Below are 120,385 nucleotides of genomic sequence, written 5' to 3'. Positions count from 1 at the left end.
CCATTCTTCTGAAGCTCCTCCCGTACGACAGCTCTGATGGTCTCGCGCAAGTCCTCGGTGCCCATTGATAAAACTTCGGCATAGTTTGTTGAGATCGTGCGACGGTTGAATTGTCCGTTGACCAGTTGTCTCTGACGGTTGTCCAATTGTTCTCCTCCCCCCCCCCCTCGGTAGTCTGCGCCTATGGTTGTCACCCCTGCTTAGGCACATTCGTTTTATTGACTTATTGCTGGTATGTAAGCGCTAGAGTGGGCATAAGTTTGCGTGTGAGTTGGGGTGGATGTGCGTAGATAACATGCGAGAAACTTACTATGCCAGGAAGCGGTGCTACTCCTTTTGTCACTGTGTAGCAAGTGACTCACCTTTGCCAATGTTCCGGGTTTGAACTCGTTTGCTTGGAGCTTAACGATACAGCGCTGGCAGATGTACATATTTTTATTCATCGCAAAGGGCCAGCAACACAGGCAGCCCTTGTGTAGCAGCAGTCCGTGAACTTGACCACATATTCATTCCATTCCTTACACACCAGTCACTATTTTTGCAACCTAATACGGCGCACGTCTTTCCTCCCTTGGTCCACATTTGCAGAATGAATAGAATACAGCGGGTTAGCAATCACCCAGTTGCATTTCCGAGAGCGGATAAAAATGTAGCGGTGTAAAAACGGTAATGGTTTCACATTTATGGGCTTTCACACGCTTTAGACTGAGGCAATTGATTGCAAGTCGCCGGAAACGGCATCTAGTTCCTCTAAAGCAAACTACTCCACGAAAAGGGTCTGTATGCTGCACAGCAAAGGATAACGAGCAAGAGAGAAAAAATAAGGAGGCAGGGCTCGTTACATAATCATGACCTTAACTCTTGGCTTTATTGTGGGAGAAAGGAAAAGATCATCACTTGCAGACATTGGTCTAGACAGTGTAGGAGAACCGCTTGGGTGCTGTAGTGAGGGTGGCTCACCTTCAACACCATCGTATCACAACATTTAATTTGCACGTATCCCTACTACCTACTGAACACTTCAAAAAATATGTTTGTAGTAGACCTCTAGGTAGCGCTCCCCAGATAAGTCACAGTAAATAGCAAATTTTTCTGGCAAGGCACATTAAAATTGGGCAGCAAAGCAAGGACTCTAAATGGGCATTGTTTGCAGCAGAGACAAGTCATCGCAATGCTTTCTGCACTGTTCCTTTGTGTTCTGCTTCCTGGCGTTCTCGTTCATTCCAGCACGAAATTGCGATGGCCATTTTCCTTTTTGGGCCAACCAGGCTGCAAAAAAAATGAAAGAGAAGATGACGGGAAAACACAATTCATCGACACATTTGAAAAAGAAGCACCCCACCCCAGTCAATAAAATTATTCGTACTACATTATGAAAAGAAAATGCAAACTCGCATCTACAAGGAGCGTAAAGTGCAATCCAAATTATGATAAGGCATATGTACAACATGACTTATTATGATACATCCGCGTACTGTTAGTAAATATTTTTATGCAAAAAGAGGCGCGAGAACGACTATATACCGGTATACAGTCGACTCGTGACGACGGACCCTGACAATCCCGACAAAAAACGTACGTTTTATCCGAATTCCGTAATTTCCGAAACGCCTCACTTCCAAAACTTTGGCGCGATGTTTGACGACTTTATTGCAAAGAGCGAGCGACGAACGTCCAAAGTAAAAAAAAACAAGAAAAGTCGCAGTTTCGCCCGAAAGGCGACGCATCGATTGTGATAGCAAATTAAGCAAGATAAGCGCGGCAGCAGCAGCGAACGAATTGACCTTCGTGCTGTCTCTCGCTCCGATGCGAACTAAACGTTGAAGGCACAACATATTACGAAGCTGTCGGCATTGGGCGCACTTTGTCCACATCGCAGATCGCTTTCGCGTTACGGCGTCCGCGCGGGCGCGCACTTTTTCCACATTGCGGATCGCTTTCAAGATACGGCGCCCGGGCACTTTGTCCCTATCGCAGATCGCTTTCACGTTACGGAGAACGCGCGGGCGCGCACTTTGTCTACATCGCAGATCGCTTTCTCGTTCGGCGTCCGCGCGGGTGCGCACTTTGTCCACATCGCAGATCGCGTTCAAGATACGGCGACCGCGCGGGCGCGCACTTTGTCCACATCGTAGATCGCATTCCAGATACGGCGTCCGCGCGGGGGCGCATTTTGTCTACATCGGAGATCGCTTTCGCGTTACGGCGTCCGCGCACTTTGTCCACATCGCAGATCACATTCAAGATACGGCGGGCGCGCACTTTGTCCACATCGCAGATCGCTTTCGCGTTACGGCGTCCGCGCGGGCGCGCACTTTTTCCACATAGCGGATCGTTGTCACGTTACGGAGGACGCGCGGGCGCGCACTTTGTCTACATCGCTTTCGCGTTACGGCGTCCGCGCGGGCGCGCACTTTGTCTACATCGCAGATGGCATTCAAGATACGGCGCCCGCACGGGCGCGGAATTTGTCCACATCGCAGATCGCATTCAAGATACGGCGCCCGCGCGGGCGCGCACTTTGTCCACATCGCAGATCGCTTTCGCGTTACGGCGTCCGCGCACTTTGTCCACATGGCAGATCGCTTTCGCGTTGCGGCGTCCGCGCACTTTGTCCACATCGCAGATCGCATTCAAGATACGGCGTCCGCGCGGGCGCACACTTTGTCCACATCGCAGATCACTTTCTCGTTCGGCGTCCGCGCAGGAGCGCAGTTTGTCCACATGTCAGATCGCGTTCAAGATACGGCGTCCGCGCGGGTGCGCACTTTGTCCACATCGCAGATCGCTTTCGCGTTACGGCGTCCGCGCGGGCGCGCACTTTGTCCACATCGCAGATCGCATTCAGGATACGGCACCCACTTTGTCTACATCGCAGATCGCTTTCGAGCCACGGCGTCCGCACACTTTGTCCCCATCGCAGATCGCTATCACGCTACGGCGTCCGCGCGGGCGCGTACTTTGTCCCCATCGCAGATCGCATTCAAGATACGGCACCCGCGCGGGCGCGTAATATGTCCACATCGCAGATCGCTTTCGAGTTACGGCGCCCGCGCGCACTTTGTCCACATCGCAGATCGCTTTCGCGTTACGGCGTCCGCGCACTTTGTCGACATCGCAGATCGCTATCGCGCTACGGCGTCCGCGCGGGCGCGTACTTTGTCCCCATCGCAGATCGCATTCAAGATACGGCACCCGCGCGGGCGCGTAATATGTCCACATCGCAGATCGCTTTCGCGTTACGGCGCCCGCGCGCACTTTGTCCACATCGCAGATCGCTTTCGCGTTACGGCGTCCGCGCGGGCGTGCACTTTGTCCACATCGCAGATGGCATTCAAGATACGGCGGCTGCGCGGGCGTGCACTTTGTCTACGTCACATATCGCTTTCACGTTACGGCACCCGCGCACTTTGTCCACATCGCAGATCGCTTTCAGGTTACGGCGCCCGCGCACTTTGTCCACATCGCAGATCGCTTTCAAGACACGGTGCACGCGCGGCAGCGCACTTTGTCCACGTCGCAGATCGCTTTCAAGACACGGCGGCCGGAGTACACCCTCATCTCGGCACCCAGTGCCTCGCACGCGAAAGACGGTGCGCTTTCGCCTCGCTTTCCTCCCTCCCTCGGGCACACGATATTGAGCCCAGATCGTCGGCTGGCCCTCGCAAGTCAGTTATCGGCCCGTGTCGACACGGCAAAAGTCCGTTTTATACGCCCGATTTTGACAAAAATCGTCGCTAATTTCGTTCCCTATAGCCGATAGACCGTTGAATACCACGGCCCGTTAAAAGCGAACTTCGTTGCATTAATGAAATCGATAAAACAAACTAAGGCTGAAATGCGGTCCGTTATATCCGAAAGTCTGTTGTACGCTCGTAGGTCCGTTGTAACGTGTAGACTTTATTTACAAGCGCATATGCATGTAGAACTGTGCAAAATGAATAGCCCATGCAAGGTTATAACGTCATCGTCCTCATCGTCTCTTCAATCATGACAGGCCTGCTCTTGGCCGATATAATAACTGTTCCATGGAATTACCCCCAGCGGCAGAAGGACTGTGCCAGAGCTCTAAATAGAGTCATCGAAAGCACAGTGGTAGATCCTGAGCATTGGTACGTAAACGACATCACTGGGCGGAAGGAGAGAGGCGACGAGATGTAACTGACAGGGGGGCAATCCTGTAGTTAACAGGTGTCACCTGGCGCAGCACAGGTATGGGCCCGTGTACTGGGAAAGAAGCTTTTCGGAGAGGCCCACATGGCGGGAAGCCCACCAGAGAAGCCCAAGCGCACCAGGAGGGATAGTCACGTCGCTTTGCGAAGCATCGTAGTGACGTCGCCAGTGGCGTAGCCAGAAATTTCGTTCGGGGAAGGCTCATGTTTCAGCTCGGCCTCCTCCTCATCAAATTTGTCAAGGGTTCAAATACATGAATAACTGCATTGCCATTGCCAAAGATGATGCAAACGAATTCTTAAACGCTACGCACTGTCAAGACAAGTAAAATATGTATTTTTCCATAAAAGAATTTACTCGTATGTCTCAAAAATTGTGCCCAAAATAAGTGCATGATATCGACTCTTCCATGTCTTTGTCTACTTAATAAGTAAAAAAAAATATCACACGAACTTTTGACTATATCGGTTCGTAACCAGCACAGCAGTACATGCCGCTGATATGAAATGTAAAGGCCGTGAAAATAACGAGTCGAAGACAAATATTTTAATGAAACTGTCATTCAAGAACCTTGTTTACCTTTTCTTACACATGCAACGTACCGCCAGGCAAAAATCGCAATGACACTGTCCTTTGTTCCAATGTATTGCGCAGGAGCAGCTGTCACCGGTCGTGTATTATGCGTACGGTAATTACACCGAATTTATACTCGCAACATAGAGCACATACAAAAACTGGCTGTGGCTTAGCTAAGGTTAAGCCCAGGATGCGAACCATACTAGCCCTTATTTTAACGCGACAGCGTTAAGGAGCTCGTGTCGCAGAAAAGCCGGTGTCGTCGGCGTCGGCTCAGGCGTGCGGCGCTTGCTCAGGCGCACATTTCGTTGTCGCGCCGAACGCTGCGTTGCTCGACGCTCACCGCGTCCGATGCGGGGCGCGTAGTCGCTGCGCCGTAGCAAAGCCACCTAGAAACAGTCTCTGCAGCACGCCGCAACCTTCGCTTCTCATTCCAACGAGCAGCTCTGTCTCCAGGAGGCATCTCACCTCGTGAGTGTCTAGCAGAGGCAAGCGCAGCTGCTTATATACCGCCGCGACGCCGCGAGCGACGGCGTGAGTTGGAGCCCCGTTTCTCCTCTGTCGTGACGTCACGGTGTCACGTGGTCAGCCTTGAAGGTGACGCCACGAGCGACGGCGCGAGTTGGAGCCCCGTTTCTCCTCTGTCGTGACGTTACGGTGTCACGTGGTATTGAAGGCGACACCGCCGCGCCTGAGGAGCTGGGTTGAGCTCTAGTAATATGCTTCGCATAAAAAACAGGATTCCTGCAAAATATACGAGGGCGAGTCAAATTCGAATATATAACAAGCAGGTATACTTTATTTAAAGGCAGTCTCCATGACCATTTAGACATTTACCCAGTGACTAAAGAGTCGCATGATTCCTACCTCATAAAACGCATTGGGTTACTGCTTCAAAAAGTCTGTACCTGACTTTTCACGTCATCGTCCGACACGAATCTGGTTCCTTTGAGCTGTCTTTTTTTTTTCAGTTGCCGCAAAATGTGGAAGTCCCAAGGCGACAGGTCTGGGCAGTATGGCAGATGTTGCAGCGTTTCCCACTTTAACTTTGCCAGTTTTGTGTTGACCACATGAGCGATGTGGTGGCGGGCATTTTCGTGGAGCAAGATGACCCCATTCGCCAATTTTTCACGTCGTTTGTTCTTGATTGCAACATGCAGCCGATCCGGCGTTTCACAATATCGGAAACGATTGACAATCTCGTAGTAGTGGTGGCGCCATGATTCGCCCCCTGTCACAATTGCAGACAAGAAGTCGTCACCCTCATTGTGATACCGGATCAGATGAGCCAAGGCAGCGCCGAACCTCTCCGTCTTCTGGCCGTGGTTCAAAATCTTGGGCATCCATTGTGCACACGAGCCGATAACCGAGACGTTCATGAATTATGGTGTGAACCGAACCATGACTGATGTTCACACGCTCTGTCAGTTCATCGGTGCTTATCCCCCGTTCTTGTCTAATCGGCTCATCAACCTTTGGAAGTGTGTTGGGGGTGATTGCACGGTGGCTTTGGCCCGGTCTTGGATCGTCTTTGCAACTTTCACGTCCTTCTTTGAACAGTTTGTTCCAACGCTTCACTGTGGCCAGTGAAATGCATTGTTGAACGTACACGGCAGCCATACGGCGACTAATTTCTTTTTGGGAAACACCTTCAACTGTCAAAAACCTCATGGCACCATGCTGTTCAACTTTTGGAGAGTCCATTATGTCACGCAACCATGATCAATGCAGTGTACGAGAGCATTAAAGAACATTTATTCTCACACCTGCGTGTCACTTTTGTAAATTGTCATGTGCATACTTGCTAGTGGAGGTGACAGAGGATGGGAGCATAATGTCTAGAGGTAAAGTCCGCTGTCATCCACACAATAAGTAGAAAGCCATGATAAGAAGAATTATATGCAAAAGTTATGTAGGGAAGAGCAAGGCATCAATCACAGTGGTTCGTCAAAACATACATAGTGAGCATGTCTATGAAAGTGTTTTCAAGCATTCCGCGAGACCGTTGGTCTGGGGATAGTAAGAAATGCTCAGCTTCTGTCGAGCAGAACAGGAATGCAGGATGTCGGCGATGACTTGAAAGAGAAAGTAAGGGCCAGTGAGCAATTGTCTCGGGACTTCGTGAAGCAATATAACATCATGCAATGAGAAGTACACCATTAGTGTCTACAAGATGGCTAAGCACTATGATCTGGCAACTGTCGAAGTGACGTTTGGACGAGTTCAGCTGCAGTCCAGCCCGACGAAAGACATCGAGGATGGCTTAGAGATGCTCTATATGAGTTCCGAAAGTTGGTGAAGAAAGAGTGATGTAGTCCAAGTAACATAAACATGTGGTCCATTTTAATGTCACTGAGTAGAGAAACCATAATGTGCTCAAAGGTGGCTGGAGTTACAAAGCCTGAATGGCATGGCCTTGTATTATTAAAGGCCTCTAGGTGCTACAAATGCCATTTTTTTTCGGTCCATATTATCCACAGCAATCTGCCAGTAGCTGGAGCATAAATAAGTCCATGGATGAGAAATAGCGGACACCATGCAGGCAATCAAGGGCATCATCAATGCATGACAGAGGGCACGCATCTTTTCTTTTAATTCTGTTAAGGTGCCAATTATTCCTCACATAATCGCCATGTGCCGTCTTTTCTTTTGACTAACATAACAGGTAATGCCCAGGGACTGCAAGATGGCTCAATGATGTTCTTGGACAAGCACCTTGGCAACTTCATTTTGAATAATTTGAAGCTCAGCAGCAGACACCAGCTATGGGTACCAATGAATAAGAAGTGTACTGCCGGTATTTATGTGATGAGTCACACCAGTGGCTTGGCCCACTGGACGGCCCCTAATGTCGAAAAATGTCGAGGTAGAAAAGCAGATCGTGGTGGAGATCTACAGTCTGCTAGGTCTGGGTGTTAATTCAGAAGCAATCATTGATTGAATGGCGCTTCCAGGGCAAAATTCGGACTGCTGATGAGCTGGCGAACAGGAAGAAGTGGCCACTGTAAGGTCTTCCACTTCATGTCCATCAAAGGCACAGATGAGGGCAAGTGAGACGCCTTGTGGCACCACTTATGGTGTCAAGCTGAAATTAACAGAAATGCAGGTGCAGTTCGCCGCTATAGAAACAATGGTGTGGGGTACTGTGATGCTGTTGGTGACGAAGATGTCAATGACAGGCATCGAAACATAGCACGAAGAACTCACGGCAACGACACAAAGTCAACGTAAGTCAACATCTGCGAGGGCAAGCGGGTATACTCGGCAGGACAGAGCCATCTCAGAGGTTCGTCAGCGGGGTCGATCAGTCGATAAGGGTGGAGTGCGTGGACTACTACCACCAGCACATTCGTCACGACGCCTGTTCAATTCACTCAGTTTACAGCGCCTGTATGGATCAGCTTCTGCCTTCAATAAATCATTTTTACCCACAGCAATCCAGGAATGGAATGCACTCCCAGATGCAATTGCCAGGGAGCATGATCCTGAAGAATTCAAAGAGCGGTTGCTTTTACATTTTGGAAACTACAATTGAACAATTTCTCTTTTCATTCCAAGTGTTGTTGCATTTGAAGTCGCCTGTACTCCTATTTTGTTTTGCTGCATTACTTAACCTGCATTATTTCAGTTCATTCTTGATGTAACATCGTTGACTTATGTATGTCTATGACTCCCCCCTTTTGTAATACTCTGTAAAGGGTCCTGAAGGGTCCAATAAATGATAATGATGATGAAGGAAGTGGCGGCCTAGGATCACGTCATGCGGACGCTTGGCAAGGCCGACCAACAGAACGAATGGATCAGCGATGCCAAGACGAGTGGCACACAGCAGTGCACATCAATATTTCAAGTTTAGTGGTTTCTTGCGGTGCCTAGTGAAAATATTTGTTCTCTAGCGGACGGTGGGCTTTTTAGCAGTTCTCATGCCATGTTTTTTTTTTTTTCTGACAGTACCAAAACTTAAATGTTCTTGAAAATAATTTGTACTTCACACGTATCCATGCCCTTTTGGGTGCCCCTTTGCCTCGTGAAATAGCTCCAGTGAAACACATCCAAAAAGTCGGGAAGGAATTGCAACAGGAAGCAGCACTTTGAGACTGGTCGACGGAAATTCTAGATGACACCAGATGAGCCGAAAGGCGCTAGTTCAAAGCAGGATTTTGGACAAGGCACAGGAATTTAGTTGCACACACTGCTAGAGAGAAACATATTATGGGTGCTGAACCATTTTCTTTTGGTAGGCAAACAGTGTTGCAAGCATGACAAAATAAGTCTCAGATGTCATACGCTGATGAAGGATGCCTCACCATGTTCGTATGCAGCCACTGTGCAATAGTGACTTCAGGCCACCTCAGTGCTGCCCAATAAATTGCTGCTTCACTTACACGCTGCCCAAGCACGTTATTCAGAAGATCGGCACGATGGAGGTCTGCTGTTAGCGATGGCAACGACCATAGACTTAGCCCCGCCAGCGAACAAATACACACAGAGGACTGTACCAAGCGGAAACAGGTGATATCTCTCCATAATTTTATTCACTACCTGCTAGTTCAACCTGCTTTCTGGCCAGTGATTGTAAGCACCTTTTTTCTTTTTTTAAATTTTGCTTCGCAATATGTTCCTGCACTTCACAGCCACGCAAGGAAGTGCTAAATAATGTTGCCACATGGTGTAGCGCAGCAAGGGACTGAAGAAGAGGAGAACGAGGTTCATCTCAGCATCGCGCATCGCCGCTTACGTTTTTGTAAAGTGCAACCGCCTGTATCTTCATTTAGCTTGTATACACCAGCAGGGTATATGCGATAATTTGGTGGAGCTTTCTGGGTACGCTCAACTTATGCCGGAGACCCCACTGGGCAGCAAGAACCTCACCCCACAGTTGGAGTTGACCCCAGTTCACCACACAAGCCGGCGAATCCAAGGCCTCACCCCAGAATTCGGAAACCTGCAGGAAAAAGTGATGACTGCGACCACTGCGACTTCTACGGAATGGGTGACACCGACTTACCTAATGCTGCTGAACCCCCAAGTGCCGACGGCTTTTTATGGCGACACATTTGAAGACGTGGAAGACTGGCTGGCGGAATTCGAGCACGTGAGTGCGTTTAACGAGTGGGACAACAACGCCAAACTCAGGAACGTCTACTTCAGCCTCCAGGATGGTGCTCGCACATGGTTTATGAACCGCGAAAGTGCCCTGTCATCCTGACCTGAGTTCCAGCACAAGCTACTGGAGACTTACTCCAGCCCGGATCGCCGAGAAAAAGCGGAGCGTAGGCCCTTCAGTCACGCGTTCAAAAGTCCAACGAGAGCGTCACGAAGTACGTGGAGGACATGACACATCTCTTTCAGCGTGCCGATCCGAGCATGTCGGAAGAGAAGAAGGTGCGTCATCTAATAAGAGGCGTAAAGGAGCAGCTCTTTGGCGGTCTTGTTCAGAATATGCCCAAGACTGTTGCAGAGTTCCTCACCAAAGCCACCGCGATGGAGAAGACCCTTCAGCAACAGTCGAACTTGTACAACCGACAAGTAAATGCCGCCTGTACTCCGGATACGCAGGTAGGCTACGGGTGCGACATCGCCTTGCTTTGCGAGCTGATTCGCTCAGTGGTTCGCGACGAGCTGCAGCAGCACCACAGTATGTCGCCACCTCCAGTCAGCTCCCTCGCCAGCGTCGTACGCAACAAAGTACAGCAGGCACTGCAGGCAGCTCTTTCCAGCAGTGAAGCACTACCTCTGCCAAGCGAATCCGGGCACAAGACTTACGCAGAAACATTACTGAGCCCTGTCCAAGCTTTCGCACCTACTTATGTGGTGCCGCCAGTCACGTTGCAATCAGCGCAAGCTGCTCCAACAACTCTGCTACCGTACTTCGACGATCGCCGAACACCCACAAGGAAATGAAAGGTTTGGCGAGCACCCGATCAACGACCGCTGTGCTACCACTGCGGCGAAGCTGGTCATGTGTAGCAGGAGCGCCCCTACTGGCGACTCGGACTGCGGCCTTTTTCTATCGATTCACCATAACCTAGGTTCGGCCAAAGGCCACCCAACATCGCAGAATTCCTCGAACAGCAGCGCAGGCTGGGCCCATCACAGCGGCAGTCACACTCACCCTCACCGCGGCAATATTTCCCTGCTCGCGATACCACCTCGAGGACGACGCAAGGGCGATCACCAAGTCCACGCCAGGAAAACTGACGTCAGCGACCTTTCGAGGCGGGGCCACTGATACTCGACGCGCTCAAGACCTCATATCGTGCTGACTGCAGAACAACGAAAACATGATGACGCCAGAACCAGTTTCCACGAGCAAGATTTCACTGGACATACCTGTGTTGATCGACGGCAGAAAAATGAGCGCACTTGTAGATACCGGCGCTGATTGCTCTATTCTTAGTGGAAAACTGGCGAGCGTTTTGAAAAATGTTACGTTGCCCTGGGAACGGGGCACCAGTTCGTACGGCAGGTGGCCATGTCGTCACACCGCTCGGCCTATGCACGGCCAGAGTAGAAATTCGCGGTGCTGCTTTTCTCGCCACTTGTGTGGTTCTAGGCGAGGTTCCCGCGATTTAATTCTTGGGATGTACTTTCTCCGGAAATATGGTGCCATTATTGACCTCCGCAAGCGCTGCATCACTTTCTCAACACAAAAGGCAACACAGACTGACGCCATTGGACACAGATCCGCACTTTGCGTTTCGGACGAGAGCATCACGACACCGCCGCGTGCGAGTGTTATGGTTCCGGTCAAGTCCGACGAGCTACAAGACGGTGAAGCCATTGTAGAAGGCAACATTTCTATGTTGCTGGCACAAGGTATTTGTGTAGCGCGAAGCCTTGTGGAACTTCGTGATAGCCAGACAATGGTCCTCGTTACCAACTTTACCTTTGAGCATCGGCACATTTCTCGTGGCACTGCCATCGCCTACGCCAAACCATCAACGGACATTGTCGAGTGCTTTGCTTCTGAAGTGGACACAGACGACGGTTCGCTCAGAGACATCAATGTAAACTCCGAGCTTACGAACGACCAAAAGAGCGCACTGCAGGAACTCTTGAATGAATTCCACACGTGCTTCGCTCGGGCTACTAAGGTGGGCCAAGCGCCAATCATGAAGCACCGAATAACGACATCCGCCGATGCACGTCCCATCAAACAACAGCCTTACGGTGTCTCGCCGAAAGAACATGAGGCAATTCAAGCCCAAGTCAAGGAGATGCTTGATGATGGTGTCATTCAGCCTTCGCACAGTCCATATGGTCCTCCCCGGTCATTTTAGTCAAGAAAAAAGATGGAATGTTTCGTTTCTGTGTTGATTATCGACGCCTCAACGATGTTACCAAGAAGGACGTGTACCCACTACCACATATCGATGACTCTTTAGACAGGTTGCGGCGAGTTATTTTTCGTCTCTCAATCTAAAGAGCGGTTACTGGCAAATTGAGATAGATGAACGAGACCGCGAAAAAACTGATTTCGTCACTCCAGATGGCCTTTACGAATTCAGAGTACTTTCTTTCGGTCTCTGTTCGGCCCCAGCAACTTCCCAGCGAATGATGGACAACACCATTCTCGCTGGTCTGAAGTGGCAAAGCTGCCCCGTCAACCTCGACGACGTGGTTGTTTTTTCGGCGACATTTGACGACCACCTGAATGAAACAACTGCGGCAAGTTCTCGAAGCCATCCAATCGGCTAACCTCACCCTTAAGCCTCAGAAGTGTCATTTCAGCTACAAGGAGCTGATGTTTCTCGAACACGTGGTAAGTGCGGAAGGCGTTAGCCCCGATCTCGCGAAAACTGCCGCTGTAGCCTCGTTTCCAACACCGACCGACAAGAAAGGTGTCCGACACTTCCTGGGCCTTTGCGCATACTACCGGTGTTTCATTGAAAATTTTTCAAAGATGGCGGAGCCGCTGACTCGCCTCACGAGGGACGATGTATCGTTCGTTTGGTCCTCAGAGCAAGAGACTGCCTTCACCGAGCTTCGACAGCGTCTGGCGTCAGCACCAGTTTTGGCCCACTTTGACGAGGAGGCGGACACGGAAGTTCATACAGATGCCAGTAACGTTAGTCTTGGTGCGGTGCTTGTACAACGGCAGGAAGGTATTGAAGAGTGATCGCCTACGCAAGTCGCACACTATCGCGTGCAGAGACCAACTACACCATCACGGCGAAAGAGTGTCTTCCCGTCGAATGGGCGCTGGCCAAATTTCTACCTTACCTTTACGGCCGCCCATTCAAAGTTGTAACTGATCATCACTCGTTATGCTGGTTTGCAAATCTTCGGAACCTTTCTGGACGACTAGCACGGTGGAGTCTACGTTTGCAGGAGTACAACGTGGCCATTGTGTACAAGTCGGGCTGCACACAAGAAGACGCCGACGCACTTTGGCGCGCCCCTATCGACACTACCGACCACAACATTGAGGACGACGGCACTTTCCTTGGGGCCGTAAGCGTTACTGATTTGTCCACACGGCAGCACACAGACGATGCACTACGACCTATATTCGAACACCTGGAAGGACGAAACCCATCAATACCCCGGCATACCGCTCCAGGACTGTCGTCTTTCTGTTTACGACATGGCGTCTTGTACAAGAACTCTGCTGCCACCAACAAGAACTACCTTTCGGTCGTTCCAGCAGACCTCCACGCCGAAGTTTTGTTCGCCTGTCATGACGAGCCTCCGTCTGGCCATTTGGGTTTTACGCGAACGCTTGATAGAGTGCGCAAATCCTACTACTGGCCGAAACTTGCCAAGTGTGTTAAGCGGTACGTCCAAGCCTGCCGTGAATGCCAGCGCCGAAAGTCGCCAGCTGTGAAGCCTGCGAGGTTGCTGAATCCGATTGACCCACCTGGCAAACCTTTCGACCAGGTCGGCATGGATCTTCTGGGTCCGTTTCCACTATCATCTTCTGGCAACAGCTGGATAATCGTCGCCATGGACTATTTAACACGGTATGCTGAGACAAAGGTGCTGCCTCGAGGCACAGCTTCCGAGGTTGCCCAGTTTTTCATACAAAGCATCGTCCTACGGAGTGGCGCCCCATCGCACGTCATCACCGACTGAGGCAAAGCCTTTACAGCACAGCTCATTGATGACGTTTTTAAACTCAGCTGCACGACCCATCGAAGGACAACTGCCTATCATCCGCAGGCAAACGGCTTGACCGAACGACTGAACAAAACGAAGACTGACATGCTGTCTATGTACATAGACGTACAGCACAAGACGTGGGACGAGATACTCCCTTACGTAACGTTTGCTTATAATACTGCTATGTAAGAAACAACACGCTTCAAGCGGTTTTACTTCGTCTACGGCCGTGAAGTGCAGACTATGTTAGAAGCAATGCTGCCGGGCGCCAACATCGATCATCTCGACCTTGCCCAAGATGCCGAACTTTTCATGCAACGCGCGGAAGAAGCCCGTCAGCTTGGCCGAGTGCACATAAAGCAACAACAGAGCATCGATGCACACCGTTACAATCTCCACCATCAACATGTCGAGTTCCAACCTGGTTACATTACGTTTTTAAAAAGGTTACGTTTTCATAAAGTGCAACCGCCTGTATCTTCATTCAGCTTGTATACTCCAGCAGGGTATACGCGACAATATTGCTAATTTATCTTTTATTCTATTATGAATGAAAAGAAACACACCTTCCTGTCCGGTATAATTTCCTTTAACTGTGTTTTACGTACACACAATAAAACATATTTTGAATGTGATTCTGATTGTTGTGTGCATTTGGCGTGTTTTTAGTGGATTCTGCGAGCGTCATCAATAGGCAGTCAATTCAACGCACGTCACTGCAATGTCAGAGGCTTGCAATATAAAAACATGCTGCTCAATAGATTGTTCTTGTTGCTTTATCAGGCTTACCTTTAGTATCACTAGCAGCGACATAACAGTGGCAACGTGGGTGTGTACTGACGCTAGACGAGGAGACCCATGCAAATGTGAGTGCTGGGCAACCGCCAGAATTTGGAGATACGGACAGTACGTGGCCGACGTATCGTGTTCATCTGGAGACTTATTTTGAAGCCGATAACATTACCAACGCAATGAAGAAATGAGCACTGCTCATATCGTCGCTCATGGACAGCGCAGTGGGTGTGGTTCAAGGGCATTGCCAACCGAAGAAGGTCAACAAGCTTAACTACGATGAAGTCGCCGTGCATTTGGAAGAACATTATGCCCTGCAAGTCAACGAGATCCCTGCAATTCATGCATTCTTCATGCACGCAAAAGAAGCCAGTGAGACTGTTCAGGATTTCATTGCTGAAGTTAGACGGCTCGCAGGGAAGTGCAATTTTGGCACATCATTGTAGCACATGCTAAGAGGCTGAATTGTGTGTGGCGTGCACAACGAAGAAATTAGGCGCCATTTACTGATGCAACAGAAGCTCACACTAGAACGGGCAGAACGTTTTGCAATTGTGGCACAAAAAGTGGCCGAGAATGCCAGGATGATGTACTCTACAGAGCAAAGTGCTGTAAATTTTGCATGCCAAAAGAGACGTACGGGGAATTTGCAGCCAAAGCCGGATATGCGCGGCCTGTATGGACGGCGTGGTAGTGAAAGACGTGCCGAGGATGAATGTAAACACCTGCACAAAGTGTACCACAGGTGCAGCAAATGAGGCCACCCAAGTCGAATGTGCCAGTCAACCACATCTGGCCACCAACAGCAGAGGTCATACATGAATGGAAGGCACCAGGGTTCGTACTGAACGACAGCTGAAGACAGCGCAACCTCGGATGATAACAGGGCCCTGTACATGATAGAGGCTGTTCATCATCAAGAGGCCAGCATCCGCAAGGTCGTCAGCTGGAATAGCATCCCTCTAACAATGCTGGTGGACACGGGATCACCTGTAAGCACCATTTCAGTAGCAGTGTTTCAGAAATGTGAAAGGAAGTGGCCGCCGTTGCGGAAAATTCAGCTAAAGCTGTCCTACCTATTGGGCGAACTTCCAGTGCTCGGACAACTAAGCATAACGGCCATGTGCGATGGGAAAGATATTCCTGGTACAGTTATAGTATTCAACAGCCAGGGACCGTCGTTATGTGGCAGTGACATGATAAAAGCTTTTAATGACGTCAGCATGGCCATGCTGATGAACATGGTCACGAGCATGCAACCGATCAAGTCCAATGGAGCTAACAGAATTAGAAGTACTACTCAGTGAATATCCTGACATCTTTGCTAGAGGTCTTGGACTTTGCAAGGGACTGCCAGTGGCATTTCACTCGAAATAAAATGCGGGTCTGTGGCTTTTCAAGGCCTGCACCATACCTTACACTTTGATGGAGAAGATGTCGGAAGCACTGGACCAGCTAGTTGCAGAAGACGTCCTCATGCCAGTGAAAACCGCACAGTGGGCAACACCAATTGTACCCATTGTAAAGAATGATGGGTCACTCAGAATTTGCAGCGGTTTTCGTATGACAGTCAATGCGGCCACAGCGACCGAGCAGTACCCTTTGCCGTGAGTGGATGACATTCTTGCAAAGCTGAATGGCAGGGAAGTTTTAATGACATTGGACCTACAACCCAGCTACCACTGGATGAGGACACCCAGAAGATGGCGGTCCTTAACACTCAAAAGGGCCTCTTCTGCTTTAAACGACTGCCTTTTGGCATAAGCTCCTGGCAAGCCATACTTCAGAGAAGGATGGACGGGCTGCTGGGAGATATTCCAGGCGTGCAGGTATATCTGGATGATATTATCATCACAGAAAAAGAGAATGATGTGTCATGGCTACGGAAAGTCCTTCAGAGACTACGGGAGTGTGGTCTCCAAATGCATAAAGAAAAATGCAAATTTTGGCAAAGCGAAGTCACATTTCTCAGCCTTCGTATCAACACTAACAAACTGCAGCCAAAGGACACGAACATGAAGGCAGTTCTCGAAGTGCCAGAACCCACTTCGGTGAGTGAGCTGAAAGCTTTCTTAAGTCTTGTGAATTATTACGCCAAGTTCCAGCCGAATCTGGCCACTGTGCTGGCTCCCTATAGGCCATTCTCGCGAAAGGTGCCAGGTTGCAGTGGAAGCAGGAACACAAAGAATGTTGTCAGCAAGTTAAGGAGTCAATGGAGGCTTCCAAGTTCTTGGCCCATTTTTTATCCTAATAAGCCGTTGCGGCTGCAGTGCAATGCGTCAGCAGTCGGCATTGGAGCCGTCTTGTCCCACCGCATCAACGCTGTTGATTATACCATCAGGTTCCACTCTAGGAAGCTCACAAGGGCAGAATGCAGTTACTCTCAGCTGGAAAAGGAGGCTCTGGCACTCGTGTTCACCACTGCACAGTTTAAGGACTACTACTTGTATGGACACCAGTTCATCAGGACACCTCTGACTGGTTTGTTCAATCCAAGGAAAGCGCTACCACCACTGGCAGCTGCCAGAATTCAGCATTGGACCTTGTTTCTCGGCAACTGCAGCTATACGTTGCAGTACCGTAAGGGCAGTGAGCATTCAAGTGCCGATGCCCTCAGCTGATTGCCACTGCCAGTTACAGAGCGGCGAAATAGCGATCACGATGAACAGGAGTATGTTTTGTTTGCCCAAGGCCTAGAAGAAATGGCAACATGTGCCCGAGCAGTGAAACAAATGACTGATCAGCACACTACTCTTCAACAGGTCAAAAATGAATTTTAGAGGGGTGGCCGCTGTTTGCCCCGCAGGATCACGAGGAGTACCAGCCGTATTTCAACACAAGGGTGGAACTGGCCGTAAGTGACAGTTTGGCGTATTGGGGGCATCGCATTGTTTGACCCATGGCGGCAAGAAGACGTGCACTAAGCCTGCTACATGAAACTCATCCTGGTATGGTTTCCATGAAGAACACAGCCGGAACGCTATTTTGGTACCCGGGACTAGACTCATAGATTGAGCGACTGGCGAGATCATGATATGTTTATGCGCAGGCTTCCGCGATGCCACATGCACAGGTACCGGCGACGTGGCCGGCAATCGGGAAAGGATGGAGCCGTCTGCACAGTGATTTGACAGGTCTGTTCAACGGACAAATAGTCTTGGTCATTGTAAACTCGGAAACAAAATGCATTGAAGCGGTGCCATTGAAGGATGCCCGACCGGAAACCATGGTCGGAGCACTAAGGTCGATATTTGCAAAATTCGGGCTTCCAAAAACGTTTCTGCCCGACAATGGACCACAATTTGTGGGCTTAGTTTTCCATGAGTTCCTGGCATGTAACAAGATACAACTCACAACAGCACCCTATCGCCCACAATCGAATGGGTTAGCCGAAACACTGGTGCGCACAATCAAGGAAGGAATAAAGTGATATCCGGGAAAGGACTTGAAAACGCGGTTGGATAGTTTTTTGTTCAGGTACCACCAAACACCTGGAGAGGATGGCAAGTCATTGGCAGAATGTTTGCTGGGTTACCAGATTAGGACAAAGATAGACTGCATCATGCCCAAAGAAAAACTGGCAGATGGCTTGCCGACAGCAAGTACGAGAAAATTTAATACAAATGAAACAGTCTAGACACGCACTTTTGTAACAAGTCGAAGGTGGATTCCAGGGATAGTGCACGACTGGCAAGGTATGAGGATGGTCACCATGGATTGTGCGCAAGGTCTCCAGTGGCGACATCTAGACCAGCTGAGACATCGAGCTCAATCAGAGGTCTACTCTCCTGGCGAGAAACATAAGCAGGAACCGGCAGAAGATACTGGGAAAAGGGCACAAGACAGTCCGGAAGAACCGTAGTGAAAGAGCCACCACCACCCTTGAGAAGATCAACACAGCCACGGAAACTATCTGACCGTTATGCCTTTAAGGGGTGAGATGATTCAATGCACGTCACTGCAACGTCAGAGGCTAGCAGTATAAAAACACTCTGCTCAATAAATAGTTCTTGTTGCTTAATCTGGCTTTCTTGTAGTATCACTAGCAGCAACGTAACAGCATCGTGGGTTTTAGACCTTTTTTGGAGGTCTAAAAAACCTACAAGTCGATACGACTTGTAGGTTTTTTCATTTCTAGTTGGCAACACTGGTGCACATTCCAACCAATTTTTTTTGAGGTTTTGGCGAAAACGAGCACTCATGATAGAAAGGTGTGCCCCAGTGTTGATGAGTGCAGTGACCTGTTCACCATTGATCTGTACATCTAGGAGGTTCTGCCTGGTAGGGATCATGAATAGCTCAGTCAGCTGAAGCAATGCAGCGCCACCTCTAGGAGCTGCATTCCTTAGCTTTTGTCTGGGAGCATCGTAGAAAGGTCAGGGAGGAAAGTGTTGGCGGGGCTGGGGAGAACCAGACTGGCAGCGTGGTGAAGGCAAGTGGAGTAGAGGAGCTCAGCCACATGTTCTTGAGGGGCAATGTGGTCACAGCTCGGCACATACAAACAATAGTGGCCGGGTGCATTAAAGTAACCAGGAAAAGTTGTCTGTGGTGCAGAACCCCAGCAACTTCGACAGTGGCAGAAGATGTGGCCAACACGGTTACAATGAAAACATATAGGCTTGTCGTTCGGAGTTCACCATTCATACAGATTCTGTAACCGTGAAGGAAAGTCCGGTGTGCATTGAGGTGGACTTGCAAAGTGTGGCAGGACATCAGAGCCAAGGAAACAGAGTAGATGCCCACATTGGTGAGCTCGTGTGAGACAACAGTTTGAATAAGGGGTATTGGAACCGAAGGTGTGCCTAAGGACTAAGGGTCCAGGGTAGTTGTAGTGGCCGCCACAAGTTCATGCTGAATGATACACATAACATCCTTGCAGGTGCTGGCTGGACGAAAGATATCATCACACGACGTGTCTGCGGTATTTGGCAGGCGCTGGAATTGATGCGCAATGGCTTTTGGTTTGTTCCAGCAACATTCTTTATAATGGTGTCAACAGTTGAAACGTTGGTAAACACAAGCAAGTTAAAGACATCGTTAGCAATACCTTTAAGGACGTGCACAACTGTGGCCACCTCAGCCACGTTTTCGTTGGCTCTGCAGTAGAGAGCAAAGCAAACTATATAGGTAACATATAACTCCGCTGACGTCTGCACGCGGGTGGATAATTCCTTTTTGGCAAGTTGATCCAAGGAGTTCCCAAACAGGTTGCGAGTCTTCTGATTGAAGCTGTCCCAGCTTGTGAGCTCATGTTCATAGGTTTGAAACCATACTCGAGGCATTCAGTCGAGGTGAAAGATAATGTTCGCAAGCATGATAGTTGGGTCTAACCTGTTGTTAGAGCTGAAGCATTCGTAGGGGTTCAACTAGTCATCAATGTCGGTACCGTCCAGGCCTGAGAAGACACCAGGATCTTTGTGAGCGGAACGTATGACAAAAGTTGTTGTGGTAGGTAGGGCAGCCAGTGTGGTCGAGGTCGATTCACTAGAGGCCATGATGCAAACCTCGAGTGAGCATCCACGGCAGAGCTTCGTCACCAGGACAGGGACCACAAACCTCCATCAAATATGTTAGGTAGAAAGAAGCACAGGAATGACTATGTATATAACTTTACGGCTTCAAGTCGTACCTTGCACATCTCGCAGATTATAGAATCACCTCACCTTCAAGCACATCTATGGGAGCACTCATACATTCAACTGGCCGGTACTTCCTCGTGCCATTCAGTTGTGAAATGCTTTTCCTGATTTCATTCTCTCCAAAACAAATCTCAATAAATTCAGCCAGCTCATAAGTTCATATTCTAGTGCCTAACCTCAATTAAATGCATGATGCATTTTCTTTTGTTTTCCAGTTATGCGCTCTCTTGTTTATGAGCTCATTATTTAACTCATTATTCTTGTATTGTTTGTCCTATGAGATTAGTGTGGCTATATTTTTTATTACATTGTTTATGGATATAACTATATCTTTTATCTTTTCTCTAATCTGTACAGTACCGGTCCTATTATTTTTGTGCAATGCTTTAATGTTTGTATAATATGTTGTGTATACATTTTTATATTGTCAATTAAGAATGTATGTATATTATGTTTTGTTATATGGCCACTACATAAACTCTTTTACTCCTTCTGTGATGCTCCCCTTACCCAATGCCTCATACGAGGTCTGTAAGGACATTCAAATAAATAAGTATAGGTATATTTAGAAGCGTCTGTGCATGCAGCGCTGCCCTGAACAAACAGCCCATGCCCGGTTACAATGTTGTTGCCCTCATCATTTCTTCAATCATGATAGGCCTGCTCTTGGTCAATGAAGTAACTGTTCCATAGCAACATTTCTGGCCGGTCCAGAGACAATGATAGCTGATTTATTATAACAATTTTATTGCTGAGTAAAGTGAACATCGTTAAAAGAAAAATTAGTAAGGTATTCCCCGAAAATAGCTTATTTTTGCTTATACCTTGCTTATTGTACGAGACGCTGCAGTGCTTTTGTCCCCATAGAGTGTTTAAGTTCGAATAATAAAGACCTTTTCTACCGGAGAAATCTGTCATGTATCATGCAATAAGACTGCACACCAGTAGCTTTAAGCACCCTAAATAGTAAAATGCTACTGCATGCTGTAATTTGGCTGGTCAGAGAACCATATTCAGTCTGCAAGTGCATACTTTATATCCACTGCAGACGAAAACTCTGTTTTCAATAAAAGTGATGCCGTGAGCACAATGAAACACTAAAAATATCCCTTCGGCGTGACATTATTGTCCTTCAGAAGCTTTTGATGCAAAGCATTATTTAGGAAGCTCTCAGAAAGGTCAAACAAGGCCAATTCCAATTTTTTCGGTTGCACATGCAAATATGGGAAAATAATGCACAACCTTAAACTAGATCTTATAGTGTCTATATTACCCAAAAATCATGAGGATATATGGAGTAGTTTGTTATAGAAATTAAAAAATAAAACTCAATTTCTTGGTTTCTTTAGGAGTATGAAGTGATAAGCTAACTTAGGAGCTAATCTGCATTATCTATGTACAGGGTTCATTTAAAGGGACACTAAAGTGAAACACTGAATCAGTTCAGATTAATAAAGTACTCTTGAAGAACTCTACTTTCGTTGATTTCACTGTAACATGTTGACTATTAGATGAAAAAATGACCATCAAAATCTCATTTTCGAATTTCAAATTTGAACACCGGGGCCAGTACATCAGCGTGACGTCACGAATTGCGGATTTTTTTTTGCGTTTTGGCTGTCGTAGTTCAGCAAAAGCTTTCTTTAGAATACAATGCAGTTCACTTTTAGCACTAAAAATTTAACTAGGCCCGAGCAAATGGCATCTAAATCTCTGATAACAAGGGTGCAGGAATTTTTAAGGTGGCTTCACCACCCATCTTTTGTTCTTGCATATTTTTCCGGTTTACCAAGCTTCTTCTTGCGGTAAGAGTGGCTTTTATGGTACTGTGGAATGGTTATTTACTAATACAGCTCAAATCAGTTTTGCCTTTAGTGTTCCTTTAAGGTGAGTCATCTGATCATACGATAATGTGGGAGTCCTGGGCCCTCTGGGCACGAAGGCCACATCACACGCAACAGTCTGAAGTTCCGCCCCCTTCACGCACTTGAGCTACAGCTATTGTGCAACTTGCACGCACCTGGCACGCCAGTTCAAAATTACCAAATCTATGTTTTTGTCAAATATAAGAAAACTTATTGGAGTCTTGGGGGGAGAGAGCTTATAAGTAGTAAGGATGACACGATTAAAAAGCGCAAAAAGCAGACATGACACAAAAGAAAATGGTAGGCACGGGATAAGCGCTTGTTTCTTTCATGCCATGTCTGTGTTTTCTTGCGCTCTTAAATCATGCCATATATGCACCAACTAGGCCCTTCTTCCAAGTTCTTCTAAGCCCTCTGAAAGTCCTTTTAAATCAATAAGCAAAGACTGCTCCGAATGATTCTGCTGCAGAAAATCAGTGGTTCCTGCGCAGATGAACCCTCTGCTTAATAATTTCTGTTCATTCAATAAGAATGGCTCCCTTTTGGGCAGCCTGCATATGAATTTTTTGTCTCATTTTATCATTAGGCCAGGCCCACCAAGCCTGCATCCCTTTAGCCTCTTAACTGTGGATGATGCATCCACTTGTCATGACGATGTGTGCCCTCTGGTGCCCATGACGAGTTAAATCGTCATGAACTTTCCACAAATGTTTAGATTTTTAAAACCAAAATACACTTTACACACTGCAGAAGTATGCTCAAAAGGGCCTTTTTAAAAGTGTTTAGGTAGCATTTTTTTACCAGGCAGCCCAACACAACCTTTCTGAAATTGGGCTTTAAAAATGGCAACGGCGTCGCCAGCTACGAGCGTGGCCATGAAACATATTGCAAGTTCTTTTGTTGTTGACAGCCTTTCCAGTGATGATGATTTGAAGCAGACAGTGGTGAAGATTTTGATGTTGACGAATTATCAAGCAGTAGCACGCATGACAAATCAGACCATATGGACAGCACCGGAAACTGGAGTCATTTTGATCTAAACAATCTGCCTCCTCCAATCTGTCTCCCAGGTTTGCATTCACTAGATCGGCTGTGTGCTACCATGGTCAAGGTGCCTTTCTGCAACTCCTCTCAGCATTTTTTTTTGTACACGCACAATAAGGGTAGCACTATCTCTTAACTGTAACACATAAATAAATAATACACATTTTCTTGCTAAGTTTCTTTTTCTTTTTCTATGAGAGCAGTAGAAGTACCACTGGCTTTCCTGGTATACCATAGCTTTCAGGAAACAAAAATGGCCGAAAAAATTGCAGGTCAAATCAAATCCAAACTTTTCATAAGTTTTTTGAAACAAATAACTATGTGCAGTGCTGTAGTACAGCACTTCTACCCTTCAACATACTCAACACTGTACCAGCATCTGGCAATGTGCTGCTTCTTTGTCTCATTACTGTAATGGTCATGGTGCCTCAAATAACCGAAAGCAGTAGTTGCTCATTTACAAAACCCTTTGCAGGTGCAAACAGTATATAACACATTTGTTAAATAAAATAAAAAAGTATAGTATTTAGTATACAAGCCTCAATTTTTGCAACAAGGATTCCGTGCAGACTTCCCATTTCACTTTGTTTGGGAATGAAAAATATCATATATTTTATTCGGTATTCAGAGGCCATTTTTATCAAATACTCGTATTCAATTTAGAAATTTCTCTACTTGAACACCCCGAGCAGTAATTGAAAACCTACTTTCCTTATCTTAGATAATAACATCTTCCTACCAAATAAAAGCGAAGCGAACCTTGAATGAATACACTACCAAAATAAAATCAGCGTCGCATATTGCTTTTTACAGTGTCCCTCTGAACAGACAATGCAGCTTAGGATGAGAGAAGCCATTCACCGTATGCCTGCCTGCTCAAGTTGGGCCTCGCCAAATGCCAGGAACTGATCAAGGTCAATACCCTGAGCCTCCAACATTGGCACATACTTGGACAGGCCCAGGTGACTGAGGAAGTCGGCAAGGTTGCGAACAGCCGACTTGGGAGGCAGGTTCAGACCTGCAGATGTGCAGACAGAAACATGTCCTAGACACCAATGCATCCTTTGACCATTTCAACAGCAGCTGTAGACACAATCAGATGAACGTCAAGTTAAGTTTATTGTCTGTTCCTACAGCAACATGCCTTTGTGCGAACTCATCCGACTTGTTCAAACAGTGAAATTAAAAAAAGAAACACCACATAGCATTTTTCTGCTTCTTAACTACATCATGAAGAAAAGGAAACATAATTAGAATAATTAAAAAGACCCTGAAACGATTTTGACGGTTTTCTACAAACATACTGAGTCGTTAGAGTAGGTCCTTCAGATCATTAATTGACACATCTAAGTGCTCCACATAAAGCATGTAATTTATTATAAGGTTTTAAAAATGCACATCGCTGCAGGTCGCAGCACACTGCTCGGTGGAATTTTAAGCCGCCCCTACCCATATGACGGAAATCACCCATATGACGTCAGTGGGGCGAGCTATCCAATTGGCTGACCAGGGTGCGTGATAATTTTTCCAACCTTATGGTAAACAAATAATGTTCGTAATAGTTGGAATGTTAGTTAATTTGTTTTTATAAAAAGAAATTAACATAAAGAGAATGCACAAGAAAAATTTTTCAGTACACTTAAGCACTTCCAGCACACAGCAAGTGTCGTCTGCTTGTGTTACAACGTGCTCCGTCTTTGATGAGAGCTCCGCCATCAGTGTCAGTCTGTCTTTTCGCGAGCACTATGATTCGACTTTGTTGCGTTGTGGACTGCAAATGTAGCGACTGGCAATATGTCAAGTTGCGACATCGTGTCCCTCTGCAAGCCAGTAGACAAGGGGACCGGCTGCAGCACATCGGAATGCCGCTATCCGATCGGCACCAGGATTTGCGCGTTGCGGCCGTCACTTTACACCGGAAGATCACTAACGCAATAGCGTTTCGCGAGTCCGGTATTAGGATAAACGCAATCGCAAGGGGACAGGGCCTGGCCTCATTCCCTTGCATGTCGTTTCACGGGATGCACAGAAGCGCAAATGTGAATGGTCTGCACTGTGCAGCCACCTGGTGGCATAGAGCGCAACCAGACACAATAGCAGTAACAAAATGTATTCTTCTTTGCTGCTGGTGTAAATTTTTCACAGGAGTGTAATTGTTAACACTTTGTTTTTGTAAATGTTTAAAATATTTTGAACTTGGTTAGAGAAATATTAGCTGTTTCTTTGGCTAGTTAAGCTCTGCGTCAAGAGGTGGCTGGACCATAGAGACCGATCAGGCAGCTCATGTACATCTACGCTAAAGTTCCTTCATCAGCTTGAGTTTATGCCTCCACCGTTCCGTCGAAATGTTCAGCTAGTGTGTGATTACCAGAATACCAAACACGTTCCGCGCTATGAAAGAATGCTCGCAACGCACGCTGCTTCAATAGCTCTCGCTTGGGGTTGATGGTCAAGCGGCTAGTGGAGAGGTTTCTCGCGGCCGGGAACAGGCTTCAAAACAATCGGAAGTGGACGATGTGATGTCCATCGTGACGCAGAACCAGTGAAGACACAGCTTAGCCCCGATTGCTCAGCGAACGAGTTGAGGAGGAAAAGCATGGCTAGGGAGGAGGGTAACTTGTAATCGCTTGTACGTCGATTAATACGTAACGCTTCACTCAAAATTGTGGTGCGAATGTTCTACTTAAGCTGTACCCTACGCGTCTACAAAATCTGTCCAAACCGTTTCAGGGCCCTTTAAAATAAATCGTGGTTTCATTTCCTAAAGCTACGCAATAATTACGAAGGGATGGCATATTGGAGGGCTCTTGAATAATTCTGACCGCCCTAAGGTTCTTTAATATACACCCAAACCACATGACACAAGGGTTCTTGCATTCTGCCTACCTTAAACTGAAACTGCAATGGCTAGGAATTAAACCCACAACTTCGTGCTCAGCAACAGAACAACGCGACACCAATGACTGACCTTGCCTGCCCAAGTAGTTGCCAGTGTGTATGTGCAACAAAGTTTCACACATTTTTTTCAGTCCTATATCTAGCGATTTACAACAAGAAAGGTGCAGTAGTTGCCTGGCTTACACAGCTACATATGCAGACATGTGCAGCGGTGGCGTAGAGGCAGAACACCCGCCTCCAGTGCAAGAGGTCCGTGGTTCGAATCCCGGTGCTGCGCAATTTTCCACCGGATTTTAACAAAAAAATCCGCATGTTGATAAAATCGCATAAACAGGCCTGGAGTGTGGCCTGACCCCGGTGATCAGAACCGGTAACGCACTCCCTCACCAGAGCAGGATTGGCCACCCTGGTGCAGCACTAGGCCACAACCTCCTATATGAACACAACAATCAAACCCCGGCCCTCAGTCCCCAGCAGCTGCGAAGCAACTGACCACGACGGCGGTCAGACCTGCGACGCAGCAGAGGGTGCTAAGAATCCCTGGTTCTGGAGAGGCCGCCATTGGAGTATGAACCTGGCAACGTTTAACGCTAGAACGTTATCTAGTGAAACGAGTCTAGCAGTGCTATTGGAGGAATTAGAAGGCAGTAAATGGGATATAGTAGGGCTCAGTGAAGTTAGGAGGCCAAAAGAAGCATATACAGTGCTAAAAAGCGGGCACATCCTGTGCTACCGGGGCTTAGCGGAGAGACGAGAACTAGGAGTCGGATTCCTGATTAATAAGAATATAGCTGGTAACATACAGGAATTCAATAGCATTAACGAGAGGGTGGCAGGTCTCGTTGTGAAACTTAATACGAGGTACAAAATGAAGGTTGTACAGGTCTATGCCCCTACATCCAGTCATAATGACCAGGAAGTCGAAAGCTTCTGTGAACACATGGAATCGGCGATGGGTAAAGTCAAAACAAAATACACTATACTGATGGGCGACTTCAATGCCAAGGTAGGCAAGAAGCAGGCTGGAGACAAGGCAGTGGGGAAATATGGCATAGGCACTAGGAATAGCAGGGGAAAGCTATTAGTAGAGTTTGCGGAACAAAACAATATGCGGATAATGAATACCTTCTTCCGCAAGCGGGATAGCCGAAAGTGGACGTGAAGGAGCCCGAACGGCGAGACTAGAAATGAAATAGACCTCATACTCTGCGCTAACCCTGGCATCATACAAGATGTGGACATGCTCAGCAAGGTGCGCTGCAGTGACCACGGGCGTCTTGCGCTAGAGTTTGAGGTATAGTAGCGGCGCCTGGTGGCGGCGCGGGAAACGACATCTGGGTCGTACCAGCTTGGGTCGTATTAAGCTCTGTCTGTGGCGAAGCACGTTTTTAGGCCAAGTTTTGTGTCGATTCACACTTTTTTATGCCGTGTTGCGAGTGCGAAAAGGCTCATCACTTCTCACAGACCATGCCGACCATGCTGCGAGCTCGCTGCAGCCTATAGTTTAACGAAAATGGACTCTCCGTGTGCCGTGAGACGTAATGCTGGGAGCAGAAGGAATCGGTGACGCCGATCCGCAGAGACCTAGCCCAGCCTCAAAAAGGCGTCACCGTCATTACTTCTGCGTCGTGGGCTGCCATGAACAAGAAGGCCTGAATCCCAACATCAGATTCTACCGTTTTCCTTCAAGGCCTCACGAAGTAGAGCGACGGGCGCGCTGCATAGCTGCAGTTCGTCACGCTGAGTAAGTGAAACTTCGTGCCATGCTGACTGCTTCGCCTATCTTGAAGCTTGCTTGATTACCTGCGTTCTAAATTTCAGTCTTTTGCACCTACAGTCCCGACAGCAGACCGACATAGCAGCAGGCACGGCTGGCAATTCACGATTCGAGACCCGGCCACAGCAATTAATTAACAATTCGACCGATGCGAAGTGGTGAAGTCAGGTGTGTGCAAATGACCACAAATGGCCGGGCTGATTCGGTGACAATTCACTACCCTACTACGAGCAGCACAGGTTAGAGAGTTAAATGTGCTCATACTTGAACTCAAGCCGGCATGTTGAGGCAGCGCAGCAAGGTAGTATTGATTACAGCAGATCGATGTTTGAGAACTGTCATTAAAAGCCACATCAAGCGAGCAGTGCACGAGCTCGCGCTGCAGCGCGATTTGCACGTACGCACATGCGAGCTTGTATGCATTGCATCAGTTATTACCATTTACTGCAGTCAGCAAAGATTGCAGTCAACATGAGGCATGCAGTCAACAAAGATTGCAGGAGGCCAACCATTTCGCGGCATGTCCAAAGACCACTGCTGTCGCGGCACGTACGATCGTGCGCTCGAGCAGTTCCATACACATGATGTCTGCTTATCACCGCTGTGAATTCATTTATAGCAAGCATTTCCTCGCGTTTGTGCGCCTGAATCTAGCAGCGTGCAAACCTTACTTGAAGTTCCACTTCGTACGCGACTCGCTTCACTTGCGATTGACACCGCGCTAAAACTTCGCCACTTAATTCTTGAACGGCGTACATGGATTCGACACTGCATAATTTCTTGCCTTTACGCAGCGTGCCACCCCTGCAAAAATCTTCGGCGCCCGATATTCGCTGCAGGCCGTGATACAACACAACCGAAAGTGGCGGGTCCATATTGTGAACCTGCTTTCCGAAGCAGACGACCGAGCTTGGTACGACCCGTTTTAGGACAGAGGGCGCTTTTTATCACCTTTTTCGCAGCGCCCCCTGGGCAATGCAAGAGCCCCATAGGATGGTAAGAACTCGAATTAGCCCAGACCTGAGGAGGGAACAGAAGAAACTGGTACATAAGAAGCGGATAAATGAGTTAGCGGTAAGAGGGAAAATAGAGGTATTCCAGATCAAGCTACAGAACAGGTATTCGGCTTTAACTCAAGAAGAGGACCTTAGTGTTAAACCAATGAATGACAATCTTGCGGGCATCATTAAGGAGTGTGCAATAGAAGTCGGTAGTAAATCCGTTAGACAGGATACCAGTAAGCTACCGCAGGAGATGAAAGATCTGATCAAGAAACGCCAATGTATGAAAGCCTCTAACCCTACAGCTAGAATAGAACTGGCAGAACTTTTGAAGTTAATCAACAAGCGTAAGACAGCTGACATAAGGAAGTATAATATGGATAGAATTGAACATGCTCTCAGGAATGGAGGAAGCCTAAAAGCAGTGAGGAAGAAACTAGGAATTAGCAAGAATCAGATGTATGCATTAAGATTCAAAGCCAGCAATATCATTACTAATATGGATGAGATAGTCCAAGTGGCTGAGGAGTTCTATAGAGATTTATACAGTACCAGGGGCACCCACGACGATAATGGAAGAGAGAATAGTCTAGAGGAATTCGAAATCCCGCTGGTAATGCCGGAAGAAGTAAAGAAAGCCTTGGGAGCTATGCAAAGGGGGAAGGCAGCTGGGGAGGATCAGGTAACAGCAGATTTGTTGAAGGATGGTGGGCAGATTGTTCTAGAGAAACTGGCCACCCTGTATACGCAATGCCTCATGACTTCAAGCGTACCGGAATCTTGGAAAAACGCTAACATAATCCTAATCAATAAGAAAGGGGACGCCAAAGACTTGAAAAATTATAGACCGATCAGCTTACTGCTCGTTGCCTACAAAGTATTTACTAAGGTAATTGCAAATAGAATCAGGAACACCTTAGACTTCCGTCAACCAAAGGACCAGGCAGGATTCCGTAAAGGCTACTCAACAATAGACCATATTCACACTATCAATCAGGTGATATAAAAATGTATGGAGTATATCCAACCTTTATATATAGCTTTCATTGATTACAAGGAAGCGTTTGATTCAGTCGAAAACTCAGCAGTCATGGAGGCCTTGCAGAATCAGGGTGTAGACGAGCCGTATGTAAAAATACTGAAAGATATCTATAGCAACTCCACAGCCACCGTAGTCCTCCATAAAGAAAGCAACAAAATCCCAATAAAGAAAGGCATCAGGCAGGGAGATACGGTCTCTCCAATGCTATTCACAGCGTGTTTACAGGAGGTATTCAGAGACCTGGATTGGGAAGAATTGGGGATAAGAGTTAATGAAGAATACCTTAGTAACTTGCGATTCGCTGATAATATTACCTTGCTTAGTATACCTGGGGACCTGGAGTAACTCAGGGGACCAACTGCAATGCATGCTCACTGATCTGGAGAGGCAAAGCCGAAGGGTGGGTCTAAAAATTAATCTGCAGAAAACTAAAGTAACGTTTAACAGTCTCGGAAGAGAACAGCAGTTTACGATAGGTAGTGAGGTACTGGAAGTGGTAAGGGAATACATCTACTTAGGACAGATAGTGACTGCGGATCCGGATCGTGAGGCTGAAGTGATCAGAAGAATAAGAATGGGCTGGGGTGCGATTGGCAGGCATTCTCAAATCATGAACAGCAGGTTGCCATTATCTCTCAAGAGAAAAGTGTATAACAGCTGTGTCTTGCCAGTACTCACATACGGGGCAGAAACCTGGAGGCTTACGAAAAGGGTTCTACTTAAATTGAGGACGACGCAACGAGCTATGGAAAGAAGAATGATAGGTGTAATGTTAAAGGAAAAGAAAAGAGCAGATTGGGTGAGGGAACAAATGCGTGTTAATGATATCTTAGTTGAAATCAAGAAAAAGAAATGGGCATGGGCAGGACACGCGTAATGAGGAGGGAAGATAACCGATGGTCATTAAGAGTTACAGAATGGATTCCAAGGGAAGGGAGGCGTAGCAGAGGGCGGCAGAAAGTTAGGAGGGCGGGGAAGTTTGCAGGGACAACATGGCCACAATTAGTACATGACCGGGGTTGCCGCCGCCGCCGCCGCCGCCGCCGCCGCCGCTGCCGCTGCCGCTGCTGCTGCTGCTGCTGCTGCTGCTGCTGCTGCTGCTGCTGCTGCTGCTGCTGCTGCTGGTGGTGGTGGTGGTGGTGGTGGTGGTGGCGGTGGTGGTGGTGGTGGTGGTGGTGGTGGTGGTGGTGGTGGTGGTGGTGGTGGTGGTGGTGATGATGATGATGATGATAGAGGTACTGTGGACAGTTGGGCCTTGCAACACAACTAGAACCATGACAAAAACAATTAAACTGCCTTAGAAGAAAAAAGAGAAGAATGCATGGTCAAGCTGTCGGGCATTATAAAATGAAAATCCTGTTGACTGACTGGTATTAATTACAAAAAAAGCAAGTCAGGACTCGGGGCATTCACCCAAATGTTGGGACTGTCTCGATAAATTAGGCATGGTTGGCAACCATAAACTGCGCCCATGCTGGTTCGAGTTTGGCAGTTCTAAAGCTTGCATCACCTGCAAGTCTAGTGCATGCACCGTCTCCATTTACTATGACATCATTTCTCTCACATTCGATGAGCTCGCACAGCATTCTGAGGCAAGATACCCAACTTCGAAAATTGGGGGAAGTAGGCAAAGAAATCTATCGCTCTTTGCGAAGTCTGGAGTTATTAAACTCCAGACTTCACAGCTGCTACCTTCAGGCTTGCTATTTCCACACCAGAAGCAACTTGTTGCACTCCCAATCTTTTCCCAGCCCTCCAAAATTGTCTAGTATATTAACACCAAAAAGTGTCATTCACTTGAAAGTAGCAAGTAATTACAAAAAAGGAGAAGCTTATATGCAGGTGAAGAACATTTTTTATCATTATGTTATGGAGAATGCTAGTTTCAGAAATATATGTTACGAATTTTTCAACAATTGCAGAGCTTTCTTTCCATATAACCTTTATGATTTTCCTTTGCACCTTCACATCACTTTTGGGTAGATGACAGAGTTCCCTTTCATGAAACATTCTCCATCTTGTGGATGCATGTCATTAATCAGGTTATCGAGAAATCCGCAGATTACAATAAGCCTCTCTGTATGGCTTTGATAGATCACGAAAAAGCATTTGATTCAGTAGAGATACCAGCAGTCATAGAGGCATTGCATAATCAAGGAGTGCAGACCGCTTACATAAATACCATGGAAGATATCTACGGAGATTCCACAGCCAGCTTAATTCTACACAAGAAAAGTAGGAAGATACCTATAAAGAAAGGGGTCAGACAAGGAGACACAATCTCCTCAATGCTATTAACTGCGTGCTTGGAAGTAGTATTCAAGCTATTAAACTGGGCAGGCTTAGGAGCAAAGATTGATGGCGAATATCTCAGCAACCTTCGGTTTGCCGATGACATTGTTCTATTCAGCAACAATACAGAGAGAGTCTAAGAGTGGGGTTTAAGATTAATATACAGAAGACAAAGATAATGTTAAATAGCTGGGCAAAGGAACAAGAATTCAGGATCACCAGTCGCCCTCTAGAGTCTCTGAAGGAGCACGTTTACCTAGGTTAATTGTACATAGGGAACCCTGATCATGAGAAGGAAATTCACAGAAGAATAAAAATGGGTTGGATCGCATACGGCAGACACTGCCAGCTCCTGACTGGAAGCTTACCATTATCATTGAAAAGGAAGGTGTACAGAAGGAAATAACTTTATTGAGTCCTGAGGAACCCCTCCCCACCCACTCTTGGTTTAGTGGTCGGCAGAGGTCGCGGCCGCACCCACATTGGGACGGGAAGCCTGTGAGCCTCCACCCTTTCGTGAGCCCTCTGGACGGCCCGGAGCTGGGTCTGGTGGTCGTCGCTTCGCAGGGCATCCACCCAGTCTTCTTCCTTACTGAACACGGTGCTGCTTAACGCGGAGCATTGTCAGAGCGTGTGCACTAGCGAGCAGTACGATTCGCCACAATCCGAACATTGCGGCTCTACCTCCGGTGAATAAAGGCTCAGTCTGCCTCTCGAGGGGAACGACCCTGTCCGAAGCATTCTGAATATCAATGACTGTGGTCTAGTGAGTTTAGCATGCGGGAGCGGGAAGGTCCTCCTCGACAGGTGATGGTGCGTTGTTATTTCGTTGAAGGTGAGCAGCGGGTCTCAGTGGTCCCCTTCCTCCCTCCCCGCCATTTCGCTCACCACGATTGCCGCGGTGCGAGTCCTGGCGCATGGCCGTGCGCCAGCTCGTTGGCGTTGGGAAAGTCGGGGTGCATGTCGGCCCCCATGTGGGCCGGAAACCATTTGATGATGTGATGACCCGCGGCTCCCTTGTTGCCAAGGGCAGCGGCCGCTTCCCGCGATATCGAGCTCGAGGCAAATGCTCTGGCCGCCGATCGCGAATCTGTGTACACGTAAGGACGTTCGAGTTCCTTCATTGCCACGGCTATTGCCACCTGTTCAGCTACTTCGGACGTTACCCCCTTGACCGATGCCGGGTTAATGATCATCCCATCCCAGCATATCGAGATGGCTGCGTACTGGTCACAGTGGCCATACTGGGCTGCGTGTACAAATACCACCAGTCCCGGGCAGTTGGCGGTTGATTTCAGCAGTGCACAGGCCCTCGCCTTTCGGCGCCCCTCGTTGAATTGCGGATGGACGTTTCTCGGAAGCGGTTCTACCTTGAAAGTGCCCCTGATCGCCACGCTGAGCACGACCTTGCGTGCGTTGCACTCTGCCTCTGCATTTATCCCTGCTTCTTCTAGGATGCGTCTGCTCTCGACAGCTGCACGACCTGTGCCTTGGTCTGTGCTTCGATGATTTCTGCTAGCGAATTGTGGACCCCTAACCGATCGAGCCGCTCCGGGCTTGTAGTGATCGGAAGACCTAGAACCCTTTTGATGCTCTTCCGCATCAGTGTCTCTATCTTGGCGGCGTCTCTCTTGGTCCATTTTAGCGTCGAGGCTACGTAATTTACGTGACTCATGAGGAAGGCATGGTAAAGTCTGATGAGATTGCTCTCGCTGAGCCCTCCCCTGCAGTTGGTCTCCCTGAGGATCAGCCGGAGCATGTTCCCCGTTTTGGACTGGACTTTCATGACCGTTTGCGTGTTACCGCCTTTAGCCTCAATTAGCAGCCCCAGGATTCTTATAGTGTCCACTCTGGGGATCAGCTGGCCGGGACTCGTGTGTAATTTGATCGGTATTTGATCGATCGGCGTCAAATTCCTCATGCCTTGTTTCGAGGGCCTGTACAGCAACAGTTCTGATTTTCTGGGTGACAAACGGAGTCCTGTTTCCTTCAGGAACTCTTCCATTATGTCCAGCGCCTCTTGAAAAGAGCCTGCTCGACTTCTGCGTCGGACCCTTCCGGGCACCACACGGTAATGTTGTCAGCGTACAGGGGGTGATTGACGTTGGTCACTCTCGTCAGCCAGTTCAAGAGCCCTTTCATTGCTAGATTGAATAATAGTGGGGAGAGCACCGCCCCTTGTGGGGTGCCTCTCGCACCCAGCGTGTACCAATCGGACGTGGCCTGCCCTATTTTGATCGTGGCCTTCCTGTCTCTGAGGAACGAGCTATGTAAGAGTGGAATTTCCGGCCGATTCCCATAACCGAGATAGTTTCCATTAGAAATCTGTGTTTGACCATGTCGAGCGCTTTCGTTAGGTCCAGGGCCGGAATTCCCCGTCTTATAATGCAATACAATGATGTTTTTATAATGAGTGTTTAAGTACTGGTGACAGAATGTAAATAATGAGTGCCTTCGTCATCGGAGAAGTACCTGAATGTCCCAAAGGAGTCTCTAATCGTGTGCTGCATTTACCTCAATTTCTGGATTACTAAGGTTCTGCTCACGATAATATTGATGCCTTAGAGATTCTCAAGCGCCAATCTATCACTTTAGTTTGACTTTATTTTGCCTTTAGTGTCCCTTTAAGTAATGTGATTAGCCTCCTGAGAACATGCAGCACTGTGTTTTTTGCACAAAATTTGGAAGCAGAATATTTGGAAGCGTAATATTTTTGTTAAATTTTCTGATATTCAATAATCAACTCAATATTGAGCTTCATTTTAGCGTAATTCGATTCGATATTCGATTTGAAATCTACTATTCCGTATTCGCATTCCCTTAATTTTAACTTTCTTTATTTTCTTGCCCATAGGACACCGTGTATTTTGAAGCCCTATAACAAAGTTTGTTATACAAAATTTTAAGATAACCAGACTTCATTGCCACTGCAAAGGAATACTGAGGCAATAAATGGACTCTTCCCTGGACGCAGATGGTCAAATGGTTGTACATGTATTACATGTGGCTGCTTGCGAATGCACCTCTCAAATCACGCACCATGTGACAAAGAGCGGCCACCAAAGCAGAGCTGCATCTTCGCCGATAGTGGCGAATACAGCTGGTCATAGCTCCTAACTCGTGACGTGCAATGCCCAAGCTCAGATGTTATAACTGGCAAGTGCAGTGTCAGCGGAGCATATTGTGTATTCATATTGACTCATTATACGCTGGGCTGTGTTCTGAGCATGCGTTGCATCAGTGCCCAATTTCATGCTTTTGTTGAGGCCAATTATTCCTGCCTTGTGTGGCAATAACAGAAATAAATAAGACTAGTGGCACTTGTACTATACGCAAGACCCTCTCACCATCATGTTTCGTATGTAGTCCAAGTACTATAAAATCTTAGCGTGCCCCATGCAACAAGTGCTGTGGGTACAATGAAAAGGGTGCAAGGTGATGACAGTCTGATGCACTCACATAGTGAGCGTCCGGTAATGTGATCAAGCGCATGATGAAGGGGACACATGTCTCCTCCCATGGCTCTCAGCGCTGCTGAGTAGCACAAGGTCCAAAGACTGGGCAAACTGAAATCCTGGTGGTATCATGTATGCCGTCTTTCTGCACGTTTAGTGCTGGAGGTCGCAAAACCTCGGGTTTCCTAGACGCATTGAAACCAAAGGCCGGTGGAGTGTTCACTGCCCTCTGCCTGCATTCTTCGTCACACCAGCATGGTGGCAGCGAGTGAGATTAGGTAGCGTTTGCCTGTGCGCACATGCCACCATGGTTGGTAATTAAATTACTATGTGAATGTTCACTGCAATTTATACGGCCGAAAAAACTATGCACCTTCATATAGTTGTCTAATAGTGTTTTCCTTTCGCTATCAATGCTCCACCTTTCGGGCAAAAGAAACCTTAAATTTTACTCATACAACCAATACTAGAAACAATGCATAATGGCTACGAAAATTTCAAACGCCATACCAGATCTCGCTCGATTTCTCAGACATGAAATGCGCCCACAATGTCACAAATATACAACAAACATGGCAGCCATCTGCACCTTGTCGCTCAGCATCTCGTATTCGTGCAATTGTAAAGCAAAGCTTTCCTAGCTTTGACCGACAGGTTTTTACTATGCACTGGTCGGATTGGGTGGACAGCGATCCGCTGACGGCATCATCCCATTGTGGGCGACATTATCAGCCGCTGCAGCGGAGTTTCACAGGTTTCGCTTCGTACCTCCGATGTAGTTTCATGCTGGCACGGCATGAAACTACATCTTTGGTCACCAACACTCAAATTCAATGAAACTTTTTTTTCTCACTGAAATTCATTTTCTCCTACTGCCCGATAATTTGGAAAAATTGACAGCGTCTTCCATGTAAGAAAAATCTACGAGTTATTTTACTTATTAGGATAAAAGGTCAAATTTCAATTCAACAAAATTTCTATATAACGAAGTGCAGGTTTTAGCAATTTTCTTATATCGAGGTTAAACTGTATTGCACCAGATTTCATTTATTATTATTATTCAAAGCTTCGCTAACATACATTAGCAGGGTCAACCTTTATAGCAAATGCTGCGAATACAGGCGTGTGAGGTATACAAGATATTCTTTCAGTAAAAGTGATCACTCATTCATACCTAAAATTTCACAATGATATGGTATTTTGCACCGCCTAATGTTTAGGACGGTGTTTAAGTACAATGCTTGCTCATATCACCTAAAAAAAATTTTGCAATATGTGCTATCTACAGTAAATCTGGACACAACTGTAGAGCTTGGCAAAAAAGAGCATCACTGCTATCTGTCACTGTAATTGTGAAACATTGTGCATGCAGTTTCATTCTACCAATGACAGATGGTGTCTCCACTCTGTTGCAATCAAACTGACACTTCTTCTGCAAGGTTTCCTTACGTGAAAATGCAATTCTCGAAAAGAAAATATGAGACGGAGCTCTCTCTTACTAGGACGTGGCGATGTTCCTTCCACAGCTAAATTGGCACAACGACGAACCAGGCTCTCTACTTCAGGGCACCTGGCTCGACCTGCAGGTGCAATAAGATGCAGATTAGATTTACTACCATTATTAGACTATAATACTTCCATAACAGAATTACAGAATTGGTGCCAAGACAATGGAGAGTGTTTGATGTGCGTGCTGTAAGTAATAATGCATATGTGCCGACTCGCCCAGCTCGCTACCGTACTATTATATTAAGGACAAAATAAAGGAAGGCAATGAAGGGTCATGGGCATCGTAACTGTCTTATTTCCCAGTAGACATGTGGACTGTCCTGCGGCTGTGAGAAAGTTGAGAAAGATACAAGGTTAGCAGAACAGATAAGGGAGAGGAAAGTTGGAATAAAATAGACGCAAAAAGTGGAGAGGCATACCTAAGTGAAAATGGGACATACTTGACTATAAATATTTTTTTAAAAACTGAACAGCTACATCACTATGTCACGCCCATCTTACTTTGAACTGTCCATGCCTGCGAGACTCGAACACTACAGCAATCACAAGAACACTGGAATCACAGGAACACTGGACCGCGTCAGCGCTGACTTAACCGAGCACAGCAAAGGATGAAAGAGTGAAAGTGGAGCACAGTGGGGGATGAAAGACACGAGGAAGGAAGTGGAGGAGGCTGCAGTGGAACCATGAGGTGGAAAGCGGAAGAGGAAGGCATGGCAAAAGCACGAGAACCATAGTGCGATAACGATGGTCATGAGATGGAGCCAGAGTACCGCACATCATCTGGGAGGTCTGTCTGCAGCAGCTGCTGTAAATTGTGTCCACGCGTCACCCACACACTGGCTCTTTCTATCTCCAGATTAGCGAGGCAGTCACACCACACGTCGTTTCGTTTGCAACGTGCTGCACAAGATAGACTGTCTGCACCAGCCAATATATCACGAAGTGAAAACACCTATAGAGCTGCACTCAAACTTCACATTAGGGAATGTCGTAACCACCAGTGAATTTTTATGTAAGTGCTTAAAGGCCAACTCCAACATAATTTTGGGCTATATAAAAAGCCTTGTTTAAGATAATATAGATCTAGAGGAGCCTCCATGGAGAAATAGTCATTTTTAAATCTGGAATTGAAACAAACACCACCATTATTGCTCACCAGAAGCAACGCATGACCTAATGCGCAGCTCCTGGCCATGACGAGCCCTCTCACTATCGAGACGCACGTGCTCCGATTGGTCTCTGTCGTACCCCAGGTGTGGGACGTGGGCCAGCCCAAGTGCCACGACACCTGTGGCTGCTCGCGGTACACGGAAAATCCTTGGACGCTGCATGCTGGGACTCGCATCAAAGTGACACCACCAGGTGAATGCATGGTCTGCTTAGGTGCCATTTAAGGTTGTTAAAAAGAGAACATTACAATTACCAGCTTTGCAGTTTTGCCAAGATTAGTTCAGTGGTATTTAATAAAGTAGAACAACCTTGATACATTTTTCAAGGGACAGAAGGAAAAGAACATAACCCTGAGGAAGGCTGCAAATCGTCACAGCAACATCAGAAGCAGCACTGAACAGCTGCCAATACGGTTATTGAACATCTTGGCCCTCTTACTGTGACTAGGGATGGGGCTTGTGCGCATATATAATTAAAGAGACACGTACGATACTCTGTGACAGTGACCCCTTTAACTCTTGACATGCTTCACCACAATATTTTGCACATGCTTCCCTGCATAGCAGAGCTCAATTGTGACGAAGCTGACTAAAGAGAACTGGCAATTGTGCAATGCATACAAGACCCTTCATCGGGCGCCTTCCCAACTGTCAGTACATGTGGAAAAAGACATTGAATGACACAGAAGTGCCATTCATTCTGCGATTTCACCAATTCAAGCAACAAACTTAGTAATTGCTTAAAACATATTTTTTTAGATATCGCACACGGTGAGTGTCTTGACCAAACATCACCTACACAATTCAGCAACATGCATATTCACAAAGTGTTGAAATTTATCTATGCATATTACGCAATGAAAGTACTTACGACATTTAACAAGACACTCAACTGCTATAAAGAAACATGGTGAAACTAACGCGTGATGCAAGCCGTCTTTTTCATGAAGTGAATGTGCAAGTGCCCAACCCTAGCGGAGAAACCTTGAAACAGTGCGTGGCTGCTACCTGATCTCAGAGGCTGTTAGATATGGAGCTGTTTCCTGCGATTACTTCGAGTTCCCCAAACCACTTCGAAACACAGCACAGCTAATTGAGGAATGCAGAAGCAGGAAAGCACATTCCAGAGGAGCGGCCGAGCAAACAAGTTGAAGGCAACAAGTTCACGTGCCAACAAGTTCGTACGCCGCCGGGATTAGAAGGGGGGCTCGGACAATGGAGCATGAGCAGCCCTCCCCTTCTCCTCGTTAGAAGTGCATTGCCAGTCTGCGAGGCAAGACCGCAGAGAGCCGCCAGGTGTGACACCGCGACACCGGCGCCTACCATTGGCTGAAAGTGGCGTCATCGGAGCGGACTCTCCTATTGGTCAAACATGACGTGACTTACAGTGCTCGAAGGGTTTATAAGAAGCCTTCCAGAGAGACCGGGACATTCCCTGATTCCCTGATTCACCTCTCTCGAACTTCTTGCCGCGGGCCGCAGCGTCCGAGTTGCTGCCGGCCCGTAATGTCTGTACGTCTGATACTTGTCGCTCACCTCCCTGTACATAATGTAAAATAAATACTCCCAAGTTTGGTTTTCATCCCGAAGTCCGTCCTCCAACCCCTACATCTGGTTGGCAGCGGTAGGATCGCCTCCGAATGCATCAGCTGGTGGCAGCGCTACGGATCAACCTTCGTCGAGAGAGATCATAAGGAACCGGAAAGAGCGAAGAAGAGAGAGCCTTCGTCGAAAGAGGTCCGAAGAAACTGGGAGTAGCAAAGAAGGAGCGAGCCTTCGACCCAGGGAGTCCGGAGGAACCGGGAACAGCGGACGAATGAACCGGATGGCAGGGTGCTGTAACCGTAAGTGAGCGCGTGGTTTTTTTCCTTATGAATCGCCAGACTCAAAGGTTGTGTGTTCAATTTTGATAGTTCTGGGAATCGGGAATTTGTTGCATTGTGTGTTTGCACAAATTAATTAAGGAAAACAGTTTTAACCACCTGTCGGGGCAGCTGCCATGGATCTTAGAAGGTTGACGAGGTTAGACTTGTTGTTGGTGTGCGACGATTTGGGAGTTGAGGTGGACGAACGGATGGAAACGCCAGCTATCATAAAGGCGATTAACGATAGTGGCAATGATGAGAAAAGCATTGAGCTTGCTTGGGAGGTGATACAGGAGCCACGGGAGCGTGTGCGTCGTGTACGTTTGCGGGAGCTTCGTGAACATAGGAGTGAGCGTACGCGTGAAGAACGCGAGAATCAACGGAAGCAGGAGCTTCAAGAACTTACTCTTAGGTGTCAGCGTCACGAACGTGAGAATGAACGCGAACGCGAGTATCAGAAACGTAAGCTTGAGCGTGAGCAAAAGTATGAGAGAGAGAAGGCAGCACTGATCAAAGAGATACAGCATTGTGATCAGTTATTGGCACAGAGACAACGGCTGTCTGAGAATTCTGTAGGTAGTACAGAGCGAAAGAATGAGGAAGCATCTAGCAGATTTTCGCCAGAAGCCGACGAAAAGAGTAGTGCCTGTGAGATTGGCTGCCGATTGATAAGTGAAGGGAAAAGGCTAGCTGCTAACGATGCCTTAGTGGCAATAGAGGCCGTTAAAGGCCGCAAGGAGAGCGACGAGGTGCTGTGCCAACAGATGACTGTAGAGACAGCTAGGCCAGCTGCGAACAAATTGGCACAGTTACCGAGCGTGTGCGTCGCTGGTAAAGTTAGCGAGGTTGCTAGCGAAGAAAAGGGTACTGCTGACCCGACAGACGCCAGCACCCATATAGAGCCAGATGTGCGTGCAGAAGAGAAGTGCGAGCTGGACAATGCAGTTGAGAATAGTTCTCGGGGTGGCGAGCTCCGTAGCTCACGAGAGAACAACTGCATTGTTCAGGGATTGGTGCGGCTCTCCGCCAGTCTAGATGGCCTAAATAGGGATTATTCAGTTGTTAATCATTCGGACTGTGCGCGTGAGACAGCGATCGATGCCGACGGGCTGTGTGCCGATGCACAGCGTGCGCTGGACAATGTAGTAGAGGGCAGTTCGCAAGAGTGCGAGTTGTCTAACTCGAGTAAAGCCTGCTGCATTGTTCCAGAGTCGGTTGGGCTGTCCGCCAGTCGAGGCAAAGTGAGAGTAGATTTAAATGTAAATCACTCAGACTGTGCGGGTAAGAGACCAATCCGGGCCGACGAAATGTGTACCGGCCAGCACGAGGCACGAGGCGACATGAAAGCGAGTGCAAAGAGAAAGCGCCGTAAAAAGAAGCGCGGTAAAGACCGAAATGCGGTAACTTATGTAGCGCCGCCAAAGATGGCCAGAAACCCAAAAGGGCAGGGCGCGAGGAAAAAGGTGCGGTCGTCAAGGACGATGTTGACGCATCCAGAATGGTCGAGCCACCGGTCAAAGGGGGACCGCGAAGAATGTTCTGCACGGACGCGGACAAAGGGCACGAGGCTGTTAAACTCCTCGTCGTTCTGTAGTTCTTTTCAAAGCTCAGCGTGCAGTTCGAAGAAACGCAAGGCGGCAGGACGAGACCAGGTGGGGAGTAGCGACGCGGTCAATCGAGTTTGTGAAGAAAGCGGGGCGCCAGGACGCAAATTGGCAGGAGACTGTAACGTCTTGGGGGAGCTGATAGTGAGTCAGCCCTTTTGTGTTTCCTCGGCAGCCAGAGTAGTTTTCAAGCCGCGACCAGCTCGGGGACGGCTCAGAGTATGAGTCAGACATAAGCGTTTGGAAAGGGAGGCCAGGAGCGCTTCCGTAGAAATGAAGTGTCTTGTTTTTTATTTTTGAGCATCGGAAAGTTTTCGCGATTTGAGACTAGGATTTCTTTCAAGGTGTAAGGTATGAGCTTTGTTTATGGTTTCGTTTGAGAAGCTCGAGATTTGAAAGATGCGTTTTAAGTAAACATGTCTTGCGAGATGCTCATTAATAAGTAGATAGGCTTTTTTGTGTGTGTGTGAGTAACCTGAAGGTCAAGGTTTTCGTTGAGAGGCCTATCGTGACGTGCGTGTGTTTTATTTAACCTTCTTTCTTTTTAAGTGTTTTTGAATTTTCTAAGGTTAAGCGCGTAGTTTTCAGTAAGTGCGTGATTTGCACGGAGAAGCGTTTTTAGTTCCATTAGCGCGTGTCCTGTGTGGACGGAAGGAAGCAGACTTTATGACTGGGTTGCTAGTGTGTGTGGAGGGCAGCCGTATTCTGACTACTCTGATAAGTACGCGTGGAACGAGTTATTAAAAGACGCATTATTTTAAGAGTTCTGCGGAGTGTGTAAGTTCCGTAAGTTTGATTGTTCGTTTATGTCACGTGTCCTGTAGGACTTTCAGGGAAGAAACGTGAGTAAGCGTAAATGAAAAGTTTGCCTACAATGCAAGTGCGCGTTTTGTTTAGTGACCACAAGGCTAGTGCGCTTGTGATTACGTACTTGTGAGGTTGACCAGATTGTTCAGTGGCACCAACACGTGCGATAAGTACGCCACTGCGATAGATTGGAAACATGCTGTTCGTGTAGTTAGGCCACTTAAGTTATGTTCGGCTGTTTTCATTTGTTGTTCGCATCGTCGGCGACCTTTTTGTTTTGCAACAACAATAGTGGTCTGGTCTTGTCGGCAATCGAGGAGAAATGGATAGCTGTTTGGAAGGGTGGTTGGAACTGTTGTCAAAATTGGGGAACTAAAAGATCAGGGTTGATTTTGACTCAGTAATAGCCTGGCGAGTCAGGGGTGAAGAGCCTGCGCTTACGCGTGGTGCAGCGCTGTGTTGTTTGGTTTGTTTGACGTATGTTCTCCAGGGCCCAGGATCCCGAGGGTTGTCAAACGAGGCTCGACCCCAGTACCCTGCAGCTTCTTTCAGCGTTCCTCATGGCCAGCGAATTGAGTTCACCGGCCATTCAGAACAACCGGGGCGAGGACGAGCTGTTAGATATGGAGCTGTTTCCTGCAATTACTTCGAGTTCCCCAAACCACTTCGAAACACAGCACAGCTAATTGAGGAATGCAGAAGCAGGAAAGCACATTCCAGAGGAGCGGCCGAGCAAACAAGTTGAAGGCAACAAGTTCACGTGCCAACAAGTTCGTACGCCGCCGGGATTAGAAGGGGGGCTCGGACAATGGAGCATGAGCAGCCCTCCCCTTCTCCTCGTTAGAAGTGCATTGCCAGTCTGCGAGGCAAGACCGCAGAGAGCCGCCAGGTGTGACACCGCGACACCGGCGCCTACCATTGGCTGAAAGTGGCGTCATCGGAGCAGACTCTCCTATTGGTCAAACATGACGTGACTTACAGTGCTCGAAGGGTTTATAAGAAGCCTTCCAGAGAGACCGGGACATTCCCTGATTCCCTGATTCACCTCTCTCGAACTTCTTGCCGCGGGCCGCAGCGTCCGAGTTGCTGCCGGCCCGTAATGACAGTACGAATGTTACTTGACCCTCACCTCCCTGTACCTAATGTAGAATAAACCCTCCCAAGTTTTGATTTTCATCCCGGAGTCCGTCCTCCGACCCCTACAAGGCCATGGAATGGTATTCAAGAAAGTCAGGATGTGCAAAGATAATCCACTGACATCCTTCATCTGCTTCTCTCGTCAATGCGTGTCGGAAGCTCGAGATTATAAAACCTCCAGTACTTAACATGCAGGAAGACAGCGCACATAATGCCATGCCATCTCATCACGGTCACTGTTCGCACACATGCCAGATGACCCCAGAAACAGTGCATGCAGGCTGCACATGTGCTCAGCTGCACAGACAGCTATGCACAACCACAGTGGCTCTAGAAGAGGAGACGTGGGCCAACCTGCTCCCCTTCCTCCCTACCTCCCTTCGCACATGCTTGATCACGTTGCTGTGAGCTCGATCCCCTTCCCCCTTTCACCTTGCTCACACGGAAGGATGGAGCTCGTCAAGCCACAATACTTCTTGGCTCACCTTTGCCCCCTTGCACTTGCACCCCAAGCATACAGCACACAGGGCGCAATAGGATCTTATCGCACTTGGACTTTATACGAACCAAGACGCCACTCTGCTTCAATGGTCACTCTTGGTCGCTCAGAACGCAACTTCAGAGGTGTGTACACAAGTAGGCACTTGTAATTCAACCATCTGACCATCTTCACCCGCAGAAGTTTCCACTTAATGTCTCTGGTATTTCTTCGTGGCCGCAGTGAAATTTCATTATATTAATATATTAATTATATATTAATTAATATATTAATATATTAATTAATATATTAATATATTAATTAATATATTAATTATTAATATATTAATATATTAATTAATATATTAATTAAACACACGCATTATATATTAATCGTGTATAAGACACTTTATTATATTGACGTTCGAAATACATAGTGTTCTATGGATAAAAAGTTATAAAAAGCTAAATACTTGGTTGTATCGAGCATTTCATTATATCAAGATTTAGCTGCCCATGGACATTATGTGCATTAAAATAGCTGTGGATTAAGGATGCTTATATGTTTACGATGTTTGTACAAGCTGAATCATGCTTTTACCGTGGGTACGTAGAATTATTTTTCTCTGTACTGTTATGCTGAGGAAAATTTAAATGATTATTTCAGCCCATTGCAAAATTCATTTGGCTACAAATAAGAATGTGGTTAATTCTGCACTGTGAATTTGTAAGTATGGTGCAAAGCAACTGGTGGGTGTAAACGTCTTGCAGGCGTATTGCGTAGTCGAGACCGGCAGTACAGTCATGCATGCGCTGCATAGCAGTGAGCACAATCAACACGGCGTTGTTGGCTAGCATACCACTGTTGTAGCTATACAGTGCAAATGTTTATGATGCTAAAGCGGCATAAAGCCAAATAAGATGTTAGTTTTATTGAAGCTCGTTACCATGTTTGACCACCTAAGATAATGTCTACACTTCTTCTACGTGCAGTGTGTTCTTTTTTTCTTGAAGAGACACATACAAAATACTCCTGCACCAGCCTTGAATTCAGAACAAACCTGTGAGATGTGACCTGGCAAGTTTCGGGCAATCTCGTTGAGAGCTGGCGGGTGGAAATGAGTATTTCGTCGCCCACAACAAGAGATTCAGTGTGAACGCACTTGTTTTGTTGCAGCTCGCACAATAGAAAGTTTCTCAGTGTGAATGAGCCACAAATGTCATCTTCAATGGAGAAAGCACAGCACTTGGACAACAGACAATGATTAACATAGGAATAACAAATAATGGCAGACAATAAAGTGCTTGTCCTGTACGTTGTTCCAATGCCTCCTTTACTAGATGCAAACCTGCCAACCTTCAGACTTCAAAATTCCTGAGATTCACCAAGCGAGGGAGTGACAACGGCAAGAAAAAAATTTGCTCTTCTTTTTTCCTGTCAAGGCCACAGCAATGTCAGAGACAGCCGTGAATGGCTGCCAGTATGGTAGTTTAATATTAGACATCTTGCTGCTCGTACTGTGACCAGATATGACATGTGTGTGCATGTATAATTAAGGAACGCGTACGTTGTCCTGTGACCATGGCCCCCCCTTTTTTTTTTCATTAATATGCTTCGCTGCACAGCACTACCGTACCGCGATGAAGCTCACTTACTAGAACAACCCTTATGCAATGCTTATTAGACCTTTTCCTCACACACACTCTTCAATGCAGGTTTAGATCTGAAGTGAACTGAGTTACTTAGGCCTACAGTGACTAAACACAAATGATTTGAATTTAAATCTTGCTTCGGCTAGCTACCTAATGCATAATGGCAATGATCTGTGCTACATAATGTTTTTTTTTTTTTCAGGGGGGTTTAGGCAATTTTTCGGGAGACTTATGGCTGTGTACATGGAATCTGGAGGATTGGTCAGAATTAGGGATTCTCCGGGACAAATCCGGAGAGTTGGCAGGTGTGTAGATGCCTGCCACATCGCTTGTCTTTTCATTGAAGAGACAGTTCCTGTAGTTGAAGGAAGTCATGAAGCGATGGAGCTCAAAGCAAATTTTACTTCTGGGGTGGTCAGGTAGTGTGCGGCCCTAGGAGTACCCTGCCAAAAGCTCAATCCAGCCAGGAATCTGAATCCACAGAAGGGTCAAAGAGCACATGATCGCCAATGTGTAAACAGTTATGTGGGAGGCTCTCAAATAACACACCAGCGTGCGTCACATGTGCCTTCATTGGGGATATTTGAAATATAGCAGTGTTCTTGTTTGGGTTCTGACGAGAGTGCCTTATCGCTCCTTCCCTCTGAGCACAACATGTGCACGCAATTAAGAAAATTAAACTTTTTGATAAGGGTTACAGTATTTTGTTCCAAACTACTTCTTTTTTCTGATGCTGACAACATAATGGAGAGTTTTAGAATAAGGGTACCCAAGCTACACGCAGGCATTAGGGGATACAAATTCCATTGTGGGCCCTCCGTGGTCTTTTGTGCTTGCTTCGCATTTGTTTTTACGCACGGCGGTTTGCATCCCCCAACGCTTGAGCAGCCTTATCTAAAACTCTCTAAAAGCATCATTTACAAGCACTAGATATTGTTGACATTCAGCCCTCATCACCTCCGTGACATTAGTAGATGTCACAGCAATTTCAGAGGGAATAGCACATTATTTAGTTTACATGTGTTCGTTACAATCACGTTGGCAGCAAACAGTGGTAGAGAGTGGCAAAGGGCTTAAAACCAAGTTTCAGGCACAAGCCACATGCCTCTAGTTAAAGCAGATATTGGTTATTCATATTTAAAACAGTGCCAAAAAACACGGACAAGGGAGGACACAGGATGAACGCTGTTTTAAATATGAGTGATCCGTACCGCACCCAAACCCTTCCGAGAGATATTGGTTATTCATATGCTATTCTTTTGATGCACTTGCTTCTCTTCCCTCCAAATATTAATGATGATTACACCTATAGAATGGTAACAATCACGTGCAGTGATGGCAAAGAAGGAAGACTAAGCTTGTTTGACCATACAGTGGGCAGATAAAAATCATTATTGGTATCTTACCACAAGGTGATGTTTTGGGAATATTGTTCTGCCGGGCAGGGTGCAAGGTATTCCCATTCGTTGTTGCTTGTGAGAATCTTGAGCCCTGCAAATAAGCAGAATGAAACAGAAATGGCAATGCATTTATTACAACCAACATTAAAAAGAAAGCTGTACTCTTACGTAAGTGCACTGCAACATAAAATTGCTTTGCTTGTCATCCACTGAAGTGACATTGATTGGATTTGTTGCATTAAAAGCGCTGGAATGTGCTGAGTGCTAGGAGCAAACTTTTGCATCTATATCAAAAAGTGCATTTTCATGCTGCTATCATGTGCGTTAGCTGCACTTAAATGAGCTCCAAATTTGAATGCATAAGAATCCCCTGTTTCTTTTTAGGATTTGAGCGACGAATACTATTTTTATTTAACCCTTTCGCTGTCACGGACGTACCGGTATGTCATCGCGCCTCTCCCCCCACAGTGTCACTGACGTACCGGTACGTTCTCTATCGTGCGTTCAAAATTTCGCGCCAGAGCGCAAAGCTGGCGCTCCTGGATTGGCCACGCTATCTGCTGACTCTTTCTACAAGTTCGTATATTCGCCCCAACCTGTGTTACTCCATGTATTGAAGAGTACGGCGTGACTGCCACTCCCCACTTTCTCTTTGCTGAGTGGCGCGGTGGCTCCGTGTTCACTGTATCATGCGTCGCGCGCGTGTGGTTATGGGTTCAAGGGTTGTTCTGCCATCTCCGCTGGTTTGAAGGTTTTTATTTTCCTTCTGTTGGTGTGCCTGCTACGGCACCTCAAGTTCAGGCGCACGTGCCGTTGCCTCTCCGAAAAGAGTGACTCGTTGCTGCTTTCGCTCTCTCGCCGCACCCTCGCTTCCGACTTGCAGCAGTAAACGTAAAGCCCTTCGAACTTTGTTTAGCCTTTTTCCATCTCCCTCTGTCTTCTTGATCACGCAACGTCCCGTTGCTCTCCGTTGTGCGGGCGACTGAAAGCGCATCCTCCCTGCGCGCGGTTACTTTCGGATGGCTCAGCACGCGGGACGTTCGTCTGCTCATTGGAGCAGTGGCTCAATTCTGATTCAGAATACGAGCCGAGCTCGGATTCGGACTCGGACAGAGTCGCATGCGAGGAAGAGGGTTCCGCATCGTCAGATTCGGATGTTGGAACAGATTTTATAGTCAGGCTGATGATGATGATGATGTTTACTAACAACAGCTGCAGAACACTGAAACGTGCATATCGCATTGACTATGTTATTTGTATACCAATCATAATCAAAAATAAATTGCTACGTTCATTCCCTGTTATGCTCGTTCCCTGAAACCAAGCCGACACTGGGGGTGCGTCACGGCCAGAAAGGTCCGACAGCGAAAGGGTTCATAAAAATAAACACTACAAGAAACTCACAGCATTCAGAAGGATCTCCACCACATTGTCATGGTTCTGGTCTGTGGCTATGCTCAAAGGACTGTGCCCACTGAAGCGCTCTCTGAAATTGAATAACACACAGTTCATCATCATACAACAGACTGAGGTCCCTGCAGGCAATGGCTTAACCGAGCCATCTCTGCCGAGTTTGTGCCCTACCCCTTAATCGAGGGAAGTCAACCTTGGCCACGAGGACCACTGGTGGTGCAAAGCTCGCCACCTACCAATTACTGCATCCTAGTCAGGACGTAGTCATTGTGAAATCCCAAATGAAGTAATAGCTTACAAATAATAGTCACACAGCCCGCAATTAATTTCGCTGTATTTGTGTCAAATGGCATTTTACTTGGTCCTTGGTTCGCTCCAAGACATCTGCACTACTTTGCACTACTTTTCCACTTGCCCCTCCAGCTGAGCCAGCGCATACAAGCGCATCACATGGTGTAAACCATGTAGCACAATTGCATCCATTGTGGTTGTTGCAATGTTCTGCTGCTGAACACAAGGTTAGAGAGAAGGTTAGAGGTTTGATTCCAGGCTACAGTGGCTTCATTTCAATGAGGGCAGAAAACAAAAAATATTAAGAACCAACCACAGTTGCTATGCAAGAATGCATTTGGCATGCTTTGAGCAGTAATCCTTTATGGCAATATGTTTCACCACAAGTTTAAGGGTGGCGCTCCCCTTGCCACCGTGCCTTACCCGTACATGGGAGCCAACCATAACTTCGAGTGCCACTGCCTCAAGGACCATTTCGTAACAATGAGCAGCATCTGTGACCAACTGCCTCTGGATGCTGCGACCAGAGGCACAGGGTCCCAAACAATGTCGTCTGCATCTTCAACCAGAGGCACAGCATCTCAACGATAGCATCTGCAAACACTAGCTGTCAAGAGGGAAGAATACGAAGATTCTTCCCTTGCCACCCGCACCACCACTAGCAGTACCAATACCGGTACTGCAAATCACACCACCATGCGGTTATTACCGCTGTGTTAGGCTGCACCATCTTTGGAGTCATCCGTCATCCCACAAAAACAGTTTGACACGAAAAATTGCAGTTAGTTCCTAAAGAAAGCTAAACGCTTTAAAACGCTTCTGTAAGGCACTTTGGTATGCCCGTCAAAGGGCATCAGGTTGTATCATTTAATCCAGAGCCCTTCACTACAGCATGTTGTACCTGTGTTGCTTGGAGCCATTAAACATGGTCAGTCAATCAGTCAAGCAATCAAGCGACCACTAAATCAACCAGTCAGCAGAAGAGACAACTTTCAACTCTCTCAAACGAGCACACTATACTGGGGCAAGCTATACAGCACGAATACCTTGTCCATGTAAAAAAAGAAAATGAAAACTTTACTTGTGACAGCTCCAGCCATTAAAAGCCTGTTAAAAATTTGATGGCATCAACCTTGAATGCTTGAATGATGGCTCCAATATTACAGCTGGATCTCGTAATGTGCTTCTTCTTGCAAGTCTTTCCCACATTGCATAGCCCCTGATAGCTATACATATTATGAAATGAAAGTAATTACGACATTTAACAAGACACATAACTGCTATAAAGAAACATGGTGAAACTAAACATCTTCTTTCTCCCTCTGCAACAGAACCTCTGGCACCACTGACCAAATCCAGTAATGGTTGGATTGGAAATTATTGTGACCAAGGTTGTTGTGGCTCTAAGTTTATTAGTGTGCTGTCGTAGGCATAGCTAGACAGCCGTTTAAGTGGGAGATTGTTGAAGCAGCAAACATGCAGTGTTTGACAGCACTAGGAGACACACTGGGCTATTATGTAAGCACAACCCACCACATATTTTTATTTATGCACGCTCGTTGCCCATATGTGTGTCATGCTCATCTTCGTGCACCTTGCATTAAGAAGCCTGCATTCAAATGTTGTGCCTTGGTAGTGCCATTATGTAGTCTGTGTATTTTCTTCATATGTGAGTCTGTTCATCTTGGGCCACATTGCAACCTCGTGCATCTGTTTAGACTCAGTATAGTGGTGCAACTTGTCCTCACCTTTTATCTCTGTACGCTCCAGTGTGTCTAGTGCATTCCTCATTTGCTCCTTTCAGCTAACGATGTTTTCTGACACTGTAACATTTCTTCCTCTCTCATGATACTTTCTTTCTTTATGTGGTAAATCAGTTCTAAGAAAGCCGCAAAGGAAAAATTGTCATCTGCTCAACTTGCAGCATGAAACTACAAAGGAAACCCATACGAGTTTCTCCAAAAATTTGTCCCAGTCCGGATGCATCATGCAGAGGTTGTAAGTTGAGCTCTCACCAGTGGCAAGCTGTCGTTTCTGACTTCATTTTAATCCAGCAGTCACATTCAGATGGGAGCGGAATGTAAAAACGCTCATGTAGTGTGCTTAGAGTGCACATTAAGAACCCCAGATGGTCAAAATTAATCCAGAGCCCTCCACTATGGCACCTCTCATAAATCACAGTGTATATTCAAGACATTAAACACCATAATTAAAATTTTAATTTCGCTTTACTTTTACTAAGAACAAGAAGCTCGTCACAAATTTAACCACCTTTCATGTTTACTTTTGACATTTCAATAAAAAATGGTTTCATCTGGTGCCGTGTGCATTCTGTTTCTGCCTTATAGGCACCATACTCGTCCACGTGTTATGCTGGTTTTCCTAGTAACTAACAGCCAACGAGCTCAACTCGTAACCTTGCTCACACAGTGCCTCATTCTGCTTACACGCAGTTGATGCTGGCTCCAAGGTCGACTAGGAGTTGCACCACTGCAGCATGGCCCAAGGCAGCAGCGTGGAACAGAGCCGTGCGGTCTTCATGGTCCCTCAGCTCAAGGTCGGCACCATGCTGGTCGGGAGCACCAGTTACTGTCATTCATCTGTCGCATGCAAACTCAAATGCTCATCAGCCCACCTCCCTTGTCTGTACTCCATTTCATAGTACCTAGCAGGCAATGCTACGGAGGCTACGCATGAGCATTAACCAATTTTTCCCAATACATGCATTAAGTCGTGCAGAATAAGAGTATGAAAGCAAATAAACATTTCACATGATACTTCACTGCTGAGCGAGCTTAGCAACAAAAGTGGCAGTGGCAATAATGACGATCGAGGTTTGTGGATTTTTTTAAACAATGTGATGATATAACTCCACCCAAAACTTGACAAAATGTTTTGTCTATGGCACGTTGACCGTCTAGTTTACACATTCACTGCCAAATATATGAATAGCAGGTGGCAGCAGTTACTGTCCCCATAAAATGGATGTATTTCATGTAGTGCCAATGGGTTGTCTTTGGAAATCAAAAAACAGAAAAAAATTCTTGCTGCTTTGATTGCAAGAAGGCTGTCACCATCTCTCTTGAGTTTCAAAAAACATGCCAGGGTGCATGACTGTGGGTCATGACACACCTGAGAAATATGGCTTGTCACAGACCAACTGATCGGTCATGACAGAGGTTCACAGGAAGATGGAGACAAAGTGATCACCAGAGGACGAACAAGAGCACCCTCAGACAGGTGCCAACATGTTTATAAATGGGATAAACATGTCTAAAAGGTCCTTAATTAATTAAATTATGGGGTTTTACGTGCCAAAACCACTTTCTGATTATGAGGCACGTTGTAGTGGAGGACTCCGTAAATTTCGACCACCTGGGGTTCTTTAATGTGCACTTAAATCTAAGTACACGGTTGTTTTTTCATTTTACCCCCATCGAAATGCAGCCGCCATGGCTGGGATTTGATCCCGCGACCTCATGCTCAGCAGCTCACCGTAGCTACTGAGCAACCATGGCGGGTTGTAAAGGGTCCTAATAAAGAAAGTTCGGAAGGTGCAGTTTCCTGGACAACGAACCTTGGGCGATCTACGTACATCCCCTAAAGCTACAAAAGTCATGGAAAATCGGTCGCTCACTGGGGCATGGATCCGGCTCTGCCATGGTGGTGCCATTCATGACTTTGCTGCATTTCATGCACGTTATTTTTCGCAAGCCCTATGGCTTTTATGGCATTGTTGCATTGCCGATTCCATCCCCATTGCTTTTCGCATCTGCACGTTCTCACATAAATAATAGAACGCTTGTTTATCGTAGGTGTTGTCACATTGTGCCTTTTCTTTGTTTTGCTTTTCATTTTTTGCTATTGCTTGTGTGCGGTGATGTTGAGCTGAAAATCCCAGCCCCGATACTGCCCTTCTAAAGGAACTTTTAACAGGCAAAAAGGAAATCAAAGAAAAGTTATCATCCACAGAAAACTTCCAGGCTGAACAACAGGCTGCTATGCCTGACTTAAGAAGCCGCTTGGGTAACCTTGAAGCAAAGAGAAATAAGATTGACGAGCTACAGAGAGCAATTTTAGACAGCCAAATAACAGTGGAGCAGAATCGGCCATATTGACGCTCTGATGGCTAAAGCTGACGACACTGAAAACAGGAGCCAGCGTGATAATCTGGTCTTCTATGGCATTGAAGATAATGGTGAGCATGAGAGGGCAGTCAAATCTGAAAGCACAGTGTCAGAACTGTGCCGGTCTTATTTAGGAATACAGCAAGTTAGCATTGAAAGGGCGTAGTGAGTAGGCAGGTTTAGTTCAGAGAAAAACGGCCACTAATAGCTAAATTTGCTAGTTATAAAGACACACAGAGTATTTTAGTTATGGAAAATAAGTTTAAACATACATGTATTAGCGTCTTGGAGGATTTTTCGAAGACTGTGCGAAAGGAAAGGAAGATGTTATGGGATTACACCAAAGTGCACCGTGAAGAGGGTGATAAAGTAAGCCTTCGTTATGATTCTTTGTTTCTCAACAACATGAAGTACACTTACGATGAGACAATTGGTTCAGTAATACAATCAGGGTGACAGCGAAGCAAAGGTACAAAGCTCGAAGTATTGCTTGTCAATTTCAGAAGCACTGCAAATAAGGTTGATGATTTTGCTAACCTTCTTCATATGACTAATCCCGCTGTCGTTCTTAGAACTGAGTCATGGCTGAAGAGTGAAATTAGTGACAATGAAATCTTTCCCCTAAATTATATGGCTTATCATAGAGACAGAGATCGACATGGGGGCAGTGTGTTTATATTAAACAGGAGATTTATTCTAATAAATTGGAAATGCAGCCACAAACAGCTGAATCTAACTGGGTGAAGTTACGATTGCAAAATGGAAAGACTGTGTTGGTCTGCACCCTTCTATAGGCCACTGGGAAGGCAGATTAATGTAATCAACTATTTGAAAGAAGAAATTGAGGCAGTAAAAGATGAACGTATTATACTCAGCAGAGATTTCAACCTGCCTGAAGTTGATTGAGCTCAAGAAAATATTAATTCTCGCATTAATAGTAGCTCTGGAAAAGAACTGCCAAGGCTGTGTAGCTTTTTTTCACTCCACCAACTTGTTTTGCAACCTACAAGAGGAAATAATGTGCTAAATTTACTATTTACTGATTTGCCTTCTGAGGACCAGACTACACTAGTCCTACCTGGTGTAAGTGATCATTGCACGGTCCTTCGTGAGCTGAACTTGTGCCATGTTGAATTTATCAACAGTGGGACACGGCGAATATATAGCTATGAGAAGGCGAATACCGGGATGATAACAGAATCCCTTGATCATTACCACGATGTCCTTGAAATGCTGCCAGAAACGTCCGATATAGAAGATGTGTGGATAAGATTCAAATGTAGATTGTTTGATTTACGTGAGCAACACATTCCCTCATGGGTGATGTCACCTAGACGCAGCAAAAGTAAGCCTTGGTTCACAGGTGATGTGCAAAGATTAGTCCGCAAGAGGCAGAATGTGCACAATAAATTTTTTTTTAAAGACAGGAGGGAATGGCAAGAGAAACATCCCAAGCACTTACAACTAAATTGAATGATGCCACGAAAAGAACAAAGGCCAGCTACTTTCAAACCCTAGACTTGAAATAAAAGATCGCCCAAAAGAGCTGTGGCAGATCTTCAAAACAAATGGAAAAGATGATCTAACGATACCTACTATTGATGACAACAGCACATTAATGTATAACAATCACCAGAAAGCTGAATGCTTTATCTCGTTTTTTACATCGTTATCTTCTACTCATGCAGATGTTTGCAGTTTGTGGGACCAATTTAAACGCATATGCTTCTACTGCATTGAAAACTTTATACTGTTTGAACGTAAGAAAGTGCATAAACATGCACCATGGATGACGAGAAGCATCATTCACCTCAAGCGTAAAACAAAAAGATTAAAGAAAAAGCATGCTGATCCCAAACTTATATTTGACACTCTAAATAACCTTGCACATGCGGCGCTTACCTCGAAAGAATACTACCTCAAACGTCACTCCCAAACTTGATAAAAAATGATCAAAATAAGTTTTGGAACTATATCAGCAAAAAAAAGAAACCCATATCACAGGTTTTTGTCGATGGTTCATTGGTATCTGATCAGACCGCCGTTGCTCAACACTTCAATGACTATTTCCAGAGTGTATTTTCTGCCCCTAGTGATTCTCTGCCCACCAGAAACATGAACCATACTGTAAATGTAAACTTCATTTCTTATCCTAGCGTCGTTGCGATGTTGCTTGACTCTAAGACAAACTTCTTGTGGTCCCGACAATATACCCAACATATTTCTTCATTGCATTACCAAATCTGTTGCTAAATACTTAGTTAGTTTTCATGTCTCTCTGTTATCAGCGGAATTGCCAGGTGAGTGGAAGTCAGCCCGAGTGGTGCCTATATTCAAGAAAGGCGACCGTCTATTACTACAAAATTATCCCCCAATCTCCTTAGCATCTTCATGTTGTAAACTTATCGAACACATAATAGCTCACAAATTACACGAATTCTTAGAAGAAAACTCTGTTTTATCAAATCATCAACATGGATTTCAAAAAGGATTTTCTACTACAACACAATTGGTTACTATAGTTCACACCTTTGCAGCTTGTCTAGATACGCACAGTCAAATTGATGCAATATTCCTAGATTACAGCAAAGCATTCTATACAGTTCCACACGATAAACTAATTACTAAGAGCTTCGGATGATTGGCATACCAGAATTATTCATTGCCTGGATTTCAGCCTATCTGAACCGCAACCAATATGTTCAGGTGGGGGAACAACTCTCTGGCTGCCTTCCAGTAACTTCCGGCATTCCGCAGGGGAGTGTACTTGGCCCTATACTTTTTTTGCTGTATATTAATGCTGTTGTCAATGTGGTTAACACCCCCGTTCAAATTCGTCTATTTTCTGATGATTGTGTTTTGTTTAAAGAAGTTAACTGCATTACTGACCACTGTGACCTTAACTCTACCTTAGGCAATGTGTTGAAATGGTGTGAGAAATGGGGAATGCTTCTTAAGGCGACTAAGTGTGTCTATCTCCCCATAACCTACCGAAAATTCCCCTTAGACTACACTAACAATTTGGCTGCAGAACCTTTACTGAAAGTAACCGGCTATAAATATTTAGGCTTAACATTAACGAGTGACTTATCATGGAACTTGCACATCAATACCATCAGCTCTGCCGCTTTCCGGAAACTATGCCTTCTGCACCACAAACTCAAGACTTCTCCGCCTAGTGGTAAACTACTCTCTTACTTTTCCTTAATTAGGCCAAAACGTGAGTATGCTTCCATAGTTTGGAACCCTCACACAAAAATTAACATTAAGAACCTAGAAAGAATTCAAACAAAAGCAGTACGATTTATCTACAGTAAATTTAAAGCTACTGACTCCCCCACTGCATTACTAACCGATAACAGCAGTGAACTATTACAAGTTAGAAGAAAGAAAAGTCGGCTAGAGTTCCTTTCAAAATGAAATAATCATGGGACCCTCACACAAAAATTAACATTAAGAACCTAGAAAGAATTTAAATAAAAGCAGTACAATTTATCTACAGTAAATTTAAAGCTACTGAGTCCCCCACTGCATTACTAACCGATAACAGCATTGAACTATTACATGTTCGAAGATAGAAAAGTCGGCTAGAGTTCCTTTCAAAATGAAATAATCATGGGCTAGCCATGGACACCACAAAATATGTATCCCTCTTGATAAGCAGACCCACTGGACACCACTACCCTCATTCTCGAACAACAATTTTCGGAAGGAATGACACGTTTCGGTACTCTTTTGTTTTCCACAAACATTAGCTGACTGGAATAAAGTAACTGAAGCATATCTGCAGTGCCCGTTACCTGTATAAACATTTGTGTAAATAATGTTGTTATTTTGAGTTTATTATTATGATTGTATTAAAATCAAGTTAAGCATTTTTTTAATCGACTACCTTATGACGAAAGAAGTGGTGTGAAAAACGTGTTACACACTTGTTTCATCTTGTTCTTCTGTGTATGTGATCTTTTGTGTTTTGCTCACCCTGCTTGGACTTCTTGTCCCCAGTATTGTATAAATAAATAAATAAATAAATAAATAAATAAAGTGTGCAAAGTGCTGGAACATGTTCTTTTCTCTAACATAATCAAACATTTAAATGAAAATCTCCTGCTGACCAATTGCCCGCATGGTTTCTGCAGTCAATTTTCCTGTGTCACGCAGCTCGCAGAATTAACTCATGACCTGGCAAGTTCATTGGATAAAGGCGGCACAATCGACTGTATATGTCTTGATTTAAGAAGGCTTTTGATGTTGTGCGGCATGATGTTTTTATTTATTTATTTATTCAAAAGAACCTTACAGGCCCTATGGAAGGGCATAAAGTAAGGGGGGCACATTAAACAGTTAAAGGTATAAAAAGTACAAATTTCCAATAGGAACAGTGCTATCAAAAGATTAACATGTTACACAATATTGAAGGCAATAGGAATACAAAGCAATATATGAAGGCACACGAACACTTGTTACTGTTAACAGAGCAAAGGAATACCGTTTATGAAAATGATATACAACATGGCAAAAAATGCACGATAACTTACACTAGATTGGTCACTCGTGAACGGTATTAGATGGGAAAAGCATGAGTAACTGAGAGTGGAACGTGTCGAGATTAGATATGGAGGCTATATTATCAGGGAGGTCATTCCAGAGACGGATGGCACATGGTAGTGCCGATGAATTAAATGCATTTGTTTTACCGTATATGCGCCATATGAAAAGTTGTCATGGTATGGTATTGACACTACAGTAACTAATTGGGTAAAAAATTATCTGCAGCTTAGACGATTGAGGGTTGTTGTAAAAGGAGAGAAATCGGATGAGGCTGACGTGACTTCAGGAGTACCACGGGGATCAGTGGTTGGCCCACTGCTCTTTCTTATTCATGTGAACGACATTGCTGATAATATTAAATCTTCTTTTTGCATGTTTACAGATGATTGCATATTGTATAGGATTATCAATAATTTAAATGATTGTGCAATACTGCAAGGTGACATTGACAGGATCACACAGTGGTGTTCAACGTGGCATATGAACTTTAACATAAAGAAAATGGTGCTAAAATGTATAACTAAAAAGAAAAAGAAACAATGTTAGTCTCACTATAATATGAATGTTATACAACTGTTCACTGTGTCAGAATTTAAATATTTGGGAGTGTATTTCACCACTGATTTGTCTTGGATACATCACATTGATCCCATCCCTGCCAAAGCATCTCGGGTTCTAGGTTTTATGAAAAGAAATGCAAAACAATTTCCAATCAAAGTGAAGGCTCCACTTTCCAGTGCCTGATCAACACTTGAATATGCCAGCACAGTTTGGGATCCTTGGGCACAAGCACACATAGACAAACTGGAAAGAGTACAGAGTAAGGCTATACGACTTGTATTTAAAAATTACACACGAAATTTTAGTGTGACAGTGGCCAAAAAGAAAATTGGGTGAGACCTGCTATAAAAACTACGATCAATTCATAGATTAAAACTGTTCCATGATATTTTTCGTTCAGGAACAGGTATCAATAACACGAACTACTATGTGTCTATGAGCGTTGATCACGAACTCAAAGTGAAAGAAACTTTATGTAAAACTAAAATGTTTAGTAAGTCCTTTTTCGCCAATATAACTCGAGACTGGAATCAGTTACCAAGTGATATTGTGAAAATAACTTCAAATGATATGTTTGTACAGTTGCTTCATGATGTAACGTAATAGACATGAACATGGTAGTGGCATTTTATCCTATGCTGCTTGTATTATGTATCTTTTTCTTTTATGTAATCCCCCCCCCCTCCTACTGTAACGCCTACCGAAGGCGCTGTGGGTACTTTCGTAAATCAATAAATAAAAAGTTCCCTTGTCGAAACAATGACTTTGACTGAGGCTTCCCTTGTTTGACCATTCCAGCGAGTCATACCCCACAAGACCCTGGACTTCAACACATACTACCGCAGTGAATGTACTAATTTCTCAAGGCGGCATAAATCTGAGGCAGGTTAGTTGGTCAACACTTCTTAATAAAGATGCACAGCTGCAAAAAAAGTACTACAAAGGAGCAACACATGATGATGAGATGAGGTGCCGGTCTTGTGTGTCCTTCGGTGTCTAATGTTTCCTTGCTGTGCTTTGTTTTCAATCATAGAACAGCTTAAAGAGATGCTAAATTAGCTTTGACTGATTAAGTAATTTTTCAAATTGCAATTTTCTTTATTTTTGCGACACTGGGGCGATTAGAAGAAAAAGTTTAACAATGGTTAAGCTTCCATTTTCTTATTTTGCAACAAAACCGCAGCAGCAATGCATCAGTGAAACATCAAGAACTTCAGTATTTCTTTAACTTTCTTTTTTTCTGCCACATTTGGGCCATCGTGGCTCAGTGGAAGTCCTTGATGCTTGCTAAGTTCAGTTGGTGAATGTATTAGAATACAATGAGTCCATCTTTACCGATAAACACCTAACGAGGCACGAGCGGACAGTGTCAAAATCTATGATGTGACGGCGAGCTGGTAAAGAAACTTCAAGATTGTGTCAACAACCTGTCTTTCAGTTTACTGCAGAAGCAGTTTGGTCTACTGCAGCCTTCCATTCCACAAAAATTACGCCGTCGCCTGACCTGAAAGCCCCAAGCCTGCATGCCTGCTTCAGGCCAAATGGGCAGTTATTTCAGACCCAGACGCCTTTTTATTTCAGATGCCCTTGGGGGAAATGAATGGTGTTGTATACTTTTACGACTCTTTGCAGTCTAAACCAGCATTAATGAAATCCCGAGGCAACGAAATATTTTTGGATCCCCAGCTAACGGCCACACGAGTCACACTTCATATCTCGTGACGAAACTTTTTTATAGCAATCTCTAACGAAACTTTCTGGAATGACAGTCTGCAAATAATCTACTTACATAACACTGTATCCAAAAACTGCTCAAATGCATTCGTTCTGCCCTTAAATTGCATAAACTACCACCACGGCGCACTTGGATGGCCGCCACCATTTACAGTTTAGAATAACACAACAAAATGCACTTACACAGAGAAAGACATCAATGCATTAAAAAAATGTTCACATATTATATCTGTCCACAACACTTTAGCAGGAACGCTGCAGCGAATTTCTCACTCAATGACAAACACGAAAATTTATCATTGAGGAGGCAACTATATCACCCAATAAATTCATTAGCAAAATTGAACATTCCTTACCAATTGCACAAAAATTACAACATATGCTATGAACAAACATAATACAATAAGATAAAAACTAAAAAGTCAGAAAGTGGTCGCTTCACTGTTTTGTGGTGAAATGTATCTTCTTCTTCTTCTTCTTCTTCTTCTTCTTCTTCTTCTTCTTCTTCTTCTTCTTCTTCTTCTTCTTCTTTCTTTCTTTCTTTCTTTCTTTCTTTCTTTCTTTCTTTCTTCTTTTTCTTCTTCTTCTTCTTCTTCTTTTTTTTTCATATTGCAAGTATTACCAGAGTCCTTCCATCTTATCTGGTCAGGAAACTCCCCCGTCACGCTATGGGAGAGGTTCATAAGCTGCTCAAAGCTGCCGTGAGGCGGCGCCACTGTGCCTCAGAGGGCATTATTCGCCTACCGAAACGCTTGCGTGATGCGAGATGAGCCAATTGATATAGTGCATTCTGTGCATATGCTGCGCTATTCAAGTTCTGAACTGTTCAGCTGAAGTGGCGGGGTGGACGATGCCGAACACGTGTGCATGCCAGGATGCCGTTCCGGCTACAAGGAAACAACCAAAAAGGTGTTTTGTTTACAGAGTGACAAGGAGCAGCGCGAGAAATGGAAGCGGGCCACACAGTGGCAGGAAAGTGGTGGTTTTATGTGAATGCAAATATAACCGTTTCTGCGTGAAACACTTCCAACGCCTCGGACATCATCACTGCCTACAATTTCGACATACACTGCGATGCCATGCCCCTGGAGTGTGAAAAGCCTACGTTGAAGCCTAACGTCGTCACAAGGATTTTTGAAGGCCTTCCAGCGTATCCCACGAAATCCAAACCTCGGTCTCACTCCTCGACAGTTTGACCCCCATGCAAACGACTATGTGAGTCGTCAGGCATGATTGAAGAGCGCCGATTTTATCTTTTAAAAATTATCTGAGTATGAAAAAACTGTGGTATTGGTGCTGTGGCAACTTGTGTTCCTTCAAGAGTTGATTTGCCATGTGTTATGAAATGCTTATGCTTTACACATTCTTGTGTATAGAAACAATCGATTATGCATCCTGCATTTAGTGCCATTCGTTTGCTGGTGTTTCCTGCGCTTCAAAGCATATCTCCCATGTTTTGATGTTCGTTCTCTCTTCATGTTTCTTATATCAGTGCCATGCTTTTAACAAACTTCTTGCATTGTGAAGAGTCGAGCATTCATGACCGGACACCTCTTCGTGTTGTATGTCACTTGTTTTACCTAATAAATAAATCGTCGTGCTTGTATGATGTTCTTGCACCAACACATTTCATTTCTTTTTTTGATTGAATTATAAAACATTTTTCATTTTCTGACCATGACAAAAATATCTGGACCGGTGGTTAGAATATTTTAACCTCTTGCAAATAGTTGCCCATTAAGAACCAAAGTACCTAGTCTCGTTTCTGCATCGAAACCGCAACCAAACGTGAACAAGTGCTGGGCTTACTGACGCTTCTAAATGACTGCTTGCTAAGACAATTGCCTAATTACAATGCACTTTCAACTGTACAGGTCCTAACACTTCACATTGGTATTAATCCTATACTAATAGCCGGACCGAAGACATTTAGTTGGATGTTTGTCCTACATTTATCCTACTTAAATATCATTCAGAAAGGGCATCGCTTTGCCAAGAAATTTGAAGCGCACAGAGCAGTTCAGTTTCCTTTTCTTTGTCATTAAACGAGGTCATTATTGCGGAAGCAGCCCTTGCAATAATGATTTCATTGCTTTGATCTCCTGATAAGATACTGCTCACGGTTTAATAGAAAGTGAACAGCTGTGCTCGGCAAACAACCCTGTGCTATGTGCAATTGAGAGTTCGCACTTACTTATGGGTGAGTAGGGGTGCAACAACCCAGATGTTTGCCTCTGTTTACAAATGGCACCACTGGCACTTTGTTGCGAATGCATGTTTTTTTTTTCTTTTTTTCTTTTTTTCAGGCAAATATTAAAAAGAGGAACCTATCGAAGCGTTCAGACGAACGGTACTGAGAAATAAATCTGGACTGAGACCATCTCAGCCATGGCGGCCGCATTTCGATGGGGGCAAAATGTAAAAACACCCGTTTATTTAGATTTAAGTGCACGTTAAAGGACCCCAGGTGGCCAAAATTAATTTGATTCCCCCACTACGGCATGCCTCATAATCGAATTGTTATTTTGTCACGTAAAATCGCTGAATTTTTTTTTTCTTTTTCTTGGCAGAAAGCTGCAGCAAACTGGATGTTCTGAGCAGCTACTTCTTTTTCCCAGGCACTCATTTTATGGCAGAAGACGCACTCAGGCAGTTATTGATGCATGTGGAATGTTAAAAGTAGTTATGCAAAATTAGAGTGGCGGTTGCAGAAGTTTAGAAAGCTAGAGTACTGAGGCTGTCCCACACACAATAACGGCGGTAGCGGCGTTAGCATGCCCTCTCATGCACAGTTACACCTCCAGCGGCGGGCACTGGCTCTACATGAAACTGAGGTGGCAGTTTCATGACCAGAAAAAACATTGAAGGACTCTGGTATTACATTCCAGGGATTGTAGTTATGTAATTATTGCAGAAGTGTCGTACCTTTCATATTTATAGATTTTATGTGTATCTAGCACTACTACAGTGTTCCAAGGTAGCCAGGAATTGAAGAAATTTTGAACATACCGCAGCATCCGAAGTCTAGAGCAAATCGGGTGAAAAGACAGAGACATGCTAACGTTTGGTGTACATTAAAGTTGGGAGAAAAAAACACCGTAGCCAATAGTTGTGAAGGTTTGTTTATATGCCTGTGTTTAGTCGTCTTCAAAACCTTCAAAAGAGCAGTCACTACCACTGCTGAACAAAATTTCTATGATCTTATCACGCACATGGTCAGACTGTTGCATCCTGATGTCCTTGCTGCTCCGGGACAAAACACGACGTGACCAAGTTTTGCAAGCTTGGAAATTGTTCAGCATTGCTTGCTTATCTTCTGTGGTATCTAACTGCAACTGGTATCTTTGCTGCAATGGTGACCAAGGTCACCATTGCAGCAAAGGGTTATGAACCGCAGATGACTGCCCTTCCCAGTCAGCATTGTTCCTGATCTCTAATTGACCCCACTGTTGCTGTGGTCATCATTGATGGTGGTGGCAGTGGGCTATCTTTCGGTGTTATGGAAAAAATAGCAAATCATGCCAAAAACAGCAGTAGGTTATCTTTCGGGGGTGAAGCTTCTTTCAGGTTATTATGGTTTGTCAAAAAGAAAAAAGAAAAGCAATTAATTTAGTTGTTCCTGCAGCGGTCACCAGTTTCCGCTACTGTGATCACCCAGTTTTGCTCATAAATCTAATAGCTCTTAACTTTTCACATCTTTCCTTGTTTTTGCTTACCAATCCTCCCCTCATAATAGAAGTGGCTTTTTTGGTGTTATATCAAGGTAATTTACTGATGCAGTGCAAATTATTCGTCTCTTTTTGTGTCTCTTTAAAGCATTGCAAGCACAACAGCTCAACAAGGCAAAACAGTACAGATGACACGACGAATGAAACAGATAAGACAATGTGCTGTTGTCTTGTCTGTTTTATCCCTCCCATCATCTGTGCTGTTGCAAAAACATAAACCAACTAGCCCAGCTCAGAACCCTTGTGCACAACATCAAAACAGGCAGTGCACTGTCTTGCTTGTTTCACTTGTTGCATCATGTGTGCTGTTTCGCTATGATGAACACAGTAAACCAAGGGTACTGTTCTGGACATCATCGAATTCCATCATATTGTCGAATTCTGTAATAGCAGTACTCTGAACTAATCAGAGAGGCTGCAGCAGCCCCCTGAAGCAATCGGAGCTGACAAGATTTCATTTCATTTATTTAAGGACCCCGCGAGGGTTATTACATAAGGGGTGGGTTACAGAATTATGTAAAAAAAATATTGTAGCATGGTTTTATCATGAAAGATGATTGGCTACATTTGCTGTGAAGGTGGAAGGGCAGGTGATAAGAGAGGTGTTGTAGAAAAAGCCATCCCAGTCTCTGGCTGCTCTGGGAAAAAGAGATGCTGCGTATGTTTTAGTGCAGGCACGTGGACAACCTGTAATGCTTGACTAGGGCAATGAGAAACGTAAGCGGCAGGCATTATGTAATGCTCACGATTAAGTGTAGAACGAAATAATTTGTGGAAAAGGTAATTGGTGGAAACACAGTTGGCAGAAACACAGGGGAGATAAATCGCATTGTGCTTTTAATGCAGAAACACTGATGTTATAGAAATATGAAGAACGAATTAACCTTGCAGCACGGTACTGGACTGATTCAAGATTGTTAGTGAGACCAACTTCATGGGGGCTTCAGATGGGGGATGCATATTCTAGTTTTGATAGGACTGACGATTTATAAGCAAGAAGTTTTACATGTTTTGGTATGTGGTGCTGATGACGTTTAAGGAAACGCAACATTTTGTTAGATACTGAGATGACGTAGGTCATGTGTGTGTTCCACAACAGATTATTAGATAAGGTATTTGTAAGTACCATATCTTCCTGTATATAAGTCATGTTTTTTATTACTATTATTTTGTTGCAGTTGTTGTTTTGCTTTTTCGGTAAAACTGCCGATTTGAGGGGTGAAACTTATACAAAGGCAGGACTCATAGACGGAAAGATGCAGCAGATGCCTATTCAAGTTGTTGGTTAGCAATGTTGTAAGTGAAATAGAATGGGCTACAGCAGTGACTGAACAGCATAATTTTACATTTAGTAGAGTTCAAGGTCATTGGCCAGTCATTGCACCAATTTTGGATGCAGTCAAGGGTCTTGGTTAAGGGCAATCTGGCCTGACGAGTTAGTAATGGTACTGTAAACCACACAATTGTCAGCGAACATGCAAATATTAGAAGATACAGGAGGGAGCAGGTCATTTCAATATATTGAAAATAAGATGGGGCCAAGTATACAACCCTGAGGTACACCAGAAGATACTGAAATAGGTGTAGACCAATGGTTAGATAAAAACACTGATTGGGAATGATTATACAAAAACTCGATGATCCAAGCTAATACATTACGGTGCAAATTTAAACAGGATAAAGTTACCATTAGGCATTGGTAGGGTAGTTTGCCATGGCAAATTTAAAAAAAAAAACAGAACATCTGTCTGAAGATGGCTAATTTAACAATACGGCTGAATTTGTCTATGTCAAGAATAACACCCATACTAGACCAGCACAGAACCCTTGTGCTGAAGCTCAAAACAACCCTTGCCCCACCTGATGAAGGAGGGCAATGCACTGTTGGCGTCCATACATGGCTGCAACTATGGTGGCTGTGCGTTTATGCCTGCCACCGTGCAGATTCACACTGGCGCCCTGCTCTAGTAGCAGCTGCAGGATCACCGTCTGGCCAGAGCAAGCAGCGTACATCAGGGGTGTCCAGCCACCACGATTTTGCGCATCCGCATCCCTCCTGCACAAAGAAAAGTACCGTGATGACCTACGGACGCTGCGAGCAAAGCCCGATTCAAAATGTGTCACACAATAAACAAAAAGCCTGCCCTACACATGTAGCCATGCAAAACAGCAGCGAAATTTCCTGCAAGGCTGTCGGCACGATTAGAGCACCACCCACACCTTGAATTTTCTTGAACATTAGGCATGGATACTACTACAAGATACCCTAGGTGCACAATACCTAATTAAACCCTACACTTGCGACATCACCATCACATCACTCTTCCAGTCTTCTTCAATTTTCAGCACGCTATGATTTTCGGTACTTTGGACTGGCAACGTAGATATTTTCAAACATTACAACTTTTGCTGGGCCCTTTTGCCATTGGCATTTACCTTTCCAGGCACTTCTAGTTGTAATGATAGCCGCATCGCTGTAAAACCGTTCCAATTGTCATGTATAGTAGCTGTGAATTTCCCCCTGTCATCATCATCATCAGCAGACTGACTACGCCTACTACAGGGCAAAGACCTCTCCCATCATCATCAGCATCACCATCACCCTGGTTAAGCCCACTGCAGGGCAAAGGCCTCTGCCATACTTCTCCAACTACCCCGGTACAAATTGTGGCCATGTCGTCCCTGCAAACTTCTTAATCTCATCCGCCCACCTAACTTTCTGCCGCCCCCTGCTACGCTTCCTTTCCCTTGGAATCCAGTCCGTAACCCTTAATGACTATCGGTTATCTTCCCTCCTCATTACATGTCCTGCCAATGCCCATTTCTTTTTCTTGATTTCAACTAAGATGTCATTACCTCGCATTTGTTCCCTCACCCAATCTGCTCTTTTCTTATCCCTTAATGTTACACCCATCATCCGTCTTTCCATAGCTCATTGTGTCGTCCTCAATTTAAGTAGAACCCTTTTCGTAAGCCTCCAGGTTTCTGCCCCGTACGTCAGTACTGGTAAGACAAAGCTGTTATACACTTTTCTCTTGAGAGATAATGGCAACCTGCTGTTCATGATCTGAGAATGCCTGCCAAACGCACGCCAGCCCATACTTATTCTTCTGATTATTTCAGTCTCATGATCCGGATCAGCGGTCACTACCTGCCCGAAGTAGACATATTCCCTTACCACTTCCAGTGCCTCGCTATCTGTCGTAAACTGCTGTTCTCTTCTGAGACTGTTAAACATTACTTTAGTTTTCCGATTAGACTTTAGATATTTAGACTCACCCTTCTGCTTTGCCTCTCCAGGTCAGTGAGCATGCCTTGCAATTGGTCCCCTGAGTTACTAAGCAAGGCAATATCACTAGCGAATCGCAAGTTACTAAGGTATTCTCCATTAACTGTCATCCCCAATTCTTCCCATTCCAGGTCTCTGAATACCTCATGTAAACACGCTGTGAACAGCATTGGAGAGATCGTATCTCCCTGCCTGACGCCTTTCTTTATTGGGATTTCGTTGCTTTCTTTATGGAGAACCATGGTGGCTGTGGAGCCGCCATAGATATCTTTCAGTATTTTTACATACGGCGCGTCTACACCCCGATTCCGTAATGCCTCCACGACTGCTGAGGTTTCGACTGAATCAAACGCTTTCTCGTAATCAATGAAAGCTATATATAAGGGTTGGTTATATCCCATACATTTCTCTACTGATAGTGTGAATATGGCCTATTGTTGAGTAGCCTTTACGAAATCTGCCTGGTCCTTTGGTTGACAGAAGTCTAAGGTGTTCCTGATTCTATTTGCGATTACCTTAGTAAATACTTTGTAGGCAACGGACAGTAAGCCGATCGGTCTATAAATATTCAAGTCTTCAGTGTCCCCTTTCTTATGGATTAGGATTATGTTAGCATTGTTCCAAGATTCCGGTACGCTCGAGGTCACGAGGCATTGCGTATACAGGGTGGCCAGTTTCTCTAGAACAATCTGCCCACCATCCTTCAACAAATCTGCATTACCTGATCCTCCCCAGCTGCCTTCCCCCTTTGCATAGCTCCCAAAGTTTTCTTTACTTCTTCCGGCGTTACCTGTGGGATTTTGAATTCCTCTGGATTATTTTCTCTTCCATAATCGTCGTGGGTGCCACTGGTACTGTATAAATCTCTATAGAACTCCTCAGCCAATTGAACTATCTTATCCATATTAGTAATGATATTGCCAGCTTCGTCTCTTAACGCATACATCTGATTCTTGCCAATTCCTAGCTTCTTCTTCACTGCTTTTAGGCTTCCTCCATTCCTGAGAGCATGTTCAATTCTATCCATATTATAGTTCCTTATGTCAGCTGTCTTATGCTTGTTGATTAACTTCGACAGTTCTGCCAGTTCTACTCTAGCTGTAGGGTTAGAGGATTTCATACATTGGCTTTTCTTGATCAGATCTTTCATCTCCTGCGATAGCTTGCCAGTATCCTGTCTAACAAAGGTACCACCGACTTCTATTGCACACTATTTAATGATGCCCTTAAGATTGTGGTTCATGGCTTCAACACTAAGGGCCTCTTCCTGAGTTACAGCCAAATACCTGTTCTGTAGCTTCATCCGGAATTCCTGTTTTCCCTCTTACCACTAACTCACTGATCGGCTTCTTATGTACCAGTTTCTTCCGTTCCCTCCTGAAGTCTAGGCTAATTCAAGATCTCACCATTCTATGGTCACTACAACGCACATTGCCGAGCACGCTCACATCTTTTATGATGCCAGGGTTAGTGCAGAGTATGAGGTCTATTTCATTTATAGTCTCACCATTCGGGTTCCTCCACATCCACTTTCCATTATCCTGCTTGCGGAAGAAGGTATTCATTATACGCAAATTATTCCGTTCCGCAAACTCTACTAATAACTCGCCCCTGCTATTCCTATAACCCATGCTATATCCCCCACCGACTTGTCTCCAGCCTGCTTCTTGCCTACCCTGGAATTGAAGTCGACCATCAGTATAGTGTATTTTGTTTTGACTTTACCCATTGCCGATTCCACATCTTCACAAAAGCTTTCGACTTGCTGGTCATCATGTCTGGATGTAGGCGCATAGACCTGTACGACCTTCAATTTGTACCTCTTAAGTTTCACAACAAGACCTGCCACCCTCTCGTTAATCCTATAGAATGCCGTGGTCAGCTGCTTTGCAGCTGATGGGGACAGAGGGCCGGGGGTTTGATTGTTGTATTCATATAGGAGGTTGTGGCCAAGTACTGCACCAAGGTGGCCAGTACTGCTCTGGTGAGGGAGTGTGGTAACGGTTCTGGTCACCGGGATCAGGCCTAAATCCAGGCCTTTTTATGCGATTTCATGAACACAGATTTTTTTTTTTTTTTCTCCTGTGGAAAATTGTGCGACACCGGGATTTGAACCACGCTCCTCTTGCAAGCGAGGCGGATGCCCTACCTCTATGCCATCACTGCGTCACCTGTCATAATCCCACTTAAATCTCCTACCATCCTCGACTGCATTTTCCTTACCTTTGGCAACCCATCCTGCTCTAGTTGTTTTATATCTGTCACATGACCTGCTTAAGAACATTCCTTTATCTTAAATAGAATATAAATAAATATCTGCCACACCCTTTTGCTCTCCAGCTTTTCATTTTTTAAAGGTCAACTGCAACGAATTTGTTTGGCTAAATTGGTTATAGACGAGCAGTATATCCTTGCAAAGCAACCTTGGTATACTAGCAGGGCTGGTATTTGTATAACTTTTAAATTACAGACTGGAGAAAAGTTTCGGAGATGAAGAAAAATTGATTCTGGTACAGGGGCTCAAACCCTGCATCACTGCACTTATGTAGGTGCAGTCCCTTGACCAACTTGTTTAACCGGCTAACCAGCAGGCTTTCAGATTGTAGGAGGATGCCATATTTCCCTTTCAGTTCTACAGCACATCAAGGTGACAGACTTGAGTGCCTGCCTGTAGATACGTTGCAGCTTGCATAGTGTTCATGATACAAGGCGAATTTTGTGGAAAAGCGGAGAGGTTGGTGCTGTCTTCTGCAGCCCTGGAAGGAGCCGTAGCTTGATCTAGACGCATGTCCTCTCTCTTTCCCACCCCCTTCCATACCTATAAGGCAGCAAACTGGACAAATGCCTAGCTAACCTCTCTGGCTTTCCTTCCTGCCCTCTCTCTCCTTCAGAAAACTTCCTCCACACTTTTGCAGAACTTACCTGCTTATACGCTGTTTATGTGCTTCTGGCTGCCATTTAATTCATTCTCATCCTACCATAGCAGTACAGCACTGATCAGATCAACTGAAATGCATGGACCTTGAGGACCAGCAACACATCGTGGACAAGGCCAAGCTGGCAGTGCAGCTCTACGGCTTACTAGACTAGAAACGCCACTCACGTAAGGCAAAGAAGAGCCAGCTTGAATTGCTGAATAATCTTTATTTGTTCTCAATTACAACGAAGGCACCAAATAAAACAACAGAAAAAGGAAGGAGGCACAAGACAACCACATAGGCGCACTAACAATCATGTACAACCAACTCGCCCACCAGCACATGCTCTCTTTCTCATCCTACCATCTGCTGGCCTCCTGGTTAGCTCAGTTGGCAAAGCAACTCCTCCAAAAAGGTGGCAGTGTCAGCTCATTCCCAGGACAGGTCAAATATTTCCTTCAACTCCAAGGTTTCCTTTCTGAGCAATCAATGCAGATTTGCAGCTTCATGCTACCAGAGTTATCATGCTGCTTTGATGTGGATTACAATTTTTTTTCCCTTCATGGAACTTCTTCCATCTTGCAGCTTTCTGCCCAACATATGAGCTTAATTTTAACTTGTGTTCGAGATAAAATTGCACAAGAGTGGCCATTGCAAAGATACTTCTGCAAAAGCTATAGCAATAAATTTTGCACCATGTGACAACCACACTATTTCCAGAGGGCATGTGGCAAAAAAAATTATTATAGTGGTTTACAAGGCAAAACCACTATTTGATTATGAGGCACACCATAGGAGGAGGACACCAAACTAATTTTGACCACCTGGGGTTCTTTAACATGCACCCAATGCACGGTATATAAGCATTTTACATTTCGTACAAATTGGAATGTGGCCGCCAAATCTGGTATCAAATCCGTGAGGCTAGTGGCAAGGGCCAAGATTGTACGACGATTCTGTCCGAATTATTTCTTTTTTTCTTGATTTCTGTGGTTTGAGCGGCACTTCACTTACATTATCCATTAGCAACCGGTTGCGAGTGGCTGATGATAAAGAAATAGAATGAAATATAATAAATCCTTACATTATGCTGCCAGGAGTTACAAGGGCCGAACAAGCTGGTAGGTGTTCGATTGTTCTCTTGAGAAAGTAACGGACAGCCGTAAGAAAATTGGCGACAAATGGCCTACACAATTGATGAATGAAGTAGACAAACCCCACCACAAAAATGTCACCATGAAACATTTCCATAAATCCTTCTCAAATGACCATTTATAGACCTTGGTTTTCCGTAATTTTTGCGCAGCATAGTCTTTACGAGTTTGGCGCATGCCAAAAGAATGCCTTCAGGGTTCATACAGAACATTTGACTCAAAATTTAAGGACCATTCAAGGAGAGGGAAACAAGCTTATTTGTACAAATACACTGGAAAATAGTGAAATCTCCATCTTATCTGCACTGATGAGTTGGACACTCGCTTCAAGCTCTTTCAAGGTCACTTTTTAAGGTTGAATTTCTCATTGTAATGTTGTCAATTGCCTTCCAGCACGATGGTTAGTAGTGCTGCACTTCAGCCAAAGATGCTCATCATGTTAAAGCTAAGTAGCTGAAACTTACTTTCTGCATGGTATTTCTAGAGCCTAAGGCTTGAAAACAGAGCAATGGTGGCTGAGGTGCGAACCAATCAGCAAAACAACAAAACAGTGGCACAGCTTGGTTGCATGATCTGGCTTTGTCTGGCTCCACAATGGCATCGGTGACTTAAACAAGCTTGTCGTTGGTGGCTGTGGATGCGCCACATTGCAGCCACTCAGCAACATTCTTAAAAGAAAATGTCTAGAACTGTTTCCCGTTGCAGTGTCCATTGGAATAACTCCTATGAGGGGTCTGTTCTTTTGAATGTTCAAGAGTCGCCCCCAACCCGTTTTTAGGAAATTCAAGGAGCAAATTTCTTTTCAAGGAGTTCCGAGGGCCCTTGAATCTTTTTTTCGAAGTTCAAAGTTTTTCAAGGATTCCAAGGAGGTGTATGAACCCTGCTACTCCATATTCTTCCAAGAGTTATTTGTTGCTTCTATTGTTATTAGCTCCTAGAAAGTGGCAGGCCCCATGTCAACATGAACACTGCTGGCATTCTTCTTACCTAGTCTGCACCAATAGCGGTGCAAAAAAAAAAAGAAGTATAGCTAGTGCGACAAATAAGTTTACCAGCCACATTTGTTCTTTTGCAAGAAACCATATTTTTACAGTACTTCACAAAACAACCCATAACTGCAATCAGATTTGCTTCAAAGAACCACCCGAATGTACTTCTTGAGTTGGCTAATAAAGGAAATGAACACCTTCATACTTCTTGTGCAGCAATTTCAAGTGTATAAATTGTGGAAATAACCAGCTTACTTATTAACCTTTTGCATGCTGTGTGACGAGCTGCCACCGTACATTTTTAAGGAAAAATGACTCGAACGTTACTTCCAGTGCTAAAGACGCTATGTATTTAATTTCTAGAAAGGACGTCGATTCTGGGTGAATATGTAGGATTTCCCTTCTTTTCAATTCTGTCATGCTAACAGTTGTTCTGAGTGTATCACATATTACATATTGTACAGTAAGAGATTAAGTGCTTCACTACTAAGACCAATGCATACTTTTGTTTGCTTTCATCCTGTGTAATGAGTAATGTTACGCAATGCTTACTTTCATCTACCACAAAGGTCAAAGCTTTATTTTCATGCCATTTTTATGTTTACGAACTACACCTCTCACAAGCTATGCTGAAATTGAAACTCCAAATCAGGTGGATGCAGAGCGAGATGTCACAAGGATGAAGGCGATGTTTGACGACTGTCAAGGGAAGAATGACGATGGCAGGTGTATGCACAGAAAAGTATGACACCATATCAGAAAACATTTAAGGATTCGGTGCTGCGTGTGTCAAAGCGGCACTAAGTGGTGAATTGGCCAAGAATGGGCACACACCCAATGGCACATACCAAATGGCTAAATTTTAAAGCAAAATAACTCAAAGAATCCATTAAATATATCAAAAAAGGTGTGTTAATGTTACATAGGTCAGTGTGCTTTAGAGATACCCAAGAGTTAAGGTTATTTGTTTAGGTGCTGGGTGGATTTTCTTTTTCTCACAGAATAGAGGTGCACTTACTCGCACTACATTGTCGATCAATGTACAAGGGTTATATCGGCAATTTCGCTGCTATTTGCATTTGAAGGTTGAAGGTTGAAGGTTTATTTCCGCAACTGGTGTTGCGAGGACAACCAGGGAAAAAGCTGTATAGACAGCTTGAGAGGTCCTGGCTTCCTCTTACAGTGCAGCATTGACGGCGGCGGAGTACAACAACAAACAAAACGTGAGGAGAAAAACAAATAAAACAAAAAAACACGTATGTTCGGTACAGAGAATGAGACATGCACATTGTACTTGTACAGTACAAAACTACACGAACATTTGGGGCAATTCTTTCAGAGAAATATTAGATAAATCAATATTCTCGTAGCAGTACAAATGGTTCAGAAGTGTCGGTAAGGTATACTGCAACATTTGTTTGCCATAGTTTGTGCGGCATTTCTTAACATTCCAAGGTTCTGTTGTGCGGGTATCATACACAGTTCTGCTCTGCTCTAACCCAGCAAGTCTAAGCAAGGAGTCATCATTTTTCATCATGGCGAGTTTATATTTATAGCAGTCTGTAGTTATACATGGACTTCATCTGTATAATGTTCTGTTGATGGAAAAGGCCTGCAGTGTGGAAGAAAAACGGCACTTTACATGCAATGCATATAATACGTTTTTGTAAGACAGTGAGTTTGTTAATGTTTCCAGCTGTTGTTGTTGCCCACACCATACATCCGTAGTTGGCTATGGAAGAGAACAAAGAGTGGTAAAGTAACAAGTTAACTGATGTAGGAAAATTAAAGCAATTGCGGCGCATGATACCAACTGTTCTGGAAAGTTTCTGAACTACGTAATTAATATGATCATTCCACGACATATCTGCTGCAAAGTAAACGCCCAGAGTTTTCACAGATTGCACAAATTCTATTCTGGTATTGTTTAATTCAATTAGAGGAGGTTCAAAGTGTTTGTGACGTGGGTGAAACATGACTGCTGCAGTTTTGCTAACGTTAATTCTTAAGTGATTATCAGCCGCCCAAGTATTTATTTCTTTTAAAGGGACACTAAAGGGAAACAGTAAATCAGTTTAGACTAATAGAGAATTGTTTGAGAACCCTGCAGGCACTCATTTCAAAAAAATAATTTGATTAATAGATGAGAAAATGAAGGTCCAAGTATCAATATTTGAATTTCGCGCCGAAACCCCAGCGCCGGTACGTCAGCGTGACGTCAGGGATTCCAAAGTATGTTTTCGTATTTGGGCCGCGTTGGCTGAATAAAGGTAACCGAAACTTGCCATGTTTAATATTTGGTTCCTTTAGAACACAATGTGGTCAATCTGTACCGCTGTATATAATTAGTAGGCCCTAGAAGATGCCATCAAAATCCATGACGTCACAGACCCCAGGTGCGGGAACTCAAGTAGGCGTCGCCACCCGTATTTCGTTCTTGCGCTTGTTCTGGCTTACCAAACGTCTTATCGTTGTAAGAGTGGTGTTTTTGGTGTTGTAGAACGGTAATTTATTGATGGAGAAGAAATCATTTTTCACTTTAGTGTCCCTTTAAGGTTTTATTAGCTCGATTTGCGAGATCAGCAGTTGAAGTACCCGAAAAAAACAATCTGGTGTCATCTGCGTAAATTATGTACTTAGCAGTGCTGTCGATGTGGACAATATCATTGACATAAAGAACAAAAAGAAACGGACCCAAAATGCTCCCTTGCGGAACGCCGGAAGCTACCGCTTTCAACTGGGAGCATTCACCGGCAATACTAACAAACTGAGACCTATGTCGCAAGTATGAGGCAATCAGCGTATGGGCTATGCATCTAATACCGTAATGATCCAATTTTTTAAGCAGCACAGAGTGATTAACAAGGTCGAACGCCTTTGAAAAATCTAGAAATAATCCTAGTACCATGTTTTTTTATTCAAAATTTTCTAGTATGAATTCTTTTTGAGCAAGGAGAGCTAACTCAGTAGATCTGTTTTTACGAAAGCCATATTGAGCTGAAGTGATAATGTTGTATCTTTCACTAAAACAAGATAGCCGTTTAAGAACAACTTTTTCGAGGCCTTTAGAAAACACAGGTAAGATTTGGCGCACATATAACCTTCATATATCAAAATAATCATCGTCACCATCATCATCTGCCTATTCGTATGTCCACTGCAGGTTGAATGCCTCCCCAGCAATCTCCAATTACCCTGTCTTGATGAAGAATTAAAATTATTTCAATTTTGGGGTTTTACGGGCTGAAACCACAATGATACGAGGCACATCATAGTGGTGGAGACTACGGATTACTTTTGACCACCTGGGGTTCTTTATTGTGCTCCCAATGCATAGTACAGGGACGCTTTTGCACTTGACTTCTATCAAAATGCAGTCGCTGTCGCCAGGATTTGATCCCATGCCCTCAGGCTTAGCAGCACGATGCCGAAGTTACTATGCCACCAGAGCGGGTGGGCCTTGCACCAGCCAATTCCAAGTTGCACCTGCAAATTTCCTTATTTCATCGCCCAAACTCACATTTTTTTTTTTTCCATCCTCGACTGCGCTGTTCTTTCCTTGGCACCCATTCCATAACTGCAACAGTCCACCCGTTATCTGCCCAACGCATCACATGGCGTGCCCAACTACTTTTTTTTTTCTCTCTCTTAGCGCCAACTAAAATATCAGCTACCCCTGGTATACTTGAAGTTGTAAGACATTCCATATAAATGGGCACAACCTATTCAAGCATATCTCCTCCAATTTTGATTAAATCAACTGTAATTCCATTTTCTCCTGCAGTTATTCCCTGGGAAATGTCTCACAAGGCCTTTTCAACTTTATCGCTGGTTACAAAAGAGCCTCTGCATCCTGTTCATCCTCACTTCCAAATGAAGGTTGCATAGCTGCTCTGGGTATTGTACAGGTCAGTGTATAAGTCTTCTGCTGCATCTACTATATCATCAAAATTGCCAATGATCTTTTGTTGCATACACCTTGCCCTGTCCTGTACCAAGTTTCTTTCTCATATTTCAATCTGCGCTACTGCTTCCTCTTACTTTCTTCTTGTTTTACAAGCTTTTGCAGTTCCAACAACTTCTATCTGACCTCTTCAAGTCATAGTGTCATCAAAACAACTCGCTGTGACACAGCAGAAAATTCAGACAGAATATGCAATAAGAATTTGTGGTGTATAGTGCATTCGACCTGGCTACCTCACTTAAATTTTGTACGTGCAGGAAGAGTGCTGTGGTCACAAACACAGAAAAAGAGGCAGCTTCCGTGAAATTCATCAGTACAACCCGTTTGGAAACACTGACGCCTGGCCTTTCTCCCGAGCCTTTTGCACCACTCATCCATGTAATTTTATCTTACCGCAGTAGGACGTAGTCATAAAAAACAAGTGCTGCAAGCCACTTCAGTTGCCTCGCAAGCATCAGTTCCGACTTAGCCCAAGTTGCATGGATGCATTAATACATCCATAGCCTTTGGAATCAGAACACCACCAATGGGCTGTCAATTGGTGAAGAATAGCAGAATGTGGTAAACTACTGCGTACGAGCAACTGAATTCCCAGGTCACTTGAGTTGCATCAACAGGGATCTGCCTTCTTCCATGACCCCTTAAGACGTCTAGTTTATTTCTAGATGACCATCAGTGCCAACACGTTTGCAGAAGATTCCAAGCAAGACCTGAAGAACACAATGCAAAGCATTCTATTCTCTTACCACACATCTCTGTATACTTGTAGCTCCTTGTCAGACATACACACAAAAAGCTTTGACATGCAGGTCTGCAGGACCCTACCATCCAGCCGTGAGGGAAGTGCTAGTTATTAACAGGCTTTCAAGCTGTAAAAGGACTGCTGAACAAATGTATGATCTGCACGTATTTCAATGCAACAGCCTACACTCAAGTTGAAGCATGACTACTTCAGAATCCGAATTTATTACAGTAGCTACAGTATTTATTACAGTATGTACAGTATTTACTACAGTATATACAGCATACAGAATTAAAAACACAATTATACAACAAGCATAATCAGCAATATAGAGAAAATATGAACACATTGAACAGAGTAGCGGCATGTTTTAACAATTCCACACGTAATCAATAAGAGTACTATAATAAACTACAGTACATGACAATGCAAATGCACACATAACGCAGTATATACGCAAATGTGATGTAGGACAAGTTTAATCCAAATTAAACTTTCTGAATGCTGTAATAAATGTGTGTAAGTCATCAATTTTAAAACAAATAGTAGTGAGTTCCACATTGAAAAAGTACTGAATTGAGCAGTTTGCTTGCAGTAGTTAGATGAACTAACTACAAGTCGCGAACTACGGTCGAATCTCGATAATTCGAACTCGAAGGGGCCCGAAAATTTGTTCGTATTAAAAGAAGTTCGAATTAAAGGAAGCTAATCGAATGGAGGACTTAACTGCAGTGGTGCATATGCACTGAGCTAACACATGAGTGGCAAGTTCCACAAGATCTCTTCACACATAATTACAAGTTACAGTCACTTGTACGGTGTACGGTGCTCGCAGTGCGACAGGAGGCGGTGGGTGCACGTGTGTATAATTAAAGGAAACACACCATGGTCCCATGACAATTGCCCCTTCGAACCTTTAGTATCTTCACCGTGTAAGAATGCTATATTGGGGCGAAGTTGACTTTCGGGTACCGACATTGCGCAACGCGCCGTGCTTTCCATACTCCGAAGACACAGGCAAGGATTACAAAGGCAGAGTCTGCGCCATTGCTAACAGCGGCGAATTGTTTCAATGGAAACACGGCACTGAACAGCAAGAAGCTTAGTAGGGAACGTCGATGTAGCTAGGCCTAGTGTGGCTCCGGCTGCCAGCGGATATGCGTGCCAGAACGCCGGCTCGAGGCGACACGATAATCAAAATGGCAGTGGTAGTGGCTTCCATTAATGCCGTTTCGGACCTGTGGTCATTGAAAAAAGTCCAGAAAATCAGACAGCGGAGGTTTTTTGCATCAGAAATTTCAGTTCTTATACAATGACTCTATAGGATACATGACGGTGCCGGAACAATAGCAGGTCACTCACCCGTCACTAACAGAAGTAATCGATGATGCGCACCTGCACACGCCTGCACACAAATGTCCGCAACAGTTGTTTTTGTTTCTTTTTCTTCGTGCACGACGTTGAGGAGTCTCTCCTAAACTCTTCCTGTATGGCGAGGTCTGAGGAATGCTGGTCGGAGGCGCCACCGCGTGATTTGGCACGCTGCTGAGAGCATTGTCGGAGCACGGTATGTTTGAATTAACCGTCACAAATGCTTGTGCATTTGAATTAATGGGCGTTCTCACCCTTTGGAATACACATAACTTTGACGGGACCACGGCGTCAGTTCGAATGAAACGAATGTTCGAATTAAGCGTGTTCAAATTAATGAGATCCAACTGTACAAGTCCAGGAACAAGTCACCAGAACAGACATTGGGAGTTAATGCCAAGACCTACACAGTCACCCATACTTGTGCAGTGACGAGAGCTTTTAATTTAGAACTGGCTTTCAGCCTAATAGCTGAGACATTCCACGCACCGTGCGTTTTGCATCTCTCCACGAGTTACATCAAACTCTTCACAGCAACAAGCAGATCAAGAAACTAGAGACTGGAATCTAGACAATATGAAATGATGTTCAAGCATACTTAACTGCTCCTTTCCATTAGACTGAAATTATAACTGAAAGTGCATCCTGGTTGAGGGTCGCCTCCATGAGCACTTAGTTCACTTTGTAAAGACTACACTGTCGGACTACAACTGGTCAATGCCGAAGAACTGTCCACTGTCCTAATCAAAGTAGAAATAATTCTGAGTGATCTTAATCTGACATTCACTCATAACAAAGGTTTATGAAAAAGCTGACAGCACTACTTCCATCAATTTATCGAAATGGCTTTAACCCATTTTGATCAATGTCAGAAAATTTGAAGCTACTATGGGAGAGTATAGAAGGAGGTTTTAGAGAGGTTTTGGACACAATGAAATAAAGTTTCAGAGTTATGCTGTCAAAGCAAGGTGCACAAGGCATCAGCAGCCACCCTGAAGCAGACGCAGTTCTCATTGACAACAGACCAGTTCAGTCGCCCATGTCGGCCACACCAGTTCAATGCACATTCAGTTCAAGAACTTGCTATTCGAAGTTGTCAAATATTAGTTCTCTTGTAGATATAACAACACTTATTGCAGTCTCAAGGGAGAATGATGGGCATGACGATTGTTCCGACTGATTCTGATGAATAGCTGCGGTTGCTGTGCAGGGGCACCAGTATATATGCAAATGCATGGAATAGATAGCTTAATTTTCGGTCGTTCACTAAGCATAGCTCACTTTTAGGCAGCTCGAGTATGAATCGGTTCCGGTTTATTAGTTGGCCGATCTCACCATGTATGCATCCCTTTACAACAAAGCGCAGTGGTGTAGTATACCTTCAGCAAACACAGCACTGTATGAGCATCTAACAACATGTTGTGCCAGTGTTTCATTACTGTTATTGCTATGGTGCTCCAGATAATTGAAACCAGTTGTTTATCATTTACAAGATCCTCAGTAACAGGTCTAATTGTAAATGGCATTACAGTCGAACGCTACAACGAAATGACCTGTATAACGAAGTATTTCACATGTCCCGGCGGAATTCTTATCTCATGTGTGTTTCGAATGCCTCTAAAGCAAAGAACACCACAGCAAATTTGCCTGTACAATGAAGGAATTTAGGTGTTCCCAATGGCTGGTTAGCTCCTTTACAACGAACACATGCAGCGGCTCTGCATTTGCCCTCCACAGCCACCACTGAGCTGCGGAGCGCATAGGGAGCACCAGACGGCACCGGAGCAAAGACCGCACGGGAGAATCCAAGGTTCGCACTTTCCATGGCAACCGCCTGACATGCACGGAAAAAATGTGCACGGGGGCCGAGCAGTCAAATATTTTGATGAGCGGCATTAGAGTTGCCTGCCAGCAAAAAGAAAAACTATAGGCACAAGGATCTCAGTGCTCCTGCTCGGTGGTGTAGTGAGCTGTCGGCTGTAGGAAACTGTCGACTGTAGTGAGCTGTAGACATGAAAACGAACAAGGCCCATCTCTATGAACAACACGCGCAAACACGCCGACGAAGCCGGCGGCTGAAGCATGCCATTTTGCACCTGTCCATTTGGGAGCTGACGAAATGATGTAAACTTCAGCGAGTGCTTGCCAGCACTTCCCTTCTCCCTGCATTTAGTAGGATTATGCGGTATGTCTGCGCATGCGTTTACGTGCCAGCTAACCAAGTTGAACAGACATCTTCCCTTTGTTCCTCAGCGCATTTGGAGCAGTGTGTGGTGCAACGTTTCAGGATCACCACGATGAATGTAAGCAGTGCAGGAACATCGAAGCACTAACAGTTCTCCCTTGATAGAAATTCACAAATTGTCAGTGCTGTCATGAGTGGCCGTAAAAAGAAAGACGTTGCAGATCAGTATGGGATCAGTGCATCGACACTGTCCACATTCCTTAAAGACAAGGACAAGATACAAGTGCAAGTGACAGAAGGTGAGACAGACCCGTCGCAGAAGAGGATTCGAGCCGCCACTTTCAATGATGTTGAGGCCACCGTCTACACGTAGTTAGCAGACTTATGCGCGAAGAGGGTTCCTGTCAGCAGATCTTTGCTCTGCGAGAAGGCCAGGAAATTTACTTGTGTGTTCAGTGCTGAAGAAATTAGACATGAAGCACGTTCAAGGCAACCAGCTGATGGCTGAGGAGTTTCAAACAACGCCATGGCATCGTTTTTAAAGCCGCAGTGGGAGAAGAAGCCAATGCATCGAGCGATCTTGCCGACAGCTGGCGCGAGTCGGAGCTGCTCAAAGTGCTACAGGAGTACAGGCCAGCAGATATCTTAAACGCTGACGAAACAGCCTTTTTTTATTAGCTGCTCCCTGAGAAAACACTCTGCAAGAAGACAGATTGTTAAAAAGGTGGCAAGAAGTCTAAGCAACACTTGACAGTGCTGTTTTGTCATAACGCTGCGGGTACAGAGAAGCTAAAGCCACTTGTGGCCAAACGGTCTGCAAAACCATGGTGCTTCAAAGGCGTGCATAGCCTTCCGGCTGACTATGTGGCCAACAAGAAAGCCTGGATGATGGCAGACTTGTTTCAAGCCTGGCTTTCGCAAGTGGAGAAAATGATGCGGCTGCAGAACTGCAAGATTGCTCTTGTAGTTAGCAACTGTGACGCACACAAGCTCCCGGTGCTAGAGCATGTGAATGTAATTTTTTTGCCCCCGAATTGCACTTCCCCTGTTGCAGCCATTACATCAAGGCATAATAAGGTCTGCGAAGGCGCACTACCACACAAGAATGCTGCAGAAAATTCTGCTAAAGTTGGACCACAAGGTTGAGCTGCCAACAAAGATAAACGTTGGCCAAGCCATTCAAATGATTACGAGTGCTTGGTGGAGCATGCCACCAGATGTTGTGCGTAATTGCTGGTGGAAGGCTGGATTTGCTACAGCTGAAGACAGCGCTAGCGATTCACTTGACAACCGCATCGACGATGGCGACTGTTCCCGTCTTGCTTCAAAGCTCCATGAATCTCTCCACTCGTACGCCGCCTCTTGCAAAGCAGCAGTGGGAGTGACGGCTGACGAATACATCGCGGTTGACGACAATGTGATCATCTGCTCAGAACTGATGACTGACCACATCGTCAAAGCCATCAAGGACGGGAAGGAATGCGAAGGCCGACAAAGATAGCAGTGATGAAGAGCCTGCAGGCGAAACGAGAACACCGACGACAAGCGAGGCAATAACAGCATTTAACGCTCTGTAGATGTACCTTGCGTCACTTGCCGATTTTGCAGTGAAGCATGCCCTGAACCTCGATGTGATAAGGTCGGCTGCAGTTGCACATTGCATCGGACGAAGTATCCAGAAGAAAATTACCGACTTCTTTCATTAAGTATCTCTTTAATTCATGTTAAATCAAGGTTTTCTTTTTCTGAACGTGCTTAGCTCGCTCTATTGCATGTGATACAGTGCACAACCTTTACAACGAAGTGACCTGTATAATGAAGGATTTCGGAGGACCTGAGCTCTTCATTATAAAGGCGTTGACTTTTGACTGAATGTGCATTTGTCAAAATACATAAGCTTGATTTTTTCCTTTTTTACCAAAAGACCCCATGCAAATTTCATATCTTACATTTCTTCAGAAATTAGAAAACGTTCTATATTCAATATTTGGTAGTCATTTTTCTAGAATATATGTATTTGTAATGAAGAGCATATTTCAATATTCGAACACCCAAGCCATAATTATGCATGCACTGCCAGACAAAATGGGCCATTCCATGCAAATTTCAGACTGCTTAATTTCGTGATTCATGATTAGGCTCCTAGTCTGCGCTGTATGATCAAAATCAGTCAAAGCGCTGGTTTGTCATGACTTTGGGTAATCTCGCACAACCAGACAGCTGCATCTAAAACCCAACAAGCTATCATATTAACATATGAAGGCCACTCAGTGCTATACGCATTCACTATTCTAATGTGAATTTCCTTGGCAGAACTGCCCTGCTTGCATAAAGACTGTATCACACTCCAACACTAAAGCTTTAAATCATGAGAGGATGCCACGTTTGACTGGCGGATGCAAAACAATGGCAGAACTTGAAGCCAATACTCTGACCATGCTTGCCTAGATAGATGAGCTGATCAAAGGATATAGAGAAACCAGTGTTCAGCTTTTGATTACAGCTGAGTTACAAAAATTTGTAACCGCCCCTTGTATTTTGCACAAATAACTGTATGTCAACATCAGAAGTACCACTTTATCATACACTATGAGAGGGCTTGAAATGGCACAAGATATTCTCCGAGTGAGGGTGGCGCAAGGTCAAAGTGTGCAGACACTTGACTGCCGTACAGGCAAGTGCGGCAGTTAGACAACAGTGTTGCAACTTTGTACATTCGCCCCACCCTCTGGTGTGTCATTTTTGCATTTCTCTGAAAATCAACAAATGCAAAGTCTGCTGCGACTTTGTCTAAGCCCACCTCTACGGCCTGCTGCACAGTGCCCATGCACTTATTAAAATGCGCCTCATAAGGCTGCAAACATGTGCCATCAAAAGGCGTGAAGAGCAGGGGCAAGAGCGGGTAGGTGGGGCCACCATAGATCACATATTCGTGGCCTTGGGCGACCTTCTCCAAGTTGGCGTAGAGCGCTGTCTCCTTCAGAATGCCTGAAACAAGGTGATACCTCTTGTAAGAGCCTTATAGGATAGAGGTTTATGCAACAACACCTTTAATGTATAAACAGAAGCACTGCATGTGGCAGGTGAATTCACACAATGGCAATTGACCAAAAAGGTACCACGTGAGTTCACAAACTGGTAACAGCGAAAAGCAAGTTTGTTGAACTGCCAGTTGCACAATTCATCTGCTAGTCATGCATGTGGTGCCATCACTGTGCTTCAATGGGCACTGCTTCACCATGCACCGATGCCCTGTCATGATGGTGTGTTCAGATTATTGCTAACGCACACAGGAGAGCGATGCGCATGGCAAGGAGAAGTCAGGCACAAAGAGCAGGCAGGGGAGCAAGAGAGAAAGCAGCATCCATCTTGTGCTTCACACAATTATCCCGATCTACAACGCCCACAATTACTGTGCAGCTGGCAAAATGTAGAGAGCCTGGAGACCCACTAAGCATGCCATACTGATGACAATGTTGCAAGGTGCTGCAATTTAAGATGAGCTACTCTGCGCGAACACTGAAACCATATTAAAATATGCTCATGACGACATTCACCAGTAATCCTCGGTCAAAGGTACGCAAGTATGCAGGGGAATCGCACAACACAAGCATCTACAGTTTGAAATTGGTGCCAATGCTCCTTTAGGCCTAAACTTGTGGGAGGACACCTTTGGCTCTTTCGTTACAGCAAGAAATATCCCATTTTCAGTGCTTCTATGTTTTAACATTTTATTTCAGGACACAGTAGTCGCAATGTATACTGTGATACATACATTTACAGCCTGATCACTGGTGTTTTCAACAAATGTACAGCAGTAATAATTGCTTGCACAATTTTCTACAATTTTTATGTAAAACTTCAAAGAAGCACCTCAAGGAACACAAATAAAGTAAAAATAAAGTACCATATTTACTCACATAATGATCGCACCGCTGAATTTCGTCATCAAAATTCTATTTTTTTATTTCCTGTGTAATAATCGCACCCCGAACTTGCCACAGCGATATGTCGTGTGCCAAGTCTAGGTAATAATGACCGTGCTTACCATCTGTCGAATGCTACGCGAACGACTCTTCAAGATAAACCAAGCGTTCTACACGCACCAAACATTCTTAAGCAGATATCCCGTTTCATTCCTTTCATCACCTTCCACACTTCCATGACAAAAAAAAAACTACTACCAAACTTGCCTTTATTATGTGTAGAAAATGGTTGTGGTAAACAACAACAACAAAAGAGGCGCCTTTCGATTCTCGTGTGCACTCGTGGGCAAGCAACAAACCACGAGCGGCAATGATAGCAGCCACGTTTACACTGATACGTTAGAAGTGTACCCTATTCATACGCCGACGCTTGTAACACAGCTAAGATATTTGCCCACCCTTAGCGGAAACGTGCCATATTAGGATAGTAGTGAAGACAAATGCTGCAGTTTCCGCAGCATGCCCGCCTTGTGTTTCTATGTCACTGGCAGCTAAGCGCGCCCATCTGTTTATGTCCCCTCAAAGTGGACATGGCTATGTTATCACTGCAAACTTGCCGATATTAACGATATTATTCATTACTGATACAGAAGAAACTGTTTCAATGCACATAATGTACTCATGAGAAGAAAAAAAATCGTGTTCGGCGCGTTCGGCCTGCTCCGTAGGCTGCCATTTTTGTTTTGGTGTCCCGCACTACGTACAGTGACAGCCGCCTATTTGTTGACCTGTTGTCATCTCGCACCTAACACGGGATGAAAATTTTTTCTTTTTGTGGGAAATTTAACCTGTGTAATGATCGCACCCCCGAATTTGCGTCAATTTTTTTTACAAAAAAGTGCGATCATTATGCGAGTAAATACGGTAATTATTAGCTATTTTTAGCGTAAGTACTGATAGTAAAAAAAATCTTAAATATACAAAATATGCAGCTGGTTCTATAGTTCCAAACTTTTGCAAGTCAGATCACAAAAAAAATTATTATGAAGACTTTTTGGCATCAATAGTAGTCATAGTGATGCCCATGCCTTGGAGGAAAGCAGTAGTTTCACAAATGTGAGAATGGGTAGGTTCCTATTGTAGGGAGAACATTTGCTTCTACTCATTGCAGCAGGCACCTGGTTTGCTTTTTACTGCATACTTTATGCCCACGAAGCAATGGTTGTCCGATCAGGGAGCATGCAGAAGCTTCCTTTTACTTGATTATTACATACTATCAGCTTTTCTGTGCGAGCAAGGTGGTCTAGTGTGCGTTCAAATAGCACTGGAGCATCCTCATGCTGTGTTCATTTCCTGTACAGTGCTGTAGAGTAATGTCGAGTGTTGCACAATATTGCACAGTAATGAACAAGGGCACTTGCACAGGCGGTTTTCAAAATGTAAGAGATTAGACAGCTAGTCAAGCTTCGGTCCGAGGTCGGTATGAAATCGACTGCCTGCTTTGTGCAAGTGAAAGCCCCACATGACAAGAAGAATTGCTCGAAATAATTTGTACTATCGTGAGCAATATGAGCGGGAACACAGGAGCGCATGTCAGATAGCCTCGAACCTTGCTATGGGCGATATGCGACGGCTGCCATCGGAAACAAAGCATAAAAGGAGGACACTGTTTTAATAACCGTTGGCATTCAAACCGTGCGTCTCTTTATACAAAGTGTGGAACTTCGTATCGCCAGGGCACATTGATAAAGCTGTTTGATATTGCGGTTACTGATAACTTTATGCACCGAAGTGTGGCCAATAGCAGCACTGTTTTGAAGCATAAGCATTCGAGAGCTACTTCCCTGAAAAATCTGTCCGTCTGTCTGGAACGCGTGACACAATGGGCTCCATAAGATATACATCAGGTCCTATGGGGGCATATCTGAAAATGCCGTATGCTAAATGCAGGAATGGGTGTGTAAGTGCTGTACCCTCAAAAAAAAAAAAAGCATGACTGGGGAAAGAAATGACTTGTGTAAGCTACTGTGCACGTAACCGTCTTATCGGTTACGTGCATATCTGAAAATATCTGAAAATGCCGTATGCTAAATGCAGGAATGGGTGTGTAAGTGCTGTACCCTCAAAAAAAAAAAAAGCATGACTGGGGAAAGAAATGACTTGTGTAAGCTACTGTGCACGTAACCGTCTTATCGGCTACCGGCGGCCAGTGAAATGCTGTGAGCTGCCATTCCCTCTGTTTTCAACAGCGCCATCCGTGTATCACTCTATCTCGGTTTCGAGGCTATACGCCACGCGTTCACGTGTTCCCGCTCATACTTCTCACGATAGTACACATGTTCTCAAGGTGCTGATGGACAAAAGCCACCCACAGTGGAAAAATAAATTGCACTTGATATTAGTCAAATACAATTATCAAAATAACACACTCATGAGCACCTACCATTATTTGAGTCAAAGTTAAAACAACCTACACATCAGATGAGACAACTGAAAACCAAAGAGAAGCTTCTACCTTCACTGCTGGTGTCATTTAAAAATTTAAGTTGCCAAGTCGAACAAAGCACAAATCTTACGTCTTTTTATTAAAGAAGTGCTAGGAGCACTGGAGGCTAGTTCAACGGTGCCTACAGTCAAAGTTTTATTCTTCCAGACTCCACAATCTGCCAAATATTCTCAAATCTGACAAAAATTTCAGTCGTTATTTCAGACAGTCCATGGCGTGCCTAGTAGAAGAATTCCAATGGAATTATTTAACAACACATAAAAGAACTGTCAATCAAATTGATTGATTTCTTAGGCACGATAATCAGAGTTAAGTAACGTGGTAGCAATGATTACACTCAATATTACCAGAATGCGTTAGGTATTTCAGTTAGTCATGTTAACTGTTGTGGTGCCTTTAGAGGAGCAATTAGAGGCAACTTCACGCACCAGCATCGCGACGCTGACCCCGAAATGGTCCGTCCAATTGGCAGATCATGCCGTTGGGGCATATCACAGCTTGGTACTTCTGACTGCGATGGAGTCTGTGGCCAGAGGACTGCTCCTGCTGTCCAATCAAAGGCCGGGAAATTCGTCGTGCTGTGGCACTGATAAAAGCCCAGCAGTTTTTCAACGCAGCTTTTTTTTTGTGCACGGCCTGATCAAAAAAAGAAAAAAGAAACAGCTGTAAACAGCAATCTATAGCAGGAAACTCCAACGTATCAGGGGAAAAGCCACAACGAAATAAGGCTAAACATTGCTCCACCAACACAGTGCACCTGGCCAACTGCATATCCCAAATCACCTTAAAAAGCTAGCATCACTGCAATGAAAATCAGGATTATCACTTTCTCTCACACACAAACACATGTGCACACACAGAGATGAAAAATCATGCAGATCCCACATGCTCTGGGAATCAATTTTAAGCGAACCTTTCTTTAATGTATGCACTGGTCAATGATCATTAGCACCAATCACTACACCAAATTTTGATGTGATTTGGTGCTTTGTGCAATATCACGGTATGGAAGTGATATTAAACATTATCTTGGGTGCAACAGTTGTGTTTGTCTACACAGTACACAGAACACGCAAATAGACATATTTTCTTGCGGTGCTGTCGTGCACTAATGTTCATAGCCAGTGAAGGAGGTTTGCACTGTCATCGCCCCATATGGCGTACTGCATCGTAGCACAACTGTTGACATGCTGGATCACTTTTATAGTATCATCCTGATGCAGCAGTGCAAGTAACATGGTGAAAAAGGGCATGTGAACGGAGAAGATTGGAACATGCTGCTTAATGTTTCGATTTCCCTTTGAGAAAACGTAATCGATTGCACCACTTGCAACGAAGCTATTTCCAGAGTCGAATTGCAAAATGTGCTGAAAGAACCTCTAGCTGACAACTATGTTCCAAAAAGCAGCTTTGCACCTCCGCGTCCTGCATCTGTTGTTAGCGTAGACAAACTTGCACACTGTTGATTTTTCAGAAATATCAGAAATGTACCATACCATAAGTTAACATTTTTCCAGTTTAGCCACAACTGCTGTCATGTTTAGTATAGTTTAGTATAGTATAGTAAGCTGATATAATACGCTTCTGCGCATTCATGTAAATGCGGCTTAGTGATGTTTTTATATGCAACACATTGTCACGGTGGCTAGAGATGTAGGTGTAACGTCTTCCATGTGGGAAGCGTAGTTCAGTTCTTCTCTGCTGCATGATGACAAATGTGGTGCTGCAGTCAGAAGCCTGTTACAAGCAACGCAAGTCGTGTGCTGCTGCAGCGTATTTATCACCGTAGTTAAACCGCAAACCGTCTTCACGGTGACATCACAGAGTGGGGCTCTGTCACTTGCGAAGGTAACATACTTGCCTTGGCTGTCTGTTGTTTCCCTATTTGAGATGCAAAAATAGAGCTCTTATGGCTGTTTAGGTCAGTAAACATGTTAGACTTAAGTATACCAGGAGGAGCACAAAATCTGCATGAACGAACTAGACCTTGATCATTTCTTATTAAATGGGAGAGGCGGAACTTTGTTTAACGAAACAGTATGTATAGGTGCTGTATGAGAGCTTAATTCACACAGGGAGTATTCTCACACCATGAAATGCGTAAGGGAAATGATTTTATTTGAAGGAATGTAAATACTGCTACGCTGCGCAGCGGAGCTAAGAAGAGTAGATGGAAGAACTGCGCGCGGTATAGAAAAGGCCCGACTGCCTGCGATCTTGTCTCTACGCCTCCTCGATCATTTTGTAAATCAATCCATCTCATCTGCAAAACTTTGGTGGATGGTACTGGGTAATCGCTCTGGACAACCTTCTTTTACACACCCTACAACGAAGCCAGCGCTTGCTCAGACTACAGCCTGAAGACACGAACATGAACAAACCTGCTGGCGGCAGCCATGACACAAGCATGCAAGATGACAGTGAGCACCCAAGGCAAGTCATTTGCTGGATCCCTCAGAAAGAACCGCGCACCTTTTCCGGCAAAGCTGATGAGGATGTCGATGACTGGCTGAAGTATTATCAAACGGTAAGCGGTCACAACGGGTGGAATGCAACAGCGCAACTTGTTAATGTAGTTTTCTTTCTCACCAGAACCGCACTTCTCTGGTTCGATAATTAGTAAAGCATGACGACATGGGAAAGGTTTGTTGCAGAAATCAAGAGCTGCTTCGGAGACTCACTTTCAAAAAGAAAGAAGGCTGAGCATAGCTTTCGCATAGAGCACAGTTGCCCAGAGTAACATGCATTACCTACATTGAAGAACTATTGAAACTATGCAGAATTGTGAACACGGGCACGTCGGATGAAGATAAGGTTGGACATCTTCTGAAGGGCATCACTTAAGATATCTACAATCTCCTTATATCAAAGGAAGACCTGCGTACTCCGTTTGATCTAAGACGTCACTGATGTACTTTTGAGGCACTGAAGGTGCGTTGTGTATTGCCAAAGTTTGGCAGACTTGACAACGTGACCACGGTCACAAGCACGGATGCCTCCTCCTCCTACGACATCGCCTTGCTAGTACATCAACTCGTTAAAGAAGAATTGGCGCACTTTCAAGTCCAAGGTGGAGGAAAAAATGCAGGACGAGAGTACCCCCAATACACACTCGACGTACACTGTCCTGAACAGCCGGTGCTTTGCCAACTGCAAACTAACAGTGAAATTCAGCCTTTGCATGATGAACACATCTGTGTCGACATGGCGGAGTTTAAACATCCTTCGCGTACCTTCGAACGTTGGCAGACTGCTCCCCCGTAGAGCCAGCCTCAGGCCCCATCTTATGACTATCCTGTGTACCGCAAGCCACCTATTTGCTTTAGCTGCGGTATTCGTGAACATATCACCAGGTATTGTCGCCAACGGCAGCAGCAAGTTTCAGGCTTACCAGATTATCAATCTGGAGGCCAAGACAGTGCGCCGTGACAGACCGCTGCGCCCCTTCAATGACATCCGCGTGAACGTGCATCCCGGCGTGAGTCTCCAGCTTCCGACCACAGCTTTACTCCTCCTCCGACCAGCTATCGTCGCTCACCATCACCTCACCGTCGCTCACTTTCACCACCACCCAGCTGGGAAACTAGCTGGTACGACCGATGGAGGTGAGGTCACGGGACGGTCAAGTAGTCCTACGCCTGTCGCCATGCACAAAAACAAAGTGTGTGTCTGTGTTGATGGTTTAAATACTGATTTCATTTATTTATTTATAATCACCTTGAAGGCCCGAAGGCATTACACATGGGGGGCAATACAAACACGTGTAAGAGTGGTTACGTGCAAAACAACGAAAAAAAGAAAGAAAAACATTGCTGATTTTGTACGACCTTAAACAACCAAAGAAAAAAAATCGAATTTAGAGAAGTAACACGGCAATACATTCACAATAAAAGAAACAAAAGAAAAAGACTAGGTGGAAGGGTTGACAAGGGTAGACTATTCCGAGTGGTTTATGATGGGTTCATGAACGATGTACACTGGGAACAGAAAGCTGTTCAAAGTGATTTGTTAGGTATTCACGAAATTTTTTGCAGTCAGTACAGGTAACGAAGTTGTCAGGGAGCGCATTCCAATAAACGATTGCATCAGGAAAGAAGGAAGTGGTCATGGCAGATAAGGGGCCAAGTGAACATGCTATGGCAGAGCTGTGACGTATGCGAGAGGAAGTTCGTAATGGGGGTTTAAGAAGGTTGTGCCTTGAGCGTGGGTTGTAAAAAAAAGAGTGCAGCAAGCAAAGACGTGATATGATGCGGCGAGACTTCAGTGTTGGCAGACCTATTGTTTGCTTTAAAGAAGTGACACTAGTGTACTGTGAATAATGTGAAGTGATGAAGCGGGCGGCTCGGTTTTGAACGGATTCCAATGATGCGGCTAGGTAATCTTGAGATAGATGCCAGACAGCGGAAGCAAATTCGAGTTGTGGACGGACAAATGTCACGTACGCCAACTTCTTTACCTCTGGGGATGCCTTCTTTAGATTTCTTTGTAGATACCCGAGTGAGCGCGCAGCTTTGCGACGTATTGTTTCGATATGTGTTATCCAAGAGAGTGCCGACGTCAAAATAAGACCCAGGTACTTGAAACATGATGTGGCGCTGATGTTGACAGAGCTAATGCGATAAGTGGATTGAAAGGGACTGTGCTTTCGGGTAAAAGACAGAGATTTGCATTTCGATAAGTTAAGAGGCATGTGCCATTTTTCGCACCATGACGAGATGGCATCGAGGTCACACTGCAGGCAAAGAACATCGTCAGAGGAGTTGAAAGTGTTGTAAACTATGCAGTCGTCTGCGAAAAGTCGTAGTTTACAATGTATGCTGGTAGGCAAGCCGTTTACATAGATTAGAAACAATAAAGGGGACAGAGAGGCGCCCTGAGGGACGCCCGAAGTCACATCGATAAGAGGCGAGCGGTGATTGTTTGTGGAAGTGTATTGTGTGCGCCCGGAGAGGAATTCTTCAATCCATCTGAGTAAGTTATTACAGATTCCAGGTCCAGATAGTTTTTGCAGTAAGAGCTTGTGAGGCACCTTGTCAAAAGCTTTCGAGTAATCTAAGAAAACGGCGTCGATCTGCAGGTTCCTGTCCATGATAAGCAGGATGTCGTGGGTGAATTTGGCGAGTTGGGAATCACGATAAGTGTTTTCGGAAACCATGCTGAAATGGGTAGAAAAAATTTATGCTTTGAAGGAATTTCATTAGGCTTGAGGCTATAATGTGTTCTAGTAATGTTGAGGGGATGCTTGTGAGGGAGATCGGGTGGTAATTGGTAAGGTTCAAGCGGTCACCCGATTTAAAAATGGGCAAGATATTAGCTTTCTTCCAGTCAGCTGGAACGGTCCTCGTTTCTAGCGATTGTTTGAATAGCACGCAGAGTATTTGTGCTGATACATGAGAGGTGTTCTTCAGAAGTTTACTACTAATACCATCACAGCCAGCGAATGATGATGGTTTAAGACTATTGGTTAGGTTAAATATACCCTCCGCGTATATGTCTAGGTCTGGCATAGTTTGCACTGAAGCAGTAAGTGTGAGCAGGTCAGATCCGTGAATGGGAGCAGTAAATACAGAAGAAAAGTAGTTATTTAGGGCGGTTGCACATTCATCATTATGGATAGGTTCACCATAGATGTCAACGAGTTCGATGGTGTTAGATCTGTCTTTAGTGGAGAGCATGCGCCAAAATTATATGAATTTGATTGGAGAATGGAGAGTAGATCGTGACTGTTAAATTTATTTTTGGCTTGACTGACCTCCTGAATATACAATTTTATGCATGCACGATACCTTTCCCACGCTGCAGTGTTATTACTTTGATTTGCTTTCCTGCAGAGAGAGAGAGAGAAATAACCTTTATTTATATAGCCGGCAGATTCGCGGGGGGGCCAACCCCGCCTAGATGGCGGCCAGAAGCCCTTGAGCTCTAGCGGCATCCTCGGCCTGCTGGACAGCCAAAAGTTGGTCTTCGGGGGCCGAGCTGAGCAACACGGTCTCCCACTGCTTCAGATCCTGAATTTTTCGGCCCTGTCGTGGCGCCCGAGGGCAGGCCCAGATAATGTGATCCAGGTCCGCCCTTTCTTGACAAAGTTTACAATTGGCCGAATATTGGTCTGGGTAATAATGATTATAAGTCACCGGGTTCGGATATGTATTTGTTTGAAGGAGGCGCCATGCCACCGCCTGCTGCTTATCAAGTGATGGGTGTGCGGGAGGAAAACGCACCCTCCCCAATCTGTAATGATTAGTTATATCCCTGTAGCCAACCATCCGGTCCCCTGTCAGCCCCAACCGCGGCGCCCCGGTGGCTCAGTTTGCGAGTCCTCGAGCCATGGTGTCGGCCGCCTCATTGCCGGGGAGAGAGGAGTGCGCAGGCGCCCAGATGATATGGACAACCCGCTCACCGCGAAAGTTTGCCAGGATACGTTGTGATTCCGGCGAGATGCGTCCCTTTGCGTAATTTAAAATGGCGGTTTTAGAATCACTGACTATTATCGTGGCCAGTGTGGAAACCATTGCGAGAGCAATGGCCGATTCCTCAGCCACCTCGGCTCTGTTAGTTGTAATAGATCCGCTGACCTTACGCTCACCTTGCGAGTTCACTGCAACGATACACATATTCTGAGTAGTCGTGTACTCTGCGGCGTCGACGTACACCACGTCCTGAGAGCGTTGGAATCTCCTCTGTGTAGCCCTTGCCCTTTCCTCCCGCCTTTCCCTGTGGTGTTCGGGATGCATGTTTTTGGGTAGCGGTGGGATAATAAGCTGCTTTCTTATGTCGTGGGGAATGTCTACTTTAGTGCCGTACTGTGATGCAGAGACGTTTTTTACATTTAGGAAGAGATTTTACACGTTTAGTGAACCAAGGGTTGTTATAGTCTGATTTTGCGACAATAGTGGGTATGTACTTATCTTTTAGCTTTAACATTGCGTTTCTAAATAGCTCCCAGTTGGAGTTCACTGAGCGTGACGAAAAAGTGGTCTGAAAGTTTTGCCAAAATGACTCTAGTCCACTGTTTATAGCCTCATAGTTACCTTTCCGGTAGTCAGAGATTAGGTTTTGGGTAGATGATTTCTTACTCAGTGGAAGATGAATAACAATGTGCAGGCGACAATGATCACTGAAGCCAGGTATCGCGGTAATGTCATCCAGGTGACTTGTAAGAAGTCGAGTATGTTATCGCCTCTGGTGGGGCATGCTATCATCTGCTGGAGGTTGAAATCTTCTGTTACTTCAAGAAACTGCATTGCTTCAGTAGAAAAGGTCCTTGTTGATACAAACAGCATACTGCAGTTAATCTGGGGGTAATTAAAATCTCCGAAAAGAAAAACCGGTGCATTCGGCAGCTTGTGTTTATTGTTTGCTAGGGATTGGCATAGCAAATCAATGTCTGATGTCTCAGTCAATACCGGTGCCACAGTCTCTGTAATGAGTGTTTTGTTTAAGAATCGTCTTGGACACAAAATATTTGCATGGGACCAAAAGTCTACTTTTCGTAGAGTTCGGGGTGAACCGCTGCGGCCCATTGGACTTTGCTCTGCTATAGTGAGTGTGGGTGGACAAGATTTTCCAAATGAATTTGTTGTTTTGGAACACACCACTCCCAACATGATCCTTGGGGTTGACTTTCTTGGTGAATGTGGTGCAATGTTAGACAGTGGGGCTAGTGAAGTTTCTCTTTGAAGTCGCATGATAACACCCACACCAGTAGTATCTGGCGTGGACAAGCAGAATGTATTTTCTGTGCCTCACGATGTCCTTTTAACGGCTCAGATTGCGGCGGCATTTGTTCTGCATCGCTGTCATGGTTTGATTAAGCTGTACTCCCATACTACTCCCAAACCAATGCAATGTTCTTTTGGCATAAACTACAGTGCGTTTTGAAAACATTTTTTTTTTATACCCACACACTATCAGGTTCCTTTGTTGAGAAAGAACGTGGTGTACCTTTTGATGCTCACTCACTCTCTGCTGTAATCCTTTTTAGCATATAACATCTCCATATGCTAAGAAGGATTACAGCAGAGAGAGAGAGAGTGATTGTGAAGAATGGTAGCTCTTCCTCTTCACAATCACTCTATCTGCTTCAATCCTTCTGCATGACGATGTTGATGCACAATCTATGAATTCATCGAGCACCACACTCTTCAGCCATCTGCCCCTGACTGGGTTGCCCCCTTTCAAGAAACTGACTGCCCTTTACAGTACTACTTGGTTACAGTTTCCATTGTTGATTTGTGTGCTGTGTAGCCCGTTCTCAATCTATAATACAATTTTTAAAGAAAACAGTGTAAGTGGCATAATTGGTAAAGAAGGCACTGTCCATGTGCTCCAAATTAAGCAGACCGTGCACCCGGCTGGCACTTTTTTATTATTATTATTAAAGGGGCACTAAGGGGCATGCTTTTCAACGTTGCCTTTGTCCTCTCCCGCGTATACATTCTACACGACGACAGTAAGCTGAGCTAGTTGGTAGGGATTCATTATCCAAAAAAAGGTGAGGAGTGCAGACAGGACACAAGAGAAGAGAAGAGGCGTTAGTGTTGTCCACTTCTTTTGTGCACTGTCTGCGCGCCTCACCTTTTTGCACATTCTACACGCTCTCAATCATTACAGACGCAATGTACAAGACAGCCGCGGGAAAAGCAAAGAAAGCTTCTCTTAAAAAGAAATAAGCAATCGGTGATTCACACTTCAGGTGACAGCATGTTCTTACCCGGGAAAACAGTTCCAGGTTTTGCACGTTGAGCCACCTGTGTGCTGTGAGGTCAGCAAGGAGGTGCCCAAAGTGGTACTCGATGTGAGACAAAACTTTCCCCACTACACTTGATATCACCGAACTGTGGCGGCTGAAGAGCACCTCGAGGTCGCACAGGCGGTTCGGGTCGGCGAGACGCCGCAGCGTCATGCACAGCGCTTCGCGGCCTGCAACTCGAACCCGCTGGGCGCTCTCCACCTCTTCGGGAATCAGTAGAGCTGCCGTCAGATCGTCCAGGTCCGCTTTCTGGAACCTGAATGACCGGTAGAACGTGGCGCTGTCCATGCGCTCCAAATCAAGCAGGCCGTGCCTCTGAAGATCCCGCCGTGGTTCCGAAGATCCCGCCATTCGGAGCAAGTACAGGTCTTCTATTTCTCTCCAGTGCAGCGACTGCAGCAGCAGCCCGTCATGAAGCACGCTGTACGGCATCGCTGATGTAGACACGCACTTAAAACGCAACTAAAGGAAATCAGACAAATAAGCGGGATTGCTTGCTTGGCGCCTGGGCAGACCACAAAGGATTCAAACCATGCGATTAAAAGTAGAGAGAGCTTGTCTTGGCAAGGCTTGATGTAGGCTACTTTGGCGCGCAGCAAACCATGAGCAAGCACAAAACCAACTCTTATTTGTTGCTTGGTTCAAATAGTAATGCAAACTAAATAGAAAGGTCAAATAATTTGGTTCAAATAATAAAGTAAGCCAAATAAACAAGCAAATAATTCACGAACCAGAAAAGACATGGTTGGCATTGTCTGCCGAGTCGCACCTTTCGGTAATGAATCCGAGCTGATCGCTGTTTTGCCCCTAGCCAATAACATGGATTATGCATTGCTAAAACTTGTTAGCAAATACGGTATTACGCTGTGTGTAGCGGAAAATTCGGTAACGGTGTGTACAGCAAAATATCGAACATTGCGAAATTTGCGCACGCAGTATGCGAGCAGACACACGCATAACAAATGCCACGCTTACTACAAACAGGCCGACCCGCGCAGCATGCCATTAAGAGGCACGGGCTCTCCGAACTTGCCTCGTGTTCAAGAGGTCTCGCAGACGCGACACGTCGCCAAAACTTGCCGCGGTGTAGACATCAAAAGAAGCAGCGCTTTCCAAGTCGCTCGCAGGCATCCACGCCGGCATAGCGGCCACATCCAGCGACGCCATTTGCGATAACGGCACAATTAAACGTTTCTACAGCAGGTAAAGCAGCAAGTCACCGACGTGCCCAATGAAAACACCGCCGCACACGACCTGCGACAACGTAACAGCGTGACAGCGTTTCCAAGCACCCGTTTTTCCTATTCAGCTTCACATGTATGGAGTGACAGTGATCCAAAGAAAGGAAGCCGGAGCTAGTTTAGTTACTTTCGCCGCTTGCCGTCATAGAGTTACTATACTGACTCTAGAGGACAAGCTACCCATAGGGCCCATGCATTAAAATCGGGAACCTCAAGAGCGCCGCCATGTTGCTACGCGCCGAGGTTGCCAGCTCTTGAGACGCTTGCTAGACTTGGTGACAGTAGTCAGTTTTAATCCAGCAACAGTAGCAGCGTAGCAGCATGGCGTCTCGCTTGAAGTGTTGTGATGTGTGCGTGCAGCCGTGTGTTTGGGCTTCATAAGTCGGTTCTTTATTCTATGTTGCGGGATGGTGTGGGTGTGGTCCATGTTGGCCGTAGAGCTGGAAGTTATGCAACCGAGGGATGATCCTGTTCAAGCTTCTGGCGGTATGCGGTTTTCAGCGGTCACGCCTGTTGCAGGAGTGTCACTCGACGACGTTACGAGCTCGAAGCTGTGGTCAGATTCCTCGTTGGCGTTCCGTAATTATCTTCGCACGGGCGCGGTATGTTGCAAAAGCCGCTTTCGCGATCTATCGTCGTGACGATAGATCGGGTTTTTTATTATTATAAGTAATGATCCAGCTGTAGGGCACATGTAACCGACAAACGGAAGTCTCAGGAGAGCACCTGAGATGGTAGTAGAGCAGGCGGCGCAGGAACTCCAGGGCACCCGAGGGACAGTGGGGGGATCAAAGCTCGAAGCAGAACGGTACGTAGGTTGGGGCCGCCGAGGCAGGTGTGTGCCAGGGAGTGTTCGCACGGACAGCTCCCCTGGCACGCGCAGCCGTGCCTCGCAAGGTCGAGATACTTTAAAGGCACCTGCGCCCATGGTCTTTCTTTTGCCTCGGCGCAGTGAGCACGATTAACGAGAATAATGTGGAGGGCATCCGGTGCAGTCGCGAATGCATCATGACAAATGTAGCTCGCGTCGCCTGGCGTCTGTAGTAATATCAGAGTTGGTTGTATGAACTTTATGCATAATACGTTTTGTTACGGTACCTCAACGGAATGGGTCTAGAGGACGGTGTTGGTACATTTTTTCGTACCGCCCTAATCCTATACCCCCACTACAAACACACACATACCCCCTTTTTTTTATGTATACATACAATTCCTTGCCATGACGGATCATAGGCTCCTTTATTTTTGAAAAATAGAGGAGGCTATGGACCGATTGACCAGTTCAAGTTGTCAACTTGTCAGTAACTGTCGTAGGAATCACTGTAATAAACATAATTCCACGATCGGATTGTTTACTTTCATTTTTTGTTGTAACACTGAGGACTACATAGAACTTTATTTTGTATATGTGAGAGAAGTATGTGGATATCACGAGCTTAAGCCAATGTGCGATACACAGACAAAGCAGCTGCTACAACATGAACTGCATTGAGGGCCACACAACACATACGTAATTAAAGGTGCAAAATATAGGGGGAAGCTTCAAAATACGCTCTGTAGCACTGCAAAGTATAACATATATTGTATGTGTACAATAAATGTTCAAAAATACAATGCATCAATGTACCATTTGCCTTCAAGTTTATTATGAAGTTCAAGTTCACTGAAGTTTATTATGAGCATATGTACAACAGGGATCAACTAACACACCCGCAGTCGAGGTGGCTGTTCGAGGTGTGCTGGCTGCCTCAGTGTAAGAAAAAGAAATTGGGTAAATGTCGACACCAGTGCCACTGCTTCTTGCCTCTGACCTGCACGTGCCTCTGCGGCATCTTTGTGCACAAGTGTGCTGGCGTGGTGAGGCGTAGGAGTCATCCGAGAGAAAGAGTATTGTTTACATGGAGGAGTGGCTGTTCACATTGCCTGTCACTTTCCCTCAAATGTTTCCTTGGCGACTAGGGTGACACACCTGCAGTCAAGGTGGCTGTTCGAGGTGTGCTGGCTGCCTAAACGAAATAAAAAGAAATTAGATGAATGTCGATACCAGTGCTATTGCTTATTGCCTCTTACCTGCATTTGCCTCCACGGCCTCTTGGTTTGCGGAGTCTGTATGAGGGAGCTGCTGTGGCTAGGCGTAGGCATTGTCTAAGCAAAAAGAAAAGGCCATTTAAATGGGGAGTTATGGAAATGAATGCAGTTATGTCTGCTTCTTGCACTCTTCTTGCCTAAAAGTTTTCAAACATAGTGTCCAGAACACACCAGCACTTTGACTGCTTCTGCTTTTTACCTGCAGGTGTTGTTGCAAGATCCTTAGTATGGTTACGTGCAGCATTGTAACACTTGGTGGAGGCATTTGAAGTGGTAGCCAAAAATATAAAGAATCATCCTTGTCTGCACGAATGCTTTCAATTTCTAGATGCAGCGGTAACTATCACTATTGGTGCAAGGCCCCCCCACATCTATGCGGCAAGTGCCATAGCTCGAAACTGAATTGTTCCTTTATGTTTCACAAGGCATCTGATATGTCCACATTAGATGTGATGTGTTTGTTTTTATTTATCCCAGTGTGGAGAGAGCATCATTAAATGGCTGAAGTACTATAGCGCCAAACAGACGACACAAGAAGAGACACGGACGAGCGCTTATGTCCGTGTCTCTTCTTCTTGTGTCGTCTGTTTGGCACTATAGTACTTCAGTAATATGCACCAACTAGCCCAACAAAAAGTTCTGCTGAAATATCATTAAATGTTTTGTTTATTTTTGCGTGTCTTGTTTTTTGGTTTATTTCTGAATTTATCATGATGCTAAAGTGACTTATGTAATGGCAATCAGCTTTTGTTTTGCAGAAAAACAATGCATTTCCTGACCCATTGTTTGACATCCCCTCACTCGCATAATTTTGCAGAGTATTCTACCTATATTGACTTGCTTGACTTCCACTAAAGGGTCTTGCATTTTTAAATACGACTCTTTCCTTAAAATCATTCGACACTTCTCATAATTTCTGTACCTTGGGCTTCTGATACTCTGCATTCACTATTTTTGCTTGTTTCTGACTAGAAATGTCTTCTTTAATTTAGAGCTTAAATTTTACCTTTGGAACACACGGAAGGGCTTGCCATTGCATATCTGCATAAAAGGGAAACATGTTTCATTAAACATTTGCAAAATCCCATTGAAGATTGATGAATGCAGCTTGCAGTGTGATATGACTGAATGAGCCATAAAAGTAATTCATCTCACTTGGTAAATGAAAGCACATATTAGTGTGATGCACAAGATACGTTACACTAACGTGGTGGGTTCTCTTGCTTATAAAGCAAAATAATCGGCGCGCGAGAAAAAAATTATTTTTGCATAACCCTTGTACACACTGACTTAAGGAAAATGAGCTGGAGCTGTCCACATGATGTACTTATTTTACCTGCGAGTATGGTCAACAAAAATGTGTCCCAGCTGCTTAGTGGTATTCCGGATTATGTCAGTATTGCATATGTGCCTGTTGTCGAAAATAATTGAATTTTGAAAGTGCTCGCAGGGATCTGATGTGCATATCTGCAGTTTATGGGTACATGTAAAAGACTCAGCATCAAGTGCAAGTGAACGGTCCTACAGGCCCGGAGTCGATCATGCAAATAGATTCGCTGCACAAATTTGTGACCAGAAAAGATATGCCACATGAAATGGCATGCAAGGAAGTGTTGAAAATATTGCACAGTTAATAAAACGCCTAAGCTATTAATATGTGGCTTGATGCACTCGTTATGCAAAACGGAGGTGAGGCGTGTAGACAGGAAACAAGAGTAGAGTATTTACAAGCAAACAACACGCGCGCCGCCCACTTCTCTACTCTTGTGTCCTGTCTGCACGCCTCACCTGTTTTGCATAATGAATCCTTACGAACTAGCTCAGCTTTCTGTCGTTCTAAGTCTCGATGCACTCTATTTCGTCCGCATTAGGCACTCGCCTCTTGATTACTTCGTGACACAGAAATACTCGGTCATCAGGCTGTTTTTCTGCTGTGGCCTTTGTAGAAGCATGATTGTTCAAAGTGCAACAATTAAACAGATTCTTTGAGTTGCTTGTGGTACACCCGTGTGCTTAGATTTAGGTGCACGTTAAAGAACCCCAGGTGGTCAAAATTTCCGGAGTCCTCCACTACGGCGTGCCTCATAATCAGAAAGTGGTTTTGGCACGTAAAACCCCAAATATTATATTATATTAGTTGCTTGTGGCTTCGCCAGTACAATTCCGGTGCGCTGGTCCGCCTGTCCAGCAATTTCCTACTGAAGGGAAACCTGCAAATAAAAACACCGCTCCGCATGCAGAAAAATGCTCTACTGTGACGCTTCTCGAACGATTGTGATGTACCACAAGAGCTGCCTACTCGCGTGATATTCTCAACAAGGAGATAAATTCGTTTACTTACATGTGAAGGTATATGCGAGACCACTTCGGGGCTTCGGTGGCACATAAGGCACGAGTGTGTCATAGCGTCCGATGTCGACGCGCGATCGCATGTCAAACGAAACTACTACGCATCCAAAAAACAGATTCGAAACCGAAATTCGCGCCATCCTTTATTGCATGAATGCGTACATCGTGATTTATATAAGTCACGGACTTAGCGATCGCTTTCTGTAAACTTAATATTAACGTACCACCTTCATAAAGCCATCAGGTATGCGTTTTTAGGTGACAAAGCATAAGGTGACCTGTACTTGTTCTCAGCTCTTTCAATAGTAATTGCGCTGGCCACATTGACCAGTAGCAACAGGGCGGCGCCCTAGAGGTTCCCACTTTTCCGGCCCAGCTTTTCCTCTAGAGTTGTTCTACTAACTCTATGCTTGCCGTGGTTCTCTGTTGAACCCACTCCCCCATTCTAGTAGACCAGAGTGCACCAGAGTACACTCATGGTACACTCTAATCGCTCTAGTGTTGGTAGCGGCACAACTTGGCACTCTCCTACGGTTCCTACAATACGGTTCCTACGGTTCCACTCATATTCCTCCGTGGCGCGCACATATAGTGCTGTAGAACATTTACTGAAACAAATTATGTTATTATGATTATTTTTATTTTAAGAATATGCATAGTTATGCATATTACAAGTCTTTGTAGGTTTTATACGAAACGATTCCCGAGTTGGGTGCGGTAGTAGTCGTTAGCAGACAATCCGCAAGCCAAGTAGACGTGCGTTGCATGCGTGTTTTGATGGCGAGTGATGTTTGTGCCGGCACATCGTGGATAAATGCTGTTGTGTGGATTACGAGCACTAGCCACGATGCTAGCCATGCCATAAAGTCAGCAGCAGCAAAGTTATATTTGTGCGCGGTTCGTATCGCCTCTAACCATGTCCGACGACAGGACAAAGAGGTATGAGAAGATCGAGTTCCTCGGAGAGGGGCAGTTCGCCACAGTCTACAAGGCGAGGGACGTTGTCAAAGACGAGATAGTCGCCGTGAAGAAAATCAAGCTAGGAACACGAGCGGAAGCTAAAGATGGCATCAACCGGACGGCATTGCGTGAGATCAAGCTGCTGCAGGAGCTCTCTCATCCGAATATCATAGGTCTCTACGATGTCTTCGGGCACCGGTCCAACGTGTCGCTTGTGTTCGACTTCATGGTAACCGACCTGGAAGCCATAATCAAGGACACGAGCATCGTGTTGACTGCGGGCCACATCAAGTCCTACACCCTGCAAACGTTACAGGGACTGGAATATCTGCACATGAACTGGATTCTACACCGTGACTTGAAGCCGAACAACCTCTTGCTCGATGACCGGGGTGTGCTCAAAATCGCCGATTTCGGCCTTGCCAAGTTCTTCGGCTCACCCACACGCATCTATACCCACCAGGTATGAACAGTCGCCGGAGGCTTTCAAGAAAGATAGAAACAAAAATGTTCCTTGCCATTTAAACGCAGCAAAATTATTTCACCAGGTTCTATCAAAGCTACAGCTGTGATTGCACTCGAAGGAATAGTATCTAGGATAAAAAGTGCAGGACAACGACAAAACACGGAGTAATGGTACGAAAGGAATGTTTACGTTCTTTTGTCCACGTCGCCTGCGTGTTGCCATCAGGATGGCCGAACTTGCCCAACTCTCACTATGGTTCCAGTATTGTTTTCATGTACAACAGACGAACAGAATTATTATCCCGTTGAGTTGTTATCGTGGAGCTTGTGACTTGCATGATCCGTTGACCATGCAAGCCAGGAGCTCAAGAGCTCGTGGCTTTCATGGGGAGCATAGCTGCAGTAATGCCGGAAGCTGCAGGTTTTACCTGTGCGTTTGACCATGATGGCATTTGGATATCTATGTTTGATTAATTGTTGGAGCTTAACATTCGAAAGTAACATACAGGCCACGAAAAGATGCCATAGTGGCGGACTGTGAATTAATTTGGAGCGCCTGGGTTTCTTTGACTTGCACCCAAAACGTTTTTGCATTCTGCTTCCCTTGGAATGCAGCCACCGGAGCTGGGAGTCGAACTACTGCTCGGCAGCAGAAGTCCACAGCCACTGTGGCAATGCTCACAATGTGGGATATTAAGCTGAGCACTTTATTTCTTTGAACCAGCTTAAAGAGATGCTGTTAGACTGAATGAAAGCTTTATTTTTATGCTGATGCTTAACACTGATGTGGGGACCCTTACGTTGCCTGTTGTGGCTTCCTTGGCGGTGGCGTGGTTATGTCTGGATTGTGTTGGGTCCATGTCCGGGGGCTTGTCAGTCTTCTTTGCGATGGGGGGCTAGGTATTGCTTGATGTAGGCAATGAGCCTTGTTTGGTCATCCTGTGTTGAGTGTTGTGATGATGTTTTGTCCTGGTCCCCCCCATTACACTCATCGAATAGGTGAGCATGCAGTCGCAGTTCTCCAAATTGACTGCCCTGTAAAGTTTTGCTGCCACCATGAAGTCCTGTCCACAGACCCACTCCTGAAGTTATAGTAAAAAAAATAATAATAAAGGTGAATGCCACCTAGTCTCTGGAAGGCACTTTCTCAATTTCAACTCTTTTGAGCTCTGAACTGTCCCTGGCTGAAGAAGCGTGGTTGAAGATTACTTGTGGCTAAGCGAAATAAATAGTGCCATGCATTTTCAGTCTAACCACATGAAAAGATTTTGCATATTGTAACTTATGATAGTGTACTTTTATTTTTGTACAAATTGTGCCATTTTATATTGTATTTTGCATTTTGATTCTCCAGCAGTTTATTGGCCCAGCTATGTATTCAAACTATGTGGACTTTGTCTATGCACCCCTCATCCCTTGCAGTAATGACACTACAATGGTGTAGGAATTGTGTAGATAAAAGAAGGCGAGTCAACAGCAGTTGACATCAAAGAAAGACAAGGTCTTCTTGGATGCATTAGTGTACCATGTGGTTTGTTGTTTAGACTGCACCACCTTCGGAATCAGCCCACATTTTTTAGGCTGCGGCCATTATTTTCTTTGAGTAATGCCTACTTCTCGTTTCAGTTTTAGGCGCGCACAGTTTGAACAAGTACATCTAGGTTTATCTTTGGTGTTTTTTGCCCTAATTATGCATTATTGCTGTTCCATACACTAACATGGCGCATCTTTTTCATTCCAAGCCTCATTTTGATGCCGTTTTCATTTTACAACATGCACTAGAAGGTCTCAAATCACCTTATTTTATAAAGTGATTGGAAAGTGGCAGCCAGATACCCAGGTTCCATGAGCCCTAAGTTGGCCTGAAGTCGACAAAGAAGACAAGGTCTTCTTTGGCGCCACCTGTCGCAGCAGAAGCGCTGCCATTGGGCGGACCTTGTAAGACAGTGCAGTTCGCGACTTTGGAACCACTCAGGGCCCAGCATGGTATATGGCGTGTTCAGTAACAGAATTCATATTTTTGGAACACGTGAGTCGACACTTGTGCTTCCATTTTGCATCATGGGCCTTGTTTAGCTGGCAGTCCTCAAATCACCAGTGGCTGTGACTGGTACTCATACGTTGACATTCCTTATTGCATCGCCGGACGTTTGCATCATTCTTTTGCCTGTCCAAAGAGGCTTGGCTGAGAGGTCTTCGTTGTCGTGTTCAGACGAGAAAATTGTTTAGTAAATTGGGATTAACATCTTCTGTATATTGCTACGGGGTCGTATTCCCAATGACAAAGAGCCGCGCAGGAAGAAGACGACGATTGGAAGCTAGCGCGGGCTGTTGCCTCTTGGTCAACTGCGGCGTATTGCCTTGTAAATATACTTGTAAATAGCTTTTCGTCGGTGTCTTCCTACGTAACATATTTGGTGGAGGTGGACGTTCCCTGTACCTCGTCACGGAGCTTCGCAGTGGACGGTCCGTCGAGCCTACCTTCATGGCTCCCGGCGACGCCAACCCGACTCCACCGGCTCCGACACCTGCTGCCACTTCAACGACCTCCATCACCCTCTCCGCTCCCCGTGACCCTGGCGTGTTCTCGGCAAAGGATGGGGAAGACGTCGAGGACTGGATCAGCCTTTACGAACACGTCAGCCGCAATAACCGGTGGGACCCAACTATCATGCTCGCCAACGTCGTCTTTTACCTCGGTGGCACACCTCGAGTTTGGTATCGGACGCACGAAGATGAGCTGACCAGTTGGGATTCGCTTAAGGAAAAGCTTCGAGACTTGTTTGGCAACCCCTACGGTCACCAACTTGCCGCGCAGAAGGCGCTTTCCGGTCGTGTGCAGACGTCAACGGAGCCCTACGTCACGTACATTCAGGACGTCTTGGCTCTATGCCGCAAAGTTGACGCACACATGACTGAGTCCGACAAGGTCTCCCACATCTTCAAGGGCATTGCCGATGACGCCTTCAACTTGCTCGTATTTAACAACGTCGCGACGGTGGATGCAGTTATAAAAGAGTGCCGCCGCCTGGAATTAGCTAAAAGCCGACGTATCGACCAACAGTTTGCCCGTCTGCCCAACACCCCAGCGACATCTTCCTGTGCCGACGCTCCTCGTCCCAACAACACTGGCGATGTTACCAGGATTGTCCGGCGTGAGATCGAGGCCGCCTATCCGGCTGCGTTCGACTCCAGCCCCTCCAATGCACCCGCAGTCACTGTTTCCCTGATCCAGGCAGTTGTCCGCCAGGAGTTCGCCAACATGGGTATTCACACCATCTGCTCGGCCCATCGCCCTGATCCCCACCCGGCATCTTCGATTCCACCCCGTCCTGCACCTTCTTGCCCACCACGTTTCCGCAACCCCTCTGAATTGCGCACTGCAGACGACAAGCCAATTTGTTTTCACTGCCATCGAATTGGGCACATTTCTCGGCACTGCCGCAGTCGCTGGAGTTCCCTGAACCAGTCTCCATATACTGCCTACTCTCGCCCCCCAGGTGGCCTTTCTCGTCCCTATGCTGCCCGCTCAGATAATGTCGCCACCGATTCTCCTGCGCCGAACCGCCCCTATTCTCGTTCGCCTTCGCCCCAACGATGCCAATCTCGCTCTCCCCAGCCCCGTCGTTCCTATTCGCCGACTCCCTTCGGCCGCCGCTCCCAGCCGGAAAACTAGACGATGCAGCGCCTCGAGGTGACACTGCATTGCTCCCTACGCCGCCAAATCCTCTCCTGACGTTGCCCACTCATCTGAACCTTCTTGACGTGCAAGTCGACGGTGTTCCTGTATCAGCTCTCATAGACACTGGGGCGCATTTGTCGGTAATGAGCGCGGATCTTCGTAACCGGCTGAGGAAAATAATCACGCCCGCCACGACGCCTGTTGTCCGTGTCGCCGATGGCGGAACAGCCCCCGTAATTGGTATGTGTGCCGCCCGCGTCTCCTTCGCCGATCGCTCCACTACCGTGCTATTCACAGTCATCGCTCACTGTCCTCACGACATCATCCTCGGCCTCGACTTCCTCTCCGCACATTCTGCTCTCATCGATTGCTCCGCCAGTACTCTCCGCCTCGACCTGCCTGTTCTGGATCCCGCTGAAGCACACCTTCCTCGCCTCAGTTCCGTCGACTTCGTGCGCTTGCCACCTTCGGCGCTGACTTACGTTGACTTCGTGTCATCCCCACCAGTGCCCGACGGTCACTACATCGCGGCTCCTATGCAAGACGTCCTCCTTACACACGGGATCACACTACCTCATACTATTTTATCTATTACGGCGAATTGCGTCTGCCTGCCAGTGGTCAATTTTGCCTTGACGCCACAAGTGCTGCCACGCGGGATGTCTCTGGCCCAACTTTGCTCATTCGAGGATCACTCTGTAGCATCGATTTCAATAGACGACAATTCAACCGATCCTCCTCTACCATCGCAGTCGGGAACTTGTACCTTCGCCAACTTACAGAAAATGATTGCACCCGACATGCCCTCCACGCACGCTCGTGCGCTCTACCGCGTTCTGATTTCCTACCAAGATATTTTTGACTTCAACGATCGTCCTTTGGCCCAAACAACAGCTGTTAAACATCGCATTAATACCGGCGATGCTCCTCCTATTCATCGCCGCCCGTATCGAGTATCACCGGCTGACCGTCAAGTGATTCACACCGAGTTCGCAAAATGCTTGCCAAGAACATTATTGAACCGTCATGTAGTCCATGGGCGTCACCGGTTGTGCTGGTAAAAAAGAAGGATGGCTCATGGCGCTTTTGCGTGGATTATCGGCACCTTAACAGGGTTACCAAAAAGGACGTGTATCCCCTACCTCGGATTGATGACGCCCTTGACTGCCTCCACGGTGCTCGCTATTTCTCCTCTATTGACCTTCGCTCCGGCTATTGGCAGATTGCCGTGGACGATCTCGACCGCGAGAAGACTGCCTTTGTAACACCCGACGGTCTTTATCAATTCAAGGTGATGCCGTTCGGCCTATGTAACGCTCCTGCCACTTTTGAACGCATGATGGACTCCCTTCTTCACGGTTTCAAATGGTCCACGTGCCTGTGCTACTTGGACGACGTTATAGTATTCTCCCCAACATTCGCTCCGCACCTCGAGCGCCTCTCAGCAGTCCTGGACGTTTTTCGGCGAGCCGGTCTGCAACTCAACGCATCGAAGTGCCAATTCGGCCGTCGCCAGATTACCCTCCTTGGACATCTCGTTGACGCGAACGGAGTGCAACCGGACGCTGGCAAGATCCATGCTGTTACGCACTTCCCTGTTCCGAAGTGTGTCAAGGATGTGCGCAGCTTCCTCGGCCTTTGCTCGTACTTCCGCCGTTTCGTCAAAAATTTCGCGGCCATAGCACGACCACTAACCGAGCTTTTGAAAAAAGACGCCCCTTTCCAGTGGGGCGATAACGAGGCCTCTGCATTCTCGCTTCTCATCGATCTTCTCACAACGCCTCCCGTTCTGGCCCATTTCGATCCTTCTGCGCCTACCGAAGTCCGTACTGATGCCAGCGGTCACGGAATTGGCGCAGTACTGGCACAACGCCAGCGTGGCCACGACCGTGTTATCGCTTACGCCAGCAGGCTCCTCTCGCCCGCGGAGCGCAACTATTCCATCACTGAGCGTGACTGTCTGGCCCTAGTTTGGGCGGTTGCGAAGTTCCGCCCATACTTATATGGCCGACCCTTTTCCGTTATCACAGACCATCACGCGCTTTGTTGGTTATGCTCCTTGAAAGACCCTTCAGGAAGACTTGGTCGCTGGGCCTTACGCCTCCAAGAATATTCGTTCTCTGTCACCTACAAATCTGGCCGACTACACAAGGACGCTGACTGCCTGTCTCGCTACCCGGTAGACGAGCCTGATGACGCCGACAGTAGTAGCACCGACGGCATTTTCTCTGTGTCTGCCTTCGCTAACATCGCCGATGAGCAGTACCGAGACCTATCGCTGCGAGTACTCATCAAGCGTCTGCGCTCTACACCTACCGACGCATCCGTTCGCCGATATGTCCTCCAGGGCGGCATTCTGTACCGAAGGAGCTTCCTCCCTGATGGCCCTGATCTTCTTCTTGTCGTACCAAAACATCTACGACAAACTGTGCTCTTTCAGATGCATGACGCACCCACTGCAGGACATCTTGGCGTAACCCGCACGTACGACCGCGTCCGCCGCCGCTTCTATTGGCCTGGTCTTGCTCGCTCCGTCCGACGCTATGTTGCTGCCTGTGATCCCTGCCAGCGTCGGAAAACACCTCAGGTGCTACCTTCCGGTCATCTCCAGCCGATCACCGTCCCTGTGGAACCGTTTTTTCGTGTTGGATTAGACCTCCTCGGTCCCTTTCCCACGTCATCCTCTGAGAACAAATGGGTAGCCGTCGCAACTGATTACGCCACCCGATACGCTATCACGCGGGCTCTACCTACCAGTTGCGCCACTGACGTCGCCGACTTTCTCTTGCGTGACATTATCTTAGTGCATGGCGCCCCGCGACAGCTGCTTACTGACCGTGGTCGTAACTTCCTCTCGAAAGTTATCGCCGACATTGTGCGTTCCTCCTCTATTCAACACAAGCTGACTACCTCATACCATCCTCAAACCAATGGCCTGACCGAGCGCTTAAACCGTACTCTTACCGACATGCTGTCCAAGTACGTTTCGAAGGACCACCATGACTGGGACGTTGCCCTTCCTTACGTCACCTTTGCTTACAATTCTTCTCGGCACGACACCACCGGATTTTCTCCATTTTATCTACTCTACGGTCGCGAACCGACCTTGCCCCTTGACACGGTACTTCCTCCTGCTGCGACCTCAACAACCGAGTATGCGCGCGACGCCATCGCCCTCGCCGATCATGCACGCCAGCTTGCCCGTGCTCGACTGACGGACTCGCAAACCACGCAGCAGCGTCGGTACAACGCCCGCCACCGTGACGTACAGTTTTCGCCTGGTGCACTCGTGCTCCTGTGGTCGCCCTGTCGTCACGTTGGACTTTCCGAAAAGCTCCTTTCGCGGTACACAGGGCCCTACCGCGTGCTGCGCCAGGTGACACCTGTGACTTATGAAATTGCTCCTGTGAGCTCAACCTCGTCATCTACTCTGGCGTCTAGTGATGTTGTGCACGTCAGTAGGCTCAAGAGCTACTACACTGCTTCCGAGTCCAGCCTTTAGTCGCTCCGGGACGGCGCTTTTGCCGCCGGGGGTAGTGCTACGGGGTCGTATTCCCAATGACAAAGAGCCGCGCAGGAAGAAGACGAAGACGACGATTGGAAGCTAGCGCGGGCTGTTGCCTCTTGGTCAACTGTGGCGTATTGCCTTGTAAATATACTTGTAAATAGCTTTTCGTCGGTGTCTTCCTACGTAACAATATCATTGCTCCAGGCGATCTGATGTCTCGCTCGATTCTTCCACCGATGCTTCATCGGTTTCGTTGCCTCTCTGCTCTCGAGCTGGCGGCCAGGCTAGGCTCCTGTTACTTCAGCATCCAGTGAACATATGTGCCTGGGAGGTGCTGTTTACATGGAACGATGGTATCTGGATAACTGGACTGATTCACTCTGATTTGCAACTGGAGACGACTTAATTCCATTCATATTTTTTCAACTAGCTTTGGTTAGCGTGACACCTGTCACCAACTTGCGATAGCACTGCAATGTGTAATGACAAAGCTCCAGATGTCCATCGTGAGGTGGCCCGTATTACAAAAATACGGGTTTATGTCAGTTTTCCAGCTCACTTTCATGTGGAGCCCAGAGCATTGACATTTCAGTGGTGTGAATATAATGGGCACACTTTATCATTACCTCTTTGCATGAATTAGCTCGAGAAGTGGCTAATCACTTTGCACACACTAACGTAAGTGAAAATTGAGGGCACGCAAGAGCATCAAAGCAGTGCCAAGAAAGAGCGAGCTGCTGAAACGTAAGTCGAGTTGTGCTCACAGACTTTCTTGAATTGCTTTGTCAAAGCACAGCTTCATATACGGTGTGGCGACATCCGAAGAATCACTTTATTTGCGTTTCCATCGCTTCGAATGTTGCTATTCCAGCACACACACACAAAAAAGGACATGTTCTTTCACGCTGAGAACATGTCCAGCGGTACACATTTGTCGTAGGTGAAAGCGAATAATTTTGTTATTGGGTTGGAGTCACAAAGCAAAATTCGCTTTATTTCTGTTGCTCTAAGCAAGAGCATGCATGCATTTTCGATGCCAGCACAATGTGGGCAGACCGGTCCCTCCTTGCCTGTGTTGACTCAATTTGCCACATGAGGCGCTGATAGTTCTTGCTCCGACACGGTGCCTTGGCAGTGTCAAGAGCCTATTGCTATGTTTTCGCACATATTTCACTACAATGATTGCCCTTCTTCGCCTGCATCATTGAGCACTTGACATCATTGTTTGTTTGATTCTTCCCAATTGGAATTGCTGACAAGCAATGAAACCAGGCTAAGCCTAAGGAAGGTCTCTGATGTTGAGATGCACACACAACAATGTGCTTTACTTATTTTGCAGATGAAGCTGGTAGTTAAAAAATGCCATGTGATTTATTGAACAGGGCTGACCAGGAAATGATAGCTTGTGGAATTTGTGTGAAATTAAGACAGCAGTAAGCACTGCTTAGTCTAAAAAGTTGACGAAGAGGTAGAGCCTACATGAGTCTGGAATACACAAGCTTATTTTCTAGAATGGACATGGTGGGCCAGCCTTACTTCAAAAGTACCTAATGAGCTCCTCAAAGCACTTAGTAGTAAGTGGTCCTCTATCGCCTGCCCTATGGGATAGGAATTGGGGGAATTTCTGTTGGCCACACTGTAATGTAAAGCTCTATCTCCTGACATCTGTACAGCGGCTACCAGATGGGGGGTGGGCTATGGGTGAAAAGGATAGAAAGAGACAATAGTAAAAACGATGAGGGTAGGGCAGACTGTGTACACTTATGTACAAAAGATTGACTGCCACTGTCAAGCTGGCACTGCAGTATGAGAAACCAGAAACTGAGCAAACCATGGCTTGCAGGTGGTAACCAGGTGGTACCGTGCACCGGAGCTGCTGTTTGGTGCACGCATCTACGGCACCGGCATCGACATGTGGGCAGTCGGGTGCATTCTGGCCGAGTTGCTCCTGCGAGTACCATTCTTGCCCGGAGACTCCGACTTGGACCAGTTGAGCCGCATCTTCCAGACACTCGGCACGCCCTCCGAGAAGGACTGGCCCGGCATGCCAGCATTGCCCGACTATGTGCAGTTCCGCAGCTTTCCTGGCACGCCCTTCCGTCACATCTTCACCGCTGCCGGAGACGATCTCCTCGAGGTGATCGGACGCATGCTGGCCATCAATCCACTGTCTCGTTGCACCTGCGCAGAAGCTCTGCAGATGCCGTACTTTGCCAATCGCCCTCCACCAACCGAGGGACCCAACTTGCCGCTGCCAGCTGCAGTCATGCAAAAGAGAAACGGTGGTGCCACCAGCAGCAGCAGCAGTGGCAATGGCAACAGCAACCATGGTTTGAAGCGAGCCCACAAGGGTGGTGATGATCCCAGCGTTATTAAAAAACTTGTTTTCTGATGACTGTCAATCTTTTCTCTGTTGCGATGTTTGTGCAAAGCCTTGAGTGCTGTGGCATGTAGACGTGTCATGTGTCTGGCTTAGAATGAGCTCTAGTTTTTATTCCCAAAAGCACTTATGAGCCAGCGCCATCGACATTCATCTGTCTGTCGTGCCTTGGTTCAGTCATAACATAGATATTGTGAGAGATGTCCAAGCAAGCCTGCCTGAAATAGAACCAACTATTTGTTCAATTAAATTCTCTTTATTTACCAGAAATTATCCTGACTGGACTCCTGGGCTAAAAGCTGCAAGGAAACAGTTTGACGGAGCCTATGAGAACATACACACATTGGAACATGGGATAAGTAAATAGATAACAGAGGCTTAAAAGGATCATACATGAAATGAACAAGTTATTTACACAGTATAATATCATTATACATCAATTAAGAGTGTTTACTTTACTTGTAGAACCGAAAAAAAAACAATGCATTTGTGTTACAATGCAAAACAAATCATAAGAAGCCAACAAACACTGACACCAAGGACAACATAGGGGAAATTACTTGGGCTTAAGAAATGAAACAAAGAAACGATAAATTCATGGAAATTAAAGTGGATGAAGAAACGACTTGCCGCAGGTGGGAACCGAACCCACAACCTTCGCATTTCACATGCGATGTTCTACCAATTGAGCTACCGTGGCGCTGTTTCCCCATCCACTTTCTTGGGTATTTATGTGTCCTAGTAGAACCCTGGGAGTGTTAGCCAGCGCCACCATTCGCAGGCCTTGGCGGCGGATTGGAACGTCCTTTTTGCCGCAGGCGTCACGAGAACGTGATCTTTTTTTGGGTGAAAGCAACTGGTCAATAAACTCACTTGTGCTACCTGAAGGCATCAGTGTTGCCGGATTCGAGACCCTCGTTATGTAATAAACGAGAAGAAAGGGGGTTAACCGAGGGGCCCGATTTTTAGTAGTCATATCATAAGAAGCCAACACTGACACCAAGGACAACATAGGGGGAATTGGTTCGGTTCCCACCTGCGGCAAGTTGTTTTTTCATCCACTTTAATTTCCATTAATTTATCGTTTCTTTATTTCAATTCTTAAGCACAAGTGATTTCCCCTATGTTGTCCTTGGTGTCAGTGTTTGTTGGCTTCTTATGATATGACTAATAAAAATCGGGACCCTCGGTCAGCACCCTATCTTGTTTAATGCAAAACAAACTAATTCAAGAAGCTAACAAAGCACAATTCAACAATAATGCATAACACTCTAATTTTACTAACAGGAAGAAATTATATCACCACTAATACAAGAACTAACTGCAATAGGATGAAGTAACAAGAATAGAATAATGTATGAGACATCAGAAACTACAGTAACTTGTTATGTAGAATACAGTCAGTTGCGAATGAAGACTGCATTTTAATAGATAATTTAATGAATAAATAAGTTAGTAGTTTAGAAATATTTCACGTAATATATTTGCCATGAGTTTGTCTATGTGCTTATCTTTATTTGGAATAACTAGAACATTATGTTGTGAAGACTGGCATTTATAGGTGGTGCATAAATGGGGTATAAGCCGCTCTCCCATGTTGATATCATGACTTTGTAGTGGTCTGAATTAAGTGTTTCAATGCAGAAGAGCAGATGTAAAATGACTGGAGGATGCGGAACTCGTACAGATCTTGGATTTCAATTATTCTATGAGTGCAAAAGTATGTGAAGGTCGGAGATAAATAATCAAAGTTGGCATTGTGACAAATTCCTTTCTTCTGCAAAAGCAGTATTCTGTTTATATTAAAACAAACTGCAGTAGTTCATGTGTGAATGAAATAGTGCGTGATATATTCTAACTCTTATTTATGTTGGAGAAATTAACAGCAACATGATAAAACTCCCATAGTTCAAGAAAGTTTTTTTTTGTAAATTGTCTTTGTGAGATTCCCAACTTAGATGAGATGAAAATTTTACACCAAGGATGTTGTGTTCATCAACAATGTCGATTTTATGTTCTGCGCTCAAAACATCTTGTTTAAAGTTGAATGTCTTGTTTCTAGCTCTGAAAATTATTTTTTGGCTTTTCCAGGGTTAATCTTAAGTTTAGTTAATAGTGACCATGATTTCATGTTACTTAATAATCGAATAATCGAGCTCTGGAAAGAAGAATGATAGGTGTAACGTTAAGGGATAAGAAAAGAGCAGATTGGGTGAGGGAACAAACGCGAGTTAATGACATCTTAGTTGAAATCAAGAAAAAGAAATGGGCATGGGCAGGACATGTAATGAGGAGGGAAGATAACCGATGGTCATTAAGGGTTGCGGACTGGATTCCAAGGGAAGGGAAGCGTAGCAGGGGACGGCAGAAAGTTAGGTGGGCGGATGAGATTAAGAAATTTGCAGGGACGGCATGGCCACAATTAGTACATGACCGGGGTTGTTGGAGAAATATGGGAGAGGCCTTTGCCCTGCAGTGGGCGTAACCAGGCTGATGATGATGATGATGAATAATCGATTACATATTTCTGCCAACTGATATGCATCTTTTCTGGACATCAAGTCTGTGGCATCACCAGAATATATTATAAATTGCACAGTTTTGTCAATGTTTACAATGTCATTTATAAAGACGTTAAAAAGTAGGGGACCTAATACGCTTTACTGCTGGACACCTCTACTAATCGGCAATGAAGATGAGTGATAGTTACCCGGTGATACGCATTATGATCTATGTTCTAAATATAATTGAACTAAAGCCAGAGGAGTGCCCCAAACACCACACATTTCTACCTTATGCAGTAGTATATTGTGGTCAAGGGAATCAAAAGCTCTAATGAAATCCATGAACAAACCTAACGCACAGAGCTTGTCAGTGTTTTCTGAAATGAATCATTAAAGCCTTAACAAAGCTAGTTCCAGAGACCTTCCTTTCCAGAAACCAAACTGGGTACCCCTGATAATGTCAGTTTTATCAAAAAATTTTATAACCAGGTATGCAACATTTTCTCAAAACTTTTAGCGAATACTAGTATAACTGATATTGGGCAATAGTTTCCCAGCACGTTTTTGTCACTATCTTTATACAAAACGGATTCACAAGAATGCTTCATTTCCTATGGAAATTCGCTGGACTCCACTTCTAAATTAAATTATGAACAAGTACTAGGGCAACATACTCTAAAACAAACTTTATAGGTCTTATTTGAAGATTGTCTGTATCTAATACACTACTGTTATTAAGACTCATAAATGTTCTATAAACTTCTGGTTCACTGTGTGATTAAGAAATGTGCTTTCAGAGCGTCGAATTAATAAATCATCCATGAGTGAGATATTATCTGACGTTATACTTGAAGTAAAATTTTAATTAAAACAATTGCAAGAATTACACTGTTCAATATGCAATGGTTTGGCATAATTTTAACTGGCAGGAGGTCTTGTTGCTTCTCAGAAGACTGTTTATAACTTCCCAAGCAGAATCTGGGTTTCTTGTACTGATACTGGAAAACTCTTGTACTAGACGTTCATTCTAACCACTGCGTCACAGTCGAATCATCTTCCTACATAGAAAAATTTGCCAACATAGAAAAATTGACACCATCATGTAATTTTTTCCTATGCTTGTGTGTTGCCAGAAGTTTAGCAGGTGGCACTGGTGTTCTGTTTCCTGGAAGTACAGGGGAAGTTACGTGACCAGACACCATCTCAATATACTGTAGGCATTGAATTACTGTTTCCATTTATTGAATTAAGAGAATGAAGGAGTCAGAGTCGAATGCTTTCAATTTTGCTTTTCTTAAGAAGCATTTTTGGCTCACCACAGTAGGTAGGTTCCCGTCTCGTATCATGTTGAACCGCTTCAGTAAAAAGGAATTCAAGTGCCTGAGTATATTACCAGAGTCCTTCCATGGAAGGACTCTGGTAATACACTCTAGGACTCATTATATGACCCGCTTTTTATGTGGGCATGGGGCTGGCAAACTTTCTATTTTAGGAACGATGGCACAGTAAAGAAAAAAAAAAGTGAGTTATCGCACTTGCCTGCATGCCCCGGACCTTCACCACACTTGCTTTTGGTCCACGCACCCCACACGGCACACCTTCATCACAGTCGCACTTTCCCGTGCCTCCCTCCCATCTCCCTTCCATACCTTCTTTATCGGCACAGTTAGACACGTGTTTCAGAGTGGAAGGAAGACGGGAGAAAGGCACACGAGGCTGGTGATGTCGTGTGTGGACATCGGGGGTGAAACACAAAGGCAAGTGCAGTGGTTCTTTTTCCTTCACGTTGCTCTCCCGTATTATTTTGGAAATAAACTGTGGCGGGTGCAAAGCAGGGTGAGCCAAGACGGCTGATAGCATCGTCTCACTGCGGGTGACGCTATCATCGGTAGCGGCGGAGTGGATGCAAAAGCTTCGCAGGCTTCGTTTTGTACTGTCGATGTGAAAATATCGTCGAGATGTTATGAAACAGTGTCATTGGTTGTGCACTCTTAAATTCAACAAATTGACTTTTTTCCTCAGAGCAGTCTTTCTTGTTTTGATTGCGCATTAATTCGAAAAGCTTTACAGCCCCTTTCATGTAAGTACATCAGCGATGGTACTTATTCACATATTTGCACCAGTTTCAATATAACGAAGTGCCGGTTTTATGGGCTTTGTTATATCTAAGTTTAACTATAGTGTTTTGGAAACGTCATAGTAAAAAATTGCTACATGTGATACCACTGTGCACCTTTAAAAATGCTTCGACAGGTTGTTTGTGTTGTTGATGATGATGATGACTGGACCTTGAAAGTCCTTGAATATCCTTGAATTTTGTCTCAGACTTGTACGAACCCTCAGTGGTATTGAGCTTCAACTCCCCAGCACAACTGCCCATTGCTCTGTAAGTTACTTCAGGCCATGATCACGTACTTCCCTTGTGTCAACATGAGCTAGCTCTTTCAGATTTGTGGCATGTCACAGAGCACAAGTGAAAGCATGTGCACATTTAACAGTTTTCACTTGGCCATAAACTTGGAAATGAAATGCACGAATGACAGTCAATCTTGCCACGGTCTCTTCCATGGATCACATCACATACCAAGTTGCTCCTCAAAAGTGTGCGCATTTCGACGAAGCTTCGGGCCACGACACTGCCACAATGGTTCGGTGCTCACCGACTGCTTTTCTACAGGTCTGTTACTATCAAACTCGCTGTTACCGTAGCAATAATGTTTGCCTTCTGGCAGTGTCGTGGCCACCCAACCATTTCAAACGGTCTTGCACTGCTCTTGTTTATGTTTTGCGACTGTTGCTTTTGTGTGGGGTTGTTGAGGAAAACCCCGGACCTATGACAAAGGCTCAGGAAGAGAAGTTATATGGTATGGTCGAGGCTGTAAAGCGTCTTGAAGCCAGCAATGCAAGTCTTCTCGAATCAATAATGAAAGTTCTAAATATGCACGCAGAACTCAAAAGAGACCTCGAAAGCCTAACCAAACGTGTGCAGGAACTGGAAAACAAATTAGAATCTGCTTCATCTGTTCCTGCCCCGACAGCTCTCGATACTGGCTTTTCTAGCATCATTAACAAAATTGATAACCTAGAAAACCAGTCGCGTAGATCAAATGTTTTGTTTTATGGTGTTACCGATACTAACGAATCCGAAAGCTGGGAAAGTTTAGAGCGACTTGTGCATGAGTTCTGCCGTGATAAGCTTGGTGTGACTGTAAATTCCATTGCTAGGGCACACTGTGTGGGCTGTTTTTCGACTGTGAAAAAACGCCCCATTATAGCTAAGTTCTTTAACGATAAAGAACTTGAGGCTAATATAAGTAGAGGCAGCAAGCTGAGGGACACAGGTTTCAGCATAGGACGCGACTATTCCCAAGCCGTTCGTGATAAACGCCGGAAACTTCTGCAGTTCTCTCGATCAATTAAAAAACAAGGTGACCATGTGCGCCTAACGTTCAACAAGCACCATATCAATAATGATACCTATGTGTGGGATGTCGTGGGTAGCCGTGCTGTGCCAGTTTGTCATCCTGCCACAGTATGACAAGTGCCGACTGATAAGTCATCTTCAGAGACTACGTCATTTTTGCCTAATGTGTGTCCTAATTTAAATAATAATTCCAATTTCCTGTTCACAAACATTAGAAGTGTTCTTTCCAAAACTGTCGCCCTTTCTTCGCTCGTAGATTCTATGTGCGCTTCCCTTCTAGTATTGACTGAAACTAGGCTGGACGATACCGTTTGGGATGATTGCATTCTTCTGAGCGAATCTGAATTTTCCTTTTTCCGATGCGACAGAATAAATAGAAAAAAAGGAGGTGTCCTTATAGCCACAAAGAAACAATTATCTGCTGTTCCCCTCCCTGTTGATACTTTCCTCGAATGTGTATTGATATGGTGTAAATTCGGAGTTACTGATGGTGCTTTGATTGGTGCTTTCTACTGGCCGCCCGATATGTCTGATGGATTCTCGGGTGAATTCCATAGAATACTCAGCGACTTACATGTGCGTTTTCCTAACTCAATTTTCCTTGTATTTTGTGATTTTAATTTTCTAAGCATTGAATGGTCCACTCTCTGTGTTAATTCCAGTGATAAAGAAGCCCACACCTTTCTTCATTCCTGCTTAGATTTTTTTCTTGCTTAACTTATTACTAGTCCTACCCGTCGCTCCGCTACCACGGCAAATATCCTTGATCTTGTCCTAACAAATAACCCAGACATTCTTTCTGATATACTGCATTTAAAAGGTTTATCCGATCACGACATTATCACCGGGTGCATCACGCATCCATTTGCTGAAAAGAAAACTACCATTAAGAGAATTCATTGCTACAGTTGCGCGAATTTTGAGATGAATAAATCGGAACTATACACACCTTCTCTGAGAACTTCCTGGCTCAGTATTCATCACGCTCAATTGAACTAAACTGGACGTCGTTCAAAACCACCATGTCTCACCTTGTTAAGTATGTGCCAATCATCACCATCCGACATCATAAAAATTCACCTTGGTTCACACATCGTCTTCGTCGTCTTAATAATAAGAAAAAACGTTTGCACCGCCAAGCAATGGCCACACGTCTCCTGTCATCATGGAACAAGTACAAGAATTGTGATAAAGAGTATCAGTCCCTGCTTTGAACAACCCGTGGTAATTTCTTCAGTCACGACCTGTCTACTATGTTAACAATAATTCTCATAGATTCTGGCGCATTATCAATCCGAGTTCCTATCCTGATATAGTACTAATTAATGCTGACGTACAAGCAGTCACTGAAAGTGAGTGTTCGCAGCTTCTGAACAATGCATTTTCATCAGTATTCAACAATGAAGATATAACTTCTTCGCCTATATTAAAGCCATTGCCTAACATTTCCATGCCAGAAATTGTCATCAGTGAATCTGGTAGTCTTGCCCTGTTGAATAGCCTCAAAACTACTAGCTCTGATCACCTTGGTTTCAATAATAAGGTACTTAAAAACGCTTCTTTAAACATTTTTCAGGTGTTATCAGCGCTGTTCTCAAAATCATTATCAACTAGCATTATTCCTCATGACTGGCGAATAGCTAAAGTAATACCAATATTTAAATCAGGCGATCACTCTGTCCCACTTAACTATCATCCTATCTCATTAACTAGCAACATATGTAAACTTCTCGAGCACGTCATACACAAACAAGTCATCAACTACCTAGAAGACCATAATATCATTTTCAAGTACCAGCACGGTTTTCGCAGGGGTTATTCATAAGACACTCAGCTCGCCGGATTTACTAACGATATATTTTCTGCATTTAACGAAGGATTCGAAGTGGACGCAGTGTTTCTTGACTTCTCTAAAGCTTTTGATCGCGTTCCTCATCATAGGCTTCTAATCAAATTAACACACTTAAATATTCACCCAAACCTTCTTGCATGGATTAAAGATTTTCTCTCCAACAGACAACAATTTACCTGTGCTAATGGTTGTAACTCTTCTTCTCTTCCTTTAAAATCTGGAGTCCCCCAGGGCAAGTCCCCTACTTTTCTTAATCTTTATTAATGATCTACCCAAATGTGTCTCATCTTGAATTCGATTATTTGCAGATGATTGTGTTATATATCGTAATATTAGTAATGACGCTGACCGACTTTCCTTACAAACTGATCTTGATGCGGTGACCGCTTGGTGCTCCTCGTGGTTAATGTCTTTAGATACGTCTAAAACCAAGCTAATGTCATTTACC

At 45.3% G+C, this 120,385-nt stretch overlaps 2 protein-coding genes and 1 non-coding gene across 8 annotated transcripts; 1 reads left to right on the top strand and 2 right to left on the bottom strand.

Annotated features, from left to right (window-relative positions):
• Nucleotides 1-843: 843 nt before the first annotated feature.
• LOC135915120 (ankyrin repeat and SAM domain-containing protein 3-like) lies at nt 844-96,885 on the bottom strand. 6 transcript variants are annotated; one of them, XM_070536849.1, is made up of 8 exons: nt 96,518-96,885; nt 65,549-65,744; nt 51,435-51,556; nt 48,688-48,769; nt 47,290-47,374; nt 37,159-37,239; nt 24,056-24,239; nt 844-1,269 (listed from the first exon to the last, which is right to left on the bottom strand). In XM_070536849.1, the coding sequence occupies exons 1-8, from the start codon at nt 96,649-96,651 to the stop codon at nt 1,164-1,166; spliced, it is 990 nt and encodes a 329-aa protein (XP_070392950.1). In that variant the 5' UTR covers nt 96,652-96,885; the 3' UTR covers nt 844-1,163. The 6 variants fall into 6 exon arrangements, with proteins under 6 accessions (XP_070392950.1, XP_065304183.2, XP_065304184.2 ...); XM_065448111.2 differs by having other exon boundaries at nt 24,056-24,212; nt 96,518-96,884; XM_065448112.2 differs by lacking the exon at nt 37,159-37,239 and having other exon boundaries at nt 24,056-24,212.
• A 4,996-nt stretch (nt 96,886-101,881) lies between these two features.
• Cdk7 (Cyclin-dependent kinase 7) lies at nt 101,882-112,179 on the top strand. Its single transcript, XM_065448110.2, has 2 exons — nt 101,882-102,585; nt 111,621-112,179. The coding sequence occupies exons 1-2, from the start codon at nt 102,079-102,081 to the stop codon at nt 112,167-112,169; spliced, it is 1,056 nt and encodes a 351-aa protein (XP_065304182.1). The 5' UTR covers nt 101,882-102,078; the 3' UTR covers nt 112,170-112,179.
• Nucleotides 112,180-112,784: 605 nt separating this feature from the next.
• TRNAS-UGA (transfer RNA serine (anticodon UGA)) lies at nt 112,785-112,857 on the bottom strand. Its single transcript has one exon. It is a non-coding gene; the product is annotated as a tRNA-Ser (tRNA).
• Nucleotides 112,858-120,385: the final 7,528 nt, after the last annotated feature.

Source organism: Dermacentor albipictus, chromosome 4 (genome assembly GCF_038994185.2).
Source record: "Dermacentor albipictus isolate Rhodes 1998 colony chromosome 4, USDA_Dalb.pri_finalv2, whole genome shotgun sequence".
Classification (NCBI taxonomy): Eukaryota; Metazoa; Arthropoda; class Arachnida; order Ixodida; family Ixodidae; genus Dermacentor; species Dermacentor albipictus.
Note: the sequence above shows the minus strand (reverse complement) of the source record. Positions and strands in the feature narration are given on the sequence as shown.

Excerpts from the sequence above, each read along its gene's own strand:
- LOC135915120 (XM_070536847.1), bottom strand. The coding sequence starts at position 96,305 with ATGTTATTGGCTAGGGGCAAAACAGCGATCAGCTCGGATTCATTACCG. Across the intron at positions 95,878-96,215 it reads TGCCAACCATGTCTTTTCTG|TCGCTGCACTGGAGAGAAAT; the intron begins GTTCGTGAATTA and ends CTGCTGCTGCAG. Across the intron at positions 87,369-95,445 it reads ACCTGGAACTGTTTTCCCGG|GCCGTGCACAAAAAAAAAGC; the intron begins GTAAGAACATGC and ends TTTTTTGATCAG.
- Cdk7 (XM_065448110.2), top strand. The coding sequence starts at position 102,079 with ATGTCCGACGACAGGACAAAGAGGTATGAGAAGATCGAGTTCCTCGGA. Across the intron at positions 102,586-111,620 it reads CACGCATCTATACCCACCAG|GTGGTAACCAGGTGGTACCG; the intron begins GTATGAACAGTC and ends CATGGCTTGCAG.